The sequence below is a fragment of the Girardinichthys multiradiatus genome, chromosome 9 (assembly GCF_021462225.1).
Source record: "Girardinichthys multiradiatus isolate DD_20200921_A chromosome 9, DD_fGirMul_XY1, whole genome shotgun sequence".
NCBI lineage: Eukaryota > Metazoa > Chordata > Actinopteri > Cyprinodontiformes > Goodeidae > Girardinichthys > Girardinichthys multiradiatus.
The window spans coordinates 29,147,950-29,257,603 of record NC_061802.1 but is presented as its reverse complement, the minus strand read 5'-3'; the positions used below and the strand labels follow the sequence as shown (position 1 = coordinate 29,257,603).

At 39.4% G+C, this 109,654-nt stretch overlaps 7 protein-coding genes and 3 long non-coding RNA genes across 13 annotated transcripts in view; 5 read left to right on the top strand and 5 right to left on the bottom strand.

Moving 5' to 3' along the window:
- The first annotated feature begins 4,688 nt into the window (after positions 1-4,688).
- LOC124873452 (tubulin alpha-1C chain-like) lies at positions 4,689-7,434 on the top strand. The gene is made up of 4 exons (XM_047374110.1): positions 4,689-4,769; positions 5,434-5,656; positions 5,731-5,879; positions 5,961-7,434. Exons 1-4 carry the CDS (start codon positions 4,767-4,769, stop codon positions 6,933-6,935), a joined length of 1,350 nt encoding a protein of 449 aa, XP_047230066.1. The 5' UTR covers positions 4,689-4,766; the 3' UTR covers positions 6,936-7,434.
- A 4,986-nt stretch (positions 7,435-12,420) lies between these two features.
- Positions 12,421-14,009, bottom strand: LOC124874438 (P-selectin-like). The gene is made up of 6 exons (XM_047375791.1): positions 13,994-14,009; positions 13,544-13,723; positions 13,171-13,350; positions 12,971-13,060; positions 12,846-12,879; positions 12,421-12,742 (listed from the first exon to the last, which is right to left on the bottom strand). The coding sequence occupies exons 1-6, from the start codon at positions 14,007-14,009 to the stop codon at positions 12,667-12,669; spliced, it is 576 nt and encodes a 191-aa protein (XP_047231747.1). The 3' UTR covers positions 12,421-12,666.
- Positions 14,010-18,584: 4,575 nt separating this feature from the next.
- Positions 18,585-23,028, bottom strand: sele (selectin E). Of its 3 annotated transcripts, none has more exons than XM_047374186.1 (15): positions 22,943-23,026; positions 22,781-22,855; positions 22,261-22,665; positions 22,062-22,166; positions 21,777-21,968; positions 21,479-21,670; positions 21,154-21,342; positions 20,824-21,003; positions 20,509-20,697; positions 20,230-20,403; positions 19,883-20,062; positions 19,605-19,790; positions 19,340-19,519; positions 19,118-19,238; positions 18,585-19,016 (listed from the first exon to the last, which is right to left on the bottom strand). In XM_047374186.1, the coding sequence occupies exons 2-15, from the start codon at positions 22,818-22,820 to the stop codon at positions 18,959-18,961; spliced, it is 2,391 nt and encodes a 796-aa protein (XP_047230142.1). In that variant the 5' UTR covers positions 22,821-22,855; positions 22,943-23,026; the 3' UTR covers positions 18,585-18,958. The 3 variants fall into 3 exon arrangements, with proteins under 3 accessions (XP_047230142.1, XP_047230141.1, XP_047230143.1); XM_047374185.1 differs by having other exon boundaries at positions 18,585-19,019; positions 22,943-23,025; XM_047374187.1 differs by lacking the exons at positions 20,230-20,403; positions 20,509-20,697 and having other exon boundaries at positions 18,585-19,019; positions 22,943-23,028.
- A 9,947-nt stretch (positions 23,029-32,975) lies between these two features.
- si:dkey-51e6.1 (uncharacterized protein LOC558617 homolog) lies at positions 32,976-33,951 on the top strand. The gene is made up of 3 exons (XM_047375437.1): positions 32,976-33,226; positions 33,500-33,624; positions 33,713-33,951. The coding sequence occupies exons 1-3, from the start codon at positions 33,013-33,015 to the stop codon at positions 33,803-33,805; spliced, it is 432 nt and encodes a 143-aa protein (XP_047231393.1). The 5' UTR covers positions 32,976-33,012; the 3' UTR covers positions 33,806-33,951.
- Positions 33,952-46,377: 12,426 nt separating this feature from the next.
- LOC124874217 lies at positions 46,378-48,489 on the top strand. Its single transcript, XR_007039724.1, has 3 exons — positions 46,378-46,516; positions 46,610-46,730; positions 47,605-48,489. It is a non-coding gene; the product is annotated as an uncharacterized LOC124874217 (long non-coding RNA).
- Positions 48,303-49,423, bottom strand: LOC124873548. Its single transcript, XR_007039572.1, has 3 exons — positions 49,329-49,423; positions 48,567-48,836; positions 48,303-48,431 (listed from the first exon to the last, which is right to left on the bottom strand). It is a non-coding gene; the product is annotated as an uncharacterized LOC124873548 (long non-coding RNA).
- A 14-nt stretch (positions 49,424-49,437) lies between these two features.
- On the bottom strand, positions 49,438-50,435 carry LOC124874216. The gene is made up of 3 exons (XR_007039723.1): positions 49,814-50,435; positions 49,701-49,746; positions 49,438-49,627 (listed from the first exon to the last, which is right to left on the bottom strand). It is a non-coding gene; the product is annotated as an uncharacterized LOC124874216 (long non-coding RNA).
- A 13,826-nt stretch (positions 50,436-64,261) lies between these two features.
- c9h1orf112 (chromosome 9 C1orf112 homolog) lies at positions 64,262-82,286 on the top strand. Of its 2 annotated transcripts, none has more exons than XM_047375648.1 (25): positions 64,262-64,484; positions 64,602-64,811; positions 65,603-65,642; positions 65,727-65,815; positions 65,914-66,018; positions 67,008-67,148; positions 67,851-68,013; positions 68,147-68,231; positions 69,258-69,384; positions 69,579-69,668; positions 69,764-69,828; positions 69,929-70,077; positions 70,913-71,042; positions 71,388-71,574; positions 73,399-73,481; positions 73,990-74,041; positions 74,978-75,067; positions 76,545-76,730; positions 78,561-78,680; positions 78,760-78,855; positions 78,934-79,047; positions 79,455-79,559; positions 80,159-80,239; positions 80,308-80,457; positions 81,957-82,286. In XM_047375648.1, exons 2-25 carry the CDS (start codon positions 64,716-64,718, stop codon positions 82,164-82,166), a joined length of 2,754 nt encoding a protein of 917 aa, XP_047231604.1. In that variant the 5' UTR covers positions 64,262-64,484; positions 64,602-64,715; the 3' UTR covers positions 82,167-82,286. The 2 variants fall into 2 exon arrangements, with proteins under 2 accessions (XP_047231604.1, XP_047231603.1); XM_047375647.1 differs by having other exon boundaries at positions 69,258-69,396.
- Positions 82,287-83,975: 1,689 nt separating this feature from the next.
- Positions 83,976-93,306, bottom strand: scyl3 (SCY1-like, kinase-like 3). The gene is made up of 14 exons (XM_047373888.1): positions 93,040-93,306; positions 92,769-92,950; positions 90,902-91,087; positions 90,669-90,782; positions 90,468-90,524; positions 90,285-90,387; positions 90,080-90,191; positions 89,914-89,991; positions 87,430-87,569; positions 87,158-87,348; positions 86,095-86,266; positions 85,668-85,817; positions 84,830-85,584; positions 83,976-84,521 (listed from the first exon to the last, which is right to left on the bottom strand). The coding sequence occupies exons 2-14, from the start codon at positions 92,934-92,936 to the stop codon at positions 84,459-84,461; spliced, it is 2,289 nt and encodes a 762-aa protein (XP_047229844.1). The 5' UTR covers positions 92,937-92,950; positions 93,040-93,306; the 3' UTR covers positions 83,976-84,458.
- A 4,466-nt stretch (positions 93,307-97,772) lies between these two features.
- Positions 97,773-109,654, top strand: part of lpxn (leupaxin) — a 12,379-nt gene continuing 497 nt past the window's right edge. Inside the window, exons 1-9 of the mRNA XM_047373955.1 lie at positions 97,773-97,815; positions 98,616-98,692; positions 98,860-98,927; positions 101,721-101,817; positions 106,156-106,419; positions 106,501-106,674; positions 107,108-107,189; positions 107,271-107,419; positions 109,631-109,654. The exon at positions 109,631-109,654 is cut by the window's right edge and continues 497 nt beyond it. Coding sequence (XP_047229911.1) covers positions 97,785-97,815; positions 98,616-98,692; positions 98,860-98,927; positions 101,721-101,817; positions 106,156-106,419; positions 106,501-106,674; positions 107,108-107,189; positions 107,271-107,419; positions 109,631-109,654 — 966 coding nt within the window. The 5' untranslated portion in view covers positions 97,773-97,784. The remainder of the gene's footprint in view (positions 97,816-98,615; positions 98,693-98,859; positions 98,928-101,720; positions 101,818-106,155; positions 106,420-106,500; positions 106,675-107,107; positions 107,190-107,270; positions 107,420-109,630) is intronic.

Here is a 109,654-nt window from a genome sequence, read left to right as displayed (position 1 = left end):
TGCAAGCTCATGTGTGAGAAGGAACAACCCTGTTTTCCATAAGGCGACATTATGAAGAGTTAACTTGTGTCTTTGGCTAAAAAGAATAAGAGAAAACATTCAACTGTGTTTGCGAGTGTTTGCAACAACATGCATTAAAGTCTGCCAGCAGCAGAGGAGTGGGTTTAAAAAAAGAAAAGTCTAAATGTGATCATACAGTCACAGCAGGTGGCAATAACCTCATTATTATCCTGGTGGTAGCCAAACAGTTTCCTGTCAGCGGTTGGTTATTAATTGCACCCCTCATGCCAGCTGCAGGCCACAAACCCTCTGTCTTTTAACTGGTTTAATTGGCTTCATGCTGTTGTAGCACCAAGACAGATGCATACGCTTACCTGAAGATATTACAAAGGCTTTTACCAGCAAATCAGGAGTTCTTCTAGTAATGATAAGAGTGCACATGTACAACAAAAAGAACTGCCAAATCTGATTTGAATCTAAACCCTGGGATTGTGACCCACTTTTGCTGAAACAATTCTTCTTTAACCTACAAAAAAACATACGTTTACATACATTTAATTTGTATCTGGTAGATTTGCTTTCTAAATTTTATCATCTCGGTCAGACATTTGTGGTATCCTTTCACAAGCTTCTCACAATTGTTTGCTGGAGTTTTGGACAATTCATCCTGACAGAACTAGTTGAGTCAGGTTTGCAGGGTGCCTTGCTCACCTGCACCTTTTCAGCTCTTCTCGCACTTTTCCTATGGGACTGAGATCAGGGCTTTGTGATGGCCTTTAAAAACACTGACTCTGTTGTCGTTAAGTCACTTTATAACTACTTTGATGGTATGCTTAGGGTAATTGTCTATTTGGAAAAACCATTTGTGTTGATGCCTTCTCTTCCCTGAAGCAAAACACCCAATCATTATGCTACCACCACTGTACTTCACAGCTTGGATGAGGTTCTCATACTTGCAAGCTTTCCTCTTTTTCTACCCAATGTAGCAATGGCCATTGTGATCAAACACTGAGAGGAAAAATTATGTGTTATTATAAATGTATATAAATATTTGTTTTCAATTATATTATCCTGTGTATGACATGAGTTTTCTGCTCACTAAAAGCCAGTTGTGGCTCTTTGTTGCAGTTTGAAAGGCCCTGGGATTTTTCATCACAAAGTGTTTGAGTTTTAAATGGAAATGAACCAATCTGCTAATAAGTAATAAAACAAATTATGTTTTCTATACATCAAAAGGACAACATATTTGAAACAAACGTGCATGTTGACCACCCAAGAAGATGAGTATGGACATTTGGAAGAAAAAAGAAAAACAGTGAAAGCATGGTTATGGAACATTAATTATATTTAATATACATCAAGCATTGAAAATGTTTCAAAAATAAAAAGCATTCCACATTAAAATGCTGGGTCTGCCATTTATTTTTAGTTGGATTAGTTGGATTAGTTGGATTGTGCTGTAATTACATTACCTAAAAAAAAATCTATAAACTGGATTAGAAATTTGTTCGTATTGTAGCTGAACGTAGGTGTGGTTTGGTTTGATTAAAGATGTTCTTTCTTAATTTATTTTCAGCCCCACCAATGAAGCCAGTCCTGTGACAGAAAAAAACCCGGCTTGTACCAGCAGGGGGGGCTCCAAGAGATGTGTACAGTTGCAGTATTCCCCTGGATATTTTTTACATCGTCACAGTACAACAACTGCATTTTCTGTGCATTTCTGCTTGTAAAACAGACACGAAGTAGCACATAATTGTGACGTGGAAGGAAAATGATATATTTCTCCTATTTGTTTCATTAAAATGTTTTTCAAAGCTCTTTTAACAAAGAAAAAAATATATATTAAAAATGTGGTATGCATTGGTATTCAAGCCACTTTACTCTGTACATCCAGTGCAACCAATAACTGATAAAGCAACTCCTCCGTGCCATTCCAGGAACATGGGTTGTTTACAAATGAAAAGATGCTCAGAGCCATAGCTGAAGTTACAGAGCTAAGAGTAGCTCAAAGCTAGGATTAAGGGCATGCCTGTTGATCAGTTGTTCCATTTGTTGATCTAAAAAGACAGAAAATGTTATAACTTCAATCATTTGAGTCAATAAGAGAAAAACAATGGGTGCAAGTTCATCCTTGGCACCTGTCAGATGTTTGGATCCTGACTCCACATGGATGAGATGTTGCCTTTAAAACAGAAACCTTCACTGCATTCAAAGTGAATTTGTGAATGCAACTTATCTTCTTATGTTGTGGTGCCATGACCAGAAGAAAGCATTGACCTAAGGTATTTACAATCATCACAGCATTAAAAGGTTGGAAAATGTTTGATGTAATTAATATTCAGACCCTTTATATTTTAGCATTCCCATGGAGCTGGAAGGATTATATAAGAAGTTAATTACCCTGACAACAAGGTGCCACTCTGTTCGATGTTCTGAGGGAAAAAGCCACCTCAGGTTCACCAAGCTGAAAAACTGAACTCTCTGTGAGCACCAAAGTAGACTAAAGACTAATGAGATGGAAAACTGACAGCTGGAAGACAAATAAATAGACACAAATCCCTTAATGCTTCTCTTTGTAAGACGTTACAGAGCAAAGTAAAAGTAAAAAATCTGAAAACTGCAATCTACATATGTATTCACCACTCCTTACACTAAAAGCCTATTGCTACATAAATTCCAATATAAAAAGTTGGATTCAAAAGTCACCCAATTATTAAATAGTGTCCATCTGTGCTGCTCTGTGAAGCCCTCAGAGGTTTGCACCAAGGCTTTGGGTAGTTGATGTAGGTTGGGTGATGCAGCGCCCCCTTGTGGATTACAGATGACACGCAGCTTTTATATAAAAACAATATTCCTAACATGCATGCTATTGTTTTCTGCAAAGGTCAAGTCTGTTAAGTTTCAAATTAAGAATCTGCAAAAAACACTATAATAATTTGTTTCCCTCTAGGGTTTTAAGTGGAAACTTTGACATCTTCACATTAATGAATTCCACTAGAGGTCAAATTCATATAAATTTTAACCTGAAAATGATTAAATTAAATGACAAATAAAAAATCTGCAGACTAATCATTTCTAGGTAAACCCCAGAACTTTGAGTTTACTGAGAAAACTTCCCTAAACATATTTGGGTTTGAGACCCAACTTCAGGGAATATCAAATGCCAAGTCTTAAAGTGATTTCCAGGAATCAAATTCAACCTAAAATGATCACTAATACATATACCATGTTTTTGCAAAAACTGTTCAAAGAGATTTGTATAATTTGAGTATATTTATTTATATGTTGAGAAATGGCTGTTTTTTACAAACTGATTCGGGCACTATCAGTATTTCCCCTAACAGTGCCTTTAAAATTAATGTAACTAAGGCCTTTTAAAAAAATTATATTTTACTTTTTTTAAGTTAATCAGAATTTCTATTGATTTCTAAGCATTAATCCATTACTTCCTTTTCCATTGGGGTGTTACATTACAAGCTACATTTGTTTTACTCTCTGGCCACAGGACTAGATGAAGACTCCTATTTTTCTCAACCAGGATGACAAGACCTGTAATTAAGGAGTTATTTCAGAAAAAAAGCCTGTTTGTGTGGAATTTTAAAGACTTTTCTGGGACTTTAACTGTAATCTGCTTTGATCAGATGAGACTAGGGTGGAGTTTCTCAGTAACAAACACTCTTGCTATGCTTGGTCTGAAAAAGTATGAATATGTGAAAAAGAACCTCATGCCCACTGTTAAATACGGTTCAGGATCTGTGATGCTGTGGGCATCTTTCTCCTCCAAAGACCCTGGGAATATCTTTACATTGCAGAGCATCATGAACTCTAAAAAACTGGGAGATTTTAAATAAAACTGTTTTCAATAACATTTCTGAATGTTGGCCTTCCTGATAATATTGTGTACAAGCCCTGTTTGTCAAAAGAAAAGCCCCTTGTGCAGATATAAACCATTTGTTTTGGTCAAAATGTTACAAAACTGTAATGATTAGGCTGGAACAAATGCAGCAGATGAGGAACCGTAGAACAATAAAGTTAGCGGGTCTTCAATAAAATGAAGATAATAAAAATCTCTTGTGCTCTGCAATGTCCGAGGAGAGGTTCTGCAACTTGGCATTGATCTTCAAAGACGGTAAACTTGCCAAAAAGCTAGACTTTGAAGAGAGTAAAAGAGACTTATTTTGGCAATATATAAAAAGGTGTGATGCAGCATACAAATATGGAGCACAGTGTGCTGCTGTGCAGATTAACCAATCAAACATTAGGGTCCATTTAGCCAGGCACAGTGACGGTTAATATTAATAAATGATCTACTGTAGTACAGGAAATATAAAACAATAAAAAAAAAAACTGAAATTACTATAAACTATGAATTACATAATTGTGTAACAAATTACTGTGACATCTAAAAGGATATTGACATATTTATTTATTTATTACGTATATTTATTCCCAGTTTTATTTAGAATATCAATATATCTAAGTTAATTGAAAGGAAACTTTCCTATGTCAATTTTTATTACTTTCACCAGAACCTCGGGGAGTTTTGATAAAGTAAACAGTTGTTTCATTTTTAACCAATAAGAAAGTTTGTAACTTTACACCTAACCTATCAGATTAAAGTGTGCAGTTTTAGGAGCAAATAAATATAAATAGTGCCGCCTACCTGCCCTCATCACTTTCCTCTTTCACAAGACTCTTAACTGTCAGTAGGAGAAAACTTTGCAACTCTTTTTTCTTCCAACACCTCAAACTCAACTTCAGGAAACATGGTGAGTATGAATAATGAAACATTGCCATTCAGGAGATTTCGTAATAAACTGTTAAAAGACCAAAGTTTTGTTAGATTCAAGCTTAATCCAGCAAAACGATCAGATGAAGAGGTCACTGAATGTGTTTGTGCAGTTTCAAGTGCAGAATTCCTTTCTTTTTAGCACAAAATGTAAGGAGCCTTATGAAAAGTGAAACTGCTTTTGTGTTCATTTTGTTTGGTTTTTTCTTTAACTGAATCTGCTTATCAAGCTTAATGGGCCTTCTCATGTTTTTAGAGAAACTGTTTTCATGCTTGTCTTTTATCAGACACACTTGTGTCCTGTTCAGTCACTGATCGTTATTTAAATGGAATTCAGTTCAAACAAGGGCCTTTCTGACTTTTTAACAAGAAATCTATTTATATTTTCATTTCCAAGGTTCTAGTTTGACTAGTCAAATGACTGGAGTCACCAGATGCTGGTATCTGTTAACAAAAGAGCCCTTATCTTGTTGCTCTAGTAGGTAAAGACCAACCTAAAGCATGTGATTTATGGCCTTGAGATGTAATTTGTGAGAAATGGGACAGACAAGGGTTTTTCATTGCTGGCTTTGTGTATTTTGAAATTTCTTGATTATAAGAAGAGTGCACTGAGATGATTATGTTTGTCTCCCCTTGCACCACAGCGTGAGTGCATCTCTGTTCATATAGGGCAAGCAGGTGCCCAGATTGGTAATGCCTGCTGGGAGCTCTACTGCCTGGAACATGGGATACAGCCGGATGGACAGATGCCCAGTGACAAGACCATCGGAGGAGGAGACGACTCTTTCAATACGTTCTTCAGTGAAACAGGAGCTGGGAAGCATGTCCCCAGAGCTATTTTTGTAGACCTTGAGCCTACTGTCATTGGTAAGAAAGACCCCTAAACACGTTAAGGAATAAAAGGGAAAAATGTCATCAACCTAACTGTGCCTTATCTTTAGATGAAGTGCGCACTGGAACCTACCGCCAGCTGTTTCACCCTGAGCAGCTGATCACTGGTAAGGAAGATGCTGCCAACAACTACGCCCGTGGACACTACACCATCGGAAAAGAGATCATCGACCTGGTTATGGAGAGGATACGCAGACTGGTGACAATTTCTGCAGTCAAATTTATTGTGCATGTAAATTAAGATGTAACTATATTTCATGTGTTTTTCTTTGTTCTGCAGTCTGACAAGTGCACAGGCCTTCAGGGCTTCCTGGTTTTCCATAGCTTTGGTGGAGGAACTGGCTCTGGTTTTACCTCCCTGCTTATGGAGCGTCTTTCTGTGGAATATGGCAAGAAGTCCAAACTGGAGTTTTCAATCTACCCAGCTCCTCAGGTGTCCACTGCTGTGGTGGAGCCTTACAACTCCATATTGACCACCCACACCACCCTGGAGCACTCTGACTGTGCTTTCATGGTGGACAACGAGGCAATCTACGATATCTGTTGCCGAAACCTTGACATCGAGCGTCCCACCTACACCAATCTGAACAGGCTCATAAGCCAGATCGTGTCCTCCATTACCGCTTCTCTTCGCTTTGATGGTGCCCTAAATGTGGATTTGACAGAATTCCAGACCAACTTGGTGCCGTATCCTCGCATCCACTTCCCTCTGGCCACATATGCCCCAGTGATCTCCACCGAGAAGGCCTACCATGAGCAGCTCACTGTGGCTGAGATCACAAACTCCTGCTTTGAGCCTGCCAATCAGATGGTAAAATGCGACCCCCGCATTGGCAAGTACATGGCTTGCTGCCTTCTCTACAGGGGCGACGTGGTGCCCAAAGACGTCAATGTTGCCATCGCTGCAATCAAAACAAAGCGATCTATCCAGTTTGTGGACTGGTGTCCAACTGGTTTCAAGGTGGGCATCAACTACCAGCCACCCACCGTGGTTCCTGGGGGAGACCTGGCCAAGGTCCAGAGGGCTGTGTGCATGCTGAGTAACACCACAGCTATTGCAGAGGCCTGGGCTCGACTTAACCACAAGTTTGACCTGATGTACACCAAGCGGGCTTTTGTTCACTGGTATGTGGGTGAAGGGATGGAAGAGGGTGAATTCTCTGAAGCCAGGGAGGATTTGGCAGCTCTGGAGAAGGATTATGAGGAGGTTGGAGCTGAGAGCTTGGCTGAGGAAGATGAAGGAGAAGAATATTAAACATCAATCCTTGTCTAAATTTATTTGGCTTTTGAAGCATTACTCAATTTTACTTGACTTAGAAACTAGTTCAGTGAAGCCCATAATTATTCATACTCCTGGCATAAGAGGATATTAGGATGTAATACAATCTTCATTCAACCAAGACATTTGTTTCTGATTGGAAATGACACAGGCAATTCCCAAAAGATAACCCAGATTTCTTAAGTTTTTGTTTTAGTTCTTTTACTGTTTTGCAAAAAGAAAACTAAATATTGATTTGAAACTGTAAAAATGGCAAAAAAGTTGTTTGACTTATGCAATGCTATAGGGAAATAATATATAGGATAATACTTCACCCTTTTTATTTTTATACATTTTGAAAAAAATTTAATGTGTGAAAAATGTGAAACATCCTTTTGAATGTTTGAAATGAAAAATGTACAAGAGATCCTTATTAAAAAATATGTATTCTACTTCTATGTACTTCTTAACAAAAATATCATGTTTAATTATTCATATCCTTATAAATAATAAATGGAAAATGCCTTATTGGCATTACAGCAATCATAAGCAGACAAGCTTTTGTATGTCTCCACTGTTTTTTTTTATTTTTTAATTTTTTGATGATTTATCTTTTACGATAAGTATTTGAGGTTGGAAGTCCTCCACACCATCACCCTAATCTTTAGCTCCCTCTATTGATTGTACATCAGCTTCAACTTGGGACACTGGCTGAGCCCCCCCAATGTGTTAATATCACTTCACGTCAGAAGAAACATTTTGATAACAGTAAAATATGTTCCTGGATCTAATAATTCTTTTAAAATACATGTCCATTAAAATCATGCTTAGTATACTATATTAACCTTGCACTGCAAGGAAATGTTGTAATGATGTAATAAAAATCTAACAGCACGAAGACACTTAGAAGTATTTTGGTCAATCAGGGCCTTCAGATCTGCACTCCACAAATCTGGCATTAATAGAGGTTTAGGGAGTGGCCATGAGAAATGCCATTTTCAGTTTGCCACAAGTATGAAGAGGGGCACAGAAAAACTGTAAAAGATGCTCTGGTTGAAGGATACCAATATTGAGCTTTTAGGCCTACCTTTAAAATGTTATAGAAAAATACCACTTAACATCCCTGTGAAAAAAAACATCCCTGTGGTGATCATAGTGGAAATATGAAGCTGTGGGAATGCTTTTTGCAGTAAGGTCAGGAAAACTGGTCAAAAATGGTTTAAATTAGATAAAGTCTAATCTCAGAAGAAAACCAGTTAGAGACTGCAATAGATTTGAGACTGGGTTGGAAATGTACCTTCCAGCAGGACAACGAAACTAAACATACTTCCAAAGCTAGCAAAGAATAGTTAAGACCAAAATGTATCCCTGTGCTGAAATGGTTTCAGTCTTAAAAATCAGCGTTGGCAAACATCCGTACTGGCCGATGCTCAAACCAAAATCCTACTTAGAATCTGTGGCAAGTCTTGATAATCTGGGTCTTCCCTCAAAGTCTTGTCCCTACTTTACATGCTGAGAAAAGCTTCAAAGTGCTCTACTCCAATGTCCACCTGATTGACAGAGCTTTTCAACCTATCTCTAAGCTTGATGGCAACCACCCTTGCAATAGCTACTCATTTCAACCGCTTTTATCCGGTTTCTTGTTCCTTTGCTTGTAATCTATAGTTTAGAACCATATGTGACGGTTGGAACACAGTGGACCAGTAAGTCAGCTTAGCTGTTTGGATAAACTCTTTCTTCACCACAACAGTCCGGCCCAATCCTTCAATCCATTTCTTGCTCCATTCGCTCATTTAAAAGACACATTTAAACTCATTTAAACTCCTCCACTTGAGGCAGAAACTCCAGCCCAACTAATTGCAACACCAATGGGCAAAAGATTGCTCTCTAGATCTTCAAAGCTGATAGAGACATACACCTCAAAAGACTCTTTCTGTAAAATGCAGCAGAAGTTGGTCCCATAAAGTAATGACCCAGGGGGTTAAATACAAAGGCACGCCACCCTATTCAGATTCAATTGTTTTTTGTTAAATGAAAAAGAAAAACATTGTCATTCGTCATCTCAGTTATCCACTTCTTGAAGTTGGTGTACACTAAAGTTTGAGGTTTCAACCATCAAGAGGGATGGATACTTTTGCAGTGCATGGCAATTGTATGTAGTGGAGTGAGAATTGTGAGGGCTGCACGGTGGCACAGTTGGTAGCACGTTTGCCTTGCAGCAAGAAGGTCCTGGGTTTGATTCCTGGCTGGGGGTCTTTCTGCATGGAGTTTGCATGTTCTCCCCGTGCATGCGTGGGTTCTCACCGGGTACTCCGGCTTCCTCCCACAGTCCAAAGACCTGCCTGTTAGGTTAATTGGTCACTCTAAATTGCCCTTAGGTGTATGAGTGTGTGCATGGTTGTTTGTGTGTTGCCCTGCGATGGACTGGCGACCTGTCTAGGGTGTACCCTGCCTCTCGCCCATAGACTGCTGGAGATGGGCACCAGCTTCCCCATGACCCACTATGGAATAAGTGGTAGAAAATAACTGATGGAGTGAGAATTGTTAAGAACACCAGGTATTTGATATAACCTTTTTCTATACTCAACAAGTAATTGTTGCTTTAAAAATACCAACCCCTAGAAAAAGGGAACCACTGACCCACCTGTTCCTGCAGGTGTAGCTACACTGTGAGTGAAGGGAGAAACATACCACAGCATCCTAATGTTTCCTGCTAGAGGAAAAGTCACGGACACCTTAGTTTTAAGTCCCCCTACAACGAGCTGTGTTGTATGGGTATTAATAATCCTGATTACATGATTTAAAGTAAAAAAAGGATCTACCAACAAGTGTTAAAGTACAGAGTTGTTTATCCAGTGCAGCCCTAAATGAGTGTGAAGTAGGCTGATGACAGGTGTGACCTGAATCTGACCTGTTGTACAATCTAGACAGGAAGGGACTTTAGCCTGAGTGCAAGCATATTTAAGTATAAGGCGACACTCAGGTATTACGAGAGCAAAAACAAAGCAGAAAAAAGTCCCTTGGGCTGGACAAAAAAGAAAAACATTGAAGTTCAAAGCATTTTATGAGTCAAAGACAGTTTGTTTACTTGTTCATGTAGGGACACCAGCTGCTCTAAAACCATTGTGGTTGGACCGTACGTGGTTCTATCCAATTGGCTCGCAATCTTAAAAATACCAAAACTCTGCAGTGGAGTAGTAGCTCTGGCACTCAGACGTGCAGCCAGCATTTTATGCTAGTTAGAGGGAGTAAAAAAAAAAAAAATATTTCTTTTATATCTGAAATATGAACTTTGTTGGTATTCCCCTCCCATGTATCTAAGCACAGAGGAACAGGGTAGTTCAAATGACCGCAGCTTGGCCCAGCGGTTGTGCTTCGTCTACTAATTCAAAGCCATGTTCAAATTGGCCATGGCAGGAACAGTTAAAATGATTGGACCCAAAGGGATGGAAACAACACTGGGAACCTTACTCAAGATCTGGCAAGAGCTTGAGTAAGGTGAAAGAGACAACACAAATATGATTTTATTTTCAGAGGGAGAGACTGTGATATTAAAACAGGCTCCATATGTGGCACAGGCCACAACAGTAACACAGCCGTGTTTACATACTGAGTTTAAGTACATGTACAGTGCCCATGTCTAAACGTCTTCTTCCAGCTGTTTTTCAGCAGAAAACAAATATGCATGAATATTTAGGGTTACGGTAATTAGCTTCAACCATCTTTCTATCAACTCTTTCTAGTTTCCCTGTAAGTGCTGAAGAAAAGCATTCCCCAGCTCAGTGCTGTCAGCATTATGTTTCACTGTAGTGAAAAATCATATTGGCAAACTGTGGTTTGTTCAGAATGTTGTAAAGTGATGGGTTTTTTTGCCAAACAGCATGTTCCATGCAGGGCAGAAAGTTTCATTTTGGGCTCATCCAACCATAGCATTCTTTGCTTTCATAAATGGCTTGTGGCAAAACTAAAAAGAGGATTCTTATGACTTCCCATCACCAATTGCTTTCTTCATTGCCAGTCTTCCATAACGGCCAGATTGGTAGACTGCAAGATTGATAGTTATCCTATCAACAGATTCTCCACCAGTGCTGTGGATCTCTGCAGCTATTTCACAGTTACGAAAGGCCTCTTGGCTTCTTCTCTGATTCATACTCTACTTGCCTGGCCTTTCAGTTTATAATAGTTGGACAATATTATCACCATTATGGTTATCATTGTGCCATTGACTCAGTTTTATTAATTTTCTCAGTAATGTTCTAGAAAACCTTTGTTTGATCTTTGACAGTGGCTTTAAATTTGACAGATCAGCTCAATGGTAAGGAAAACATTTTATAGGTAAGCCAACTTACCAAAGTGAAGTCCTACATTTGGCCAAATTCCTTTAAGAAAGCAGTTCATGCTTTTATTAAATTCCTCTTGGATTATTGGTCCAGATAAATCATCTTTTCAATGGCTAAAAGCTGTCCAAAATGCCGCTGCTGCTCTACACTGGCTTTCTGTTCATTTCAGGATCCAGTTCAAAGTTTTATTTACTTTTTTCCAAGTCTCTTAATGCTATGGCAACACCATATTTATCTGAACTTCTTCAACCTTATACTCCACTCAGAGCAGTGAGATCCACACATCAACTATAGTTTGAAATGTTTAGAACTGGGAGCAAAAGCACTTATGTGAGAGTATTTTCTGTGGTAGAGCATACACTGTGGACCCACCCTTTGCAGTTTAGAGCTGCACACACTGCAAATCATGTTAAGTCTCTTTCAAATAAAACATTTTGATCCCTTGGCATTTGGTTCTAGTCGAGCAGAATATTTTATATTGTATTGAGTAACTTGTCATGTTTATTTTATAAATTGTTTGTAGTATATTTGTTGTTTCATGGTAACTTATATTTTAATGATTGTGTTAATAGCTATTTCAGAGTTTTTGTAGCACTTTGGTTGTTTTAAATGTGTTATTGAAAGAAATTGTAACTGGGCTAATGTTTGTGATGCTATGCCAATGCCTGTTTGGATCACTTCTGTAGGTTTACATGCCACTGCTCTGCCTCCACATTGCATGTTTAAGAATTGATGTGATAACAATAGATTGAAAATTAAGTAAAAAAAACAAACTTGTTAATGCTGAATTATGCATAACTTAAACTTGGCAAAAAATATTTGAGATACTATTAGACAATAAATGTCTTTTTTCCCATAGTATTTATCAAATAAAAACAACAAAATAATGACAGAAATGTGTTCACATATACTTTACAGTAAATGAGCAGAAAAAAATAGTGTCTACTTTTGTGTACTTCTCCCTTTATGTCACAAATGTCTGTTAGGAAGGGTATCCATTAATATAAACCTTAGGAGTTTATAAAAAAGATTTACATCTTTTTTACACAAAATGTGAATCCATAAGGCGCAAGAAATTCAATTTCAATTCAATTCAATTCAGTTTATTTATATATTGCCAATTCACAACACATGTTGTCTCAAGGCACTTCACAACAGTTACGTACATACATTCCAATTAATACTAACAGCTGAACAGTGCAGTCGGAGTTAGCTTTTTATTCAAATTGGATAAAAAGCTTTTCTATCTAAATGAAATGAAGCCTTTATTAATACAGGGTACTTGACAATAGACAAATAATGAATACATTGCTCAGGTAGTGTTTAAATAGAACAGATATTCAAGATAAATAAAATCTGTGAACTGTATTATTGGTCTGCATATTTTGTTAGGGTGTCAGTGAGTTTCCATTTGTTGACCCTCCATCTACATCACTGGATGGACTTGTTGCATCTTCAGGCTGCCTATGAAGGACAAACAGACTGACATTAAAGAGAGACACAATTTGTGTTGCGTTGTTTAAACAAAAAATGAAAACGGTGGACATGGTTTGAACAGCTTCCTTACATTAACACTGACCTTTCCTGAGCAAGTTTCTTCCCTGTAAGTAATAAACAGGCACACACATCAGTTGTGCTGCGAGGGTTCAGAGCATTACATATTTCTTTAAAGCCCAATGGAGAAACACTGACTTTTTTGGTGCTTCATGCAGCAAAAACAAATGCAAAAGATCGAAGACAAGGCTCCACACCCAGCTACAGCCAGCAGAGCCTGTTTATAGCCTGGGGAAAAGTATTGCAGACTTTCTTTTCTTCCACCAGAAAGCCAATATTTCAAATAGAATCCTAGCATATTTTAAATGATATTAAAGTTTGAACCTGCTTGTAATTACTTGTGCAAACAGGTCTCGGTCCGGTCCAGTCTCCATTTGCCGCACAGGTTACAGTCGATGAGCCAATCATGAAGAAACCCAGATGGCATTTGAAGTGGCAGGTTGAGTTAAATATCTGGCTTTCTTCGGAGCAGCTGTGGCTGCCATTAACAAGTTGAGAGAGAAGAGGGCATTTCACAGCTGGGGTGCAAACGGATTGAATACAAATGCAGTTAAGTTATATCTTACAGTGATGTTCAGTGTAAAACATCCATATAGAACTAAGAAAAACTTACTCCTTCATGCATAGAGAGTCATTGTAGACAGAATCATTGTAGCAACAGTATGGTACATGGATAATAATGCTGTATTTAAGTTAAAACTACACATTTACCAGAACAAACAGGTTGTGGATCAGTCCAGGTCCTGTTGGCTTCACAGGTCACATCAGATGAGCCGTTTAGGACGAATCCTGGATGGCATTTAAAGCGACAGATCGTGCTGAATTTCCATCCACCTCGTGAGCAGTTAAGGTCTCCATTTTCAGGCAGAGACAGAGGGGGGCATTCTACAGCTGGGAGCAAGGGGGGTCATACACAATACCATTATGTAATACTGCAAAAAAAAAAAAAAAAAACTTTAGAATTATATGTGTTTTAAAAAAGTTATAGATGCTGATGTGTGTAATTAAGTAGGCCTCAGGAAATAAAGGAAACAGATGGTGGGCTTAATCCTCTGAAGAAGAACAGGATGAACTTAAGAACAAGGTTGACAACAGTGTGAGGAAAGAGACAACAAACAGGTCAAATTCTGAACAATGATTTTTAAAGTGATCTGCTTCTGCCTGTCTCTTTGGACATCCTGAGCACTGATAAACTGAACCTGACCTTTTATATATATATATATATATTTAGCACTTTTGCTGTTTCAACACAAGTTATACTGAATTTAGATGGTTCTGTCCTGGTTCTGTACTGTGAATCTCAAGTATTTCATTCTTTTAGATCACCTGTTTGGCACTTGTCTCCCTCATAGCCAGGATCACACAGGCAGGTTGTGTTGTTTATGGTCTCCCAGCACCTTCCTCTTACACATGATGCTCCATTACACTGAGCTGTTAAGAAGAAAACTATTATTTCTGCCTGTTTATTTTACTTTTAATTAACTTACATTCTCAAAATAATCAGTTTTACCCACCTTTATAGCAAACTGGGGATTTTTTGTTGGCACATTTCTCATCATTCCACTTCCCTCGGTTCGGTCCAGTGTTCACGTAGATCTCAACGCAAAACTCTGTGTTGTGGTTGTTGTTCGGCTCATTTTCGGCCCATGAATGTTCACCAACCCACGTGCTATTATTTCCAACCCACCGCCAGGTTTCATTTATATGTTTTTTGGTAATTCCAATCCAGTAATACGGACTCGTGGTTCTGTTTGGCAAGATGGAGACAATGTAGTCGTTCTCTGTCTGCTTTTGGATCACCACCATCTCTGTGAAATTGGTCTGGCACCACTCTCTAGCCTGGGTCCAGGTCATTGCTTCATTTGAGTAGTGATATGTCCATCCCAAGCTAATCTCTGCAAAGGACCAACCTGAAAATAGATTTGGAAATACAGAAATAATTTATATCCAATGACAGCTTTATTCGGCTCTTCAATGTGTTAAAACCAAAACCCACCAAGGATGATCAACAGAAACCCATTCATCGTCAATTGGCAGCTTTATCTGTTAAAAAAAATAAGGTGATTAGTTACCAGCTATAAAAGTAATCTACAACAACATAAGATCTTACTTACCCAGAATTGCTAATGTAATAAATAAGCAAAATCTAAAACATCAACTTAACTTTAGCCTATATTTTCAAGATTACTGTATGTCAAACAGAAGACATCATACCACAGCACCCTAATATTAGTTTGGCACAGCCTCGGGTCAGCAAAGGAGTTTTATACTTTCTCTTTGCCCGTTTAGCCGACATTATCATAGAATAGCTGGATGTTTTCAATACTGACTGAATAGAAGCGCTGAAGGATTTATCGAAGCAGTAAAACTTGAATTAATGTTTTGGGGAATTCCACACATTTCTGATCAAGGTGGTTTGAGGGGCAGATTTTTTGTTTTTACATAAAAAAAGATGATGGCTCAGAAACCTGATTCTGAGTCATGTAACCCACTTTCTGTCCTTCAGGTTCTTTAAGTGTGATGGTTCTGTTTTTTTTAATAGGGATAGACATTTTGTCTACATTTATTTTGGTATCACTGGACACGAGTGAAAAATTCAGAACATTTGGAGAAACTTATCTTGGTGATAGATGCCAGGTTCAACCTTTTTTAATCTCAAAAGCAGGAAAACATTTCTAATGCTGAGTTATATATGAATCAGTCCTTTCCAGAACGTGATACATTTTTTACAAGGTCCTTTGTTGTCAGATAGAGGTCTGTTATTTATTTTTTTTAGAAGATGATCTCAATATGATCCTTTTATGCTTTTACAAATAGAGTCATGATGTTCCCCTGCTTTGTTGGAATAATTTATATTTTCAGATTTGGCTGCGGATAGAAAGAGCTTGTGAATCATGGTACTTACCTAAAATTGTAAATTGTCCATTATGATGTATCCATTAAACACAGTAAGGAGGGCTTTAACAGTGTAACAGATTATGTAATTCAGTTTATGGCATCATTAATTGTTTCACATGCCGGTGTTTCTCACCCTTTAATATAGATCCCGACAGTCTTGCCCAATTTGATACCTGGTTCTACTGATGCCCAGCTTTTAGCCACATTTTTCATTGGTTTCTCACCAGGACCACTCGACTAGCTTCTTTGCAACCCCCTGCAGACATATTGCAAATGTTAATACAGCTTAGAGAGCTTCAAAGGAATTTATCAGCATTAAATTTCTGTATTTTTTTCATTGGTTTATCTTCTACTGTTTTAAAATTTATAATTATCATTACGAAGATTGCATCAAATTTGGGATGACTTCAATTCTTTCTTCATGTCAAAATACATAACCATTAATCCCTTATTCCCTGAATTACAGTCGGATAAGTTGTTTTGATTGTTTGTTTAATGACTTTGTTTCTTCCTCATCTAATTCCTAATGTTCTGCAAGTCAGAGCAACATGTTAGCATGTTTTTTGATGTCCGATTTTATGTTCAATGTGCAGAAATGATCTGAACCTTGAACTTTGGTGGAGGGGCTGGCCGGCTGGACTGCTTGGTGGGCCGTGGTGCGCCATGCGGGGGTGCGGGTGGCCGGCGGGCTCGGGTGCCCCCAGGGTTCGAGGGTGGAGTTGGCGGGGTGCCTGGTAACTGGGGTCGCCGTGGCCTTTTTCCACTGCTTCCTTCTGTGGTTCTGGCCCATGGTCGGGCGCCGGGCTGCGGTTGGCGGTCGGGTGGTTGGGGCAGCGGAGCATGTCTTGTGACTGCACCAGGGCGGCTGGCGGGTTGTGCTTGGCCTGGAGCGGTTGGCCTGATGGCCCAGGGACCCGGCCGGTGCATATATCCCTCTCGTGGACTGGTGGGCTGGGGCTGCTGGCGCTGTCTGGGGGGGTTGGGCGGGCTTGGAGGTGTGCTGCTCTGCTGGCTGTTGTGTCCGAGGGGGGATCGGGGCGGTGGGCTGGGAGGTGGCGTGGATGGGCTGCAGCCTGTGGGGTGAAGGGGTTGTGTCCAGTTCTAGGGCGTGGGGTCACCAGCGTTTGGATTGGCTGGGCGGCGATGGTGGAGCTGAGCTGGATAGTGTTTCTCCCTATCTATCTATCTATCTATCTATCTATCTATCTATCTATCTATCTATCTATCTATCTATCTATCTATCTATCTATCTATCTATCTATCTATCTATCTATCTATCTATCTATCTATCTATCTATCTATCTATCTATCTATCTATCTATCTATCTATCTATCTATCTATCTATCTATCTATCTATCTATCTATCTATCTATCTATCTATCTATCTATCTATCTATCTATCTATCTATCTATCTATCTATCTATCTATCTATCTATCTATCTATCTATCTATCTATCTATCTATCTATCTATCTATCTATCTATCTATCTATCTATCTATCTATCTCAGAGGAATTCAGAGTGGAGAAAGTAGGAGACTGCAGGAGGAGAGAAAGTGACAGAGGGAGGGGAGGGGGGTTCATGGAGAGAGGTAACTTGCACCTGCACATGGAGAAAGTCTCTCTAGCTCTCTGTTTCTTTCCCGTTCTCCGATAATAGGATAATCTATCTATCTATCGTTGAGAATTAAAATCATGCACTTTCATGCTATTTAGTTTGCATGTGGGAACATTAAACTGAGATTTAACATGAGTGAGCCTTGAGGAGGGATCACAGATCACAGCAGGAGTCAGGATGGAGCAGGGATGAAACAGAGGTTGGGGGTTCTCGGCAGCTGCAAGTAGTAAAAGCTGGCTGTAGGGACAATAAAGCAATAAATGTCAACTTTTGGGAATGGTATAGATACCACAAGGGAGCTAGGCTGATTTACATCACCAGCCTGCAAAAAGGGGAAGGCACAGTCAGTAAGCTTTGAAGTCAACGGTATAAAGATGTACTGGAACTTGTAATGACAGAGACATCGGGGTAAAGACAGCAATGATTTGCTGAAATCTGCGATCTCTCTCCATAAGGGCCTTATGTTATTTTGTATATTCATTTTGCATTAGAAATCATTGGACTTATTATCTTCCAAATTAAACTTGCATTAATCTTAATTTCCTGCTCTTCATCTGTTCTTTCTCACGACATCCGGACTGGGTGAGGTTGAGGCCGCAAGAATATCAGTGATAGCATTATTTCACCTCAACACTATCTAGTTGGATTTAGGCTTGTATTTGGTTGCATGAATGGGGCACTGAAGTAGAAGGCTCAGGATGCCTTGAAACAAGCTATGTTAACGCAAATCGAATAATAGGATAAAAGAAGTATGGATGATATGGAATAGATGTTTGAGGTGTTGTGGAAGCAAATAAAACTCTACTCAGGGCCCCATTAAACAATAGGCCCGCTCTCGTCGAGTTACATAAAAAAGTAAAAGTATTTGCTGTGAACTTTGACTTTTACTTTTATGGTCATCTCCCAAAAGTGCTGACAAACGAGACACCAACTTCTCCAAAATAAAGAATGCTGATCATGTGAAACAGACAACTTTGGCAGCGCATTTTCCTTCCTGGCAAACATATCAGTGTTATATATCTACTCCTGTTGACCCAGAGGTCAGGGTAGAGTCAGCAGGACAGGATGACTGTCATCGATCAGAGTGTGGGAACAGTTTTAGACAAATACGATGACTGACCCAAAAAAACTTGGTAGGACCTTTGTGTTGGTAGTTTCCCCTTATTCTTAATTTGGAAACAAAACTATATTATATAAGACATGAGGATGTGAGAACAATAACAAATGAATTTGACATTTTGCAAAATTTAACAATGTTTATTAGGTTTATTTGCGAGTGAAAATGTGTCCATACAGATGCAGGTAACCTTGAGGGCTATAGAAGTTATTTGTGTAAAATAAGAGCTACTTTAAACATTCAGAAGTAGAGACCCCATAAATAAATGCTATATAAATACTGTTGTTAAAATACTGAAATTAATTCACAGTCCGAACACAATATCATACAACATTCACAGTAAGGCCAAAATAAAATACATTTCCAGCATACTGATAGAACTGTAGAACAATATGTTCTATATTAATTTCCCATTGGGAGAAAATCCACACATTACATCACTTCTTTCTGGTTGAATCATGTTTGTTATGTGTTATTTCTGAATATCCGTGGCTTATATGAGGCTGTCAATGCTGTTTTTGTACACTTGTAGTGGAGCCTCAATTTCAGAGCTGCTGTAAGGCAAAACGAGGAGAAAACAAGGTAAGTTCTGTGATTCCTCAGATTTTCAATTTGACTTGTTAAGCAAATGAGATATGAATGCTAAATTTACCTGTTCAGTTCAAACTTGGATGTCTTCTGCCTCATTTTTTTCAAAATCCACATGGTCAGAGAAACACCGGATATTAAGGCGATGCCCCCTGCTGCAACACCAGCAACGACAGTGGTAGGAGCTGTGGAAACATTATGAAACGTGAATTTCAACTCAGATGTATCCTTTGAACCACATAGTTTTTGCCATTTTCACGTATTTTTAATCTTCCTGTTTCTTTACCTTGACAAGTGGGTTTCTTTCCAGTCCAGGTGCCACGACTATCACAGATCAGCATCTCATGTCCATCTAATGAATAATCCTGATCGCATGTGAAGGAGCACTGAGAGTTGAATAGTGGCTGGCTGTGTGAGCAGTTAATTCTGCCGTTTTCAGGAGCATCAAGAAGAAGGCACCTGACAGCTGAGGGATAAGTAGAAATTATCTTTAAAAAAAGAATTTACGATCATTGCAACACATTTCTGCCTACAACAATGTATGTTCATACCATTGCAGGTAGGTATGGCCTCACTCCACTGTCCATCTTTGCTGCATGTAGTGGTGTTTGCTCCCTGCAAATCAAAGCCTGGTTCACAGCTGAAACTGCAAGTGGAGCTGGGATGCAAACCAGTTAAAGGTTTGCTGCAGTCTGCAATCATGTGAGCTTCTCCATCTGGATTCTGACAGGTGATGGCTAATGTAGGAGGATATACATTTAGTGAAAATTTAGTCTTTCTTGATGCATAGAAGGTAAAGAAGGTGTGTATACTCCAAGTTGTCTCTCACCTTCACAGCGTGGCATGTGCTCACTCCATTCAGCTGCTGCTGTGCATGTGACACTGCTCTGCCCCACCAGGCGATAGCCAGGGCCACAGCTGAAACTGCAGGACTTTGCATAGCTGAACCTCATATCTTCACAAGTAATGAAACCATTGTCTGGATCCTGAAGAGCAGGACACTGGACAGCTGCAATACAGATCAAATTAAAACAAGCCTTTTAAGAAATTTCCATCACTTAAGAAAACAAATATACAAAACAGTTTTAATGTAGGCCAAGCTATGAAACTGCTAGTTAATGTAAGAAATAACAATAAGACATGGCTGATGTAGTGTATAAGATAAGCCATCCATACCTTTGCAGGAAGGTGTGACGTTGCTCCACTGTCCATCCTCAGAACATTTAATGGTGTGCGCCCCCTGCAGTTTAAAGCCTGGTTCACAGCTGAAGCTGCAGGTGGAGTTGGGTCGCAGTGATTCGCTACACTGGAAGATCAGATGATCTTCTCCAGGGTTCTGGCAAGTGATGGCTGTCATAAGGGAAAAAAATGTAAATAGTTTAAATATATATTTTGGCCAATATTTATTTTTATTTTTATTTTCTTGAAGTTGTGCCGATTTTATATATATTTCACCTTCACAGTGTGGCATCTGCTCATTCCAAACAGCTGCTGATGTACATGTGGTTCTGTTTGGTCCAACCAGGTGGTAACCAGGGGCACAGCTGAAGCTGCAGGTCTTTCTGTAGCTGAACCTCATCTCTGTATCCTCTTCACAGCTCACGGCACCATTTTCTAGATCCTGGAGGGCAGGACACTGGACAGCTGCAACACAGGGTAATAGTTATAATGTAAAGAAAGCTGAATGTCCCCAAGTAAAAATTTAAGACAAAATAGATTTTATGTAAAGAATAACAGCAAAGACTGATATAAGACATGAGTCAATCATACCTTTGCAGGAAGGTGTGACGTTGCTCCACTGTCCATCCTCAGAACATTTAATGGTGTGCGCCCCCTGCAGTTTAAAGCCTGGTTCACAGCTGAAGCTGCAGGTCTTTTCATAGCTCAACCTCCCATTTACGCAATTCAGGGAGCCATTTTTGAGATCCTTAAAAGCGGGGCACTGGACAGCTGCAAAACAGTGTCGATAAAAACACTTTTTTATTATTAAACAATGACTGTCTCCTTGTAATATAAAGCTATAGCTAAAAGAACCATGATTAGAAATAAGTTATATTTATATTTTTCATTCTGTCAAAGATACCTTAGGTGTTCCCATACCTTCACAACGTGGCATCTTCTCACTCCAAACAGCTGCTGATGTACAAGTGACTTTCCCTGGTCCTATCAGGTGGTACCCAGGGACACAGCTGAAGTGGCAGCTCTTTCCGTAGCTAAAGCTCATGTCTGTACCGTCTTCACAGGTAATAAAACCATTGTCTGGATCCTGTAGGGCAGGGCACTGAACAGCTGGATCACAGAGAGCGGAAAAAACTGTCAAAATAGGCTTTTCGGTAAGTTTTAAAGACATAAATGTTAATTTTATCATCACGGGACCCATCAAAACTCCATTTAAGAGTTTTTAAATTAAAAGTAGTGGCCGTACCGACACATGATGGCTTTGATGCGTTCCAGTTTCCTGATGATTCACATTGCAGAGTGATGGAGGAAGACTCATCCAGCTTGTATCCTTCCTTACAGGTAAACATGCAGCTGGAACGATAGCTGAATTTTCCCAGGGGATCAGAGCACTCCATTGATCCTCTTGTGGGAGCAGACAGTTCCTCGCATTGAACCCCTGCAGGTAACAGGACAAAAAATGGATTAGAACCTTTATCTGCTCAAACACTTTTAAGTGCTGCCCTCTCTGAGTAATTGGAGCTTTGTATTACAATTTAACTTACATTCACAAGTAGGAGACTGCCTTGACCATGTTCCTGTAGCCTGGCATCTCTGAGGTTCTGACGCACTAAGCTGGTTTCCTTCCTCACAGGAATACTGGCACAAAGAGTCAAAGGAGAAGTTTCCATACTTATGTGTACAATCTACTCTTCCTTTTTGGGGGTCGATCACTTCATCTTTGTTACATTGTACAACTGCAAAAAGAACATAATACATTTAGATGTCAAAAGCTACAAGTATCAACAAATGTGAACCAAAGGTAGAAACAATAAAGTACATCTTCTCACCTTGCTCACACCTCTTTCCATAAAAACCTGGAATGCAATTACACTTGTGGTTGTTGATGGTCTCCACACATTCACCATGGAGGCATGAGTCGTTTTTACAGGCAGCTGCCAAAAATTAAAATATATTTCATTAATTCTTTGAACTTTAAGCTTTAAGGATGATAATGTCACCAAAACTAGAGAAAAATCAAGTCCTCACCTGTGTAACACAAAGCAGTCTTTGCTTTTGCGCACCGCTCATCATTCCATTTTCCTTCGTCCACTGTCCTTTGAATGTACATCTCAACACAATCCTCAGGGTGACCTAAATTTTGTCCAATTTGGCCATTATTTGGTTCGTTAGTTGCCCAGTTGGTTGCCTCTGCTGTCAGCGGTTTGTTGGTCCCAACCCAAGTCCAGACATCATTCACCTTACGGATCCCTATCCAGTAGTGCCCATTTTTCTGCGGCAGCCAGCTTTTCAGGTACTCAATCTCTCCTTGGTTCTGGATTGCTACCATGTCTGTATAATGTTTTCTGCACCATTTTCTAGCTGATTCCCAGTCCATGCTGGTGTCTGAGTAGTTGTAAGACCAGCACTCTACACTAGTCCACATGTGCAGCACTGAGGAGAGAGAACAGAGACACTGTGGGTCAGAAGAGATACATTAAAAATTTATTTATAAAAGGTAAAAAGTGAAGCTCAGTAAGGGGGTTATGTTTAAAGTACATTCACATACTGGCACAAAAAAAGTGCAACTGCATCAATGAGGCAGACATCTTATATCCTGAAATAATCCGAAGATGAAGATTTTCTGTCAAAACAAATAAAATGCGCATTAGAATAAAGCATTGCCAAACTTTCTATTAACGGCCTGATCAGAGCGAAAAAGAGAACTCACCGTTTTAGTGTTGATGGATGAAGAGCTTCAACAGTCTTGTGATTCTCCTGAAGCGATTCTGAGCTTCATGTGCTGAGGAGCATGTTTTTATACCCTCCTCTGATCCGGTCCAAGTTTCCTGGAAGCTTTCATCCCACTGAAGCATTTCCATGGAAATTCCCCTCACCTCATACCTCCTTTCACTTTAAAATTATAAAGAGACTTGCTTTCTCCTTGACTATTAAGTGAAGTTTCCATATAGTTTTTTTAACACAAACATTATTGTCGTATTGTCAGAAGTATACTTTAGGATATATTTTTGTTACTTTATACTTAAACTGTATTATTTATAGTCATAAGCAATGCGATTTAAAATGATTTTGAATCTGATTTATTCATAAAAATATTTTTATTTATTTATACCATTTAATCATTGTTTAAAATAAACATTTACCCTGGCAGTCTGGCTTTTTAAATCAATGCTCTTAACACTTTAAAAACGGACTGCCCATTTAGAAATTAAATAGATATCTTGGCTAAACTGTCTCTTCCAAATTCTGAATGTTATGAACTTCTAAAGTTATGAACTTCTAAAGTTTTTGGACTTTTCATGTTCATTTCATTTCATGAACAGATTCTGACTAAATGACAAAGGTAGAAACTGAAGATTAATTTATAAAAACACATTTATTAAAACTGGTGGTGGTTTAATGAATGTGAGATGTCCTGCTTTCGTTGTCCGATGAGCTAACCCCTCCCTCCTACTTCCCTATTTCTAAGGGGATTGCTCAATTGAGTTCTCCATCCAATGGGTCCGAACTTCCCTACACCTGGAAGGTCTTACTAAGCAGGTTTACTGAAAAATCTGTTTAAGCTGGTGTTGGTAAATGACACGCCTAACCTCTAACAGCCTACATCCCAAAGTCTCACCCTTCTTCAGCTGGTGGTCTGGACGACCGAGTAGCTCACACCAGTCATCCACTCCTCGACAGTCACTTCTGTTAACGGCTGCTCATTCCCTATTTTACAACTTGCAATTGGCATATAGGTTAGGTCAATTTTAGTGGCTTGGCACGAGCCCCAAGGGCATTGTTTTAACAAGTTTGGCTTAAGGCAACTATAAAAACCTCCTAAAATCATTTGGAACCAGGCAACAAAACTTTTTACCACCAACAAAAAACCCAAAAATAAGGTGACTCAAATAATTGACTGTCCACAATAAATCTAGAATTTTATATGCTTTCTTTAATTAGTAATGCCTTTGCATGGGTCAGTAACAGCTTAAAAATCAGCAAAACTTAATAATTTGAATAATAGAAATAAATCGATCAACCTAACATATCTTTCCCTAATGCTGAAACTGGTAAGGCTGAAGAGGCTCTGAAGACGGAGGCTCACCATAGATCCGAATGGAATGATTTCTTCAGTAGGCAACTAGTGATTGTCTTCTTGAGTGAAGGGCCACTCCTCAGTTTTCTTCCTTTAAGTGGACAGGTGCTGATGCTCGGGTTTCAATGGTCAAGTTGGAAAAAAAATCAAAAAATTTCAAAAACAGAAACTTTGTTGGCATATGTTTCAAAAGTCGGTAGCTTCCAGAGGCTGAATAGTTGAAGGAAACTTCTGAAGTGTAATTGAGGTTGGTTCAAGACTTCCAGTAGCCTGAAACTTAGAGCAATCAGTTGTTCACAGACAAGGTTAACTTCAGTGGTCTTGGTAAAAATGCAACAGATGAAATTCAGATTTTCAATTTTGAGTTGCAGCTCTTCTCAGGGCTCACGGGTTGATCTTCTTTATAATGCTGAATTTGTCAGCGGGGCTGCGTCTCCGGTCTTCTGATTCATCTGTAGCTTCTTTCTCCATCTGATCTTGTTCGCTGGTCTTCTGCGAGTAAACAACCCTGTTTCTTTCTTTGGCACATTTTTTATATTGCTGATAGTCTCACTGCTCATCCCCTGTTGCCGGGCAAGCTTTCCCATCATTGAGTTACGTGGTCACCGTAACTTTTCCGTGCTGTCTCCCAGCCTCTGTAGACAGAGTCGTAAACAGCCCGCAGCTGGCTCCCTGTGTTATGACTTTTGCCTGTTTTTCGACCTTCACCACTCCCAGTCCCATGACTTTTGCCTGTTTCTCGAACTTCAGACTGACGAAAAACAGCGTGCACCTGGCTTCTCGTTTCTCGCTCCCATGCTTGTTATGACTTGAGCTTGCTCGTTGACCTTCCATCCATGCCCAGTTCCTGTAAAGCTGGCTCTCCTCTGCCCCTCCCGTCCTGTTATGTTATGACTCTGCCGCCTCTGGCTCCCAGGCCATGGTGCCCTCCTTATCTGCTCAGCCTCAAGGTTTCTAACACAGTATTTCTCTGTTTCTTGCTCTCATACCAGTTACAGTTAAAAAAACAACAACCATCACTTCATTTTTATTCATACATCACAACTGATTAACATTACCACTCTTCATTACATTTAATAATCGTAGAAAAATAGAAAATCATCATACATTTTTCTTTGATTGTGTGAACGCTGTGGGCATTCACACTATTGAGATCCTGTTTCTCTTTATTATTATCTATATCTAACACTTTTTTTGGCACCTATCTCCTCCTTCATACTTTGTGTTATTTCAGCCATTCAACTTTTAAAATGTTCAGCTCATTTAGGACATTACGGCTATGACCTTTGGTATTAATACATTTTATACTTTTTAAAATATTCAACTTTTTGTGCAGATTTTTGGCCCATTGAAATGAATGGAAAATCATAAAAATTCTGCAAAATTCAGCTAAAATTTTGGGATCTTTAACAGCTTACTACTTCTGCATACTTTCAGCTAGAAACACCATTCAACTTTTAAAATGTTCACAAGACATGAAGCCATCTTCAAATGATTCAGCGTTTTGATATCTATTACAGTTCTTCTACAATTGCGATTCAAATTTTAGGCAAGATTTTTGACATTTTTGATTTTATAATGTAATCCTATGGCAGAATTCGTCAGATGGTAGAGTGTATGCTCTAGGTTTTTGAATAATCTGAGAAAGAATGAACAAACTGTCCTCACTTGCTCAATTTTCACTCTACTGGCACAAATTAGGTATCAAAATGTAGGATGCTCTTTTGCGATTCAGAAAATGTCACGCTCATTGATGTGGGACTAACAGATTTCATGCAACAGGCCCGGGAGCAAAGCAAAGTCAACACACCCTGAATGGAAAACCTTATAGGAATTTCATAAAAAAATCAGAGCAAAAAATCAAACTCACATGTTTTCGAATCGCCGCCTCTCATAAACCGTTAAAGTTAGAGACATGAGCTTTGCACCAATTAATCTTCAGACCTTGCTGGCGCACAGTGAATGAATTTTTTTGATACATTTTATCGTTTTGTCATAAAAAAGGTTTGTTTAGGAGTACCTTTATCTGTCCTTCCCAAAATCGCTTGAAATTTCAAAATTATCCACTTTTCTACACTGTCACATCTCCTACAAGGATTTATGTAGACACACAAAAATCTCTAGGATTGTTCACCGATCTCAGCTGATACCTACGGTCCAAAAATTATTTTGATACCTTTTATCGTTTCCTCGTGATGTAGGTTTGTTTGAGAGTGAAAAATTCACCTTCACTCGGGTTAAAAATGGTCAAAATTATCCACTTTTTCACATGTTCACATCTCCCAGACAGATTTTTGTAGAAACTTGAGAAGCTCCACAATTGTTCAGCAAGGCCTGCTGATTCATAAGGTGCATGAATCAAATCGATAGCCCTTATAGTTTCCAAGTTATGAGACGTTGTTCGAGAGCATGTTAAGGCATTTTTGTGTTTTTCTCCATTTTTCCCTTTTTTTCACCTAGTGTTGTGCCTTTAATATTATATTTTCAGCAAAAACGCATTAATATTCTCGTTCCCTTGTCCGTTCTGAGAAAAACGGTCCAAGAATGACGTCGATAGCCCTTACAGTTTCCGAGTTATGGGCGGTCGTTCGGGAGCATGCGCCTCCATGTTAAAAGCCCAGGCCAGGGGGAGACGATAGTGAGGTGCTGCATTAGAAATGCTGCAGGTGTCAAGTTACACTGATGCTCTTTGCTGATTGGCTGATTCATTCCTCACTGTTCTATTTATAGCTCTGTGTATCTCCTACTGTATATATCTGTATGTGACTCTGCCTTTCTTCTCTCCCTATCTCCTACTCAGACACACACAATAACCCTGACACACACAGGCACACACACATATCCCTGTTTTACTGTCTTTGTGAGGACTTTGCATTGACTTCCATTCAATTTCATTCATTTCTACGGCCTAAACCTGACCCGACCCCTAACCCTTTGACCATCTTCATAGGAGGCAACTACAGGGTGGCCATTTTGTGTCAAGTACTTAAACAGCATGTACTGCTGTTCCAACAGCCAGACAACAGTGATTACATTTAAAAGGCAATTTCATAGGCTTTTGCATATAGGATGACATACATTGCATACAGTTTTCCTGTATAGGAAATCTATAGGAATTTCAGAAAAAATCTGAGCAAAAAATCCTTAAACTCACACATTTTCGAATCGCCGCCTCTCATAAACCGTTCGAGGTAGAGACATGAGCCTTGTGGAGATTTATCTTCAGACCTTGCTGGCACTCACAGTGAAATAATTTTTTTGATACCTTTTATCGTTTTGTCATAAAAAAGGTTTGTTTAGGAGTACCAAATCTGTCCTTCCCAAAATCGCTTAAAATTGAAACATTTCTAAATTATCCACTTATCTACACTGTCATATCTCCTACACGGATTTATGTAGACACATGAAAATCTCAGATCAGATGACAGTTTTTCTTTGATGTTTCTGCTATTTCTACTAATTTATCAGATTTCAGCTGACATTCTGCTTTCAGCCTTAGCCACTTTCTGCCAGCTTTCAACATGACTTGAGCATTTCTGTTTTCTTCTAATTCATTAAATTTTTGCAGATTGTTTGCAGTCAATGTCAGCTTGTTTCTGCCAGCTTTCAGCTAAAGTATTCTGCTTTCAGCATTCACACTGCATTTTCACAGAAAATGCAAATTTTTCTAGTTATACTTTTCTGAAAAAGATAAGACAGTCACAGTTAATGTGTGACTCCATACAGGCCTCTTCAGTCCTCAGTTCCAGAGTGCAAAGATATATTCATTTTACTGTTTCATGACATCCTATCCATGTAATATGATCATTATTTATTTGATACTCCAAAAATTAGGCTCTCATTTCATCATATGTGATTGTTGTTAAACTCAATCATAGTGATACACTTCTGCAAAAGAAAGAAGAATTAAAACATACACCAAATGGGCCCCCCAGACTTCATAGCTTTAAAATGTGAACATTTACTGCTGTATATGTCATTGATCTAATTATGAGGGTTTAATTAATTTCTGCATGGATACATGGAAGGATCTCACCTCATTTTGACACTACGTTATTACGGTTGAAATGTGTGCTTTAATCAGTTCTGCTAGATTAGGCATTGCAACACTTATGATACTGAAGGCTTTGCAAGTGATGTGTGAAAATTTGGACCAGCTTGAAACAGAAAACCTCTCAGGTAGAACAATAAAACCGAATGGGCAGGAAAATGCTTTTGTATAGGAGCAGGAGAAGCTGGTGGCCCACATTTTGCTCTTTGAGTTTATGGATGACAGAAAGTCTCTGATGGCTTCTTTTCTGGATGTCACTTTTTTGTTGGTTGATGTTGAATTTATTAACACAAAGGACACGTTCTGGAACACATGTCCCCAATAAAAGCTGTCTTTATAGTATTCTGAATAAAGTTATAGATTTAGTAATCAAAACTAAAGTTCAGCTTCAGCATTGATGCTTTACAAATTATCATTAGTAAATGAGGTTTAAAATTAAGGCATATTTAAGCTGGTGTTATTTCCTAAAACAGCAGCAATAAAAACTTTACAGATTATTTTCTCCCTTTTAAAACCCTTTGACATTTTAATAATAATAATAATAATAACTTTAACTATAAACCACTTTCAAATAAAGTGCTGAACAGTTACAGAAAGATGAAAAACAATAAACCAGAACAGTGCTGTTTAAAACCATTTAAACAAGGAAACACTTATACCTAATGTTTTACTGCTCCAAGAAGTAGTTTCTTGGAAAAGATTAAAGAAAAAACCTTCTGCATTATGTAAGAAGTGTAGAACTTAAATTCAATTAGTTGTTAAACTCCTTACAAAAACGTTTTACTAGGCATTACCGTTTGAAAAAGAGGTGCTCTTGCCTTCCTTTCTTGCACAACAACGGCTGTCTGCTTCTAGGTGTGACGATGATGAATCTCAGATCTTGTCATTTCCGCCAATCGCTATAAAAACGGTGGGCCAGCAGACAATGTACGAACTGTAACATATATTTCACAATTCAAAAATAAATCGAAATTTCCAGTATGAGGATATCATCATGCAAAGAGGGAAAGCAGAAAGAATGCAGCCTCTTAAGGCCCCTTGGGGATGGGAAAAGTGTAGTTTAATACAGGAGCGGAGGCGCCTGCAGGCTGACTATTTCTCCCGGTAACAATACATATCCTTCCTCTCTGGCTCAAAGCGCTGGACAGTAGCTACTGCTCCTTGGCACCTTGCAATCCTTACCTCTTCCTGAGAAAAACAATATCATCTCTTTGATTAACTCACACAGGACTGCACCCTAGGCAGAAACTGTTTCAGCTTTACTTGAAGTTTAGATAGATTTCATACAGATTTAACTTGAGTCATCCATCCATTCAATTCAATTCAATTCAGTTTTATTTATATAGCGCCAATTCACAACACATGTTGTCTCAAGGCACTTCACAACAGTCAGGTTCATACATTCCAATTAATCCTAACAATTGAACAGTGCAGTCAGAGTTAGCTTTTTATTCAAATTGGATAAAAAGTTTTTCTATCAAAGGAAACCCAGCAGATTGCATCCAGTCAGTGACTTGCAGCATTCCCTCCTCCTGGATGAGCATGTAGAGACAGTGGACAGTCACTGGCGTTGACTTTGCAGCAATCCCTCATACTGAGCATGCATGTAGCGACAGCGGAGAGGAAAAACTCCCTTTTAACAGGAAGAAACCTCCAGCAGAACCAGGCTCAGTGTGAGCGGCCATCTGCCACGACCGACTGGGGGTTTGAGAGAACAGAGCAGAGACACAAAAAGAACAATGAAGCACTGATCCAGGAGTACTTTCTATGGGAAGGAAAAGTAAATGTTAATAGATGTAGCTCTTTTAGTCGTTTCACCTAGAAAGAAAGAACAGATAAACTCTGAGCCATCCATCCATCCATCCACCCATCCATCCATCCATCCATCCATCCATCCATCCATCCATCCATCCATCCATTTTCTCGGTCAGTCCATCACAGAGAAAACAGGAAAGCTAACTATGCACACACTGACCTCACAAGGGCAATTTGGAACCACAAATGAATGCACCGTGCATATTTTTAGTCTGTGAGAACACAGAAAAAATTCACACATGTAAGCAACATGGTTATTTCTTCACTATATTTGAACCTTGGATATTCTTGCTGCATGGTAAAGGGCGCTAATAACTGCTCCAATGTGTAGCTACTGAATTAGTTGGACTAGACCTGATATATAATTACAACTGTAACATTAAAATGTTGCTCACTTATGGAAGGACACTAAAACAAATATAAATATGCTCACAGACAATATAGCATGACAAGACGTTTGCAAACATAATTTCAAAACGTTTATTTTAGGATAATGGCTTATTTTGCATACAACTTCACCATAAATGTGTGGCTTTCTCACAAACCTTTGTCTCCTCTGGCTCCGATCCCAAGGCGGCACGATATGCTTAAGTGCTTGGAAAGATGATCCAGGAAAAGGTTGAACAAGCAATAGTCAACTTACATTTTGCTGTCTGCAAAAATGCTCTTGGACCTCAAATTTTGATTTAATCTATGACTGTGCTATGGACAACATCAAAATGTTTTCTCTGTCAGAAAATAGGAAGCAAAACTAACACAGGAGGAGAGCAAAACAATATCTCATTTTAAAACAGCAGCAATAAGATGTAATTACCTGCTTGTAAAAGTGTTTGCAGAGCAAGTTGTGAGTTTCTGTTATTTGTTACAAATTTTTGTGCATATGTTTTCAGACCCAAACAGTGCCTTGTAAATGTATTAATTCTATAAGCCACAAACTTCAAGACTAACACAAAGTAGTGCATACAGTGAGGAAAAATGATAATTTCTCATTTTTTACAAATAAGGAACTAAAAAAGTGTTGAAAACTATTAGTTATGCACTCCACAAATCTGGCCTTTGTGAAAGAGTGGCAAAAGGAAACAGTGATGAAAGAATATTTTAGCCAATATGCACAATGCTAATATTGCACATCACCCTGAACAAAACATGCCCACGGTGAAACATGGTAGTGGTTGCATTATGTTGCGAAGATCTTTTTCTTCTACAGAGACAGGGAAGCTGGTCACAGATGATGGAAAGATGAATGGAGCTAAATACCTGACAATTCTGGAGGAAAACCCGTTAGAGGTTGCAAAACACTTGAGATTCAGGACAAAAGTACAGCAACCTAAACATACAGTCAAGAAGTCCGATGGAATGGTTTACATCAAAGAATATTCATGTGTTTGAATGGCCAAGTCAAAGTCCAGACATAAATCCAATTTGGTATGTGTGTGCAGCCATTGGTTGTGGACTCCTCGTAACCTTTACCACTTCCCCAGAAAGATCAACTCTTTAATAAATTACAATGTGGGGGGCAAAGTAATTCTTAAACATAGTTTAAACAGATAGATATCATCACAGATTTTACTTGGACTAGACCAAACCAGATATAAACTTTAAATAGGTAATTTATGACAGTACAAACAATGTATACTTATGAAGGAACACTGAAACAAAAATATGGATTTTCAAACACAACACAGACAGGATTACATGACAAGTTTTCTAGGAAAAATATCGCATTTCACTTCACAAGAAATCTGTGACTTTTTCAAAAATTTTTGTTTGCTTTGGTTCTAACCAATCCCAGGGCTATGAGATAAGAGATCATCCAGAAAAAGGCTTAACCAGCAAAGGCTAACATCCCTGTAGCTGTCTGCTAAAACACTCAAAAACTATATCCAAAACTCAGTAATAAACTTTGATCTATGACCGTTATGATCAACAAACGCCAAAACGATAGGAAACACCTAATCAAAACTAACATGAGAGGTGAGCAAAACAATCTGTGACTGAAAAGTGCGGCTGTGAGATTTAGCTATATCAGTTTCCCCTTAAATGTTGTAAAGCATTGTTTAAACAATCAGATCATAGGTATCCTATCCCGAAGCTGAAGAACGCAAATAAGCAAAAATCCACAAATAACATGATGCACGTGTACAAGTTAATTGTCTATTGAAAAAGTGCTTGCGGAAAAGTTGTATGTTTCTGTAATTTATGTTTTATGCATATGATTTTGCACCCCTTCCTCCCAGAACAAAACTGTAAAAACCTATCTGCGCAGCTGTTCTTTGAAGGTCTCAGAGGTTTGTTACAGAACATTAGTGAACAAAGAGCCACATGAAAAGACCAAGGAACACACCAGAAAGACCAGGGATAAAATTGTAGAGAGATTTAGAGCAGGTTTAAATTACAAAACTATATCCTGGAAACAATCTGTTAGAGGTTGAAAATGATTGACAATGGTGTGGAGGTTCACTTTCTAGCAGGACAACAACCCTAAACATGCAACAGGATCTACAATGGAGTGGTTTTCGATCAAAGCTTATCCATGTGTAAGAATGACCCAAATAAAGTCCAGACTTAAATCCAATCTGTGGCAAGACTTCAAAAAAGGATGTTCTCATACCCTCTATAAAAGTTCAAGACGAATATTGTACCTGTGTAAAGTGAACGTTTTCTGTTTCTGCCACGTGGGTATGGAGAGCCGTTTCATTCAAAATTTAATAAATACTCCTATTGATAAATTGGGGTCACGTTGCAAAGTTGCGGATGTGAAACTACACATGCTCTGTCCCTTTAAGACCGGAAATAGAAGTCCGGCCCCAAATAAAGCCAATCGTGTGAACGCACCATGCTATTTGTGCTTGGCAGATCTGTGATCAGTTGGAGGGCCATTGGTGGTTTGTGCAGAGCTACAGGCACAATGGCAGAAGCTCTGGCTAAAATTCCCGATGTTGAGATTGATCCGGACGGAACCTTTAAATACATACTGCTCAGAGTGAAAGTGAAAGATGGCGATGCACAGAAAGACGTAGTACGAGGCACTAAAAGTGCGGAGTACCACAGTAAGTTCCGAAACTGTAGGTCTGCTGCAAGAGGAGCGTCAAGTGCGTCAGTTCAGCTTGAAGTGTTGCGCATATCTAAACTGACTGTTCGTTAAAAATTCAGCTGCACAAATTTTAGCATGCTTCCCAGAAAGAACGAGGCACACTGCGGCTTTAGAAGCTTGAAAATTAACTCATGATATCAAAGAAAGCATATTTCATAAAACAAATAGCTTTCACTTGATGCTTATTTGAATTAAGTCATTCAAACCGAATGTTATGTTTTCTTCATAGATCACATATTTGAGAAGGTCAATCCAGCTCTGGAGGCCTTAGGGATGGAGTGTAAATGCCTTGGAGGAGGGAAGATAGAGCACAACAAGGAGGACAGGAAGATCAGGGTGTTTGGAGAATCAACTGTGAGATCATTTGAATTCACAGATATTAAAATTGTTCCCTTGTTGATATCTGTTGTTTTCATATAAGTACTTTCCCTCTCATTTTCAGGCCTTTGGGAAGGCAGACCACTCTGTGTCTGTGGAGAAGCTGAAAACTGTCTTCAGTGACTATGAGGTCACATGGTCTGATGATAAAAAATAAGAGCCTTCTTCTCGTTTACAAATGGCTGCCTTTATTTATGAAACCAAACTTGTTTTGCTATCCAATAATTGAAATTTAGCATTAAAGTCTTGGCTCTGAGTGGAAACCATATTTGTATAAAACTCTTCACATGTTTTGAAGGCCAAGTTTGGTCATTGTTATTTTTGTTAAATGGGAAAGCTGTTTCAAGAGGTCCATTAGTGATTTTAAAATAGATTATTTGGTCTCTTTTTTTTTTTTTCTTTCCATTGGCCCACACCAACGGTGGCTTTATGTGAATTGGAGCTTGTTTGCCAAACGTAAAGTCCATACAGGAAGATGTGAGTAAGCTGGAATCACAGACGCATCCTGTTTGGCTGAGGGAAAGTTTGTTTAAAAAAGCCAGGGACAGATAAGAGTTCCTTTTTTTCCCCATTTTGGTTGCAAACTTTCATTTTTGGGAGGTGATGATCAACCCTTTTTACAGAAAATAGGAGAGGCACCCTTCTGCAGGGACAACAGCAGTGCCATATATCCAGTCTTAGCCTTAGGCTGTATTTACAGTTTTAGCAAGTCATCTTTTTATCAAATTACAGTTGTAATGCCGTTGCATATCTTAAAACCTGCAGCAACCCTAAAACCCTTATCATATATAAAGGTGTATGTGAAATGTAAGGCCTCAGAGGTTTGTTAGTGAACAAACACATCAGACAAGTCAGGAATAAATCAGAATCAGAAAAGTTTTATTGCCAAGTACGTTTTTGGACATACAAGGAATTTGTTTTGGCGTAGTCGGTGCAATACAATAAAAATTAAACAGTATAAACATATCTACAATATAATATAAATATATGGGCACCGTTTTAAGTGAGTGAGAGTAAATATAGAGCATTATTGGATGTCAGAGCAATACAACAGTGTAGGTGATCATTGTGCAAGTATGGCAGTGCAAGTAAAGCAGGAGTCCAAGCTGAGCGTTAATGTAACGCATAGAGTTACAAGTTACATGTGTCCTGTAAGCAAACAAGGGGGGGTGTGGGGGAAAGGAAGAATGTCAAGGTGGTTTCCGGGCTTTGTTAACAAGGCTGGTGGCAGATGGGAAAAAACTGTTCTTGTGACGTGAGGTTTTGGTCCGGATGGACCGCAGCCTCCTGCCAGAAGGAAGAGTCTCAAAGAGTCTGTGACCAGGGTGGGAGGGATCAGCCAGAATCTTCCCTGCTCGCTTCAGGGTCCTGGAGGTGTACAGTTCCTGGAGCGACAGTAGACTGCAGCCAATTATCTTCTCAGCAGACCGAATGACACGCTGCAGCCTGCCCTTATCCTTGGCTGTAGCAGCGGCGTACCAGATGGTGATGGAGGAGGTGAGGATGGACTCAATGATGGCTGTGTAGAAGTGCACCATCATAGTCTTTGGTAGGTTGAATTTCTTCAGCTGCCGCAGGAAGAACATCCTCTGCTGGGCTTTCTTGATGAGGGAGCTGATGTTTGGCTCCCACTTGAGATCCTGGGAGATGATGGTTCCCAGGAAGCGGAAAGATTCCACAGTGTCAATTGTGGAGTCACAGAGGGTGATGGGGGCAGGTGGGGCTGGGTTCTGCCTGAAGTCCACAACCATCTGCACTGTCTTTAGAGCGTTGAGCTCAAGGTTGTTCTGGCTGCACCAGTCCAACAGATGGTCCACCTCCCATCTGTACGCGGACTCGTCACCATCAGAGATGAGTCCAATCGGTGGTGTCGTCCGCAAACTTCAGAAGCTTGACAGACTGGTGACTGGAGGTGCAGCTGTTGGTGTACAAGGAGAAGAGCAGAGGAGAGAGAACACAGCCTTGGGGGAACCGGTGCTGATGGTCAGGGAGTCAGAGATGTGCTTCCCCAGCCTCACGCGCACCTTCCTGTCAGACAGGAAGTCAGTGATCCACCTGCAGGTGGAGTCGGGCACACTCAGCTGGGAGAGCTTCTCCTGGAGCAGAGCTGGGACGATGGTGTTGAAGGCAGAGCTGAAATCCACAAACAGGATCCTGGCGTAGGTTCCTGTGGAGTCCAGGTGCCGGAGGATGAAGTGAAGGGCTAGGTTGACTGCATCATCTACAGACCTGTTGGCTCTGTAGGCAAACTGCAGGGGGTGCAGGAGGGGGTCGGTGATGTCTTTTAGGTGTGAGAGCACAAGGCGCTCAAAGGACTTCATCACCACAGAGGTCAGGGCGACGGGTCTGAAGTCATTAAGCCCTGTGGTCCTTGGCTTCTTGGGAACAGGGACGATGGTGGAGGACTTGAAGCAGGCTGGCACATGACATGTCTCCAGTGAGGTGTTAAAAATGTTTGTGAAGACTGGAGACAACTGATCAGCACAGTGCTTCAGGCTGGCTGGTGAGACAGAATCCGGTCCGTCCAGCAGCTTTCCGGGGATTCTGTCTCCTGAATAGTTTGTTGACGCTGTGGAGAAGTTTAAATCAGGCTTAAATTAGAACTTCTATTCAATTTATCAATTGAAAATGGGTCAGCTGTAAACCGACTAAGAGATGGCCATCCATCAAAACCAACTGGCCAGGCAAGATTAGCTTTAATCAGAGAAGCAGCTGGGAGGCCTATGGTAACTCCAGAGGAGCTGCTGAGATCTACTGCCATCATCTTGCCATCATGAGAATGCTGTCAGGTGTTTTGTTTGAAGTCAGCCACAAGCCCTGAGAGGACACAGCAAATATATGTATGAAGGTCCTCTGGACCATCATGAACATCACACAATACCTCTACAGTGAAACATGGTGGAGGCTGCATTGAGCTATGACAATGTTTTTCTTTAACGGGGACAGCGAGGCTGTGTAGAGCTAAATTCATGGCAATCATGTTAGATGCTACAAAAGAGTTGAGAGTGAAGTACAGGTTCACTGTCCACCTGGACAGCACATATACAGCCACAGCTACCATGGAATGGTTTAAATAAAAGTGTATTTGTGTGTTACAATGGCCCAGTCAAAGTCCAGGTCTAAATCTATGACCAGATTTGAAAATTCTTCTTCACAGATGTTTTCCATTGAATATGACTGAGTTTAGGATAGTTTGCCATCAAGAATGGACAAAAATGTTCATTCTGTAGGTGTGCAAAGCTGACAGAAACCTGGGAGATTTGCCACACTTTTCAGACTTTAAAGTTTAAGTTGTCTTAATGTTTTTAATCTACATACATAAATCAGGAATACAAAGATTAGCAATAATTTGGGGGGGTAGAAGGGTTTAATTGAATATTTGCTGAAATTGCAAATCATGGTGACATTACAGAAACAAAAAAGTATACACTCTATGCTGATTGTTTTTGTCTTTTGGAAGAAATTAAAGAGAAGAAAGAAGCTATAATTTTTTTTTGATCAAATGTTTTTATTTATTGGCTGTTAAAAAGGGTCTTGAGACTGAGTACAAAAGCTTCAAAGGCAAATTACATAGCATTCATTCCCATGCCTAACAGGCATCCCCAGCCTATTGCTCGGGGTTTTCCCCCTACATGAGATTAATTATAGTAAAACACATTAGCGTGCAGAGTAGGACAGATTTAAATCCTCTGCTCACACTGCCGTGAGCTCTGCTCTGTTGTACTTGACCCTCATCAGGAAAGGCAAGTTAAACAATGACTTTTGGCAGTGTTCTATCAAACACTTTTTTAGGGTGACCTTAAAAAAAAGAAAGGAAAAAACCCAGAAATCTTCCTTCCAGTGTATGTCCAAATCCTGAGGTGGTTTCCTGCCGAGCGATAACCTTTATTTTATGTGCAAACAAGTGGGTCAGTATGGGAGGTCACTTTCTTAAGCTCTTTATTCCCCATCCTTTTCTTGAAAAATACATTAATTACCGTAAAGACTCAATGAAGTGCATATTGTTTTACATAATGTATAAAATTGCTCTATAGTATGAGGGGAAACAGTAACAGGCATCCACATCCTCTTCCAGACAACATTACACAAGAGCAAATTTCTCAATGCATTAAAACACTTTTATTGTCATATCAGATTCTGGGCGAATCGTATTAATTTCCCATCCATTGTTTTCTTCCTGTAAGAATAAGTTAACAAATTTGATATTAGAAAAATGGAAATGTACAGTTTTGTAGCTGACCAACTTGGAAACTAGGAAATTAAAATAAAACACGCATACTTTTTCGAAAAAAAAAGAATCAAATCAGTATAATCAGACTAAAACACGTATATGCTATACATATGTACTTTGTAGGAAGACAGACTCTCAGCTTGGCTCGGCTCACTTCCTGCAGCTTGCAGCTCTCACTTCTGGGTGTTGGAATAGAAGCAAAATAAAGGAGCAGCATGCTGTGATTTCCTGCTTTAGATTTATCTAGAGAGCAATAGCTTACTAGCATAGTTTTATGAGGCCATTTAGGCCAGAGCATAAGTTTCAGGCTTAAAAAGTAAAACTGCTATCTTTGCTAATTTGTTCTGTAAATTACCCAAACGTATTCACCTAGACCTAGATAGTTCTACTTGGTAATTCATTTTATACAGTCCCATTAGACACACTTAAATTAATATTCTACAAATAGGACAGGATTTACGGTGGCTAACACACAAGCAAGAAGGAAGTTCTGATATACATCACTACTTAAGAGAAGAGATGGAAACTATTTGGAAAGGCTGTTCAACATACACAACTGGAAACAGTACACAGAAGTATATCTCCCAAAACATCGTAAATATATTTGTCAATTATTCACATCAAACTATGTAATCGTAATATGAGTGCTGTGTTTCCTGCTTAGTTATAATGAAAGTGTTCTTTGTTTGGTATATAACAAAGCAATAATATTACATGTGGGAAAAGAACCTTATTGGGAATGAGTTCGTTACAGATAACAAACAGAATGCTGACAAGTTTAATGAATTTCTCTCTCGTCTGTCGAAAAGCTCACTGATGACTTTAATATGTCCAGCATTGATGTATGTTTGTTCATGATCTCATATGGCTCAATGTTTGTGTTTCAGCAGGTGAATCAGATGGAGGTTAATACGATGATTGATAAACATTTAATCCCTTTTAAAGACGTCTTAGTCATGTCATTAATGTATTCATCACAACTAGGGACTTCCCCTGAAGGTGGAAATAGTTGAAGGTTATGGTATTACTGAACACTTTTTCTAATACAAATAAATAAATTCATTATAAAACAGCTGTTAAGTACCATTGAGGATCTATAATGGTGTGTATGTTTTTTTCCCAATAGAAAACCATGTTGAGTGTAATTGAACTGTAACTGTTTTTCTAACTTTGCAGAGATGCCTCTCTCATTTCCTATCAGAAACAAACTTCTTGACTGAATGAAAATATTTAATTTTTTTTATTTTTATCTAAATCTGACAGGGCTTTGAATAATTTTCAGCCTAACTGTATATGAAATAAATTAGAATATCATGGATACATTTCATGATGCATTATGTTTAGAGAGATGCATTATATAAGCTTATAGCAAGTGAAAGGCCAAAATTCAGTTTCTCAAAAAACTTTAATATATAAAAAAAGACCAATAAAAAATTAAAGCTGCAAGCAGCGTTGAAGGCCCTCGCCGCACCTCAGCGCAACTCGGTCTGTGAAGCAACCGCGGGAGCCTGGCATCGTTGTCTTCAGGCCACTGACGAGGCTGCCGTTTGATTCCACCTACTTCCATTAGGCAGTACACATCCTGGTGTTGGTTTATTTATATTTTTTTTTGTGTGGGTCACTTTCCTCTTAGAGGATCTCTGCTGGAGTGTGTTACTGAATGGCCCGTCATGCAGCTGTTCTAGAAAAAGCTCATTCAGGTGGAGTTAAAAGGAGCTGCAGAGTGACCAATTCACATTTAGTTAGTCTAATCAAGTCCTCAGAACTTGAGCTGGCCAGTGTTCTTTCTGAGTTTTCTTAAAAAGCCTCTGAGAAAGATTTTTATTCTTTTATTGACTCTCATGATGTCTATGCTCTTACGTGGGAGTCACCTATTGGGTTTGGATTTTTATCCCCAGTCACACTGTTGAAACAGTTACCTCAGGATTGTTATGCATCTGATGTCTCAGTGCTTGCCTTTTCTGCAGCCTTCTTGCCATCCCTTCCATAGAATAAAGATCTCACACATTCAACTATCCTCAACATCAACTTAGAACGCAGGCTCATCTTGCAACATTAAATACATTATTCGGAATAAATTATTGTTTTTTAGTATCTATATATTAATTTTGATGCAATTTTATTAAAAGGGAATATCATATGGAAAAGAAATCAAAGATGTTTTGTTCTTGCTTTTTTTCCACTTGTATTAATGACTGGTTTTAAATAAATAAACCATATACAAGAAATTGTTTAGAAGTTTGCAGTTTTAATGAACTTCCTGTCAAAATGTACTTTTATTGTTTAGTATTCTGTTTAGTTTGATGTTACAGAGTTTGACTTTACTGGCAGCAAAGTGATTGGACCATTTCAAATTTGAATCAAGGTTCTGCAAGTTTATTGGTTGTAAGGAATCACGTGATGTTTTCTTTGAAAACTATTGGTTGGCTGAGTGGTTATTTCGTTTTGCCCGCCGGATAATCCTTAGTCTTTTACAGACTAGCTTTGAGTAAACTTCTGGTGAGCTCAAAGTATTCCCCAAACCCTTTATTCCCTAAACCCTTTATTTCCAAAACCCTTCAGAGAAGAAAGAGCAATCTTGCTGTTTTTTCTCTCCACCCTCAGTGATCTTTGTCGACCGCACCAAGCCTTTTCCATCGAGGTAAGAATTTGTAATACTTATTTTTTTGGCATATGAATAAGCAATATTACTCTGAAGGTAGCATGTGCATTTATTTGTTATAAATAATTAAAATTAGGCTTTGTTTCATCTCGAAATTATATTGTAAAATATGCTATTTAAATACCGGAGTTTGCAGTTTATGCCTTAAACCGTTTGTGAAGCAGACAGAGTTTGAGGAGACAAGCTGGCTGCCGTGAGTTTTGCTGCTCTTTCTGTGAAGCTTAGTTTCGGGGTAGGAGACATTAGGTAGAACCAGCGCCATAGAAAGAGAGTTACGACACTCTTTGAACTCGCCAATAGGCGGTCACGTGGTTCATGTAGCTCTCAATAATTCCAAACATCTCAGTGAGGTTGAACGGCTTCAGGCGCGACAAAACTCAAAAAGCGAATTTTTTCACTCTTTCCTGTGACTTTTGGTAATTAAATAATAATGAACTGATTACTGGCTACTAAATCATAATTTGAAAATCCAAACAGAAGTAACAATACCTAATATAAATGCTCTTTCTGATCTCCTCCGCATGCTAGCACATGCTAGCAAGGATGCTATAACTGTATTCTGTGCCAGCAGTTAAGAGCTCTGATCAAACTTACCTTCGGATCTACATCCTATACTATGTGGAAAGATCTATTGCCTATGTATTTAAAAAAAAAAAAAATCCAAATATTACAGATGGAAAATGAGCAGAATTAAAATTGCATTTAAAAATTTTTATAATTTTTAAATGAATGAGGAAAATATGTACAGTATTTTCCGCACTATAAGGCGCACCGGATTATAAGGCGCACCTTCAATGAATGGCCTATTTTAGAACTTTTTTCATATATAGGGCGCACCGGATTATAAGGCGCATAGAATAGAAGCTACTGCAGTCAAACATTTGACTGGGGTTGCGTTATGCATCCACTAGATGGAGCTGTGCTAAAGAGAATGTCAACAAAACAGATATGTCAGTCAGTCAAACTTTATTAACTACAAACCAGCGTTCTGATAACTCCATTCATTCTCATGGTAAGGTCTCCTCTACATAGAATTCTATTGAATAGAGCCGGCCGCACGTTAGGAATGCATTGGAGTCTATGAAGATGAAGTTGAAATCAAACGTTAGTTAAAACGTGAAAGGGAACTTTTCCCTGATTCAGTAAACACGTAAAAGAAACAGTTTGATGCACTAAATCAAACGTTAGTACATTCACAATATAGTAGCGTTAACTGTTGAATTCTCTTGCTGCTGCTCTATTCCCATGTTCGACTGCGTAGCTGACAGCCTTGAGTTTGAACTCAGCATTGTAAGCGTGTCTCTTGAAAGGTGCAATTTTGGGGTCGTTATACACACACAAGTGGTGTTGGACTAGGAGTAAGCACAGTACAGGTGTTTACCGCTATTACTTCAGCGACGCCCCTGACTACGGTAGCCGTAATGCTGCAAGCGGTGCGGCTTTGTAGTTTACCAGTCGTACTGAAACATTTTGACAGAGCGCCGTGTACAACCAGTATGGATCAACCAATTAATCAATTGATCCATATATAAGGCGCTCCGCTCTGTATTACAAGGCGCACTGTCATTTTTTGAAAAAATGTATGGTTTTTAAGTGCGCCTTATAGTGCGGAAAATACGGTAACTATGAAAATATGACTGAAGACCTGGGATAAATTCTTAATTTTTGTAGAAGACATAATTATACTAATTTTTTTGCTGTCATGTGAACTGAGTTCTTGTATCTATAACAGACTTGATTGTGACCGTAGTCTGACAACTGTTGTAAAATTGTAATTCATTGACTAAAATGTTCATTTAATTCAAAATGTAGTTAAAATCATATTAGATGACAAAACAACTGTATTGTGCAAAAATAAATGACCAAACAATTTATTGTAAGATATGTAAAATGCAAAACTAGCTTTAATAAATAAGTACCTGCACTACCATTTATACAGTTTAACTACATCTGCACCAATAAACTGTATCTGATCAAATCTGGACAAGGTAGAAATGTGCCCAAGTCCGAATGAGGGTTCATCCTCCTTGGCATCATTGGCTGCAGCTCCTTTTGAAGTCAGTCACCACATCTGCTGACCTCCCTGAAAACAATACAGAAACAATCAATATCATAGCTAGAAGGCAAAAAAAAAAGTAAATGTGTTCCTCTGTAGGTTCAGCAGGCTACCATGGTTGGGTGTGCTGCATTTAGATGCACCAATCGGTCAGAGAAAGGAATCCATATGTATGGCTTCCCAAAAGATCCTGAAAGAAGGAAAAAATGGTTGGTTCAAGTCAGTAGAAGCAACCTCACCATCACCAGAGGTCACAACAACAGGAAACTATGTGCTGTAAGTTCAATCTGCACACTGCACTGGAAAATGCACAAGGGCCTAATGAAATGTGCAAGAAAATAAATAAATAAATCACTTTACAGGCACACTTTGAAAAAGGACAGTTTGTGAAGGGCACAGTCAGGCCAAGTGAGACTGAGGGCTGATGCCGTTCCAACCCTTTTTCTTCATCGCCCAGAACCAAAGAGGAGGAAGGGTCCTGCAATGAGAAGTCCAGCAGAACTTCCACTGCATGTTGATCCACTGACTAGTGATCACACATATAGTTCTAAAGTAAACTTTGGTACGAACCGTGTTAAATAATACGTTTCAAATTTTTTACCTAATCTTTATGCTAACAGTGACATTATAATTTGTGAGATGAGGGAAAGTGAAGGGGAAAAAGAAGATGAAATTGTAGCCTCAGAGGACAGGGACATGCCAGGAACTGATGCGCCAGGGTCAACAGGGCATGAAGTATGCATCAACAGGGAATACAATCAGGAAACCGAGGTGAAAAAGCTGAGGGAGAAATTAGAAAACCAAAAAAATCACATAAGAACAATAGAAGGAGAACTTCACAGACAGAAGAAAATTAATGCAGTCCTACGAAAGAAAAAAATAACAATGGAAAAGAACTTTGACAGCATTTTCACAAAAGATCAAATGAAAGCTATTGGTATGAAGAGTAAGAGAGGCATTAGATGGAGCAAAAACACATTAAAAAAAGCCATACAACTTCGCTTTTCTGTGGGCTCAACAGGCTACAGGCTTCTTCAGGACATGAGTCTCCCTCTCCCTGACATCAGAACCCAGCAAAGAAGATTGCAACACATTAAACTGGAACCAGGTGTGCTAGGAGAAGTTTTCAACATGCTCCAACTAAAGGTTGACAGTTAAGAAATGCAAGGCTTCAATGCCTCTGCAAATGCTGGCCTTGCACATTGAAAAATGCAGTGACTTATCAAGCTCAGACAGTGAGGTAAATAATGTGGTTGGGGTATCAAGGTGGCAATTGACCCAATTTTAGATGTAAATTAATGCTGTTTCTGTATTCAGGAGGCAGATGTGATGTACATAGAGAACACTGCCTCAAGCCTAGCCTCTACCAACAGAGCTGCATGCTCAGAATCACCAGATCAGCATCATTCTCAGCAGGAACATTATATGTTATCAATAAAGAAAGAAGTTGTTTTAAAACAGCAGCTTCAACACTGGTTACATTGATTTTCATATCATTCTTACAAAACAACCTCCCCTTCTTTACTCTTTTCAACTGAGGAAATGAACGTGCCTAATAATTATGCACATCTTGATAGTATGTTAGATTTTACATAGGCCAGACCCTCATTCAAGTTTATGTTGCTTGGACATGTGAATTTTATTTTCTAAATAATCACGTACCAAATATTTGTGAACTGTTATTAGTTCAACCTGTATAAGCCATCTAGACTGTAGATGGATGTAAATTGTAATATCTTAAACTCCTTTTCAAATGTGTCATACGCAGCTAATGTGATTTTCTGTCATTCCTCTTACTTCATTTTATATTATGTAATACATTTTTTTTTTTTTCAATGCATGGTTCCTTAAAATTACAATTGTATATTTTTTGTATTTTCTATACCACTCTTCCTGTTTAGATGGATGAAATCAAATGTCCATTGTGCAACAAATGTTTTCCGTTGTTAGACATAGAAGGGCATGCCAACTTCTGCGGTGAAAGGTAAGTGTTAAGCAACCAGATTTGTTTATATAGTGATGTGTGGTATTTTCATTCATGTTTTCAGCGATTGCTTTTATGTGCTTTGTAATAAACAATATTTGTTCCTCCTTGGTTTTTATTTAACTGTATATAAAAAAAAATAAGAAACTATGAGAATAAGAATTTATATGATAGTTCTTTTTTATGTTTTGTTTTAGAGTGGACCAGTATCTAAACCAAGCAGATAGAAATGAGACAAATCTGGATCATATTTCTTGGTAATCAATCTGTTTCCTTTTATTTTAGAAACTTCTTGAAAGTAATAATTGTTTTTATGAATGTAGAGTAATTTAAAAATCTCAACAGTGAGGATGATGTTGTTCGCTGGGCAGCATCACAGGTGGACACCAGCAAAACGTTTGAAATATGTGTTTCAAGAGACAGTGTGATTGAAAGAGGACTTCGGCTTTGGCAGCGTCAAAAAAATGGTGGCCCAGTGAACCCTTTGAAAGTCTCCTTTCTAGGAGAATTAGGTGTGGACACCGGTGCTCTCAGAAAGGAGTTTCTTACAAGTACGTCTGTCGTTTTATGTGATGTTGAATAGTGTGTACAGCAACATGAACCGAGTTGTGTGCATGTTATGTGAAAATCTGAAGCAAAGTGCAGATGTTTTATTTTTCCTAAAACCTTGTTTTTTTGCCCTTTTGATAATTCGAAATACCATGAAAATTAGTAGGCTATGTTGTCTATAATGTAACTTATTTTGTTTTCATTTGATTTGGTCTATAGCTATGGTTGCAGGGATTGAGAATAGACTGTTTGAGGGTGACAGTGAGATGGGCAAAATACTCTCTCAACAACCTTGATAAACAGCTGTTCAAGTATGTTTTTCACTTTTTATTAATTTCATAATCTGAGATACATTCTTATTTTAAAATATGAGAAAATGTAAAAAACACAAAGTATAAACCTTGAGACATATAGATGATGAGACTACTCCTATGAAGAAGGCTTTTGACATTTAAAAAACACGTGTTAAGGTTTTAAACACCAGCATTGTGACTTCAGGTGATGGAAAGAAAACAAGGTGTATTATGCTTTGCGATACCTTAGCTGATTGACCTTTCATATTTACAGAGTTGCAGGGGAAATATTTAGTGTGAGTGTAGCCCAAGGAGGACCAGCACCACAGTTTATGCAGGAGTGGTGTTACAACTACAACTTCAAACTCATGGTGTATATGACACTGAGTTATCGACATTACTAACAATGGTATGTTCAGTGAAAGAATTGAATCCTCTGTAAAATTGATCATTTACTTTGTTAGTGCCTTTCTCACATTGTGTGCTTTGATAGTTAATTATTATGTAACAGCAAATAAGTTCTAGAAGCACTTCCATTTACACAAACAATGTGAAACGGTTAGATTTAAATTCCTATAATGATTGCATCCAAGATTGTCATTTTGAAGATGGTAAAATTAAAGTTGTAATAATAGAACTGAAGAAACAATTTTTTTCTATACACCACATCTATAGATTGAAGGTGCATCTGACCTGTCTGTGTACAGTAAAGAGATACTGGATTGTGGCTACACCGGTCCGATTAATACAGACCATAAGAACACTATTGAGGCAAGTTTTAAATTTAGAAATTAGAAGTAATGTGACATTTCTTGCTTTGATACAAATTATCCGTTACACAATTAGTTATTGTGATAACTAGGAAATTATTTCAGATTATACAAGACCCTAAAATTCAGTCACTTTTAACATTGAACAAATCAATACATATTTTTGCATGGACTTTATAGGGCTATCATTCTGCATGCAACAACAAAACACACCAATGCTGCAACAAATGCGAGAAGGCCTTGGAGTTTACAACTTTATTAATGTAATGGAGAGAAAGCCAGATGAGTGTCGCAGTCTATTTGTTGTTGGAGAAGATGACAAGGTACACTGAATTTAGTTCATCTTGTTGATCTGTTATTTAGATCCATAAAGCTATCTATAAATGTTTAATGTTCTAAGTTGCTTCTTTTCCTAGGTTGACTCAAATTACATATTGTCACACATCGCCCCAGAATTGAGTCCACAGGGTTCAATAAAACAAGCAAAGGAGACCAAAATCTTGGAGTACTTCCAAGATTTCTTGTACGAACTTGAAGGTATGTAAATAGTTGCACGAATGAACTGTTGGTGACTGTGGCTAAGTAGTATAGCCACAGTCACCAACAGCAAGGGGTAGTTTTTTGTAGAACAGGTTTGTAAATTGTTCAGTTCGATTCCAGCTTCCCCTTTTTGCATGTCAATGTGCCCCGGGTCAAGGCACAATAACCCCAAGTTTCTTTTTTTTTTCTTAAAAATTTTTTTGGCACTAGAGGCCTTTATTTTGATAGTAGGCAGACAGGAAGAAGGGGCAAAGAGAGGGGGTCCAGCAAAGGGTTTGGCAAAGGTCGCTGGTTCCAGGACTCGAACCCGGGACAGCCGCTTCGAGGACTATAGCCTCCATATGTGTCGCGCTGTAACCCCTACAGCGCCGTGCCCCAAGTTTCCTTCTGATCTAAATATTAGTGTATTAATGAAAGTAAAATTTTGGCCTCATCTGACCAAAACGCCGTCCTCCATGCTTTTAGGGAGTCTCCTACATGCATTTTGGTAAACTCAAAATAAGCCTTCTTGTTTTTGTCTGTAAATAAAGGGTTTTTTCTAGTCATAAAATACAGTTCTATGAACTCTATGGCTTACTCGGGTTGTAATCAAACAATGCCAAGAAGGCTGAATACTTCTATATTTTTAGTTAGGAATTTAAATTGCTTTTGAATCTACATTAATGTAACAAGATGTGTTGAACCCACAGAAATATAATCATTAACATTATGAATACTTTAAATAGTTTATAACTGCTGAGAAGATGTAAATTAAAGAATAATGGAAATTCCTCCCCTATTACTTGCAGATTGGGCTTAAGTTTTAATCCTAGTGCAGATATTAACTTGAAATAAATACTTTAATGATGAAATAACAGTTTTCTTTTCATAGATACACGACCAGCAGAGAATGAGGAGACACAGACTCTAAATGTTCCAGTGGTGATGCAGTGGATGACTGGGCAAGCACACAGACATTTGCTTTTATCAGAAAGAAATTCTTTTAAAGTCACAGTGATTTTTGACCACAATTGCCTAGAACACACACCAGGCCACACTGTGTGCTACCCAGTTGTAAGTGCTTGTACCAGCACTGTGACATTTCCAACAGCCCATCTAGCGGATTATGAATCCTTCAGGAGCAACCTTAGCACTGCAGTAAAATATGGAGTCACTTTTGACAGGCTGTAGGTCAGCATGTGTTTATAGACGACCAGAGTTTGACAAGTTGTTCTGACTTTATTTTATAAAAGGCATTTTACACTGTTTTAACACTGATAGTTCATAGGTAAAAGAAATGTCTCTTTGGAGAGAATTTATTTTCTATCTGTTGTGGTTTATGTATTTTCCTCAAAAACTACAACTACTGTTCATAGTTGTAGTTCATTGTATAATGCGTTATGTTTTCCTAATGTTATTGCATCACACAGTTTTGATAAAAAACATGGGTTTGTGCTTGTATTGCACACATGCTGTAATGCGTGTTACATTTTATGATGTAGGAAGAAAATAATCTCACACACACACCAGCCACAGGCCACTTCAAGAGCTTGTAAATAAATGTCTCGGCCAAGTGATGCAGACTCTGCCAAAGGGTTTAATTGTTGAAGTGCATGCACTTTTTCAGCTGACAGCGGACTGAAGAACAGGCACATTGACCCCATGTTCAACTTCTTCACTTTGCTGTTCTTGGGACAGCAGCTCCTCAGCATGCTGAATCTGCTTTGACAAAAGCCATAGACAGATTACTCATAAAAAATACCAGGGAAAATAAATAAAAATCTACAAATCCATGTAGTCATCTGTCATATTTATGAAGCCCGAATGTTGCAATTAAATAAAAGCAAAACATACCTCTGTCAGATCTGGTTCTGACACTGGTTCCTTCAGCATACCGATCATCCACAATTGATTGGGTGTTAGGTTTCTGTCCTCAAGGGATGAGAATTCCAACTCTCCTCGAAAACCTGCAGATCTTCTCGTAGTCGTGGTATAAAGACATAGCCCACACAGAACAGATGGACCGCGTTCGACAGGTCAATGAGACCCTCTTCCTCCAAACTGTAGAGCATGTTGTAATATTTTGAAGTCACACTCCAAACATCTCTCCATAGGCGTTCAATTCTAAATAAAATGGCATATATAAAGACAAAACATTACAACTGTCAAAATTAGGCAACTTTCTTTTTTTGAAATAATTGCATAATGAACATTAGTTATTGTTATTCACAAATGTGGAAATTTGGCTTCGGTTTCACATAGTTAAAAAAACAACATACAGCAAATTCCACGCACACAATATGAGGACAGGAATAAACAATGAGAAATTACTCCCATTATTATGTATTGATGTTGCCCTTACTGTCTTATATGTTCTTCCAGAAGGGAGTTTACCAAATTACACAAAATTGGAGCAACCCAAGTCATTCACAATCTGTTGGGTCTTTTGCTTACCATGCTTTTTGACAGATCTGCCAGTTTTCTTTGCTTTATTATTAGGAAAATGTTGTCAAATGTGAGTGTTGTAGCAGATATTTATAGAAAAACAATGTAAAGTAAAATAACCAAGATTGTTCTTGTTGTAAAGACAAAAAAGACAGATTTGTGGTATGTTACCTCTGGTTATGAACACTTTTCCCAGCAATGAAACTGCCACGTCCAGTACCTCGAATCGTAAACATGCACCTTGCAATGTCCACATTTTCAACCCCATGATCACCTCGAACTCTATAAGACAAAGTGGAAAGTTATATTTTGCAAAATCAATGTAATTCAAGAACATCATACGCAATCTTTATCTTTTTTTAACCTTAATTAACTTGCCTTGATGGCCATCCATGTTTACAAACCCCATCCATAAAGAAACAAAAAGCTGTCCCTGCCTTGTTGTTGCCAGCCGTGTCCAAGTAAAAGATCTGTAGGATAATTTCTAGAATTAAACAGAAGTGATAACAAGATTTAAAATAAACAAAAACACACATACCTTACCTTCCTTGAAAAACCATCAATTGCTCCAAACACAACAATGTTGTACCTAGGAATATACACACTGTTATCAACAGAATATATGTATATATTCTTTATGTATTCAATAAACAAACCTGATGAGCTTATGATTTGTATCAACGTGGACAAGAGATAAGGGAGCTGGACCATTCTGGCAATAAGTCCTGCTCCGTCCACACGCTGCAAGGACATTTTCACTCTCTTCCAAGGAATCCGGACACCCATTGCTTGAAGAGACCCATCTGTAGCCAGCATTTGGCATTCTGGTCTTTATACACCTAACCTGTTCTAATGAGTCATCTGAAATGCTGGAATAGCATTTTCTTACAGCTAGATCATGCTCTTTCAAACGTCTATACAAAGTTGACCTTGCAATTCTAGAAAGGCTACATAAGGAAGTCAATGGTAAACCACTACTAAGTAGATCTGTGAGAGTTTCACTTTCTATGTTGACTTTGGGTCTCCCTGCATTCCCACTGTGTTCAACCTGAGCTACATCGAATAATCTTGGAGCTGAGGCATAAGAACTGACAACTTCAGTCAACCTCTGAAAATTCTCAACCACTGACTCCGCAAGGTCAACATGAGCTGCTCCGGCTCTGAGAAACTGTAACTCCTGACAACAAACAAAGTACAAATAGTCAAAGTCAATGGGCTGCCTGCTGAGAGTAGAAATCACTCTATGCCTAACTCTTTGTAAAAGCTGATGCAGCATAGATTCCTAAGAAAAAAAAAAAATATATATGAGAACATATTGATTAGTCTTTACACATTTAAGAAATTCCACAAGGTTATTATTTTACATGCAACTAACACAGCATAATACTTTAGGTGTTGACCAAAGTAAATAAATCAAAATGCAATTAGGCAGCAGCATTCCTGGGTCTGCGAACTGTCCAGTTACTTTTCCATTCTGTGTACAAGAGGGTAACATCATGCCATTGCAATTAGTCTATAGTCACTTCTGAATTAACAGAAAATTCAACCGTGACTGGAAAAAAAAAGGAACAAATGTTATCTGACACAATGTCTGTGGGTCTGGTTGGATATCTTTTAGGCTATAGTATGAACAGAGTTCAAGGTGATAAAGCACCCCACAGCCCCCCACCTCAAAGATGAATCTGGTGCCGCTGAGAGACGGTATTGGAGCATGAAAGAAAAAACATAACTTTGAACTCAACTCGAACTAAGGTCGGTGTTAGAGTAGTGGGGATTTATTTTTAAATGGGTGTGACAAAATATGATCTAAATACCAGACAGATAGCAATTTATTAACACTAATAAACAAAGATGGAAATGATGTGAACATCCTAACTCTGCCTGTGATCTACCAGTTTGGTTTTCCGTTTTGCATCTAGAAGAAAATATATATTTAGATGTTACATTGTCTCCCCTTATCTAAAGCACTGATTATGTGCTCGGGAAATAAATAATATGATTGTACAGTCATGTGACATGTGTTGTGTAGATCAACATGGACGTAATGACACTGTAGCGCAGCGGTCCGCTGTGTTTCCCACCTTAGCATCGCTGCTAGTTAGTACACACACGAAGGTAACAGTTTCTTAACATTTATTTTCATCACATACATTTGGTATTTTGCCACGCTTAATGCAACTCGACAAAGGTGCACTAGTTTAACATAAAGACAGGCAAACATTACACAAGCCCAGTTTATGCATTTTACCAGATGCTAACATTAGCTAGCGTGCTATGCTAACCGGGATGCGGCACACAAGATAATCGACTGTCTTCCTAAATTGTGTAAAACTTTCTTCTTTGAAAAAAGGATGGACACTTTAGCAGCTCTTGAACTGTAAATCTGTGAAGATTACCGGTACTTATCATTCACGTTCGGTGTTACCTCCTTTCTTCTGTAGAGTTGATGTCTCCTAACTGAAGCGACGCTGCAAGCCCTGCAGTTCAAGCAGAAGTTCAGAGGTGGGGGGAATCAGAGTCTGCTGCTTTATTCAGCGCTAACCAATAGGGAAACGTCTTACATCGTTCGTCTTTAGGCCCCGCCCAGGATGTTCATGTTTCCAGAACTCAAAATTCGTTGAGTTCAACCAAAAAAGCGAGACTCGTAACCAAAAAAAGTTTTTTCAAGCAATTTTTTTTTCTCCCCAAAATAAAATATTCCATTAAAAAAAAAATGATCACAACTTAATATTTTTTGATTGAGATTAGTTTTTGTTTGATTGATATTAGTTGTTTTTTTTTATTGAGATTAGTTTTTTTTTATTGAGATTAGTTTTTGTTTGATTGATATTAGTTGTTTTTTTTTATTGAGATTAGTTTTTTTTTATTGAGATTAGTTTTTGTTTGATTGATATTAGTTTTTTTTTTTTTGATTGAGATTAGTTTTTTTTTATTGAGATTAGTTTTTGTTTGATTGATATTAGTTTTTTTTTTATTGAGATTAGTTTTTTTTGATTGAGATTAGTTTTTTTTGATTGAGATTAGTTTTTTTTCTGATTGAGATTAGTTTTTTTTTGATTGAGATTAGTTTTTTTTTTATTGAGATTAGTTTTTTGTGATTGAGATTAGTTTTTTTTTTTGATTGAGATTAGTTTTTTTTGGATTGAGATTAGTTTTTTTTTTATTGAGATTAGTTTTTTTTTTAATTGAGATTAGTTTTTGTTTGATTGATATTAGTTGTTTTTTTTTATTGAGATTAGTTTTTTTTTATTGAGATTAGTTTTTGTTTGATTGATATTAGTTTTTTTTTTTTTGATTGAGATTAGTTTTTTTTTATTGAGATTAGTTTTTGTTTGATTGATATTAGTTTTTTTTTTATTGAGATTAGTTTTTTTTTATTGAGATTAGTTTTTTTTTGATTGAGATTAGTTTTTTTTCTGATTGAGATTAGTTTTTTTTGGATTGAGATTAGTTTTTTTTTTATTGAGATTAGTTTTTTTTGGATTGAGATTAGTTTTTTTTATTGAGATTAGTTTTTGTTTGATTGATATTAGTTTTTTTTTTATTGAGATTAGTTTTTTTTTTTATTGAGATTAGTTTTTTGTGATTGAGATTAGTTTTTTTTTTGATTGAGATTAGTTTTTTTTGGATTGAGATTAGTTTTTTTTTTATTGAGATTAGTTTTTTTTTTGATTGAGATTAGTTTTTTTTTTGATTGAGATTAGTTTTTTGTTTGATTGAATAATATTGAGACAAATTTAACTCCATAAAGATGAGCTGTTGCATGATAGACAGCAACATTGCATGTTTCAAGATACTTGTCTCATGCCTGTAGATATTGGTCAGGAAGCTCTGGAGCAGTATTTTGATAATGTTTTGAATGTAGCTCCTGGTGAGGGCAACAATCCAGTGAGGTTACTTTCTGATCCAGAAAATGAAGTTAAATGCTTCCCTGTGTTATTTCCATCTGGAAATAATACCTATCATGATAGCAGACCGTATCGTTTAACGTTGTCTCGGTACTTTGATAACAGGATTTTACATGCTGATGGTAGAATATCTGCATTAGATATTCTACATTAGATGAAAATCTAATGTAGAATATCTGTTTTATGCCCAGTACATGTCAGAGTTGGAGCAGGTTAAGTCTAATGTTTCGATAGCTTTACGTAAAGGCAGAGGTGGTAAATCCCACAATTTGAGTGACTTGTTGAAAGATGTGGAGTCTTTCAAGAAGTTGTTGGAGTTTGATGATGGTTATCAGTTTCTGAAACCCATAAGAGGGACTCCAGCTTTCTGGCAGTCAGCACAACGTGAGTTGTTGGCTTGTGTTCGACAACTTGGGAAACCATGTTGGTTTGCTTCATTTTCCTCTGCTGATATGCGTTGGACCAATCTGCTTAACAGTGTCTTGAAGCAAGAAGGTCGAACACGGACGGTTGAACAGTTGGAGTGGACCGACAAGTGTGAACTGTTGCGTAAAAATCCTGTAACTGCTGCCAGGATGTTTGATTTTAGATGGCATGTGTTTTTGAGAGAGGTTTTGATGTCTCCGTCGAATCCAATTGGTAAGATTAAAGATTATTATTATCAAGTTGAGTTTCAGCAGTGTGGCTCGCCACATATTCACGCGTTATTTTGGGTCGAAAATGCTCCTATCTTGGATAAGAGCACAGATGAGGAAGTAGTTGCTTTTATAGATAAATATGTAACGTGTGAACTTCCCTCTGAAGATGATCCGTTATTTGAAGTGGTGACGTCTGTGCAGCAGCATTCGAAGCATCACTCTAAAACTTGCAAGAAGAATAAAACAGTTTGTCGGTTTAATTTTCCCCGCCCGGCCTCCACACGAACATTCATTTGTCGTGGAGAGAAATATCAGGATAGCGTTAGGTGTAAGAACTGTCAGAAGGATAAAAGTGATCCAATTGCACAGTGTTCATGTATAAATAAAGAGGGCTTGGATAAGAATAAAATGGGTGGGGAATTGGCAAGTCGTATTTTCAGTAAAGTAAAAGAGACTATTTTGGATGCAAATAGTCCATATGGTACTATTGAGGAATTGTTTAGAGGTTTAGGCATAAATCAGCATATATTTGAAATGGCATATAGACATTGTAGTCGTAATACTCATGTTGTTTTGAAAAGGCAACTCAATGAGGTCTGGATTAATCTGTATAGCAGCCAGCTGTTAAAAGCTTGGAATGCTAATCTTGATATCCAGTATTGTGTCGATGCATATGCGTGTTGTGTTTATATTGTGTCATATATGTTTAAAGGTGAACAGGAAATAGGTCTGTTGTTGGGAAATGCTCAAAGAGAAGCTGCCAAAGACAATAATTTAAGTGCCAAAGAGGCACTGAAAAGTTTAGGCAGCGTTTATCTCCATAATCGAGATGTGTGTGCTCAGGAAGCGGTGTACAGGGTAACAAATCTGCATTTAAAGGAGTGTTCTAGGAAAGTTGTTTTTGTTCCCACAGGTGACAATGTTGTTAGGATGAGTTTACCCATTAGTGTTTTAAGGCAGAGAGCTGCATCAGAGGAAGGTGCCACTGACGACATGTGGATGACTAGTACAGTTGATTGGTACAAGAACAGGCCAAACGATGATGTCTTTGCAGACATGTGTCTTGCAACTTTTGCTTCGGAGTATCAAACTGTAATTAAAAATGAGAGATGCAGAAATGCAATCCATTTGAAGAAGGGCCTTGGTTCAATAGTGAAAAGAACTCGGACCCAGCCGGCTATTGTGCGTTATGTTCGCTTTCAGAAACGAGGGACCTTGAAAAGTTTCATAAAACAAATCTGCAGCTGTTTCTGCCCTACAGAGCAGATGCTGAACTTAAACCTGTGAACTATGAAACATTTGAGGAGTTCTATAATAGTGGTTCTGTAAGGCTTGTAGATGGTTATTATTGTTCTGTGAAGTCTGTTGTGGATTTAAATAAATCTGCGTTTGAACCGGACTGTGAGCAGTTAGAGATTCCTCATCATTTAGATAGTGACGTACTGCTGGAAGATGCGTGGTGTGAGCTGTGTCCTGAGGCGGAGTTGGAACGTTTGGAGTGTATTGAGGAAGTAAAAGAACGGGAAGAAGTAGTGGAAGGTGTACCAGAACCTATTCCAGATTTGTGTCTTCGTAAGAATGAGATTGCACGTTTGGAGAGAAGAAATAACTTGAGAAGAAGTGAAGGTTTGGCTTTAATTAGGTCTCTAAATGAGAAACAGTTGTCAGTGTTTAATGAAATTAGACGGTGGTGTTTGGATAGGATTTCAGGGAAAAATCCTAAACCATTGCATGTTTTCATTACTGGTGGTGCAGGGACTGGAAAGAGTCATTTGATTAAAGCCATTCAGTATGAGTCAGTGAGGTTATCGCGAGCATGCCGTAATCCAGATGATGTCTCTGTGTTGTTAACGGCTCCTACTGGTATAGCGGCTCATAATTTGCAAGCAATGACTATTCACAACACTTTTAGCATTGGAATGGATGTAAGGCTACCATATACACCATTGGGGGAAGAGAAGCTGAATTCATTGCGAGTTAAATATAGCGATCTCCAGCTTCTTATAATTGATGAAATATCTATGATAGACCATAACCTGTTGTCATATATCCACGGTAGGTTGAGGCAGATAAAGCAGACTGGTGACTTTGCTTCATTTGGAAATGTTAGTGTCATTGCTGTTGGGGATTTTTTCCAGTTGCCTACAGTAAAAGGCAAAGCCTTGTATGTGGAGAGTGTGACTAGTAACTTGTGGCATAGTTTATTTAAGATTGTTGAATTAACAGAAATAGTTAGACAGAAAGATAGGGTGTTTGCAGAGTTGCTAAATAGAGTGAGAGTTCATAGTAAAGGTGCTCCAATGTTGGCAGATGATGGTAAGCTCTTAAAGCAATGTGAAACTGGTGAGGTCAGCTCAGCCTTGCATATTTTTGCAACAAATCGACAGGTAAATGAGCACAATATTGAGCAGGTCAGTAAGTGCTGTCCTGATTATATAGTGATTGGAGCACGAGATTATGTGAATGATAAAAAGACGGGTAAACTGAGATTGCTAGAAGGGAATCATGCTAGAGCTTCTAGCACATGTTTATCTGAGGACTTGTGTTTGGGGAAAGGTGCTCGTGTTATGTTGTGCAAAAATGTTGATGTTGCAGATGGTTTGGTGAATGGTGGTTGTGGGACAGTTGTGGGAATTTTGCAGTCGGAAAAGGATGACTTTCCTCTCAAAGTTTATGTGAAGTTTGATGAAGATCGTGTTGGGTCACAGAGGAGGAAGCAGTGCCAGACCACTTCAGCTGAATTTGTTGGCGCCATTGCAATTGAACCAGCGGAAGAACGAGCTACAAAGAAAGGTGGAATGCGGAGGCAGTTTCCACTGAAATTGGCTTGGGCCTGTACAGTTCACAAGGTACAAGATGTAACTGTCGACAGAGCCGTAGTTAATTTGGATAAGATCTTTTCAGCGGGACAAGCTTATGTAGCATTGAGTCGTGTTAGAAACCTGTCTGGGCTTGTGATTCAGAAGTTTGATGAGAAGATGATTTATTGTAAGGAAGACATAAAGGTTGCCCTTAAGGCCATGTCACCTTTAATCATGGAAAATGTGTTGTGTAGTTTAAATTTAAAAGATTGTGGTACATTTTTGATAGGGGTGTCAAATTACCGCGTTAATTGCGATTAATTAATTACAGTCATGCTTAGCGCGTTATGTTTTTTAATTGTGTTAATCTAATTTTTAATCTCCAACTCTACTATTTCTTTATGAGAGTTCCCTTTTTATGAAATCTGTTTTTTTATGCATTGGGCTTCTTGCACTTGAGTTATTGAGGGTGGAAAACAATGGTCAGTCACACCCTGAAGTGGACATTGATTGGCTGTCATGGGTGTGTATGAGCTGATAGGCTCAAGTGAGTAGCGGAGAAGAGACGCGAAAATGGAGGAGCATGTGAGAGTTGTCGGTCCAATGACTGGGAAATTTACATTCCAAAAACACGACGACGGCACCATTGATAAAGGCAGAGTGATATGCCTTCTTTGTAAGGAGTTTGCTTACCACATCAACGCAAAGCACCCAGTTGCGAGTGCCGCCGCCACAGTTAATGTTAGCAGCGAAGACATTAGCAATTTAGCAAGCCACAGCAAAGCTCTTCGCCAATATAAACTTGAAGAGAACACCCCACGTATGAGCAAGTCTGCAACCGACAGGCTGACAAATGTTCTTGCCAAGTGTTTAGCGTTGAACTGCAGGCCGATTAATATAGTGGAAGACGAGGGATTAACAGGTGTTGCAAAATGCGTCCAATGACCCATCATACAAGCCACCGTCCAGGTCGACAATGACGACCAAAATCGGCAAGATGTACGATGGTGAAAAGAAAAACAAACTTGAGATTTTGGTGAAGGACTCGCCCAACTATGTTGCTATAACCGGAGATCATTGGACCTCAGCTGGCAATCACAGCTATTTGGGAGTGACCGGACACTTTATTGATGGTGAGTGGAACCTCAACTCATTTGGGCTGACCGTCATGAAAACAGAAACCAGGCACTTTGATAAATGTGCCGAACAGTTCCTCAAGGTGGTACATGACTGGGGAATTGAAAAGAAGATATCCACCATTGGTACAGACAATGCAGCAAACATGCTGGCTGCTATGAGAGCCCTTCCATACGAGCACATCGCCTGCAATGCTCACCTTCTCCAGAGGACCATCACGGTCTGCCTCGATAGTAGTGGGTTTGCCGGTGTACTGACAAAGTGCCGCAAGATTGTTGGCCATTTTAAACAAAGCCCTGCGAGTACCACAGAACTTAACCAGCAACAAGTAGCACTTGGAAAAATGAGCGAGCAACTTCTACAAGATGTACCGACCAGGTGGAATTCAACACTAGCAATGGTCTCACGCCTCCTATGCAACCGAGAGGCGGTCCAGGCTACATTGGATCAACAGAACCACAGATTGGTCATGCCAAACGAAGCTGAGTGGGGGAAACTGCAGAGGCTGGAGGTCCTGCTTGAACCATGCAGGTAAGCCCAAATAAACACGTCCATTATAATCAAAAACTATTGTCACATGTTAGGTAGTTACATTTCAGAACAATTAAATTGGAAATCAGTGACACTTTAGTTTAAATATACAGCTAAGTTTATTTTCGCAAACTTATCCACAGCTCAGTCAACTACCTCTGTAGGTAGTTGACTGAGCTGCTGGGTGGTGAGGTCTACATCTCTTGCTCTGTAGTGCTGCCTGCTTTTTGCCATCTGGACTGTGTCATGGACATCACTGATGATGATCCAGCCTATGTGGTAAAGTTCAAGAACGCGTTCCAGAGGGACCTGGCAGCACGGTGAGTTGATGCCAATGAGACATGGTTCAAGTTGGCCACAGCACTGAATCCACGTTTTAAGGATTTGAAATGTCTTCCAAGAGAAAAGAGGGAACAGGTAAAGACTATAAGGATAAGCTGGATGAAAGAGTCCAATTTATAAAAAAAAAATAATTTATATAGCACCTTTCACACATAAGAAATGCAACACAAAGTGCTTCATAAAATAAAAAAACATCTACTGCACTTAGTGTTAATGATAATCACTCACTCAACCATCTATTAATTCATTCATTCATTTAGGTGTGGACCAGTCTGGAGAACATGCTCCAAGCAGCAGAGCCCAGAAGATAAGTTACTCTCCAGCCCTCCACAGAGTATGATGAACCAGCTCAGAAGAAGAGGAGGAGCGTTCTCCTGCTGGGGTCTGACTCTGACTCAGAAGAAGATGGAATGATGTCTGGAGAGCTACAGAGTAGAGCCCAGCATCAGTATTGATGACTGTCCCCTGCAGTGGTGGTATGCTCACTCAGGAGCCTATGAAAAGCTGTCAGCCCTAGCACACAAGTACCTGGCCTCCCTGGCAACCTCCATACCTTGTGAAAGACTGTTTAGCCTTGCAGGCCACATAGTACAAAAGAAAAGGGCAGCCTTGCTCCCAGAAAATGTGACCAAGTTGGTCTGTGTCAGCGACTGGCTGAAGAAGAAGAAATAAGAGGCATGAGGTCAGCAAAGCTGCTATGTCCTCTGCCTACTAGAAGTGATTGTTTCAGCACTTTATTTTTGTTATGATGAACAATTATTTTTGGTGTGCTTGCTTACAGCATTGTGATTGATAGGTCTGTTTTATTTATTTTGTTATCTGAAGCAGAGGAAAAGCAACAAGTTCAGTGTTCAATAATTTTATTGTTCATAAAAGTGTTCTTGCCATTTTATATGTTAACTTACAGCATTTTATACAGACCTGATGTTTTCATTTTAAAATTATTTGGAAATTCAAAAAAAAAGAGCTCAGCAATATTTCTGCCCTAGTGACAGAAACTACAGGTTGAAAGCAGCACTTGGGACTAGTCTCAAATACAACGGAATGTAAATGGCTAGAACTGCATCTGTTCAAAACAATAAATTATTTCATAAAACCACTTTTTTGTTATATATCAATCTTTTGATCTACCACAATAATGTAACAAATTTAAATTGAAATATTTCAACCAACTTAAGGGCCTTTCTCAGCAATTTGTAGGTGAGATTAAAAAGGAGATTAATTAGATCAATTAATTACAGATCATAGTTAATTAATCTCTCAATTTTTTTAATCTATTGACAGCACTAATTTTTGATGAACGTGCAAAGTTTGCCTGGACATGTGGCTGATTTGGCCTCTTGTATAAAGCAGGTTCAGCCTAGTTGCATTGCTGTGACAGAAACATGGCTGCCTGCAGTTTTTTCAGCTGATACGGTAAAGATTGCTGGCTACAGTTTTAAAAACTGTCCACGAAGTTTATCGTATAACAGCAATATTCCAGCATTAGTGGAATTGCAGGACCAACAGCACGGTGGAGTTGGCATGTATTGCGCTGATGGTGTGGCATATGAAGTTTTGAGTGTACCAGATGTTAATTTGGAGTGTCTGGTTTATCACTTTCAGAGCTTCAGCATTGTGGTGGCTGTTGTTTATCGCCCACCGTCGTATCCTTTGTCACTGTTTAAGAAGAACTTGGGCAAGTTACTTTATTGGCTTGAGCCACTAAGTGACACAGCTGCAGTGATTGGAGATTTCAATGATGACTTTTTGAAGTCATCTAATGTCTCCAAATTTGTGACAGAGAGAGGCTATAATCAGATAGTGAGAGAGCCAACAACTGACAGTGGCACTTTAATTGATCATGTTTATGTTAAATCTTCAGTGTATGACGTAGAGGCAATTGTTGTTCCTACATATATATTTTAGTGATCATGAGGCCATAATTTCAATTTTTAATTGTAGTATCAGGAGATAATAGTGAACTATTTTTTAATGTATTTGGATGGATACTTTTAAATGTAAAAATCAGTTTTTGATAGAGATTAACATTTTCTATGCAATAGAAAGTGTTTGTAATTTATTAAGGTTTCGTTTCCTCCATTAAGACAGCATTTATTGGCAAACAAATTGACAAAAGTTGAGCATGTTATGAATTTGACATGCTTTATTAATAATTATGCTGGCCTATAAAAATCGTTTTATTGTAATTGGAAATGTAACATTGAGTATGCTGTTCTTGATGGAGGTTTTGCTTTACCTTGTCATGTTACATAAAAAAAGCAAAAGGCACTGGTAGAGGTACTCTCAATTTTGGGACAGGGTTCAACTCCCTGTGGTGCCTTGCTGGTTGTGTTGACAATGACATATGAAATTTTCTACATTATAAAAAAATGACTAATCCTTAAATATTATAATTACTGTTAAGACCTTTTTTAACCTGTGTAAATTTTGTCTGTGAAGGTACTCCTGGATCAGCGCTTCTGGGATCTTTTGTGTATACTCTGTCTTCTGAAACCCCCAGTCGGTCATGGCAGATGGCCTCTCAGGGAGCCTGGTACTTGTTGCGTTAGATGTTTTTGTTCATGCTAAAGAGGAGTTTATTCTGTCCACTGTGGCTACATTCGTGCTCAGTAAAAGGGATTACTGGCAAGTCAAGGACACTACTATCAACCATCCATTGGCTACATACTCATCCAGGAAGAGTGAACACTGCAAGTCAATGATTAGATGGAAGCTGCTGGGCTTCCTTTACGTAGAAAACATCTAAAGAAGTACAATAATAAACTGGACTTGACCTCATTGTGGGATGTAATGTATGTATGATCAAGTGGAATATTTGTACTTGACTTCAATGTTTATGATTGGAATAAAGTAACCTGAGAGTACATGTGTTGTGAATTAGTGTTATGTAAATAAACACACTTTGATTTGAATTTTACACATTGTATAGAAATTTGCTCCAGGCAAAAGTTAGCAGTAGGCTTCATGATGATGTTATGTATCGATGAATGAGTATTAGAAAGTACTAATTGTGTTGTATATGAGTTTAAAGCAGAAATTGCTTTACAAGTAAAATCAATTAACATTGAAAGCAAGTGAAAAGAACAAGGACAGAGTTAAGCAAAATTATGTATGACAAAGTTTGAAAGGACATTCACATGTGAAAGGTGAGTGAAATACTTAAAAGTATCATGTGTACAATTTGAATAAAACTGTGGAGGACGTGTATTTTGTGTAATGAGGCAGTATTTTGAACTTGTGAGACTGCTTAAAGGACATAAAACATTGAAACATCTGTCTTCCTATGGCCTGGGGGTTGTGGTTTTTTGATCCAAGCATATAATAAAATAATATGGTAAGCAACCCAACATGGAGCATTAACAGTAAGTTTGTTTAAAATGTGGCATTCTATGTTAAAGACAGACAATAACATTTTTATAGCAATTAAGTAAAAACAGTAGACTGCACAGTGAGCAACCTTTCATAGCATCTTGACTCATGCAGGGTTGTTCTCCAGCGGAAAGCATTGAAAATGTGGGTGAAATCCAACCTTCCCGAAGGAAGCTGCACTCACTTGGCTGTTAGTTGAGGAGATCACTTTAGGTCACGCACTGAGTTTTTGTTAACATGTTCATTATTAATCCATATACATATGTGTATATTATATTTCAAGAGGATCCGATGATGTATGAGGGAGAGATAGGCCTTGAAATGTCCTAGGGGGCGCTGTTGATCCAAATCGCAATGTAATCCAATAGAGGTGTTTGGGGACTGACAAAGATGAGCCATATTTATTTTGGATTGAATCAGACCATCCATGTGTAATTTAGAGGCAAACGTATGGCCGTGGCGTGACATCAGAATTCGCTACGCCATCATAGCCACACCCTCCAGCTAAAGCAGTCAGTACTGGCGACTGTGTAACACCATCATGTTATCTGTTACTTGGGACAGTTTCACATTGATTAGGTGAAGAACATCAAACACTGACTGTCTAAAGAAAAACGGGACACTTCCTGTTCTCAGGGGGCGGGGCTTCGATTATGTCAGCATCTTACCAGTGAATATTGTTCAGGCCTAGAGGCAGATCAATCCCAGAAGGTTTTATGTGTCTGTGACTTTCTTTGTAGGAGCTAAGTCAATTTAGTGTTTTATGGCGAGAAGTCATATTTTGAGGCGTAGCCACTCCCACATGCTTTCATGTATCCAAAAGCTTTTGATAACTTTTGATCCCCAATGCCTTAAGAGTATACTGAGTGATTTTCAAGTCTCTAAGTCCAAACCTGTAGGAGGAGTTCGCTCAGATATGCTGGGTGAAAACGTCAAAAACAAGGTGAAAATGGCAACTTCAATCCAAAATGGTCGACTTCCTGTGGGGTTTGGACCAATGCTCCAAGAGACTTATTTGTAGGTCCTGAGATGATACATATGTGTACCAGATTTCAGATTCCTCGGTGAAAGCATGGCTTGGGGCTGATTTTTTCAAATTTTCTAGGGGGCGCTGTAGACGAATTATGCCACGCCCACCAAATATGTCATCAGATCTGTGTTGGGGACTGGACAAGATTCAATCACATTGAATTTGGTGCAGATCAGATGATGTATGTGGAAATGAGAGCCAAACGTATGGCCATGGCGTGACGTCTGACTTCGCCACGGCCACGCCCTTTTATGAAACGTCATTGTGCTTCAAACGAAGTTAGACCCACTAGTTATCTGTGTTCTGACACAGATTGAAGTGTATTGGGTCAAGAGGGTCAGAGAGGCACCTTTCCAAGTGAAAAAGGTGACTTCCTGTTCTGAGGGGGCGTGGCTTTGATGATGTCAGCATATGACCCCATAGGACCGTTGGTAACCCGAAGGCCCTCCTTCATGCCAACTTTGGTTTGATTTGTCGTTTCTTTGGGAAGGTTATTGCATTTTTTTCACTTTGAGCGCGAATGCCAAGTTCGTGTCCCGTCCACGCCCCCTAAACATGGCCGAAAACTCATGATTTTGATAACTTTAATCCCCCATCCCTTAACTGCATGTTGACCAAATATGAAGCCGATAGCTCAAAATCTCTAGGAGGAGTTTGTTAAAGTTCGAGGTGAGTAAAAGTGAAAAACGGGCAAAAATCGGCCTTTGACACAAAATGGGCGACTTCCTGTGCGTTTTAGGGCATACTCCCAAGAGACTTTTTTTCTTAGTTTGAGGAGTTCTAGCATTGTGCCAAATTTCAGATCTGTACGACTTACGGTTCGGCCTATCTCACGTTTGGGGGCGTGGCTAAGTGGTTTGGCCACGCCCACTGACGACGACATTAAGGATCAAGAATTTTAGTCGGGGGACAATTTTGGGTAAAATTATACGCGTTTTGGGGAATGGCAAAGTCCCCATATTGCCCCGCCAAAAGTCCCCGGAATAATAATAATAATAATAATAATTCTAGCGATTACAATAGGCCCTTGCAGTTTTTCTGCTCGGGCCTAAAAAAGGGTTTTTATGACAGAAACGTCAACCTATGTCCAGGTACAGTATAGTAAATACACTATATTTGACCAGGGCGCCCTTTGCAGGTATCACTGAGTGAATATTATATCAACTCAAGAACCACAGTGAATGTAACTAAACATGTTTTCATAATTTTTAATCAGTAAAATTTTGGTTCTCTTCTGTGCAACGTTGCTATTGTCACCGCTTTAAACGTGTTCATTTCATCATTGGTTTAACCCGTTGATTTCAACCAATCAGCACAATGTTCGATGAATTACGTAGGCCTTGACGTCATATCCGATTTAGCCACAGTCTGTTTGTCCAAAATAAACAGTTAACACTTTTTACTTTGAAGTTTTTGGGGTTTTTTTCTATAACTTTGCGGCTTTTTGTGTACAAAGAAAACGTGCAACGTCAGGAGAAACCGGAAGACAGTAGCTCAAGCTCAATCTATGCCCGGACAAAAAGATTCAGCCCCGTGTTCGGGAAGAGTCAACCCCTCACCAGTTTACAGTAAGCTAACTTTGAATGCTGCTTTTAGCGCACTATGCCAGAACTTTACAGCTAATGTTTGTCCAGGTTCGTTCTCGCTTGTCAAAGCTTTAAATAACTTTCTATTAACAACAACAGGTCCCTCAAAGGAAAAGCTGATAAATCCGAATCATATGCAGTGACTCCCGCTCTCAGCGAGGCTCCTAAAATCCCCGTCCGGTGTTGACTAACACCGGTGGATTTTCTTTCATCATGTCCCAGACCAACACATCTCTGCTGGACGAGGTGGTGCACTGGAGTCAAGAAACCTGTCGCCGGGAGCTGAAGTCTGTCCTGCCAAAACTTACAATATCCTCCCACGCGTCAATTAATCCCCAGGCCGGCTTTATTTTCACTTTCTTATGACTCAGAAAGAAATCTTTACAGTGAAGTGGTTAAAAATGCACGTTGTGTAACATTTTATATAAGTCAAATATTAACATTGTTAATGATTGTAGTTGTAAGCTAATGAGAGGATGTACCAGTTTAACTAAGATCCAGAAGGATTATAGATTTTGTAAAAATGCCTTAAAGTTGTTATTTTTGCCCCTGTTTATACATATTTACCAGAAGTCTTGACATATTTGGGACAATTATATCGATGATAAAAAGTGCCACCACTCAACAAATAAATCAGTTTCCAAAAAAATGTAATAAATAAATGGCACCAATGTTATAGTTTTGGTATATATATATATATATATAGGTGTTAATTATCTAAATATGTATTGAATTATTTCATATTTCCTGCTCTACAGTTCATGATGAAATAATTGAAACTGTCACTATGTCAAATACACCCTAACATTTGATTGGTTAACCTGCACAGTCGTTAAACTGCAAACCATTAACTTCAGCTATAATAACTGATTTTATATGGGTAATGCTGACCCATAAAATAAATTCACAATACCCTGCAACACAACATGGTAAAATAATGAATTCAGATTTTAAATGATGATTTCCATTTTTGATCATGTATTTTATCAGTAATTATATTTTTAAGTAACTATAGCCCCGGGACAGATCGCTGGTCAATTGCAGGGCACACAACAGTGAAAACAAACTGTATTAAAAAGCTTTTTCTTGACTGTTTCTACTCTTTGCATTATGAGGCAGATAGTTGGGATGATCATCTACGTAAGTAATCATTCTTTTTCTAAACGATCAAATAGGTTTCTATGTGTATTCTATGAACCATCTGTAACATAAACATGCACACAGGTATACTGAAGATAATCACAGAGATGTTCTTGCCACATATTGGTTTATCAGAGCTGGAAGAGGAGTGTTTTTCCATGATCCTACCAAAGGTACTCATTTATGTCTGATTTACCGATTCTTAAAAAAAGTGTAAACGATTTGTTCTAATAAGTGATGTTTTGTTTTTGTCTTGCACAATTTTCTGCAGGTAGTAACAATGTTCAACAGGATGATGAAAGAAATCATGAATCATGTTGGTGAACTTTCAAGTCAAAACACCGAACTGTGTGCTTTTCTAAGGAATATTCTGCAGGTATAGATACACAGTGTGATTCCAGATGGTTTTATAACCTCGTGAAAGTTTTGGTTTTGTATACGTTGTTTTCATTTGTACGGCAGAATCTTTGATGAGGCCTTTCCTAGCCGATGTTGTTTTCTTCAAGATCTGACCCGCCGATTGCAGCCGATTCAGTTTTTTTTGTAAACCATAATGAGAAATTTGCAACACATTCTTTGATAGATTTGGTAGTTTTGAACCCAAGAGGAGGAAATGAAGACATTATGAGATTATCCCCAATTTTACCGGTTTTATTCTCCCTTAACCAGCTGCTTGTGGGTGGCAGAATACATTTTATAATTCTGTTGACCTATAAGTGCCTGAGTGGCCTTGTACATCTCTCTGACCTGCTTCAACCTATTGTTCCTCTTCTGGCACTGAGATCATCTGATCAGGTGGTTTTAGTTGTCTAGAAAACTAGGCTGAACCTCAGAGGACATTGGGCTTTTTCAGTCGTGGCTCCTAAACTCTGGAGAAATCTTCCCTCCAACATTAGAACGACTTCTACTCTTAACGTTTTTAAATCTCTTTTAAAAACACATCCATTTTCCCTGACATTTAACTCTGTGTGAGTTGTCTTAGTAATTTATTGTTCTGTGCTCTCTGTTTATTGTTCTTAATTAGTTTTATTGTTTATTATTTTAGTCTCTGTCTTTGCCTTCTTTTGCTCAGCAATTTGGTAGCAACCTGTTATTTTTAAATGTGCTTTACGAGTACTATTTGACTTGACAATGTATGTACCAAACAAAAAGCCTCCAACCTGTATGGGATTTGTATTAAATTCAAAAGGAAACATCAAAGTACATAATGCTTTTTTTGGTGATGCATTTAAAGAATTGGGAAAAAAATCTGCCTTTTGAGCATTTGACTCACCAATCAAAGCAAAGTTCCGATCTTATTTCAGTCTCTGGCCGATTACATTTCCTCTAGTTAATACTTTACCAATACTTTGTTGTTTCTTTCAGGCAATGATGCAGGTGATCGATGCGCTTTCCCTTTGTGTGCGCCATGCTGGCTCATTTGAAGAAGGTCCTTGTTTGGATGCTATCCGTTCGCTGCCGACTTGCATCCTTAAAGTCCTGAGAGAAACATTTCAGCACTGCAAGGTTTGTTTATTCAGTTTACTGTAACTAGAAGAGGTGACTGATGTGTGAAAACAAGCTCATGTGTACAGGTAGATTTTGTTTGTAGTTTAAATGAGCTTGTGTGCAGATATGTTGCTTTTATGGATTCATTTTAAACGATAATGGTTTGTTTTTGTTAGTTTGGGTCCCATGAAAAAAAGAATCAGTGGCAACCAGAAAGTGTAGTGTCCAGCCTCTGGTTGGGAAAGAAAACAGGAATGCTTTCTCATGATAATTTGCCATTATCAGCAAACCCAAAAGCTACAGCAAAACAGAGCGTCTTCCCTATTCCCGGGTTGATATTGGGAGGGAGATAAAAGTAGGGAGATTTGCATGCTCACACTGTGGAATGAGACATATCTATGTACATTACCCCCCAAAATTGTTTTAGTATATTCATTCAAAAAATATGCTGTTGAACACAGAACAACTGAAATATTGAAACATTTCACCTGTCAGTTTCTAAAGATGTTCCAAATCTTTCATAGCAAACCTAAAACCTCTGATTCTAGTCTTATGAATTGAAAGTGATTTAAATGTGTAGACTTTTTTGTTGAGGGCTCTGTTGTGTTATTTCAATTACACCCAGTAACAGTTTTTTATAAGATAAAGATTTCTCAAGGAACTAGTGTAAACATAAAGAATAAAAATGACTTCAATATGCTGACTGCATGCTGTCGACAGGATAGTGAGATGGTTTACTGCGGCCGTCTGTCTCTGGTGGCCGATCTGCTGCAAGGACTCTTCAAGGAGGCCTATTCCCTGCAAAAGGGTCTACTGGAGGTCCTGGATAGGATCTCTCTGGACAGCAGCGCCTCAGATGAGGAGGTTTCTGACATTGTTACAGGTGTGTTTACATGTGTGCCCAGGTGTGGATCCCTCTTCTTTTACCTTACAGTATTAGTCACAAGTCTTCACTTTAGTGCATCAGGGTACATTTATTCAGTTTGTAACTCACTGAGCATATCTTTATTTTCTAGTGATTCACAGCCTTTTGGATATCTGCTCCATTATTTCCAACCTAGATATTGCACTGCATGCAAACACATGGAAGTTCCTCATCAAGTAAGTGATTTATTGTTCTGTTATTCGATAAACATTTTTCGTTTATCTTCCTTGAGGTTTTTATCGTGTCCCATTACAGACACATACTTCTGTGTTTTTCGTAGGGATTGTATCTGACATATCAACACAAAGTAATGCATAATAATGAAGTAGATGGAAAATGAAACATTTTTTTCAGAATATTTTACAACAAAAAATTCTGTAAAGTGTCACGTGGATTTGTAATCCTAGACATTTGCCGCAATTCCAAATCTTATTTGGAGACTGACATTTTTGCCCATTTTTCCTCGCAAAGCAGCTCAGGCTCAGTCTGCTTGGATGGTGAGTGTCTATGTGCATCCGTTCTCAAGCCTGGCAACAGATTGTCAATTGGATTTAGGTCTGATCTTTGATTAGGCCATTTTAACACATGAATATGCTTTGATCTAGACCATCACATTGTATCTCAGGCTGTATCTTTAACAGATTGTTGACGACCCTGAATCTGACTCATCTTCCCATGAATTCTGACCAGCTTCAATGTCCCAGCCAATGAAACACATCCTAACAGGAAGACGCTGTCCCCACCATGTTTCACCGTGGGTGGTGTTGAGTGAGAGTGATTCACTGCACTGCCAGGAAGTTCTGTTTTTTTTCCCCCCATCTTAACAGAGAAACTCTCCTCTACATTACTTGCTACCAACTCTTAGTGGGACTTTATATTCAGTTCTTTTACCAATAATTTTCTCCTTGTTACTCTGAATAAGGCCAGATTTGTGGAATACACAACTAGTAGTTGTCCTGTCGTTGTTTATTTGTAAACTAATTAAAAAAACTATTAATTCCATATTACATATTCCCTCGGCGTCAGATTTTTGTGTTGGTCTATCGCCTAACATCCCAGTGGAATACAGTGATGCTTGTGGTTGACAAAATGTGAAAACGTTTAAGTTTATATATATATTTTTACAGGATAATGGAGCTAAATCAATCAAGAATTGAACGTATGTCCCAGTTATGTATTACATTTGAAATTATTTTGTGTAGACAGAGCCTGAAGTACCAGTCGTTGGTGGAGGAACATCTGCAACATGGCGACATCATCAAAAACCTGTCTGACAACCTACTGGCTTCCTTCCACAGCAGTGTGGACATGGCTGAACAGATTAGGCAGGCAGGTTTACAGGTTGGAAAGATCTGATTCGATATTTTAATTCATCAAAGTATGAGATATTTATTAATCATATATTATGCTGGTTGTTTTTATCTACATTTGACCATTTTTAGTGATGCTGTATGTAAAAGGAGCACCTTATAAGTATTTATGACTTGACTCTATCAAAGGTTTTAATATAAATGTTCTTGCAGGAGGCTGTTCAGAGTCCAGAGTACAAACTTTTCCAGAAAACTGCAAAGATGTGCAGATTCTTTGCTAACTCTTTGGTCCACTACATAAAGGTATTGAAACTGTCTCTGTAACACATTACTTTCTACTTAGAAAGTCATTTTAGTCATTATTTCCTTTTTTTTAATCATCTTTGTGCTCTTAACAGGAATTTAAATATTTTCTGACAAAAAAATCCAGCTGCTTTCACCAACTCTACCTCCAGATCATCAGGTAGAAATGGTTTCCATCCTCTCTTAAAAAGGAGATTTAACTTTTAGACATTTTGGATTCATGTTCTCTTCCTGGTTATGATGAGCTTTGTGTCTTTCAGTAAGTTCCCTCCAAGTTTGTGTGCTCCATCGCTGCCCACAGCTCTAGCCGGGGAGCTAAATGCATCAGCTCTGGTTCCGATGGATACTTTCCTGCTCCAGCTGTTACCTCTAAGGCCCTTTGCTGAAGTCGTGCTGCAGCCAGACATATGTGAGTTTGCATTTTTAAAAACTGACATTTTTAGAAGAACACTAGAAATGAGACCTTGATAGCAAAACATCTAAAAGCCAGTTTCATATGTCAGAAGATCAGAGTTTCCTTAGAGAGACAAATCTGAACAAATACGCTTTTTAGGAAGACATCCATGTTTTCTTTGCAATTTAATATGTTGACTAAAATGACACCCGGTTATTTATGTAAATCAACTATTAAAATCTACTGAATGCTAATCATTACTGGGGGGGGACTTCTTCTTCTTCCCTTCTCAAATTAATAGTTAATTCCTCAGTTTTTTGCTTTAATTAGTTAGACTCGCTTTAATATGTTGTCACAAGACCTCTCTTTTGTGGGTCAGTTCATCACCCAGATGAAGAGAAGATTTTAGAAGATATAGACGTGGTATGGTTGGCATGTCACTAAGAAACTGCAGCTAAGAAGCAACTACTTCAATAAAACTTTGCTGCTGAGATTAAAACAATTATTTTTATTTCCAGTGGCTTGATAGGTTGCTCATTATCTGGGGTCAGAAAGATATCAACACTTTTAGTTATCGAGACATTCGCCGACGTTATTGCATATTGCATGTTTTCCAAATATAACGCCGCTCATACAATACAATACAACCATGCCCTGTAGTGTTCCTGTATACGTTCAAATGGGGTCCGTTTGTTTTCAGTACTAGTATTGTCCAAAGCAATAAAACTGTTTTTCTTTGCAGCAAACTAAAGTCAGAATAAGCACCCAACATTCCTCAAAAAGGTAGACCATATGGTTCCAGCTGCTAATCTATTCTTAATCAATTGCATATGCAATATCCTGCATGCAGGGTTGAGTCCTGAACATGAACTTCCTCATCTTCTCCTGCTGGTGAACATTCTGGGACAGCTTCTCAGCCAGTCAGAGGAAGTGATGCAGCTTTGGTACCCTGGAAATCAGTTCCCAGAAGATACACCGAGGTGACCGGGGTTTCATCAAGGCTTTGTTTTCTTCTCGTAGACCAAGTGTCACTGAAGATTAGTGTTCTTTTGTTATTATTATTTCAGTATTTTACTATTATGCTTAAAATTCTACCCTCATATGTCTTAACAGTCATTTTCCTTTTTTTTATTGGTGATTTCCCAGATTGTATTGTAGGTAAATTTAATCATATGAACCCCATTCAGACTGAGACAATAAAGTCTTTGTCAATATATTGCGTTTGCTTGCGCTGGTATAAATCTGATAATTTGTTACCAGTTTAAATGAAAAGGAGGTGTATTCTGGTAGAGTGTAAAAACATTTTCTCTTTGTTCTCCCCCCAGGCTTCCTCTCTATGAGGCTATCTTTATTGGCTTCCGACGATGCTATACTGAGCGTAAAGTACCAGTGCTATTGCCAGGGGTGATGCTGAAGGGTCAGGCCCAGGCCGATGTCACTCTGCACCAACACATCTGTGTTCAGCTCTGTGCCAGTGTGGCTGTGCTCCCTCCAGTCTACTTTCCTGTACTGGTAAGGCCTGGATGCCCAACCACTTACTCACGTCAAACCAAATTAGATCTGGTTCACATTCATAGCACAAATGCTCCAAATCTCAGACTGCTTGAGCAATTAACACCGTGGCAAGTCAATAAAGCTTGCTAACTACACTTCCCCCTTAAATTAGCAACTGGGCTTTTTCAACAAGCCACCATGAGCAAAATTGGCCTGTAATTCTGTGGCTTAGAACCTCCACTTCAGGCCCAAAAGGTGTCATTGATTCCATAAAAATGCTCATGTGCTTTTTGTATGATATTGGAGCGGCCAATCCTAACTATTTGCATGGTGGGACTTTGCAGTTAATTTGATAGTTAGTTACGTGTCAAACAAAAAACGGAACCACATTAACCTTTGTTTATTGAAAAAGAGTGCGGACATATGCTGAGAATCTTAAGGGTTTATTCTTAGGTTTATTATTACGAGTTTACTATTAAGGGTTCATTATTAGCTTTAAAAGTTTATTCTTAGGAAAAGTTGAAAAAGGAAAATCATATGGAGGAACACAAAATAAGTATTTTACTGCCGGAGGAGAATGGATTTGAGAATATTGTCCAGTGTCCATTGATAAGGACTCTGGACCATCTCTGATGGTGACGAGTCCGCGTACAGATGGGAGGTGGACCATCTGTTGGACTGGTGCAGCCAGAACAACCTTGAGCTCAACGCTCTAAAGACAGTGGAGATGGTTGTGGACTTCAGGCAGAACCCTGCCCCACCTGCCCCCATCACCCTCTGTGACTCCACAATTGACACTGGAATCTTTCCGCTTCCTGGGAACCATCATCTCCCAGGATCTCAAGTGGGAGCCAAACATCAGCTCCCTCATCAAGAAAGCCCAGCAGAGGATGTTCTTCCTGCGGCAGCTGAAGAAATTCAACCTGCCAAAGACTATGATGGTGCACTTCTACACAGCCATCATTGAGTCCATCCTCACCTCCTCCATCACCATCTGGTACGCCGCTGCTACAGCCAAGGATAAGGGCAGGCTGCAGCGTGTCATTCGGTCTGCTGAGAAGGTGATTGGCTGCAGTCTACTGTCGCTCCAGGAACTGTACACCTCCAGGACCCTGAAGCGGGCAGGGAAGATTCTGGCTGATCCCTCCCACCCTGGTCACAGACTCTTTGAGACTCTCCCCTCTGGCAGGAGGCTGCGGTCCATCCGGACCAAAACCTGACGCCACAAGAACAGTTTTTTCCCATCTGCCACCAGCCTGGTTAACAAAGCCCAGAAACCACCCTGACACTCTCCCTTTCCCCCACACCCCCCCTTTTTTGCTGACAGGACACCTGTAACCTGTAACTCTATGCGTTACATTAACACTCAGCTTGGAGTCCTGCTTTACTTGCACTGCCATACTTGCACAATGATCACCTGCACTGTTGTATTGCTCTTGCATCTTATACTGCTCTATACTTACTCTCACTCACTTAAAACTGTGCACATATATTTATATTATATTGTAGATATGTTTATACTGTTTAATTTTTATTGTATTGCACCGACTACGCCAAAACAAATTCCTTGTATGTCCAAAAACGTACTTGGCAATAAAGCTTTTCTGATTCTGATTCTGAAACAGAGGTTAGTTTCCAATCATATATTTACTTTGGGTAGCCTAAAAACCAGCTATGCTTTCATGTAGGATTAAACCTCATTCAAGGCAAGTTTTTCTTTTACTTTCATTTCTTCATATCTGTTAAATATGTGGTGTATTTCTTTTTACCTCCTCCCTATTGTGTTTTGTGTTGTTTGGCTCTCGTCAATCTGACTTCCCTTCTTTTATCTCCCTCCTTCAGGAACGTTGTTTGGTTGACGCTGTTCTGCAGGCAGATACTCCAACAGCTTTATTGGCAGCAGATGTGTGGTGCTTTACAGCACGGTTAGTCATTTAACAGTAAATGTTCTTTTTATTTGAAATCAGTGAGAAGGATCTGTTAAACCATGATGCATATGAACTGCTCCTAAAATGAGGTGTCAGACTTTTTCTGATGCAATTAAGTAATGAATAGTTAAACTGTTCAGGGTAGATGCTCACAGTGCGGGAGGAAGGATTGTAACTAGTCTGTTGCTTAAAAGTTCACACATCAGCAGGTTTTAACTATGACACTCTCTTCACCGTGCTTCACAACAAACTGTTTGCTTTTCTTGTGCTTGATCTTTTGTTTTCCATAAATAGTGCTTAGCAATTAACCAGTGTTCATATTTTACTTATTTGCCATCACTATTTCTTAAGAACACCTCTTTTGCAAACTTGAATCATGATATCGAAACTTGCAAGATGCTAAGAAACTACATTTAAGTGATACTTGTAGGACCATCACTACCCTGCAGTCACAAGAGCGTTTTTTTAACAATAACTGACTGTTAAATCTAATTTATGCTTACAGATATGGGACAGCAGAACTTTGCCTACATCATGTCCTCCTTCTTGCACAGATGGTGGGTAAAAACAGAAGAACTTTATTAACATCCCAAACTTAGCACACCAGTTTCATTATGGAGTTGGTCCACGCTTTGCAGCTTTAACAGCTTCAGCTCTTCTGGGAAGACTCTCCACAAGGTTTACGAGTCTCTATGGGGTTTTTTAAGCGTTCTTCCAAAGCACATCTGTGAGATCTCATCTGTGTTGGAGGTGAAGGCCTGGCTCACAGTCTCCACTCTAATTTGTCTGTGCAGGCCAGTCAAGTTCTCCCAAACGTAGCACGCTCATCCATGTCCGTATGGACCGTGCTCTGTGCACTGGTGTGCTGTCATGTTTAATCAGGAAGGAGCTGTTCTCACATAGCCAGGAGCGTGCAGGTGTCCTAGATGTCTTTGCATGTTGTGACATTAGGAGTTCCTTTCACTAGTACCAAGGGGGCAAGTCCAGGCCGAGTGCCGTTTCCCCAGCAACCACCATTACCAACTATCACAGTGCCAGGCAGAGAGGCATGATTCCACACTTCAAAGAACCGGTCTCCACTGCTCTAGAGTCCCTTTTGTAGACTTGGGCTAAATTGAAGGCCACATGAAGTTAGGAGGTCTCTAGCTATTGACCTCTGCACACTTGTGTCTGCTCGGCATGTGCTGTTCTGGCTCTGTAAGTTTACACAGCCTACTACTGTAGCTGAGTTAATGTGTTATAATACCACTTCGGGTGGCATACCTATCATAGTACCATGCTTAAATTCCTGAACTCCAGAGCAACCCAAGATGGTGGAGTTTATAGACCTGTCTCTATGAAAGTGATTGGAACACCTGAATTCTGTGATCTGAAGGTTTGGAGTAATACTTTTAGCAGTACAATGTATGTCAAATACATTTGCTTTGGATATGCCTTCACTCTCCTATTCAGACTCTCCATCACCTCCTATCTGCTTGTTTTTCCTCCTCTAGGTGAAAGCCTGCAGCACTGAGAGTTACCAGTTGTTCCACCTGGGATTGCTACTGAAACGCATGGTTTTCCTTATGACCCCAAGCCACCAGGTTAGAGCCATTAAGATCTGAGATGCAAAATAATGTTAGATGCTCAGAAAGAGGGTAGTGATGATGTTTCAGCTAGCGGGTTGAATATAGCCGTTTGGCTGTTTAGAAAAAGAAGAAGATAAATTGTAAATAATTTAGGTGGACTTGGAAATTGTTAGACAGTCCAGTATCTAAAACAAGCTTGAGGACTAAGTTTTATTTTAAAGCGCTGCCATCTTCGTCTGCAGGGCAGCTTTTCTCTCAGGACATTAAATGATGACTCTCTTGACTCCAGTTTCTGCCATAACTGGGTGACATCTGGACCTTCAGCTTACTCAACAATCGCTTTGCATGAGGATAAACTTTCAAAGTATTTTGTAAAAATTAAATTTCTGAAGTAAAATAAACATATTGGCCCATTATGTTTAAAATTCAAACTTCAGTATCTTAAGATAATAAAAAAATATATAAACTAAGCTAAATAGGCTCAATAATTAATGGAAGAACGCCAGCCCCAGACGTTGTTTTATTTAAACCAAGAAAAAAAACACTTGGATTAACAAAATTATTTATTTAAGAGTTCCTGGAGAAGATAGACAGCTGTAGAGATTAAGACAGAATCAATGTTTTTATCACAATCAGTGAGGCCAAACATCTACAGCTAAATGTTTCTGTATCCAAGTCATTAAGAAGCCCTTTATAAACAATTTTCAGAGACAATGACCTTAATTTTTATGTCTTATAATAAAACTTTAACAATTTGATTGAGATCACATCATCTTAAAAGGAAAAAGGAAACTCGGATCACAACCAAGAGCTCAAGATGACATTTTGTCAATATAACGATGAAATCAAATTGTGACCAAAGCAAAATGAGTTTGATTGGTCATTTTAAGATAAAGAAATAAAAAAGTAGCATCACTACAAACTTATCTTGTGATTATATAAGACGGTGAACTTAGCAAGAAAACACGAGACAGAGCTCTAATTATCTCGATATAACAAGATAATACAACTGCTATGAAGCTGAAGATCTCGTTACCTCAAAATAATCAAATACACAGCTTGTCTCTTGATGTGTTCCTAATTTGTATTTTTGTGTAGCTGTCTGAAAACCCTTTGATATGAGCTCGAAAGGGTGGGCAGTTATTGTTTCCATAATTATTATTCTTGTGTTTTTTTTTGTTTACATTGTAGGAATAGCGATTTACTGTGATAACCGTCACCTCTAATTAGTGATGTATGTGGACCCGATTGTTTCTTGTACTCTTTGTTACACTGTTGGCCCCATGCGAGCATCAGTAAATATCAACATATTAAAAAGATATGATTACGGTAGATGCCATAATTGTGTACTGTTTAGTGGTACAGTGGCACTGTTATTGCAGCTGAAGTAGCCTATTTTGATTATTTGCTTTGGGTAGAGGCTTCTTCCTTACCTCAACCCACCCTGTTTTTTATTATTATTACTAATAACCTTAAGCTTTTTTGTTTCCAGTTGGAGTTTGTGGCAAAGTTCCCACCATCAAATGTGGAAAATCTCCCGGTGTGGCATCACGTCCTCCTCAGAGCTCTTTCTCAGGATGTGCGTCGCCGTGTGGAGACAGAAATCATTGGTCTGATGCAAAGGGTTCTAAAGGAGTGGCAGGATGGAGGATACAAACTGGGACAAGTGGACAAAGTGGTGAGGACAGTCCTGGATATGTGATGCTATCAGGGGTGTTTGTATCTTTCATAGTCCTCTGCTGTCAGCTGTATGCATCAAGGCAAAAAGGGGACCTGGGCCATCAAATGTGTAGACATCAAGTTTAGTTCTGTTTTTTCACCAAAGCAAATAAGGGAACAATAGATCCTATCAAGATTACGGTAGGCCTGTTCCCAAGGCTAAAGACAGCTGACATTTAGTATCTTGACAGATTGTTTATCTTGTTGAGAACCCATCCATTGTCTTCCGCTTATCTGGTGTCGGGTCGCGGGGGCTGCAGCCTAAGCAGAGAGACCCAGACTTCCCTCTCCCCAGCCACTTGGGCCAGCTCGTCTGGGGGAATCCCAAGGCCAGCCGAGAAACATAGTCCCTCCAGCGTGTCCTGGGTCTTCTTCTGGGCCTCCCGGTGGGACGTGCCCAGAACACCTCACCAGGGAGGCGTCCAGGAGGCATCCTAACCAGATGTCCGAGCCACCTCAACTGGCTCCTCTCGTCGTGGAGAAGCAGCGGCTCTACTCTGAGCCCCTCTGATAACCGAGCTTCTCACCCTATCTCTAAGGGAGAGCCTAGACACCCTGCGGAGAAAACTCATTTCGGCCGCTTGTATCTGCGATTTCGTTTTTTCGGTCACGACCCAAATCTCATGACCATAGATGAGGGTAGGAACGTAGATCGACCGGTAAATCGAGAGCTTCGCTTTTTGACTCAGCTCTCTCTTCACCACGACAGACCGGTACAGCACCCACATCACTGCTGACGCAGCACCAAGCCGTCTGTAGATCTCCCGCTCCATTTTTCCCTCATTTGTGAACAAGACCCCAAGATACTTGAACTCCTCCACTTGAAGCAGGACCTCCCCCACGACTTGGAGGAGGCACTCTACCCTTTTCCGGCTCAAGACCATGGCCTCGGACTTGGAGGCACTGATTCTCATCCCGGCCGCTTCACACTCAGCTGCAAAGTGTTCCAGTGAGAGCTGTAGATCACGAGCTGATGAAGCCAATAGGACCGCATCCCAAAAAGCAGAGACGCAGACGCAGTCCTACAGCCACCAAAGTGGATCCCCTCAACACCTTGGCCGCGCCTACAAATTCTGTCCATAAAAGTTATGAACAGAATCGGTGACAAAGGGCAACCTTGGCGGAGTCCAACCCTCACCTGAAAAGAGTCCGACTTACTGCCGGCAATGAGAACCAAGTTCTGACACTGGTCACACTGAGACCTAACAGCCCGTATCAAAGGGCCTGGTACCCCATACTCCCAGAGTACACCCCACAGGACTCCCTGAGAGACACGGTCGAACGCCTTCTCCAAGTCCACAAAGCACATGTAGACTGGTTGGGCGAACTCCCATGCACCCACCAGGACCCTGCTGAGGGTGTAGAGCTGGTCTAGTGTTCCACGGCCAGGATGAAAACCACACTGCTCTTCCTGAATCCGAGGTTCGACTATCTGACGGACCCAACTCTCCAGAACCCCCGAATAGACCTAACCAGGGAGGGTTTACCAGGGAGGCTTAAGAGTGTCACTCCCCTATAGTTGGTGAATACCCTTTCTGAATTCAGACCTGTGTTCTGTTGAATTAATACTTTTCTTGCTTTATTGCAACATAAATATATTACATTTAATATCAAAGTTTATTTAAAACAATTACAATTACATTGGGGCGTTAACAGCCCGGCAGCTATCAGTTCCGTTGTTCCAGAATGATCCACGGGGAAGAAAACAACACAGGGAGGCAGGGTGGAGAAATCTGAGTTTAGAAATGAATGAATTCTTGTTGTCTTGCATTGTCTGTTCTGCTGCCAGAACACAGCGCTGGGGTCCGTCCTCGCTGCGCTTCGAGGGCAGTCTTCTCCTGAGGAACCATGTTTGTTGTCTGCAGTGAGGATGACCACACAGCTGTGGTCACGAATGAGTCCCAGTCAGGTGACTAAAGCATGCAGATATACCCACGCTAAATTAGAGTCGGGTTTGACTGATATCTGTGTAACTTGTCATAAACCAGTTGCAGACCCACCCGGTGCTCCAGCATACTTTAACGCTGCTCCTGTCAGCAACAACTGTTGTTGTAAAGAGCATCAAGCTCGAAACCATTTCTCAGGTAAAGTTTAGTTTGGTTTTTACACATTAGAGTCAAAAGGTGGAAGATGTTTCTGTTGACAGCTCGGTGTTATTTTAGGCTCTGCTGTGTCTAGAAGCTGTGGTCTCTCAGAAATGTCCAGACCATTTACTGCTGGCTGCTCTGGAGTTTCTCTCCTCCCTGGGAAAGATCTTTTTTCCTCCAGACAGTCAGGTAATGAAGTACAAAAACATCTTAATAAATTACAGCATCATTGAAAGGTTCGTTTGTTTTAGTAATTTACTTAAAAAAGGGAAGCTCATATAGATTAATTAGACACACTGAAATGTTTATTTTATTTTTGATGATTATGGCTTATAGCCAATAAAAAACCTGAAGCTGTTTCAGGAAATTAGAATATTAAACTAAGATTTTTAAAACTGGAACATAGGCTTACTGAAAAGTATAGTATTACAAATTGTTTTGTGTTTTTAATTAATATCCTTATTTATAGTGATTTAAAAGGGGATCTTAGTCCACTTTTATGTTATCTAACGATAAAATTAAGAACACAATTTTAGGTACAAACATTAAAAAAACTGTATAATTTTTTACCAGTTTTACATGTTCTGGTCCCACAGAGTCAGGTTCGTCCTAGATTGAGCAGCCTGTTTGGAGTCCTTCTGGCTGACAAGTCCTGGCTGCTACATCAGCACGCCCTAGAGGCATTTTCTTACTTTGCAGAGGTAAGACATGAACTTACCAATGTCCATTTTTCAAATCTTTAATTGTGCCAAATGTTTGAAATCTGACGGTGATGAAATGAAATGCGGTTGGGTGCAAAGTCAATAAAAAAAAACATTTGCACAGTGTTTTAGTCCTGCCACAAAGAGACATACTTGCAATCAGCTCAGGGGGAAGTGTTAACAAAGGCAGAGCAGCTGTCAGCGTATCTTTGCATCAGAAGGACTTTACAAGCAAGGATGTTGCTGCTAAAAAAGATTGTACCCAAATCAACCATTCAAGGCGAGGTTCAGCTGCTCCTTCCTCTGATTAAACCCCGTTCAGACTGTTTACGACGTCTGGAAAAAGAAAGATAAGCAGTACTATGAGGCCTGTCACGCCAAAAGTGAAGCAACTCAAAAGATTTAAATTTTGAGTCAATATGTTTCCTAAAATTAAAACCCTTTAAAAGGTATGACACTACACTATAAAAAACATCTGACAAGACATCTGGCAACAATGACACGGTGTGGTTTGTGGAAAACAAAATTCATAAAACCTTTGACCACGACTGTCGGCGCTGATACCTGACTAATTGTAATATCTCCCTGTGGCTCTGCAGAATACAAACCATGAAGAGGTCATTTCCCAGAGTTTGTGTGTGGAAGAAACAAAGACCAGAGTGGTCAATTACCTTAGCAAGGTAGGTGATATAAACATTTAATGCGGAGAGGATTGACTGAGATTGAAACAGATTTTTTTTTTCTGTAGACAATGAACTCACAAGAAGATGTGGGGTCACGGCTGCAAAGGCTGAAACAGGAGAAATCAGTGATCGAGCAACACAACGAGAAGCTGGAGAGCAAAAAAAGCGTCTCAGATAAGCAGGCTGCTGAATCCGAAGCCATCACAGACTCTGAGGTTAGCAGCATTATGAGGCTCTGATTTTATCGTCTTTCTGTGCGCAGCTAAAAGTAGTACCAGACCAATGCAATCAATTAATACATTTTAAACACAACAGACCTGCATAAATGTAACATAACTTACTTACTTAGTAACCTATCCTTAACTTACTGAGTTGCTTAAGCAGATTTTTACTTTGCCATTTGTGTTAGGATTTGGCTCTTAGATGTGGGTTGAAGTTACCAAACCTTCAGCCTTTATGAAGTAGCCTATACAGCAAACATTATTAGTAGGTTTTAATCAACTATTAAAATCTATTTTTCAAGCCGAATAATGTTAAATATACACTGTTCTGAAGGAGCTGGTAATGATAGGGTAACCAGGGTAATACCATCACAGACTCTCTGACATACTACTGCCACTGGGAATAATACCCTCCCTCCGCAACTGGGTCCTGGATTTCCTGACACCCAGTCCACAGACTGAATCCAAGCAAATCGGTCTCCTGCCGTCACTCTAAATAATGGTTCCCTTCAGGCCCGTGTCCTGAATCTGATTCTGTTCTGCTCAACTGAACATCCAGCCCGTCACTGGGCAAAATGTGCAAACAATATAGCAGTGGTGGGTCTAACTAACTCACAGCGCCGAGTCTGCTTATCAGCGGGAGTGTGAGGGTACCAACCATCTTTATTGATGGGGGGGAAGAACTCCTGATTAATTTCAGAACAAGAAGTCACATTCCTCGTTCACTGCTGAGGCAGCCATTGAAATGGTTAGTATAGGAAACGCCTTCATACATTAATCACAGTATGGTGCTATGCCTGATTTTGCCAGTTAGCTTGTTTTTAATCATTATACTTGTATAGCAGCACTGTGTGATAGTTGTCCTGTTGACTTGTCTTTGCTTTAATAATTTTATTTTACTGTGCAGTGATTTGAATGTCTTGTTTTATTGTATGTTATTTATTTTAGTGTGCTGTCAGCCCTAAGAAACAGATAGTTTCATGCAAATATATAACGAAAAAGAACCTTGAGTGTTTTGACTTTAATTAACTAAATACAGATTTACCTCTACACGTACGGTGTAGGAAAGTCTGAATGCCAGGTGATTAAATTCCTCCAGACAGAGCAGCTTGATGTCCCATTTCTTGAGCCTTATGGCTTTGCCAGTGTATGAACACCTTGTTTACGTTGCCAGCGCTACATTACACAGAACCAATAACTGTGTTGCTATTAAATACAATTTAAGACCTCCTGATGGGACATCTGAACATTACGTAGACCTTTATGACCGTGCACCCTGATATCGCACAAAAACAAGCATGTTAATAGAAGAAAATGTTGAACTGGTATTTTCCTGCCTGTTCAAACGGTAACCGAAAACTCAACTAAATTTGACTGTTGTCTGTGCCTTAATGGTATCCTTAAATCTATAAATGTTTTAAAGTATAAAGGGGGATAATCATTTAAAATACATTGAGTTAACTTTATTTTCACTGTGATTTCCTTCCTCTTAGCCAAGCCCAAAGAGAGCTCGACAGGAGACAAATGCAGAGGAGGAATACGACCGCCACATCCAGGCAGCTCAGAGCTCATTAAAAGCCCTTCAAGCTCTCGTACAGAATGAAAACAACCCAACAGCATCACTTCCATTGTGGCTGGAAGCCAAACTTCAGGAACTGCTGACCCTCATAACAGAAATTACTTCAGTCAGACACATAACCTAGCATTTTTAACTTATTTAAAAAAAAGACCGTTCTTGTACAATGAATTGGATCGGTGTCATTTTGAATTTATTTTGCCCCTAATGTTTTTGATACTGGTTATTAAATGTACAAAAAAACTGAGCATTTGTAATCTATTCCTTCAGCCACGTTTTTCCTGATTTCTTGTTATATACAGGTCCTTCTCAAAATATTAGCATATTGTGATAAAGTTCATTATTTTCCATAATGTAATGATGAAAATTTAACATTCATATATTTTAGATTCATTGCACACTAACTGAAATATTTCAGATCTTTTATTGTCTTAATACGGATGATTTTGGCATACAGCTCATGAAAACCCAAAATTCCTATCTCACAAAATTAGCATATCATTAAAAGGGTCTCTAAACAAGCTATGAACCTAATCATCTGAATCAACGAGTTAACTCTAAACACCTGCAAAAGATTCCTGAGGCCTTTAAAACTCCCAGCCTGGTTCATCACTCAAAACCCCAATCATGGGTAAGACTGCCGACCTGACTGCTGTCCAGAAGGCCACTATTGACACCCTCAAGCAAGAGGGTAAGACACAGAAAGAAATTTCTGAACGAATAGGCTGTTCCCAGAGTGCTGTATCAAGGCACCTCAGTGGGAAGTCTGTGGGAAGGAAAAAGTGCGGCAGAAAACGCTGCACAACGAGAAGAGGTGACCGGACCCTGAGGAAGATTGTGGAGAAGGGCCGATTCCAGACCTTGGGGGACCTGCGGAAGCAGTGGACTGAGTCTGGAGTAGAAACATCCAGAGCCACCGTGCACAGGCGTGTGCAGGAAATGGGCTACAGGTGCTGCATTCCCCAGGTCAAGCCACTTTTGAACCAGAAACAGCGGCACACGCCTGACCTGGGCTACAGAGAAGCAGCACTGGACTGTTGCTCAGTGGTCCAAAGTACTTTTTCGGATGAAAGCAAATTCTGCATGTCATTCGGAAATCAAGGTGCCAGAGTCTGGAGGAAGACTGGGGAGAAGGAAATGCCAAAATGCCAGAAGTCCAGTGTCAAGTACCCACAGTCAGTGATGGTCTGGGGTGCCGTGTCAGCTGCTGGTGTTGGTCCACTGTGTTTTATCAAGGGCAGGGTCAATGCAGCTAGCTATCAGGAGATTTTGGAGCACTTCATGCTTCCATCTGCTGAAAAGCTTTATGGAGATGAAGATTTCATTTTTCAGCACGACCTGGCACCTGCTCACAGTGCCAAAACCACTGGTAAATGGTTTACTGACCATGGTATCACTGTGTTCAATTGGCCTGCCAACTCTCCTGACCTGAACCCCATAGAGAATCTGTGGGATATTGTGAAGAGAACGTTGAGAGACTCAAGACCCAACACTCTGGATGAGCTAAAGGCCGCTATCGAAGCATCCTGGGCCTCCATAAGACCTCAGCAGTGCCACAGGCTGATTGCCTCCATGCCACGCCGCATTGAAGCAGTCATTTCTGCCAAAGGATTCCCGACCAAGTATTGAGTGCATAACTGTACATGATTATTTGAAGGTTGACGTTTTTTGTATTAAAAACACTTTTCTTTTATTGGTCGGATGAAATATGCTAATTTTGTGAGATAGGAATTTTGGGTTTTCATGAGCTGTATGCCAAAATCATCCGTATTAAGACAATAAAAGACCTGAAATATTTCAGTTAGTGTGCAATGAATCTAAAATATATGAATGTTAAATTTTCATCATGACATTATGGAAAATAATGAACTTTATCACAATATGCTAATATTTTGAGAAGGACCTGTAATGTAAAGAAAGAAACTGAAACATCTAATGCAGTAAAATGTTTATTTCACCACCAACCAAAAAGCTCAAATAAATAATGGATTTTCTGTTTCCCATTCATTCAGAGTGCAAACCTTAAGGAAACCAACCTTAGTCCTGCTAAACGTTTAACTTGAGCTTAATGCCGGAAGTTGGTTTGGCACATAAAACAAAAACAAATCAAAGCAACGACAGTTACCCCTAGACCCTTCACCATATTGACGTGGATAACGTCAACTGGCAAACAATTACAAAAACGGCTTCTTTTGTCCGGGTCTAGCACCATCGAGCAGCCCATATGTACTTGCCCCACGTTCCCATAATAAACAGTGATAAAAGATTCAGGCCCTCCTTGTTCTTACTGCATCATCTTATGAGAAGCTTCTTCCACTTTACTGCTCTGTGGGATAGTGGCACTCCAGATGTGGTGCGTGGATTAAAGGTCTCCAGTGGTTGAGTATTTCGCTCCAGATGGAGTTCTGTTCAAACGTCATCACCAGGCGTTCTCGTCCTCCCAGTTGAGGTCATCTCCATCCTCCCAGCCATCTGTTTCAGCCTTAAAAGGGACCAAAACAGGAACAAGTGAATAATATTAATCAAGAGGTACGTTTGAAAGTCATGGAAACTTGTTTTAGACATAACACCATCATGCATCAAGCATATATTATCAAACTGAATTAATATTTTCTGTCATGTGATTTTATTAGTTCTGGCAGTCAAACATAACTAATTAACCTAGTGACCTACACACATCTGACCTATAAAGTAATTCGCTTTTTCAATTAAAAGCAGAACTTTATAGTGAAAAGTCCCTCCATTATAATTCAACCATAAATAGATTTAATAAGTATTTAAAAAACCCACCTCAGACGGGTTAGCTACTGCAAACCTGGCACTAAGTGTTGCAGTATCAATGGACGAGCCAATCTCCAGAGTTTTGTCTGCAACATGCACACTTCTCTCCTCTAGAGACAGCAGAGGGGCAGAAGATAACTTGATGTCTGGCACCATGTCTGCAAACAAATCCAACTCTGGGTCTTGCTCTATCTTCTTCTTCACCTTAATGGTAAACTCCTCCCCCAGACCTCCTGTCCTGTTGCCCTTTAATGGCACTGCAGATTTGGGCACTGGGACCGATGGTTCTAGTGGGCTCTTAAAGTCTTTCTTTTGACTCCAGTCATTGTCCCATGAAGTGCGCTTGCTTTGCGATGACAGTTTAAGGGGGTTAGAGGATTTTAGTGTCGATGCTTTAGTAATTTGATCAGCAGATGAGGAGGTGCTCCCTCTGAGAGGTGGAGGAATCGCTGAATCTGCAGAGGGAGCTGTAGGGGAGAGATCTAAGGTAGGTTCGGGGTCTTCGAAGTCATCCCAAGGCTCCTCCTCTGCATTTTCAGTTGGGAGTCTGCTGTCAACCGGATCAACTCTCTTTGATGTCTGAATGTGGATGTGGACAGGCTGCGTGTTTCTACCTTCTCCCACATCATTTTCGTTCCAGTCAGGCCAGTCATCCACAGCGCCCTCTAGTCTGTTGGCCTGCTCCGGGCCCAGGAACACTTCCTCTCTTTTCCTCTCTTTCTGATGAAAGCCATTTAAAGGTAAAGACATTTTTCGACTGGCATCTGGAAAACACAAGAGGGCACCATCAGTTTCAGCTACAATAAAATCAACACCCTAGCCTAAAGTTACAGCATACAGGTCTTACCAGATGATAGTGCAATCACTCTTGGCTTATTTTGTGTGGCTGTCAAGTTTGCCATGTGACTGAGAACTGAGGCTTCGGTCCCCGATGGTTTGGGAAACATACTTGGGATTCTGGAGGGTTGAACCATTCCAACTATGTGGACAGGTGAAGCTAAATAATACAGGTAAAGTATTATTAGTGGTGCTACTACTTGCTGTCAGGTATATCGGTTCATACCCTGTATGCACCAATTAACACACATGATCAAAATATTTTGTTTGTGATGCTAGTTTACAAATTTTGAAATGGGTTAAATGAAACTGGTTGATGCTTTTGGTTATTAAATGCTGCTTTCATATCAGCAGTTCCTGCTTCCAACTGGCAGACCTGGCTAATCAATCACAACTGTAGGTATACTAGCTTTTAATCTCCAATGGGATCGGCTTACTTTCAGGTGTGACGTCTGCAGACTTGGTAAAACTAGGTGTAGTGCGTTTAAAGACCTTGGTTCTGTCTCCACCAACAACCACCTGAGCTCCTAGCAAAGGCACCAACACAGCCAGACTTTGCAGCGTCATGGCAACCAGGGAGTCATTGGTATCTCTCATTCCCAACAAAACCTGCAGCCAGCAATAGAAAAAAATGGAGACCAAAAAATTGATACAAAACATGGAAAAAGATCATTTATAAAGAACTGGGTTCCATCCACAAATAAATGGCAAAAACTTTATAAGCATGTTTAAAAACAGAAGTGGACCAAAGTGCTGCAGACATAAAGGGTTCAGGAATAAACGAATAAAATAAGACAATACAAGTTAAACAGCAAAATTATGAAGACCACAGGCTGAAAAATCTAGATAAGTCATAACTCTGTTCAGTTTGAATCTCAAGGAATAAGAATTAGTTTTTAAGTAGGTTTTAAAAGTAAGAAGAGTTGGTGATGTGCTGCTTGTCAGATGTCGGGTTGCTGTGTTTTAAACGAGTGGTTAACAAGAAAGCAGAGGCAAAGGTTACATATAAATAAATAGCTGAAAGAAATAAAGGTGTGAATTAACTGATGACCCAGAATTAGCTGGTTAAGGTGGCATTACATAGAACTTAAACTAATAGTTATGCAGCTTATTTTAGCATTTCTTTAATTTTTTTCTCTTGGCCTAGGTACTTTATTACCAACTCCACCAACAGAAGGGGCTGATGGCAGCTGGGGCTCACATGGCAAAAAATTGCAATAAAAATGACAGAAGTAGCATTTGATAATAAATAAAGCAGCCTAATGATTTGCAAATAGTATAATTACGACAATATATATATTGAATTAATTGACAGATGAATTGATATTTGGTAAAAGTTTTGCATCAAAACTTAAGCAGGATCAAGACCATTGCTAAAGCAAATGATTTTCTGGTCTGGTCGACTGGGTTGCTTACGCTGCACCAAGTGGAAACAAAACCAAACATACCCTTCATGCCTTTAACTGTCTGTTCAGTGATAAAACTGAACTGGGCCTTTACCTGGGGTAGGATCTGGGTTTTTAGTTCATCGTGGGAGAAGAACTCAGCGTACATGTGGATGTGAGTCAAGAGCACAATCCGAATGTGTTCTTCGTTTACTTTATAGAGCTTGAGCAGCTGGGGAATCACATGTTTCCGGTGGAGGGACACGGACAGCAGGCAATCCTCGCTGCCGTCCCCATGACTGGGATCTGTCCACACAGGTGAAATAAAGTGTTTTTAGTTATTTCACTCGTAATAATGACTACTTATATGCTAAAATGTCATATTACCCTTTTGTGGTCTTAGCAGATGAGGGAGGAAGCTCTTGACAGCCATGGGTTCTGCAAAAACAAGGGAGTGGAGGAGTTTGGGAACAAGGCGTGAAGCTATCAGCTCTTCGGGAAGGTTCTGGACACGGTCAAGGAGAAACCTAAAAACATCAAAATTAAAATGTAAAGCCCCTATAGAAAAGGCAGATATAGTTAAAATATACAAAGCCTTGTAAAGGTATTCAGGCTCCTTAAACTTTTTCACATTCATCACATTACAAGTACAACGTTGATGCATTTTATAGGATTTTAAGTGATGGATGAAAGCTGAAAGTCTTAAAAATGTGATGTGTATTTGTATTCAGCCACATTTACCCTGATACCTCTTAAAACGTAGTAGAGTGCAGCTGTGTGTAATTTATTCAAAATACACTGCTCAAAGAAAATAAAGGGAACCCTTAAACAACATAATATAACTCCAAGTAAATCAAACTTCTGTGAAATCAAACTGTCCACTTAGGAAGCAACACTGATTGACAATCAATTTCACATGTTGTCCAAATGGAAAAGACAACAGGGGGGAAATCTTTGGTGATTAGCAAGACACTCAATAAAGGAGTGGTTCTGCAGGTGGGGACCACAGACCACACTCGTGGTAGCATGAGACGGACTCTACAACCCACACAAGTGGCTCAGGTAGTGCAGCTCATCCAGGATGGCACATCAATGCGAGCTGTGGCAAGAAGGTTTGCTGTATCTGTCAGCGTAGTGTCCAGAGCCTGGAGGCGCTACCAGGAGACAGGCCAGTACACCAGGAGACGTAGAGGAGGCCGTAGGAGGGCAACAACCCAGCAGCAGGACCACTACCTCCGCCTTTGTGCAAGGAGGAACAGGAGGAGCACTGCCAGAGCCCTGCAAAATGACCTCCAGCAGGCCACAAATGTGCATGTGTCTGCACAAACGGTTAGAAATCGACTCCATGGAGATGGTATGAGGGCCCGACGTCCACAAATGGGGGTTGTGCTCACAGCCCAACACCGTGCAGGACGCTTGGCATTTGCCAGAGAACACCAGGATTGGTAAATTCGCCACTGGCGCCCTGTCCTCTTCACAGATGAAAGCAGGTTCACACTGAGCACATGTGACAGACGTGACAGAGTCTGGAGACACCGTGGAGAACGATCTGCTGCCTGCAACATCCTTCAGCATGACCGGTTTGGCAGTGGGTCAGTAATGGTGTGGGGTGGCATTTCTTTGGAGGGCTGCATGGCCCTCCATGTGCTCGCCAGAGGTAGCCTGACTGCCATTAGATACCGAGATGAGATCCTCAGACCCCTTGTGAGACCATACGCTGGTGCGGTTGGCCCTGGGTTCCTCCTAATGCAGGACAATGCTAGACCTCATGTGGCTGGAGTGTGTCAGCAGTTCCTGCAAGATGAAGACATTGAAGCTATGGACTGGCCCGCCCGTTCCCCAGACCTGAATCCGATTGAGCACATCTGGGACATCATGTCTCGCTCCATCCACCAACGTCACGTTGCACCACAGACTGTCCAGGAGTTGGCGGATGCTTTAGTCCAGGTCTGGGAGGAGATCCCTCAGGAGACCATCCACCGTCTCATCAGGAGCATGCCCAGGCGTTGTAGGGAGGTCATACAGACACATGGAGGCCACACACAATACTGAGCCTCATTTTGACTTGTTTTAAGGACATTACATCAAAGTTGGATCAGCCTGTAGTGTGTTTTTCCACTTTAATTTTGTGTCTGACTCCAAATCCAGGCCTCCATTGGTTAATAAATTTGATTTCCTTTGATGATTTTTGTGAGATTTTGTTGTCAGCACATTCAACTTTGTACAGAACAAAGTATTCATTGAGAATATTTCATTCATTCAGATCTAGGATGTGTTATTTGAATGTTCCCTTTATTTTTTTGAGCAGTGTATATATGCAGTTCTGTAGGGGACTCAGCTTCATGAAGACAAGGCGGAAACCAAACAGGTCAGGAATAAGGTTGTGGAGAGGTTCAAAACTGAGACTGGAAAGAAGAAAGCCAATTGTTAAAATAAAGACATGAGATGTCCCATCTAAAGTTTGAGACAGGAAGACAAAGAAGAAGGTGCTCCCGTAAGAGGCGGCAAAAACCGAACATTTATGCCTACATCAAAACCCTGTGTGTGGCGTTAAAGTAACACTACATCATCCTGAATGTCATTTTTAAAACATGGTAGTGGCAGGGTCATGCTGTGGGGTATAGCTTTCTTCAGTAGGAACACGAAAGCTAATCAGAGTTAATAAAAAGGTGGAGGTAAATACACGATATTTTTTATATTAAAATGGGCCAAATTTCTGTCTCATGGTAGAGACATACCTCCAAAAAACATGCAGCTATATCTATGTGGTTGCAACATGAAAGAAATGTGTAAAAGTTTAAGGAGTTTAATCCTTTTGCAAAGCATTGCATATTGTGACTAAAACTACATTAGATTTAAACAAGTTCTTACTTAAAGAATTCATTCTTTTCTTCTTCTGTCTTCAAAGTCAGGCTCTTCAGAAAGTTCATCACTTCTAGAAAGTCATTCCTATTCATACAAAAATAACGGTGAGTTTGAAAACAAAGTTCTGTCAGTCTGAGACGATACGAACAGAACTAAATAACTGCACGTAAACCTGAACAAGTCATGACTCAGCAAGGAGCTGAGCGGAGGTCGAGCCAAGGGGTCAGAGTTCAGCAGGCCTGCCTTCAGGGTTTTTGTCAGACTGTCGGAGAGCTCCTGCGACACTGGAAACAACAGGGAAAAAAAGAGCAGGGTAAATAAATCAAGTGAAATTTGACTATCTGCAACCTGATTTTGATTAAATCATCTCTACTCACCATAATCATTAAGCAAAGGGAGAAGAGCCTCCACCATTATACCAAAAGAGAAACAGTCCCGGGCATGAGCATGTTTGTCTGGAAGGATTTTAAAGCCTTCCACCTGTCAACAATGTCTTTCTTAAAAAAATGTAGTAGGGTGAAATTTTGTCCATTTTTGTAATCAAGTTAAAATCCCCTAACCTGCTCTTCAGGAGGAACACAGGTGGCCTCTCTGGCGCTCTGAATGCTTGTGAAAAACTAACACAAAAACCAGTCAAGTTAACAGATACATTGAAAACCGAGCCTTAAAATCTCTTTTAGCTTTAATCTTTTATTATATAACTGAAAATACACCCAAAGAGAGTCTGATGAGAATGAATTTGCTTTTATTCCATCTCCTACCTCTGGAGTTGCTTCAGAGAACTTGCATACAGTCTCCATGCCTCCCAGCTTCCAGTGGCCGTCTTCACTGACAAACACGGAAGAAATGCAGACGTTGTTGTGGCTCGATTTACCCTGGTGGGTGAGAGGCATCCAGGTTTAGCACACAGAGAAGTAGACAGAAAACGTCCAGCAGCTAGTGTAGGTTAGTAGACTGCTGGCTCCGGGAGCAAATGAATCCTCTTCTTGCTCACCCTCTCATGCAGAAAGACAAGTGCCTGCAGGACATCGTAGATGCCTGCGCAGATTTCCTCTGGGGAAAGGCTGTCTAACAGCAGCTCCAGAGGCTGCACATGTTCCGTAACAAGATGAATGTCGCCGTCCTGCACCGAGCAGGACAGGAAACGCAGCAGACACGGGTGCCTCAATGTCTTCAGATGCTGCAGGAAAGTCAAAGTGGATGAATTAGGGGAGAACGTAAATTGATTCCGCTGTATTTAATTTGTTTCTGCAAAAAATGAATTAGAGAGTGGTTTAATGAGTTCTAAAATGCAAATGAAGAAGTTTATTAGGGCTGCAATTAACAATTATTTTGCTAAGCGATTAATTGGTTGATAATTTTTTTTTTTAGATTAACCGATTAATAATCAGATAGCAAAAGGTGTTTCATAGAGGATTTTCTGCAGAATTGGAACCAGAAGAAGCTAAAGCTATGCCACTGGAAGAGTTCTGGATATAACATATTTACAGACAAAGAACGTTATTCATCTTAAATGTAAAGTGTACATATTTTTGGTTCAGTTTTGGCTGACATGTTTTAGAGTCTGTATATTCCAGTTAACGATTATATGATCACTAAATTAGTTGACGATTATTTCAATAATCAATCAATCACGATTAATTGTTTCAGCCCTAAAGTTTATGAATGTTTTATATATGATTTTAAACAATACAACTTGAGAGCCCTTATAATTTAGAGTGTATTTTATCAATGAATGAAGGCATCAGACTTTCACAAAATGTTTAAAGTAGTCAAACTAAACTCCATTTCACCAATAAGACAATATGTTTTTAACACCCTTTATAATTGAAATAAGCTAATTTTTCTTTGCTTTAGAGGTCCGAAGTCATGTGAATCTCTAGGATTAACTGCGAACAGAAAGATGAATTTGCATGGATGACCTTTCACCTAAGACAATGATAAGGCACACCTCATTGCTCTGTTTTAATCACAGTTGATGTATAAAGCCTAGATACCAAAAGAGTATTCTGGCAAACTATGGTTTTGAAAGGTTTTCCTTAGACTAGAAACGTTTGCAAATCCATCATCATCCCACCGAAGAGGGGCCAACCAACAAAGTTCAAACTTACAGCCATGAAAAACAAGGAATCCTGCCTGACAAAGGCAAATGGTGTGTTTTCAACAGAATTGTTTGAAAACAATACAAGCCATGCCATCTATCCTACATCTGTCTCTTAGCGTGTTCTGCATTTGTTCAGGAGGATTTGTTTGCCAACTTAACCAGCGACCAATTAGGTTTAACAAAAGGGTGCAGTATGAACAATATGTGGGTTAAAGACAGAGGTGAAGCAAGTCTCTCAGTAGCATCCTGAAGGCAACACGTTTCATATTGATAACCGCAGAACATTTATAATAATCAAGCTTTGTCGATATCAGAGATCTGATCTAAACAGAGCATATTAGTCTCAGGATGCAGGTTTACTGGTGGTTCTTTGATAAAAACGTTAATGTGAGTATATTAACTATATATTGCATTTTATTGCAACCTAGACTAAATGCTAATTGCTGCCACGAAAACTGAAGCAGGAAAGTTAGTGAAAAGGAAGATCTGTGTGAATATCAAACTTTTGTCTGTGATTGTTTAGGCAGTTTCACAAAAGCCTGTTTGGTCTATGACTTTATGTCTTCCATAATTAAGACATATGTGCAGCTGACTTTGTTGTTTTAAGTTGACAGACATCTAGACTGTTACACTGAATGAATGAATGAATTCGTAGATGAATCAATGCTGACTGCACATTATGGGAGTCACGAAATAAAATACTGCAACAGCTGCAAAATACTCCACAGCCACAGATCAGGCCTTAGTGCATGCCCACCTTAGCAGCTTTGTTGACTTTGTCTTCATTGCCCCGCTTGTGAACGAACACAGAGGCGGGCTTCCCGTCCTGGAGAACCGCTGAGTACATGGTGGGTCCGGAGGGCAGGGTCAGCAGCGGCTCCTCCAGCAGAGTGCAGCCCCGCACCGCACTGCTCTCCGCACCCATGGCCGCGCTCCTTCCTGCCGAACACGGTGACATGAACCGGTGTGACTGCTTGCCTTTTACATACGTACACATGGACACCTGTTTAAGGGTGAGGTGGACCAACCTGACTTCCTGCTCTGGATGGATCAGCAGCCGCTCTGTGCTCAGTTAGCAGCCGCTGCTACTGTCGCCTCGCTGGCTAACCTAGCAACATTAGCCAGATCCCAAAACCGTCATTCTTATCACAGGTTACTGCTAATTTAAACAAACGCCGTAACAAGATATAGGATCGCAAAAAACATAAAATAACTCATTTGCTGTTTGTTAAAGCAGTCACTCAACCTACAGCTACAAGTGAGCTGCTGTAAACACTGAGCCTTCCGGGAAGAGACGAAACCACCGAGCAGGGGAGAATACCATGCTGGAAAAAAAAGCAATGATTGTAGAGGGGCAAATTTCCGCTAAAGATTACATCATTTAGAATATGTTGTTTTAAATATATCAAGCATTAAAATTAAAACTTTTATTATTCAACTATTTTTAACTGTTGAACAAACATACATAGAAGTAACACCCCTAATGTTTTACTAAATGGTTGCAACCAAAGTGGAACTCAGGTGATTACGGTGTTGGAAACGAACATGGAAACAGGAGAAATAATAAATAAATAAAAACTCACTTTTTTAAAAGCTTTGCTGCTCCATTTGGTCTCAGCTAATCGAAATATTGTTCATTTGAACATTTAGGGCACGCTTGTTACAGAGATAACAAGCCCTTTGGTAGAAACAGAGTGGTTGAATTAGGCCCTAGTGTTTTGACCTTACAAGTGTTTTAAATGATTAACAATACATGCAAGTGAGTGAGTGACATATCAATAAAGCAAAGTTGTAGCGAAGATTTATAGGGAATTATTCATTTTAGGTAATTTTTTGTTAAAATACGTTTTTTCTAATTCCAACAATAACTGATTTGATAACGTTATTGCAACCAGGTATAATAATTCAGGGATGTTGAGCCATTTTATGTTGTAGGAGGTTTGGCTTTCAGCAATTTTAACAGAGTTTTATAGTATTCTTTTTCAAGTTTATGAACTGTCTACCTACATGTCAGGTAGGTTATAATCCTGTGTCCTGAATTGCTTGAGTCAGTTCAATTTGCCATAACGCGAGAAGTGTTACAAATAAAAAAGGGAGCTTTTAAAGTAAAATCCAAATGTGAGCTGCTATTTTTTGTTTTTGTTTAGAAAAGTACAAAGATTATATTTTTACCACTGTTGCTTTATTGTTTTTTGTGTCTTGTGTGAACATTCAAGTGCTGTTTTTATTTGAAACATTTTGTTCATCACTTGAGAGCTTTATTTTTATCATGGTACTATTGAACAAGTAGAACAGAAATACCTAGGTGTTAATGAAACTTTTACAAGTGCTAATATATATACACTGCTCAAAAAAATAAAAAATAAAGGGAACACTAAAATAACACATCCTAGATCTGAATGAATGAAATATTCTCATTGAATACTTTGTTCTGTACAAAGTTGAATGTGCTGACAACAAAATCACACAAAAATCATCAAAGGAAATCAAATTTATTAACCAATGGAGGCCTGGATTTGGAGTCACACACAAAATTAAAGTGAAAAAACACACTACAGGCTGATCCAACTTTGATGTAATGTCTTTAAAACAAGTCAAAATGAGGCTCAGTATTGTGTGTGGCCTCCATGTGTCTGTATGACCTCCCTACAACGCCTGGGCATGCTCCTGATGAGACGGTGGATGGTCTCCTGTGGGATCTCCTCCCAGACCTGAACTAAAGCATCTGTCAACTCCTGGACAGTCTGTGGTTCAACGTGACGTTGGTGGATGGAGCGAGACATGATGTCCCAGATGATCTCAATCGGATTCAGGTCTGGGGAACGGGCGGGCCAGTCCATAGCTTCAATGTCTTCATCTTGTAGGAACTTCTGACACACTCCAGTCACATGAGGTCTAGCATTGTCCTGCATTAGGAGGAACCCAGGGCCAACCGCACCAGCATATGGTCTCACAAAGGGTCTGAGGATCTCATCTCGGTACCTAATGACAGTCAGGCTACCTCTGGCGAGCTCATGGAAGGCCGTGCAGCCCTCCAAAGAAATGCCACCCCACACTATTACTGACCCACTGCCAAACCGGTCATGCTGAAGGATGTTGCAGGCAGCAGATCGCTCTCCATGGTGTCTCCAGACTCTGTCACGTCTGTCACATGTCTCAGTGTGAACCTGCTTTCATCTGTGAAGAGCACAGGGCGCCAGTGGCGAGTTTTCAAATCCTGGTGTTCTCTGGCAAACGCCAAGCGTCCTGCACGGTGTTGGGCTGTGAGCACAACCCCCATTTGTGGACGTCGGGCCCACATACCATCCTCATGGAGTCGATTTCTAACCGTTTGTGCAGACACATGCACATTTGTGGCCTGCTGGAGGTCATTTTGCAGGGCTCTGGCAGTGCTCCTCCTGTTCCTCCTTGCACAAAGGCGGAGGTAGCGGTCCTGCTGCTGGATTGTTGCCCTCCTACGGCCTCCTCCATGTCTCCTGGTGTACTGGCCTGTCTCCTGGTAGCGCCTCCAGGCTCTGGACACTACGCTGACAGACACAGCAAACCTTCTTGCCACAGCTCGCATTGATGTGCCATCCTGGATGAGCTGCACTACCTGAGCCACTTGTGTGGGTTGTAGAGTCCGTCTCATGCTACCACGAGTGTGAAAGCTCCACCAACATTCAAAAGTGACCAAAACATCAGCCAGAAAGCATAGGTACTGAGAAGTGGTCTGTGGTCCCCACCTGCAGAACCACTCCTTTATTGAGTGTCTTGCTAATCGCCAAAGATTTCTCCCTGTTGTCTTTTCCATTTGCACAACAGCTGTGAAATTTATTGTCAATCAGTGTTGCTTCCTAAGTGGACAGTTTGATTTCACAGAAGTTTGATTTACTTGAAGATATATTGTGTTCTTTAAGTGTTCCCTTTATTTTTTTGAGCAGTGTATATATATATATATATATATAGTGCCTTGCGAAAGTATTCGGCCCCCTTGAACTTTTTAACCTTTTGCCACATTTCGGGCTTCAAACATAAAGATATAAATTCTAATCTTTTGTGAACAATCAACAACAAGTGGGACACAATCATGAAGTGGAATGAAATTTATTGGATGTGTCAAACTATTTTTACAAATAAAAAACTGAAAAGTGGGGCGTGTAATATTATTCGGCCCCTTTACTTTCAGTGCAGCAAACTCACTCCAGAAGTTCAGTGAGGATCTCTGAATGATCCGATGTTGTCCCAAATGACTGATGATGATAAATAGAATCCACCTGTGTGTAATCAAGTCTCCATATAAATGCACCTGCTCTGTGATAGTCTCAGGGTTCTGTTCAAAGCGCAGAGAGCATCATGAAGACCAAGGAACACACCAGGCAGGTCGGAGATACTGTTGTGGAGAAGTTTGAAGCCAGATCTGAATAGAAAAAGATTTCCCAAGCTTTAAACATCATAAGGAGCACTGTGCAAGCAATCACATTGAAATGGAAGGAGTATCAGACCACTGCAAATCAAGACCTGGCCGTCACTCTAAACTTTCATCTCGAACAAGGAGAAGACTGATCAGAGATGCAGCCAAGAGGCCCATGATCACTCTGGATGAACTGCAGAGATCTACAGCTGAGGTGGGAGAGTCTGTCCATAGGACAACAATCAGTCATACACTGCAGAAATCTGGCCTTTATGGAAGAGTGGCAAGAAGAAAGCCATTTCTCATAAAAAGTCTTGTTTAAAGTTTGCCACAAGCCACCTGGGAGACACACCAAACATGTGGAAGAAGGTGCTCTGGTCAGATGAAACCAAAATCAAACTGTTTGGCCCCAATGCAAAACAATATGTTTGGCGTAAAAGCAACACAGCTCATCACCCTGAACACACCATCCCCACTGTCAAACATGGTGGTGGCAGCATCATGGTTTGAGCCTGCTATTTGTCAGCAGGGACAGAGAAGATGATCAAAATTGATGGGAAGATGGATGGGGCCAAATACAGGACCATTCTGGAAGAAAACCTGTTGGAGTCTGCAAAAGACCTGAGACTGGGACAGAGATTTATCTTCCAACAAGACAATGATCCAAAACATAAAGCCAAATCTACAATGGAATGGTTCACAAATAAACGTATCCAGGTGTTGGAATGGCCAAGTCAAAGTCCAGACCTGAATCCAATTGAGAATCTGTGGAAAGAGCTGAAGACCGCTGTTCACGAACGCTCTCCATCCAACCTCACTGAGCTCCAGCTGTTTTGCAAGGAAGAATGGGCAAGAATTTCAGTCTCTCGATGTGCAAAACTGATAGAGACAAACCCCAAGCGACTTGCAGCTGTAATTGCAGCAAAGGGTGGCGCTACAAAGTATTAACGCAAGGGGGCCGAATAATATTGCACGCCCCACTTTGCAGTTTTTTATTTGTTAAAAAAGTTTGACACATCCAATAAATTTCATTCCACTTCACGATTGTGTCCCACTTGTTGTTGATTCTTCATAAAAAATTGAATTTTATATCTTTAACCCCTGTATATATATATATATATATATATATATATATATATATATATATAGTTGCATTACTGTTTTAATTATTTAACACCTATCATGTACACTTTTCAAAATGCAAGATGAAGATAAAAACCTAAAGGTTACATCATAAAATAGAAATTTCATATACTACTGGATCCTATTTTGCTAAGAAAAAAGAAACTTCCCCACAGGAAGCAGTGATGTAGATTTAATGAGAAACTACGCTGGTTACCCTAGTGACAAACCACCAGAAAATAAGCACACACCCAAGTTATGAGAGCAGGAACCAACATGGATGAACTCGGTAAGTTGACTTACTTTCTCTGCTGATGATCACATTAAAAATGATTATTGATGAAGGATTTTATACATAAAGAGTCAAATATAAACACACCTGTGCTGTTCAGTATTTACTGTGAGCAGTAGCTGTTTAGGTATATTAAGGGGAGTTTATTCTTACATTTCATTTTGCCAGCTTATTTGATTTTTTATTAAGCTCTGAACTTTTTCAACATACAGATCCTGCTGACAGTTCTTGCAAAATGCTGATCTAACAAGATGTCTGATCAGACATCTTGTTAGATCATCTGGTTCTAGATGTAAGATGTACATATCAATATGTAAATCTTTCCCTTTGCATGTAACTCAGCAGTTTTACTGTATTAGCAATATCAAGGACGTCTGGCTTGCCTCAAGCCTAACTTCTCGTTTTCTGGACTCTTTTATTACTAAAGCATTGTAATTTGCATTAGACATGTTAAATTGTTTATTTACATGTTTCCCATTTATAACGTGGTACAAAAGATTGGTAAGAAAACGATAATATGTCTCCACATTCTTGTGACATTATGACAAGTTTCACTTCTGCAAGGTAGCATGTTTTCATTTCCTCAGGAAGCGACTCTTGTGAAAAAACCTCAGTGCTCTACCACCTTAATCGGCACAGGAAATCCGTTGCTCTGCACAAATCTAGCTTGCAGTGGTTAACTTGAAGTTACAACAGAATAATGGTTTTAGCTGGAACACAAACACTGTACAGGACGAATGTGCTAAATGATAGGTCATGAGTTTTTATGAACCTTTATGATTTTTATTCTTCTGCAGATTTGCTGTTAGAGGAGCTAGCGTTGAGTCCGTCAGGTTCAAACAGTGCCCAGGAAAACAAAGGAGCTGGTGGCCAGGTGAAAGCATAACCTCACATGTATTTTATTTGGAGTCAATTTTTCATCTCGTTTTACAGCAAAAAAGAAAAAAAAATCTATTTTCAATTTTGAATTGACTAAAACAAGCAAAAATAATAAAAAATCCATATCAGAGAAATCTGAGTATATCTTGGTTGTCTCCACAGCCTTCAGATGCCATCCTCGCAGGACTCAATAAAAAAGAGAAAAGCTCATTTGGCTCTAATGTCTACAGGTAAGGTACAAATGTCTGGGCCCCTATTTGACAATGTGGTTGTCCAAGCTATGAATCAGGATATTACACAGGATTTTAGTGTTCTGATGTACTGTATCACCACCAGTGAAACACCATCAGTAAACATCTGAAATAAAACATTTACTAAATCTCAGTATTCAGTGCTAGATTGTAAATATTTTCAAAAATGAAGCATACTGTTAATCAAATTTGCCTTGCAGATCAGTGTTGGTCAAATAGTGTTGAAATGTATAAAACAATTTATAGTCAGTGATTGATAAAATACAGTATCTACAACACACTAGTGTGTGTGTGTGTGTATAAGCTTTTCTATAGATGGGGTGTATGTAGACGTGTGAGCGCTGCATGTGTTTTAAAAGCACCTTGCACAAAGTAGCTTTCGTAATTTTGATGTATACGTGTATTTCCTGTACAATGGCAACAGAGGGTTTTCCAATCTAATATACAGTGCCTTGCGAAAGTATTCGGAAACCCTTGAACCTTTCAACCTTTTGCCACATTTCAGGCTTCAAACATAAAGATATAAAATTCAAATTTTTTGTGAAGAATCAACAACAAGTGGGACACAATCTTGAAGTGGATTTAAATTTATTGGATGTGTCAAACTTTTTTAACAAATAAAAAACTGTAAAGTGTGCCATGCAATATTATTCGGCCCCTTTACTTTCAGTGCAGCAAACTCACTCCAGAAGTTCAGTGAGGATCTCTGAATGATCCAATGTTGTCCCAAATGACTGATGATGATAAATAGAATCCACCTGTGTGTAATCAAGTCTCTGTATAAATGCACCTGTTCTGTGATAGTCTCAGGGTTCTGTTCAAAGCGCAGAGAGCATCATGAAGACAAAGGAACACACCAGGCAGGTCCAAGATACTGTTGTGGAGAAGTTTAAAGCCGGATTTGGATACAAAAAGATTTCCCAAGCTTTAAACAACCCAAGGAGCACTGTGCAAGCAATCATATTGAAATGGAAGGAGTATCAGACCACTGCAAATGATGAAACCAAAATCAAACTGTTTGGCCACAATGCAAAACGATGTTTGACGTAAAAGCAACACAGCTCATCACCCTGAACACACCATTCCCACTGTCAAACATGGTGGTGGCAGCATCATGGTGCTTTTTTTCAGGAGGGACAGGGAAGATTGTCAAAATTGATGGGAAGATGGATGGGGCCAAATACAGGACCATTCTGGAAGACAACCTGTTGAAGAATTTCAGTCTCTCGATGTGCAAAACTGATAGAGACATACCCCAAGCGACTTGCAGCTGTAATTGCAGCAAAGGGTGGTGCTACAAAGTATTAACGCAAAGGGGCAGAATAATATTGCACGCCCCACTTTGCAGTTTTGTATTTGTTAAAAAAGTTTGACACATCCAATAAATTTCATTCCACTTCACGATTGTATCCCACTTGTTGTTGATTCTTCACAAAAATTAGAATTTCATATCTTTATGTTTGAAGCCTGAAATGTGGCAAAAGGTTGACCAGTTCAAGGGGGCCGAGTACTTTCGCAAGGCATTGTATAATAGGACTTTTTAAAAACAGACAGAATAATTATAATCAAATTTAGAAGGAGATACTCATCAAACAGTCAGTAAAAACGTCTGTAGGACAAGTCTTGACAAAATAGCAAAGTTTTCCTAAAAAACATCAGTTTTATAAAGAGAGGAGAAGAACCCAGTAACGCTTATATGTACAGGGCAAGCAGGTGATGAAACACTGCTACAGAACCGAGTTGTTGTTAAGCAGGTCTCACAGAACAAAAAAAGGAAACAACATCTTGGCAACAAACCAAGGAAGCAGAGGAGTAAACATGTGGAGGGGGAAGCAATCAGAAATAAACAGAAGTGGTAGTCAAGTGGGACCAAGAGTGGGACAATGTCAAAGAGCAAAAAGATAAATAAATTAAACAAATAAATTAAATAGAAAGGTATATAAAAGGTAATTAAATCATTTATCATAAAATATGGCTAACAATGACTGAAAAACAAGAAAAGATCCGGTATTCATGAAAAGATACTACTAAAAGATCACAGATGATGACGGGTACATGTTTTCTCAGTCTCGACCAATTCAGACTTCGCCATGTAAACATATAACAACATGATCCAACAAGGCCACATGTCTTCTGAGTCAGAAAACTAGTCCTGTGATCTGATGAAGTAGTGTAAAAATCACTGTAAAATTGCTTCAATAAAATGATGCATGCATGCACCATTTCCTCTAAAATAAATAAAACCGCAAACGTTAAAGGGGATGTATTCTTTTTTTTATAATAACTGCACATCTGAATCACAACTTTTTTAGGATGGACTTATAAAAGACAATTTCAAACTACACATTTTATACTGCTGCAATGTTAGAACAGTTCGATTCGAATATATTATTTTTTATATTTATATACTTTTTTAAGGTCATTTGCTATCTTGTGTTTAATGGAGGATAAAAGTGTTATGAAACATCCTGTTTTAATCTAGCTTTCACACATGCTCATAACTTGTTTGTTTATGAATTTTGTTATGCTTTTACTGCTTTGGATTTTACTAAATGCATTTGTTTCTGATTTACTATGTTCAACTACTTTTATACATCTTACCATACATTTCAAAGCCAAATTTGCTTAGGCAAAAACTATTTTCAATGTTATATCTTTAAGAGTCTAAAATATGGGCAAAATGAAAACATTTTTTTTTCTAAAGGATTTTTGTTAATTTAAAGGGTTTTAAAATGTTGTTTTTTTTTCTATTTGTCTTTGTCTTGAGCACAGTGACCTACCAGCTCCTGTTGCAGCTGCACTACCCCCTGACTCACCCACTCAAGAGCTGGAGGCTATCTTACAAGATCTGATGGGTTTAGCAGAAGGGGTCAGTACAAGGATGTGCCCAAAAATTACTATAAATGATCATAACTCATAATTTGTGTATAATAAGGTCTCATATTCTGAAGTGATTTCCCAGTAAAAAAGAGTTATAAATTATGTCCAGTTGAAGTCAGAAATATTTCACTGCTTTACGTCAAATGACTTACTGTGGATGAAAAAAAAAAGACACTTGAAATAATTGTCTTTCTGGAAAGTCTAATGAAAATCCAATGAATGTACTGCCTTCTGGTTAAATTTGTCACCAAAAAGAAAAATGAATGTTCCTTTTTAAAATGATCTGGTATTTCTGGGAAACCATGATGCTACGCAGAGTTGCCAGTTCCTGCTGCAGAACAACAGCCCCACATCATCAATGACTCATGGCCATGTTTGACAATGGTGACAATTTTCTTATGGCCATAGGCCTGGCCTTTTTTAAGCCAGACACACCGCCGGTCCTTATGTGGAAACAGGTCAAGCTTGGTTTCATCAGTCAAAAGGATTGTCTGCTAAAACTCTGTCTGTATCTCCTGCTTTATCCTGGCATATAGTCAGCTTTTGATGTTCCTTCTGGGTAACAGTAGAGTACGTCTTGGAGTGTTGCCACTAAGTCCTTGTTCATTTAGTGTGTATCTTACAGTTACCACTAAAGCACCGGGTCCAGGCTTTATTACGTCCTAGCTGTCCTGAAATCAAACAGAGGGGTTTCTTAGCTGAAGGCACTCACAATCCGACATGTTTGTATCGGTTCCATAGTTTTAAAACTTCCTTTTAATCACCCCAATCGTATCTGCTGAGAGGTTAATATTTTTGGAAATCGTCTTATACCCAAGGCCCTTCAGGTGAGATTAAATAATCTCTCACAGCTTTTATTGACACTCTTTCTTATGATTGCAACTCACCTTGAATGCCTTCATGTGTGGTGCTTATGCATGTACAGGTCCTTCTCAAAATATTAGCATATTGTGATAAAGTTAATTATTTTCCATAATGTCATGATGAAAATTTAACATTCATATATTTTAGATTCATTGCACACTAACTGAAATATTTCAGGTCTTTTATTGTCTTAATACGGATGATTTTGGCATACAGCTCATGAAAACCCAAAATTCCTATCTCACAAAATTAGCATATTATTAAAAGGGTCTCTAAACAAGCTATGAACCTAATCATCTGAATCAACGAGTTAACTCTAAACACCTGCAAAAGATTCCTGAGGCCTTTAAAACTCCCAGCATGGTTCATCACTCAAAACCCCAATCATGGGTAAGACTGCCGACCTGACTGCTGTCCAGAAGGCCACTATTGACACCCTCAAGCAAGAGGGTAAGACACAGAAAGAAATATCTGAACGAATAGGCTGTTCCCAGAGTGCTGTTTCAAGGCAACTCAGTGGGAAGTCTGTGAGAAGGAAAAAGTGTGGCAGAAAACGCTGCACAACGAGAAGAGGTGACCGGACCCTGAGGAAGATGGTGGAGAAGGGCCGATTCCAGACCTTGGGGGACCTGCGGAAGCAGTGGACTGAGTCTGGAGTAGAAACATCCAGAGCCACCGTGCACAGGCGTGTGCAGGAAATGGGTTACAGGTGCCGCATTCCCCAGGTCAAGCCACTTTTGAACCAGAAACAGCGGCAGAAGCGCCTGACCTGGGCTACAGAGAAGCAGCACTGGACTGTTGCTCAGTGGTCCAAAGTACTTTTTTTGGATGAAATCAAATTCTGCATGTCATTCGGAAATCAAGGTGCCAGAGTCTGGAGGAAGACTGGGGAGAAGGAAATGCCAAAATGCCAGAAGTCCCGTGTCAAGTACCCACAGTCAGTGATGGTCTGCTGCTGGTGTTGGTCCACTGTGCTTTATCAAGGGCAGGGTCAATGCAGCTAGCTATCAGGAGATTTTGGAGCACTTCATGCTTCCATCTGCTGAAAAGCTTTATGGAGATGAAGATTTCATTTTTCAGCACGACCTGGCACCTGCTCACAGTGCCAAAACCACTGGTAAATGGTTTACTGACCATGGTATCACTGTGCTCAATTGGCCTGCCAACTCTCCTGACCTGAACCCCAAAGAGAATCTGTGGGATATTGTGAAGAGAACGTTGAGAGACTCAAGACCCAACACTCTGGATGAGCTAAAGGCCGCTATCGAAGCATCCTGGGCCTCCATAAGACCTCAGCAGTGCCACAGGCTGATTGCCTCCATGCCACGCCGCATTGAAGCAGTCATTTCTGCCAAAGGATTCCCGACCAAGTATTGAGTGCATAACTGTACATGATTATTTGAAGGTTGCCGTTTTTTGTATTAAAAACACTTTTCTTTTATTGGTCGGATGAAATATGCTAATTTTGTGAGATAGGAATTTTGGGTTTTCATGAGCTGTATGCCACAATCATCCGTATTAAGACAATAAAAGACCTGAAATATTTCAGTTAGTGTGCAATGAATCTAAAATATATGAATGTTAAATTTTAATCATGACATTATGGAAAATAATGAACTTTATCACAATATGCTAATATTTTGAGAAGGACCTGTATATTAGAATGAGCAAATAAAGGATCCTTAGAGTTTCCAAAGGCTTGATTATATTTCTATTGCACTTGTGGTTCCTAAATCTGTCACACAGCCTTAAAAACAACAATATAGGGACTGAATAACTGTGACACGGCCGCCTGAACAGAATATATTGTTGCACCCAAATACTGCATCATGCATGATCTTTCTCTTTGAAAAAACCGTCAGTAAATAAATCCTTAAAATTTTAAGAGGTTGAATATTTCTGATTATTTGTACACTTCATGAAATATTCAGTTTTTCATAAAGAAATCTGAAAATATCAATGCCTGCTCAAATAAATCTATTTGATTAGAGATAAACACAAAGTTTTGCCTTGTTTTACTAATTTAACAAACAATATCAACAAAAATGTGTATTGTAGCTGAGGATAAACAGACATCTCCGAACCACAGCCCTCTTAAGGTTACCCCACAGATTTTCTGTCAAATTTAGTTCTGCTGCAGGTCCTACGATGACATTTTAAGATTTTGAAGACTTCGTTTAGCATCTTGTGGTCCTCTCTCAGGGTGAACTCATTTAACAGCCAGGAGCACACAAAACCGAATGTTTAAGGCTTAAACTGTGCAGGTCTCATTTAAAATGCTGAGTAATGATGTTCTAATCATGAGCACCTAATTTGACATGTCTGTCAGTAGTTTTAGCCATTTTAATGGGGAATGCTGTGCTGTAGGGTGTCCTAATGTTTTTACTCGACTGTACTGTTCAGCAGCAAGACAATTCAAAGTGCTTTAAATTATGAAAAAAGCCAATCTAAAGAAGTTCGTTTTAACCTTGTTTAAAAGAACTCAGGGATTCAGCATCTTTTCAGTTTTCTGGAAGTTTGTTGCGGATTAGTGGAGCATGAGTACTGAATGCTGGTACTCCATGTTTGGTTCTGGGGATGCAGAGTAGACTTGAACCAGAAGACCTGAGTGGTCTGGAAGGTTAATACAACGACAACAAATCTTTTTTGTATTTTGGTGATAAGCCATTCAGTGATTTATAAACTAACAGCCACTGTAAGGACTTTAGAACTGGGGAGATGTGCTCTACTTTCTTAGTTTTAGTGAGGATGCAGGCAGCAGCATTCTGGATCAATTTGACTAAAGATGAATACATGTGAATTTTTTGAGATCTTGCTGGGACATTAGTCCTTCAATTCTGGAAATGCTCTTCAAAGCCATCTTAGTGATTGTCTTTATGTAACTCTGAAGTTTCAGGACTGAGTCCATCGCTACACCCAGATTTCAGGCCTGATCGGTGGTTTCTAGCTGTAGTAACTAAGCCGTGTGCCGGCTCTTGATCACTCCTCCTTTGGTCCAAAAATAGTTCAGTTTTGTTTTTATTCAGCTAAAGAAAATTATGGCACATCCAGGCATTGATTTGTTATATGTAGCTAATGCTTGAATCTACCAGTGAATGCCTGTGAATGTTCAGAAACAAAGCTCGAGGACGCAGATATTCAAGTCAAATTTTCCCAGCAACACATTTGTGCACTTTAGTGAATCATTAAACAAGGAGGCCAACCCCTCTTTCTTTATTATGCTCCCTGGTCTCACTTAGAAAATTGTATTTGGGAGGCGTTGACTCTATCAGTGTAGGTGTCTCACTATTTTCATCTAACCATGTTAGATGAAAGTTTAACAGTAGAGGGCATCCTTGTACAAACTTCAACACTACACAGTCTGTAGTAACAATATATGTATTTTGTTATTTCAGCATATAAAGCTTTTTAGAAAATGCATGTAATAAACCTGGGATTTAAGCATCTATGTATCCTTATTTAGGACCACTCACCATCATTAACCCCACCACCACTGACACAGAAGCAGTCTGCAAAGAAGAAAACAGAGCATGGGAGACTAGAGCAAAAGGACAGCAACCGCAGCAGCAGCCCGGCAAGTTCAAATTCAAAGCCCCCGAACCAAAGACAGAATACAGATTCCATAGATGACCTGCTGGGGGGGCTGAGCTCTGACCTGGAGAAGATTGGTGTACACACCACAGCCAAAGGTCACTGCGCTGCATGCAACAAATGCATTGTGGGAAAGGTACAATGGGAACCCACAGGATTCAAAATTGAAACCGAGTGAAACCAATCTTGTTCACTTCATTTGACTTTTGTTGTTTAGATGATCACTGCACTGGGTGAAGCGTGGCACCCTGAACACTTTGTGTGTGTGGCGTGTAAGATGGAGTTGAGCACATCAGGCTTCTTTGAGAGAGAGGGACAGCCGTACTGTGACAAAGACTACCATCAGCTCTTTTCTCCACGCTGTGCCTACTGCAAGGGGGCTATAATGCAGGTATATAATAATTACACTGTGTGGAAAACATCTTAAATAACAAATATAAGCAAACTCTGCATGTATTTTTGTTTCCTGATTAATTTCCTAAATCATTCAGTCAGATTCTATATCCATTCATCCACACAATAATTATTTGATGATTGCATGTTGACATGTATGTAGCTATTTTTTCTTGGCCTAACCCACATGTTATGCTAATAAATAAAAGGCAAAACCTTTTTGGTGGTTTTGCAGGCTGCGATTACCTCATGCTGCAAACCAAAGACATTAATCAGAAACTAATGCAGAATCCCCAGTGAACACCCTCATGTGGCTCACAGTCCACTTTTTTTGTGTCTTCACATTTAAGTAAATGAGATTAGACAAACTTCAATAATCCCTGAAGAAAGTAAAATAGAGATGTCATTTGTTTGGCTTTTTTTTTTACCAGAACATTCTGACAGCTCTGGACCAGACCTGGCACCCGGAACACTTTTTCTGCACACACTGTGGAGATCTGTTTGGGCCAGAGGGTGAGATGTTTGGGAATTTATTTGCCTCTGTATAAAACTAATGTTTAGTGCACATTTCAATTTATCCTCAAACTATCCAAGGTTTCCTGGAGAAGGATGGAAAACCATACTGCTACAAGGACTTCTACCACCTATTTGCTCCCAAGTGCTCAGGCTGCGGGGAGTCTGTGAAAGAGAACTACCTGACTGCAGCCAATGGCACCTGGCATCCAGAGTGCTTCGTCTGCGCAGTGAGCCTCAAACACAGACCACACACATGGCTCCGGCTCACACACAACCTTGAGAATGAATGAGAAAGATACCCACACACTTGCTTTGTTTGCATAGTTTTGACCACAGGGCTGATTCAAACCACATGCATGAGGAAAATGTTGCGGACGAAATGTTGCAGATAAATCAAGGAAACCATATTCTTTCTGTGTGGGTATCTTTTATATCCTCTTCAAAGCCACTGCTGCGTACAGCAGCCGGTCAAATATGGTTCAGTTTGCAGCTGCACATCTCTCTTACACGGTCAGGGGCATTTCTACAACATATTAAATGCACAAAGCTCAGAAAAAAATAGGAGAGGTAAAAATGCCGCTTATTTTTGCTGCTAGTGAAATAACATTTCTACAAATCTGAGCATTAAACAACCTAAGTCCATGAAAATAATCACAATAATTGTGAATGCATACAGTAAAGTACATACAGCGACAAATAACTTCAGCTTTGCAGCTGACAACTAAATGCTTTACGTCAAAACTGACAGACACTTGGAGCTGTTTATATAAAACAAAGTAACTCCAGATCATGATGCTGACATGGTTCACTTTAGGTATTGTGCTCTTTTGGTAGTGTTTGGTGTTGTTTTTATATCAAACTGCTTTGTTAAGACATGTAAATAGAATAGGAGATTTTATTTTCACATATGAAACGCAAAGAGTACTCGGTCGAAATCCCTGCAGGTCCTTCACCTTTGTACAATGTGATCTTCTAGAGCCTTTGTTCCCTCTCTACAGACTATGGCTTTAACTAGAAGTTGCAAATCAGCAGATGTCAGGGAGATTCTACTGGGACAGTTGAACTTTATTAGTGGTTAATCAGATTCACATTAATTGATGTTAGGTATGTACCCTAAAAGACTGAACATTAAAGTTAAATTAAAATGCACTTCAATAAAGCTTTGCCTTAAGGGTGTACACACCCATGCAACCACTACATCACCAAACCCAACCCAACAATCTCTGTTTAGTGTCCAAAAGGTAATTATCAAAGAGTCCATGTTCCTAAAACAAAACGTGAAACAAAACTTAGTGCAAAATGGCAATCTAATTAGATATGTACCAGTACGACTTAGAGGGGCACCTAATGCTAATTGATTGGATATGCAAACAAACAGTAGAAAATTTGTGTGGGTCAAAACTGACAGATAAGTTTTATTTATTTAGTTTCCCTGAAGGAAGAACACCTTGGGCTGTGAGCCCTTTTCTCCATATCAAAAACTGCCCCTGAGTTCAAGGGATTTTCAGTATTTCATCTGCACATTTGCCTGAAGTTGGAGAGACCTGGATTGCTTGAGTCATTGCATTCAACCTTCTCATAAAAAGCTAGGGTTCTTTTGCAAGACACAGCTGCTAACAAGATTTTCTGTGTTAATTCCACTGCAAGATGGCTAATTATTTTATCCAGTCAGTCAGCCCTGCTACGATTATATTAATATGTTCTGCGATGATCCAAGTTTGTCCCAGTACCTCTACTTACAAATACCTCATAAAATATAAACATAGCTATAGGTGAAGCTATCTCTACACATATTTGTGCATCACATCAGTTATTAAAACTTCTTATGTCATGAAATGTATTAACAGTTAAAGTTATGATCTAAATAACCGCAGACCATCGTACTGAGCTTTTCAGCTGCAGAGCAATCAGATGGCAAATCCACCCATTCTAGTGAGGCACATGACGCTGCTTGAACACCCCCAGAAATAATTTTTTCATTAAAAGCTGTATTTGTCTGATGTTTAAAAATGAAACTTCTCAAGCACGTGCCCTAAGAAAAAAGAATTATAACGTTGAACAACCTTTTCTGTGTCCTGCCACAGGCAGTGGATAGAGTCCCCTTTCTGAACACATGTTCCCAGCACTTCTTCATGTTTGAATATGGAGGAGAAACATACCATGGTTATTTTGTTACAGTATTTTTTTAAAATAATGTTGTTTTACATGGAATATTGATTTTTTTCTCAGTGCTGATTTTGCAGTGATCTCTTGGTTTCTAAAAAACATTGCAGGGGGCATGCAGGAACATTCAAAAAGCTAATATAAACATAGACTACATTACCACACATAAAATCACAGATTCGAACAGTTGACACAATAGGTTTCGACCTCTTTCTTGCCTAACATTGTATCTGATCTACTTCTTCCTTCACACTCCCTTACGTTTTTATGTTCAGGACTGTCTGAAGCCGTTTACCAAT

Coding starts and splice junctions, on each gene's coding strand:
- LOC124873452 (XM_047374110.1), top strand. Junction 5,657..5,730: donor CCTTGAGCCTACTGTCATTG/GTAAGAAAGACC, acceptor CCTTATCTTTAG/ATGAAGTGCGCACTGGAACC. Junction 5,880..5,960: donor TGGAGAGGATACGCAGACTG/GTGACAATTTCT, acceptor TTTGTTCTGCAG/TCTGACAAGTGCACAGGCCT.
- sele (XM_047374185.1), bottom strand. CDS start 22,820: ATGTCTGCCTCATTGATGCAGTTGCACTTTTTTTGTGCCA. Junction 20,063..20,229: donor CGTCACACCTTCCTGCAAAG/GTATGGATGGCT, acceptor TCTGTATTGCAG/CTGTCCAGTGTCCTGCTCTT. Junction 19,020..19,117: donor TCCAAGTTTGAACTGAACAG/GTAAATTTAGCA, acceptor TTTGCCTTACAG/CAGCTCTGAAATTGAGGCTC.
- c9h1orf112 (XM_047375647.1), top strand. CDS start 64,716: ATGTCCCAGACCAACACATCTCTGCTGGACGAGGTGGTGCACTGGAGT. Junction 74,042..74,977: donor TCCTCCTTCTTGCACAGATG/GTGGGTAAAAAC, acceptor TTCCTCCTCTAG/GTGAAAGCCTGCAGCACTGA. Junction 75,068..76,544: donor TTATGACCCCAAGCCACCAG/GTTAGAGCCATT, acceptor TTTTGTTTCCAG/TTGGAGTTTGTGGCAAAGTT.
- si:dkey-51e6.1 (XM_047375437.1), top strand. CDS start 33,013: ATGCTATTTGTGCTTGGCAGATCTGTGATCAGTTGGAGGGCCATTGGT. Junction 33,227..33,499: donor TAAAAGTGCGGAGTACCACA/GTAAGTTCCGAA, acceptor TTTTCTTCATAG/ATCACATATTTGAGAAGGTC. Junction 33,625..33,712: donor GGGTGTTTGGAGAATCAACT/GTGAGATCATTT, acceptor TCTCATTTTCAG/GCCTTTGGGAAGGCAGACCA.
- scyl3 (XM_047373888.1), bottom strand. CDS start 92,936: ATGGGTGCGGAGAGCAGTGCGGTGCGGGGCTGCACTCTGCTGGAGGAG. Junction 90,192..90,284: donor CCCTTTGCTTAATGATTATG/GTGAGTAGAGAT, acceptor TGTTGTTTCCAG/TGTCGCAGGAGCTCTCCGAC. Junction 84,522..84,829: donor CAGTAGCTAACCCGTCTGAG/GTGGGTTTTTTA, acceptor GTCCCTTTTAAG/GCTGAAACAGATGGCTGGGA.
- LOC124874438 (XM_047375791.1), bottom strand. Junction 13,351..13,543: donor TCCACAACCTGTTTGTTCTG/GTAAATGTGTAG, acceptor TTTGCACCCCAG/CTGTGAAATGCCCTCTTCTC. Junction 12,743..12,845: donor CAGGAAAGGTCAGTGTTAAT/GTAAGGAAGCTG, acceptor TGTCCTTCATAG/GCAGCCTGAAGATGCAACAA.